This window comes from Natrix helvetica (genome assembly GCF_964273705.1).
Source record: "Natrix helvetica genome assembly, chromosome: 6".
Classification (NCBI taxonomy): domain Eukaryota; kingdom Metazoa; phylum Chordata; class Lepidosauria; order Squamata; family Natricidae; genus Natrix; species Natrix helvetica.
In genome coordinates, this window is record NC_138553.1 from 34,209,124 (window position 1) to 34,333,526 (window position 124,403).

Consider the following 124,403-nt stretch of genomic DNA (forward strand, 5'->3'; position numbering starts at 1 on the left):
GTCCTTTAAGCAAAATAATAAAGCGGCGAAATTTATCTTTATTGGACTGCCTTAGAAAGTGGTTTTTTTTCCCTTTTTCTTTGTAACAATGTTTTGGGGATTGAAGTGATTGTAATGTTTCCTGTTTCTCCTCTTAAGTGAATGAATTGATTTTTTTCTTCTTCTATTCTTTGCTATCTTATTTTTTGGCTGAACTAAACCCCTTTTTTATTCTACCAATCCTCCCTACTACTGCTTATTAAACTTCATTTAAGACATTTAAAGACCTTTGTTTTCCATAAGCTTGAAAAAAACAAGAGAAAGTTGAATCTGTCACTCGGAAGCCAGAACTTGGGGTTTTTTCCTGTTTTGAAACAATGTATCCTTTGTTCTCTCTCCTTTGATTTTACTGACTCTGTAACTGGAGGCTTTGCAGCTTACTTGTCCAGACTGATAAGGAGCCAAGGGCACGGACTGTTTTGGCAGGTGCTCTTGTGAAATATCTTGGCAAGGGAGGGAAAAGAAAAGAAGATCGAACCCTTCCTTTTTGAAAAAGAATTAAAAGAACTTGTGCTTAAGTTATTTCAAAATAAAGGTACTTATATATATAAAAGAGACATTGAAGGCTAGAGTGGTAGTGGATGTTAGACTCTTTTTTTTCTTTCTCTTCTTTTTTCTTTTTTTCTTCTTGGAAATATGTATCAATATGCAGATGAGGAAACCTTAAGTTTTCAAGATTTTTTGGTTGGAATTCAAAACATATTGGAAGGATTTGGGAGATTTGAGAAGTTGGATAGACTATTGTCTTGTACAGCAAAAGATGAAGGGGTTGGAGCCCCAAAAATTAAAGAAAATGAAGATATAGAAGATAAAGATAACAGATGAGCTTACTAATGGAGCATTCATGAGTGAAAGTGGAAAGAAAGGAATATGGAAAAGTGAATTTGATAATCTGGAGCTCTATCCCGCGTGTCAAGATATGGAATTGATGATGGAATTAAGAAGAGAAACAGTTCCAGAAATACGTTTGATAATCAAAGACACGCTAATTTCAATACCAGTTCAAGGGCAACAAGACTACTTGAGAGATCTTTTAAGCAAAAAAGTGCAGAGAGAAGTTTTTAAAAACCTTATAAAGAACTTAATAAGAGAATTGACACAACAACTGGCAAAAGAGATAAGACTGTTCTGTTACTGGAAAGATACAGGTTGATAATGAATGTTGATAATAAAAAACTTAGTTAATTTTTGGTGATTAATAAGTAGGACGTTGTAGATGCTTTTAGATTGTTTCTTTAAATGTTTATTCATTAACAAATAATTCATTACGATAATAATAATGAAATAATAATTCTAACTAGTAAAAGCAACTTGGATATAAACTACAAATTGAGACCTGGAAAAAAGGTGTATTAATTTTACTAACAAATTTGTGTTTAGATTTTGTTATAAAGATGTAATCTTTCTTGGATATCTATAAACATTATTAACAAATTTTTGTTTAGATTTTGTTATAAAGATGTAATCTTTCTTGCGTCTGATGAGAGGAGATGTGATATAAATAATAAATAAATTTTAGCTAATTATAATAATAATAATAAGGAAATGCTAATGGATAATGTTTAGTAATTGATTTTTTTATCAGAATATGTTATAAGAGGGTAACTATTGGAAATTTATTGGAATAGTTAATGAATGCCAGTAGGTGGTTGTGTCTTTAAATACAAATGACTCTAGATAAAAGCACCTTTAAATAATTCTAGTTAAATGAGAATGGTGGTACATTGATAGTAAAATACATAAAGATTTTTGATTTAAAATGTACAATTCAATATGAAGGAAGTATAAATAATGATTGTGGTAGTAATGCACGAAATCTATTTGTAACCAATCGACACGCTTTCTACAAGATGTAATGAAGGATTATTCTTTTTTGTGTGTATTTTTGTTTAATTTAAACAATAAAAAAATTTGGGGAAGAAAAGAGAATGTTTTAATAGCATAATTCCCTGCCTGATACATTTTTTTTCCACTGGGACAGCCTGGAACTCAGATAATAGAAGTGTGAGAGTAGAGATCCCAGGTCCGAGGAAGGGTTGTGGCAAATGGTGTGGGTAAGGACACCTTCCTTCCGTCTCCTCCACCTCTTTACTATCGATTTTTCAGAGTTGCCCCTCTGAGGAATTCTGACAACTGCAGTCCCCAAATATCCGAAGACCACGCAGTCCTCCATTCTGAGGCTATTCACTTTGAACTGCATGAAAAGGTTCTTTGCTAAGCTCACTAGTCATGGGTTACTTAATCAATTTCTTCTATAAACCATAATTGGTTGAATTCACACATTGCCATAAGCTACCAACCATGATTTGCCATCCAAACTGGCATGTAATATATATTTCCAAAATTAAGTGAACCTGCAGCCCATTGGGTTGTTTTTAAGTGTTGGATAAGTTCACCACCTTGAGTCATTTGTAAAAATTAAAAAGGCAGGAAATAAACAGACAAATCAATCTTAGTCTCTCTGAGATTAATCAAAGTCAGATGATTTCTAATCAAAAATGAAGAGATTTAAAATATATCCATAATTTTGTCTACATTGCTGCAATAACAATATATAATACCTCAGATAGGTAAGCATTTAGTTATAAATAAATATATCATGCATGCCAAGAGTTTACGTTTACCTCCAACTGGGATTATTGAAGCTTCTACCATAGCCCCACTGCCTGCACCATCTAAAAAGAAGAACTATTATTAATCCAAATAGCAAATGGCAGTTAGTAGAGAGAGAAATATGGCAAGAAAAAGTAGGCAGAAATCTTTTTTTAAGCCAGTAGTACAGTTGCAAAACCAGCAGAGCCAAATACGACCAGCTATTTATTCAAAAATATATACATTCTGATCCAGAACAGAGATACTTAACTGACTTCTGGCTTGATCTCACTCCAGTCCAATACCTTAATTATGTGCCACATGAACCAATATATTTCTTTTTCCAGTCTCCTAGGCCTCTACACAAATTTTACCACATTCAATGGATTTTAGTCCCAGTTATTATGCCTCAGGCAGCAGCCTTAAATGTGACATTTAGGAGTCATATAAATTTTGCTGGATTTCATGCACTAAAATTAAGATTAAAACCTAAATCATCCAGCAAAGTAATTGGTACTCTGCTACTTACATTTATATGCAATAAGCCAATGGACAGCTACAGCAAACTGGACTGCAACGTTGCATAGCATGTTTTTTTTCACCAGCTTTTTCAACTACTGAGCAGCCGTTTCAAATATCTCTTTTGCAGCGTTCAGGAGATTTTCTCTTCTTTCTCCATTAATTTCAGTGGCAATTTTTTTTTTCTGTAAGCTGTTCTCCAATCCTTGAAAGCCAAGGCGCCCATGCAACGCCTGGTGGCTAGGAAATTCTCAGTGGTAAGAAAGATCTTGAGTAGTGTATTTTATCCAGTAAGATAAAGATTTAATGGGTCCACAGTGTAACTGACTGAACAGGAATGCCCAGAACACAGTGACAACTGTGAAAATTCCACACAGAAAGTATTAGTTAGTATTTAACATACATATTTATTTTATTTATTGGAATATGTCAAACAAAAATGAGAACAAGAATAAGAGAATACAAATACAATGAGAGGGATGATAGACACATTAGTGCACTACTTATGCATATATATTAGTGACCTGAAGTGCTCTGCTCTATATATACAGCAGAAACGTGGAGTTTTCTTCTACTTTTCTTAGCATTTCTCTTCTTTGATTGCCATACCTCTTCTTTTAGACTGTGCCTGCAGAAGTCACACAGCAAAGTTTCAGTACGTGATGCCCCAAGTCATTTTGTTTTCAGATGGCTTATTGCAAAGGCTGGCACTGATTAGGGCTGAGAGGCAGTGCCAATTGCCTTCCATGACTAAGACAGGACTAAAACATGGGTTTCCCCTCTCCAAGCCCAGCGTTTTAATCAATATATCATATGGCTCTTAGCTAGTTTATTTCCTAAAAGGATAGGGTGGTTTGGGAAGGTAAGGTCAGAAAATACAGATTACAATTTTTCTTTTTGAAACAGTGTTTATAATCACAGTACATTTATTTTACAGATATCATTTAAAGGTTTCAGGAATTGGGAAACACTGAGTAACTTAGTTTGATCATTATTCCACTGAAACATGATAGATCTTCTACTGTTGAGTTGAAGGGTAATTCATTCATCCTGAGCAGTGACGTGCGGTGAGGTTTATGGCTGGTGAGGCTGGTGATGTCATCAGGAAGGCGGGGAATGAGACCACGTGTGCTGGAGGCTCAGGCTGCCTCAGCCTCCAGCACACGTGATCCCATTCCCCGCCTTCCTGAGCGTGCTCCCCCGGCTCGCGCTCTGCAGTCCTCGAAAGCGACTGGGGAACGACGAGAACTTTCCTGCCTCTGCTGGACTTTGCGTGCTCCTCGCAACTGCACAATACAGTCGCGAGGAGCGCGAAATCCAGCAGAGGCAGGAAGGTTCTCGTTGTTCCCCAGTTGCTTTCGTGCCTTCATCATCCGGCAGCGCCAACAACATTTCTGCCTCCGGCCTCCGCAGCTCCCAGGCGCAGCCGGATGGATGTATATAATATTATAATTATTATTATTATAATTATAATTAAAATTATAAGTATAATTATATATATATATATATATATATATATATATATATATATATATATATATATATATATATATATATATATATATATATATATATATATATATATATATATATATATATATATATATATATATATATATATGTCTTTGGTTGTTCGGGTTTTCTCCCGCGTAGAATTGGAAGTATCTTCACGACGTTTCGATGAAGTCTCATTCATCATCTTCAGGCTGGTGCTTCCGGCTTGGTGCTTCCGGCTTGGTGCTTCCGGCTTGGTGCTTCCAGGAGCAATGTGAGATCTCAGCCGGTTCCTCTTTTTAACTGCCAGTGGGGGTTTGTGCTGATTGGGTGGGAGCTTGGCTGCATTCTGATTGGGTGGAGGTGTATTCTGATTGGTAGGGGGCTTGGCTGTGCTCTGATTGGATGGGAGTTTGGCTGTGCTCTGATTGGATGGGGGCGTGTTCTGTTTGGGTGGGGGCTTGGTTGTGCTTGTGTTAGTCTGAGTTGCAGAGGGATTTGAGCTGGTGAGCTGCGTTACTGTTGTTTGGCTTCGTGTTTGTGGTCGTGCCACATCTCCGTGGTGGGCATCAGTTTGCTTCATGTATGGATTGGAGGGGTTTAAAGTGGCTAATAACGCAGCTGTGGTCTGGCTTCTGGTTTGTGGTCGGGCTTCAGGTTTGTGGTCATTATCGGTGTGGGTTTGGGCTTGCTTTTTGCGTGGATGTGTGATAGTGACATCCTGTGTGGTTTTCGTGAGTGTGGGTCTGGTATCATTCTTAGTGTTAGGGACTCGTTTGTCAGTGAGGGCGGGTTTCCAAATGGCTGGTAGGCGGGAGGTATCATCTCGTTTATTCATGCTGTGTGGTCGTTTTTCTATCTCAATAGCTTCTCTGATTATTCTGTTGTTAAAGTGTTCAATTTTGGCAATAGTTCTGGTCTTTTTAAAGTCTATATCATGTCCTTTGGCTTTGAGGTGTTGGACCAGGGAAGAAGTTGGTTCCTCCTTTCTGACTGAGTTTTTGTGTTCTTCAATGCGTGCCTTTATTCTTCTGTTGGTTTGTCCGATGTATGTGGTGGGGCAGGTGGGGCATGGGATTTCATATACTCCTTGACTTTCTAACTCTATTTTGTCTTTGGGGTTTCTTAGGATGGTGGATATTTTTCGGTTTGTGTAGAATGCTGTCTTGATGTTGTGTTTGTGGAGGATCTTGCTGATTCTGTCTGTGGTGCCTTTTATGTATGGGAGGAGGGCTTTGCCGTTTGAGAGAAGGGTCTCCCAAAATAGAGAGTAGGTTACAGAATAGCAAACATAAATGAGCCTCCATCATGGCAGCTGTCTGCCGGTACCAGATATAGGTGCTTGAAATTCAGCTAATTTTGGCAGTTGAATCTGCAGTCAGTTCTGTAAGTACAGAGTGCAAAGGATGAACATTTAGAACAGAAGTGGGCAATAAATGTCCTCAAGGGGCCACCTGAAAAACTGGGACTGTTGTGGAGGGCCACTGCCCTGCTCTTTACCCTACCTTCCAATGCCCCACTGTCTGATGCCGCACTCCTTGCCAATGCCTCATTCTCCACCACCACCACCGACTGGACAGGAATAGCCAAAGAGCCAGATGTAGCCTGTGGGCTGTAAAATGCCTATTTCTAATTTAAAATCTGCAAAGGTTTTATACATCACACAAGAGATTGAAAGAACAAAGAGAAATTATTGTGGCTTAACACAATGACTGCATTTTGGAAGAACTTGACATGAGCCAGTATGGTGCAATAGTTTAGCCTAGAAACAAGGAGAATGTGAGTTAGATATAAAAGCCATCCGTGTGATTTTGGGTCAGTCACTTTATGTCAGCCCAATCCAGGGTTGTTGTTATGGGGAAAACAGGAGGCAGGAATATTAAGCATATAATGTTGTTCTGGAAGGCTTATGGGTTTTTGCAGATTTGTTCTTTTTCTAATTAAATACTAATGACTTAGATATTAATAGAATAGTGAAAAGGAAAAGTATCAATGCTTTTGAACCTTGATGTTGGAGAAAACCTGTGAGATTATTTTAGACAGCCAAATAATAAAACAGTGGACCATAAAACAAATGTTTTCATTCAAGGTACAAATGACCAGGCTCAGATTATCCTACTTTCATAATCTGGACACACTGTGGGATGATCTACCCCTCTGGAGAAGGTCAAATGCTGAGAAAGGTGGAAAAAAGAAGAGTACAACCAGCAGCAAGGTGAATAGTTGTAGTACTGCTGAGTGCAACATTAGACGATATGAAGGACCAGGTTAGGAATGGATCATCATGGAGAAAATCTATGTGGTCACTACGATTCAAGAATGACTTAATGCAGGGGTGTCCAAACTTGGGAACTTTAAGACTTGTGGACTTCAACTCCCAGAATTCCCCAGCCAGAATTCTGGGAGTTGAAGTCCACAAGTCTTAAAGTTCCCAAGTTTGGACACCCCTGACTTAATGGCATGTAATAATCATAATCAGTGAAAGCATTCATGCTCTTAAAGATTGCAAAAAGCTAATGCTGCAAAGCTGGAAGGACACCTCTTCTCCATTAATTATTCAGCTGTCTGAAGAATTTACCTTGCATCTAGATGTGAATAAGTATTCCCGACACCACAGAAAAAAATATCTTAGAGAACTCTTTAGAAATTTGGAATGGATATGTTTAATTTCTCATTTTGTTTATTCTGCTGACTTAAGTGTGAATAATTACATACAACTGAATGAAGTAACAAATATCAACAAAATTTGATAATTATCTTGATCTTGAATTACTGCCCAGATGCAGAGCTCAAATGTTCCTTTTGTTCTAGGATCAAAGGATGCAAAACACATTCAAGTAATGCATTAGGTACTAACTGTCTAAGATGAATTACATTACACTATATGAGCACTAAATGTTAAATCACAAAATCCTTATTTTTTTTTTAAGGATCATTAGGTTCATTGTTTGGGAATAAACAGTATTTTCATAGAATGTGGTATTTTCTAAGATCCTTCCATTTCTAAACTTGGATTACTCTATTAATGGTCTTACCCTAAAATATAAAAACCTGAATAAATACCCCCTGGTGCAATTGTTACACCTGTAAGGCTTTAATGATGTGTGCAGCACTCTCCTGGGGTAACTAGAGAGGAGAAACCTCTATGAAGCCTTTAGACAAATTATATCCTAAACTTACTTCAGAAAAGTGTTTGCAAAGTTATTTGGGAATGGTTTGAGTTTGTTGGACCTAAATAAGCAGACAGAGACCTTAGGACCTCAGCCACATAGTCTTTAGATCCATGCCTCTCCTGGCCTGGAATGTTGGGTTTTGGTGGTAATTTTTTATTTGACTGAAAGGATTTCTCCATTACCTCTTAAAGAGACTTTGGTTTACTTCCTTTTGAAGAAGCCTAGATCCCACTAGGACAATTTTTATCTGGTCTCTAATCATCGTTTTAGAGGGAAGGTGTGCAGAAGGTGGGTCCAGGTTACCTGAGAGATTATTTATTCCCAATTATATCGCCTAACCTGTGATGGTGAACCTATTACATGCTTGCCACAGGTGGCACGCAGAGCCCTCTCTGCGGGTACGTGAGCCGTCACCCCAGCTCAGCTCCACCACATATGCACACATGCCTCCTGCCCGCAAGCTGGTTTTCAGGTCTCTGCCATGTATGCGTGGGTGGTGGGGCACATGTGGGAGACGTGTGTGCATGCACGGGGGTGGGGTAGCGTGTGCATGTGCGGGGGTCATGCACACATGCACAGGAGGGCAGGGTGCATGTGGGGGATCATGCATGCATGTGTGGGAGGAGCACAGGGGGTTATGCGTGCATGAGCGGGGTTTGGGATGCATGTGGGGGCCATGCGCACATGCGCCAGCAAGGTGCATGTGCGGGGGCAGGCGGAGCACAGGTCGTGCATGCATGCACAGGGGCGCACACATGCAGGCATGTGCAGGGGGTCGCGCACACATTGCATTATGAGTATGCGTATACATTTTCAGTCCACTATAACAAAAAGATTAGCCATCACTGACCTAACCCATTAGATCCAGCAGAGGGAGCATGCTGAAGATACCATCTACCAGGGACTTACAATTGACAGGTCCTAGGAAGCAGGCCTGCCCTATGCAATATTCTCCCCAATAACTCCATCCCTTTTAATGTTTACATTCCTTAAGTACCTTAAATTTCTTTATGGCATCAAGGAACTGGAGACTTCTTTAGATGTTTAGGCTCTGCTCACTCAATCTCTTCTTAGAGTTTGCATATATTTTTAGCTTTAATTATCTTCATTTTAATGCTGACTTTTCTATTTTTAAATGTTTTATAATGTATTCTTTTTACTACTGTATGCCATCCAGAGTAAAATTATATTTTTTAAGGAGACAATAACAAAGCAGCAGATGATCCTGATCAGAGGGGAAAGAGGTCCTTGGTGCTCTGAGCACCAAGGATTCATGTCAACCTCAAGCTACAAATATTTTCCTTTAGAGCAGGGGTGTCAAACTTGCATTGTCAGAGGCATCACATGCTGTATCAGGATTTTTTCCCTCTTTGCTAAACCAGGCGTGAGTGTGGTCAGTGCGTTACGCAACTGGCCCATCGGCCGGGAGTTTGACAGCCCTGCTTTAGAGGGAAAAGGGCACCCTCACCTCAGCTTGAAACAGCCACTAAGCCAAGCTGATATCACTCACAATTACGCCGCTATCTTCACCTCTGACACAATAGGTGTCAAACCATAACAAAGTGGAAAAAGATGTGCTCAGATTTATATAGGAGTAGGATGCAAGTGGGGAAAGAATAGAATTCTTTATTGGCCAAGTGTGATTGGACACCCAAGGAATTTTGTCTTTGGTGCATATGCTCTCAGTGTACATAAAAGAAAAGATATATTCATCACAAATCATAAGGTACAACACTTAATGATAGTCATAAGGTACAAATAAGCAATCAAACCATACTAGGAAACAATCAATATAAAATAGTAAGGATACAAGCAACAAAGTTACAGTCATACAGTCATAAGTGGGAGGAGATGGGTGATAGAAACAATGAGAAGATTGATAGTAATAGTAATGCAGAATTAGTAAATAGTTTGTTGAGGGAATTGTTTGTTTAGCAGAGTGATGGCGTTCTAAAGGGCTGGGATAGATATGCACTGAACAGAAAAAGTTTTTTTTCAAGCTCAGCCTAAACTTCTATGTTCCCAAAGTTTGACTAAATCATTGAATCAGCTGAAGTTCAGCAGAAATATGTCTGGATCAGTTTGGGAAAATATCAAATCCAAAGGAATATAATTTTAAAGAAAACCACCCTGATGCATATTACTTCTTCTGTCATATTTCTCCATATGACTTTTCCTTCCATCTCCCCCACAGTGCTTGACAAAGCATGTCACCCCAACCCATCCTCACCCCAAGGGCCTTCTTTGACCTGAGACCGCCGTTGATTCTTTTGCCACTGGATGGTCCATCTGGACCTAAACCGTCCCATAGAGATGGTGAACAGGAAGACAAAGCCTTGCTGGTCACAGGGACATCGCAAAGTCCCTGATCGATCCAAGAGAAGTGCTTCAAGCTGGCTGCAAACAAATAGCCTAGGCTGATGAAGTCGGAGATGGCTCCGGAAGGAAGTGAAAGTGAGTCCACCTGGTGAGATTTTTTTTTTCTTTGAGAAAGATTGCCCAAAGAAACTTTTTTTTTAAGATAAATTAGTCCTTTAAGTAAAGGAATAAAGTGGTGAAACTAATTTTTATTGGACTGCTTTGGAAAGTCTTTTTTTTCCATGTAACAACATTTTGTGGATTGAAGTGACCGTAATGTTTCCTGTTTCTCTCTTAAAGTGAATGGATTAGGGTTTTTTTCCTATTCTTTGTTACTTTATTTTTTGGCTTGAACTAAAACCTTTTTTTTTTATTCTAACAATTCTTCCTACCACTGATTATTAAATTCAAATAAAGACATTTAAAGACCTTTTTTCCCCACAAGTGTGAGACAAGTATGAGGAAGTGGAATCTGCTACTTGGAAGCCAAAGTCTGGAGTTTTTTGAAACAATGTATCCTTTGTTCTCTCTTCTTTGATCTTACTGTCTATGTAACTGAAGGGTTTGCAACTTGCTTACAGAAACTGATAGAGTCAAGGGCACAAATTGTCCTTGCAGGTGCTTTTGAGAAATATTTTGGCAGGGGAAGGAAAAGGAAAGGGGAAAAAACCAAAACTCTTCTTCTTTGAAGGGTATAAAAGAACTTTTGTTTAAGTCAAATATATATATTCTATCTATCGGCTCACTACAGGAGACCATCCAGGCAGAAAACCATATTTTTAATGTTGCCTTTTTATATTTGTGTTGTATTTGTGCTGATAGTCTCCCTTTATTTATTAGCACAAATACAACACACACACACATATATATACATACATATACATACATATATGTGTATGTGTGTGTGTGGTATTTGTGCTGATAAATAAAGGAAGACTAGTATAGATCTATTTCAAGCTATTTAGCTCTCATCAACTAGCCATACCCTTACTGGGATTCGAACCTGGGCTGTATTACATATTAGGCAGATGTATTAGCCACTAAGCCACAGGCTCTCCTCCTTATCAGCTGAGCCATGGAAATAGGTATGTATTTGTGTTACAACCCCTGGTATGCCCAGTTCCCTCCCATATTTGGGCATACCAGGGGTTGTAACACAAATACATACCTATTTCCCTGGCTCAGCTGATAAGGAGGAGAGCCTGTGGCTTAGTGGCTAATACATCTACCTAATATGTAATACAGTCCAGGTTCGAATCCCAGTAAGGGTATGGCTAGCTAAATAGCTTGAAATAGATCTATACTAGTCTCCCTTTATTTATTTATCAGCACAAATACCACACAAATATAAAAAGGCAACATTAAAAATATGGTTTTCTGCCTGGATGGTCTCCTGTAGTGAGCCGATAGATAGAAAGGGGGAGTAGTGAGTTCCCTCCCATATTTGGGCATACCAGGGGTTGTAACACACACACATACACATACACATACACATACACACACACACACACACACACACACACACACACACACACAAAAGAGGCTTGGAAGACTAGAGTGGCACTGCTTATTAGAGTTCCTTTTTCTTTTTTTCTCTCTTTTTTTTGGAAATGTGGATCAACATATAGATGAGGAAACCTTAAAAGTTCAAAATATCTTGGCTGGAATCCAAAATATATTGGAAGGATTTGGAAGATTTGAGAAGTTGGATAGACTATTGTTTCTCACAGTAAAAGATGATGGGGTTGGAGCCCCAAAAATTGAAGAAGAGAATGAAGATATAGAAGATAAAGATAAGACAATAGATGAACTTATTAATGGAGCAAACATGGATGAAAGTGGAAAGAAGGGAATATGGGAAAGTGAACATTTGGAGCTCTATCCCAGATTTCAAAATACAGGGGGGGGGGGAGACGATGATGATGGAGTTTAGAAGAGAAACCTTTTCAGAAACACATTTGATAACCAAAGACAAGCTAATCTTAATAATAGTTCAAGGGCAACAAGATTATATGAGATCCTTTAAGCAATAAAGTGCGGAGAGAAGTCTTTAAAAACTTTATAAAGGAGTTAAAAAGAGAATTGACACAACAACTGGCAAGAGAGATAAGATTGTTTTGCTACTGGAAAGATACAGGTTGATAATGAAAGTTGATGATAAAAAATAGTTAATTTTTGGTGATTAATAAGTAGGAATTTTAGTATTTTGTAGATTGTTTTTAGATTGTTAAATGTTTATTTGTTAGATCTTGTTAGAAAGGTGTAATTTCTTTTGGGTCTGATGAGAGGTGATATAAATAGTAAATAATTTTTAGCTAATTTGGCAATTAATAAGTGGGAAGTTTAGTATTTTGTAAATTGCTTTAGATTGTTATTAAATGTTTTTTCATTAACAAATGATTAACTATGTTAACAATAATGAAATGATAACTTTAACTAGTAAAAACAACTTGGATATAAATTGTAAATTGGGATTTGGGAAAAAGATCTATAAATTGTATTAACAAATTTTTGTTTAGATCTCGTTATGTGTAATTTCTCCTTTCTGACGAAAGGAGTTGTGATATAAATAGTAAATAATTTTTAACTAACTACAACAATAACAAGGAAATGTTAATGGATGTTTAATGATATATACATGTGTTGGTATTGGTAAAAGCAAATTAGGGGGGAAATACTTAGATATTTTATTAATTGATTTTTTAAAAGATATGTTATAAAGGTTTAATGTTATTGGAGGTTTATTGAAATTGCTAATGAATGCCAGTAGGTGGCTGTGTCTTTAAACACAAATGATTTCAGATAAAAGCACGTTATAATAATTATAGTTAAATGAGAATTGTGGTACATTGATAGTAAAATACATAAAAGATTTTTGATTTAAAATGTACAATTCAATTTGAATGAAGTGTAAGTAATGATTGTGGAAGAAACGCACGAAATTTATTTGTAACCAATCAACACACTTTCTACAAGATGTAATGAAGGATGATTGTTTTTTGTTTTTGTTTAAATAAAATAATAAAAAAATTTCAAAAAAAAGTAACCTGTTAACCTGTTCTAAATGTTAATAAAACAAAGATTATAAAGTTTAGAGCCAGCATGGCCGTACTCCACCAATACCAAGGAAGCAGTGGTAGAGGTGGTCAACAGTATATTAAGTATCTGGGGGTGCAGATAACCAATAATCTGGTCTCTCCACACATCATCCTTAGTGAAGCCTGCAAACCAGCATCTGCGTTTCCTGCATGGGATAAGGAGAGCACATCTTTCTCCTGTCCTGGTTACTTTCCAGAGGCATGATTGAGAGCTTTTTAACAAACTGCTTCAGTTTGGTTTGATGGCAGCAGTCTGATAAAGTCCATAGACAATGGTAAGGACAGCAGAGATTATAGGACGCTCACTTTGTTATTCAGAATACTGCTTATAAGTGCTATGTGGTTAGAGCTCAAAGAATTGTTAGGGACCCCAAACACACACGTTATGGTCTATTTGTTGTCCCCTCTTGGAAGAGGTTTCTAAGTATTTCTAGCAGGACCAGATTCTGTAACAGCTGTTTCCTACGCCATCCATCTGGTAAACTCACAAGATTCATTTTTCTCGCCATGTACATGTATACATCCAAACTAGTGTTGTTTCCATGTCATGTATGTGGGTATATGCATAATTTTGTATGTATTTATTTTGTCATGTTTATGAAGTGTATATTGGAGGTGGTGACCCTTTGAGAGCTGTATGCCACAAAATTTCATTTTAATGTATGCCGATTAGTATTCAAAGTGACAATGAAGTCTATCAAAACAAAGCTGTTGTTTACAGATCAAAACATCCACAATACAGACTATATGGAATCACTTGTCCCATGTCCAAAACCCTTTGCAAATTCCTATTGATGTAGGGGAAATTATGCAAAACCAAACCAGAAAACACCTGGTTTACACAGAGAACAAAGCATTGAAGGGAGAGTAAGAAGTAGACTTCAATTGGTATTGTACATCAACTTTTTAATGTCAAGCTGAGGCCCGGAATAAAAGATGAGATGAACCAGTATGTATGGCAAGCAGCTTCATAATTCGGCAATACAGCTGTGGTGAGTGGGTGATTTATTACAGGAGTGAGGCACTGTATCCAAATGCTCTCAGGAAGCTCTCAGAGACGCCAGGTGCTCACGTTCAGGATAATCAGAACGTTGATTTCATTAAAATGCCATGTGGGAAGCTTTGCACTTTTCAAAAGCCCAGTTTCACCCTATAAATTGAGAACACATTTGCAAGGAATGTTAAAAGGTGCGCAGCCACTTTCATCCAAGCTCACATAGAGACCTTTGGAGGGGAGGTATGACCTGCCTCTTTACAGAATTTGATCCCAGATATGCATTATCACCATATAAACTTACTCAAGAGCATTGAGGACCCAGATTGTTGGGGGCAATATTCCTACTCTGTAAATTGCTGAGGGCTGTAAATCGGTATACAAGCGCTATTACTATTCCTGTGCCTGGAAGAAACACATTGAGGTACGAGCGTGCGCACACACACCATTGACAGAGTAACATAATGCGGTTTTAAACTTACCCAAATCAAGTCCGATTAGGAATGGTTATCAAGAGAGGGCTTGTTCTTAATTCATTTTATTAGTCAATCACCTGTAATCCAAGTAAAGTAGTTTCAATTGGTTGTTAGGTACCTTTTGCCTAAATCCAGAAGAAATTAAGCAAGCAGTGAATGAAACTTGTCTATTACAAATCAAAAAACACCCTGGGGCATTTTGAGTTATTTTAACATATTCCCATCAGGAAGTTTCAGGATTTAAGAAAATGCCTATCTCTTTCTAAATTTAAATACATTCGCTTCCCAAGTAATTTCTGCACTCGTTAAGCCTAAAACACCGTACACAACAGCGCCTTCTACAAACAAGTGTGTTTGTAGTTTGTACTAGTGGAGCCGTTTCAGAGTACCCTAGCCGATACCGTGTGCGCATGCGCGTCAATTGTTCCCTCCTGGAAGTCTCGTAATTCTTAAACCGTTTCACGAACGTCTCGCCCTTGGCTATTTGCCCATTAGCCCAGCGGCTCCCACCTACCTTGGTGCCTAACCGGCCTTAGAACTCGCCACCTCCCGATGTTTTAACCATTCCATTAACCTACCCATTGGTTTACGAGAGGACTAGAATAAGTACGCATAGATACATCGCTCAGTGTTTTAAGTTTTTCAAAGGACTTAAACTAGAATTAAAGAGACTTTCAGCTCCTTTCAAGACGAAGGTGGCGGCTCTTAAAAGAGCCTTTTGGGTATGGTGTTTTCCGAAAAAGGCCGAATGAAATCGGACAGGCGGCAGATCTAAGCTCTCTCCCCGCGGATGCGGCGCGCCAGCTGAATGTCCTTGGGCATGATGGTCACCCTCTTGGCGTGAATGGCGCACAGATTGGTGTCCTCGAACAGCCCCACCAGGTAGGCTTCGCTCGCCTCCTGCAGCGCCATGACGGCCGAGCTCTGGAAGCGCAGGTCGGTCTTGAAGTCCTGGGCGATTTCACGCACCAGCCGCTGGAAGGGCAGCTTGCGGATCAGCAGCTCGGTGGACTTCTGGTAGCGGCGGATCTCTCGCAGGGCGACGGTGCCCGGGCGGTAGCGATGAGGCTTCTTCACGCCGCCCGTGGCGGGCGCGCTCTTGCGGGCAGCCTTGGTCGCCAGCTGCTTGCGGGGCGCTTTGCCGCCGGTTGACTTCCGAGCTGTCTGCTTTGTCCGAGCCATCTCTTTGCAGAAAGGAGAAAAAGAGGGAACTGAAGAAAACAAATTCGCGGGACAGCATTTATACATCGCCTCGCACTTTTGATTGGCTAGGGCTAAGAAAAAGCCTCTTGCCATTGGACGAAAGCTAATCATTGATTGGCTGAAGCCCGAGAACCAAAGCTTCATTGGATAATTTAAAAGTGCGCGCAATAATTTCAGATGAGACTGCCAATTATAGCCTTTTTGCTACTCACTTTTATTTAATTTTAAATTGTTATTCTATCATTTCCCCAAGTACTACTGTATTTTTTTTAAAAGCCGGAAAGTAAAATCTATTTTCTCCCGTTCGTTCGCAGCTTGACTGAAAATTATTGAGGAACCTAGATTACTAAGGCGTCTTTTTTTCAAATATTCTATTGTTGGAAGAAAGTGCCTTATATTCAATTATACTCAATGGGCACCAATTTCATTTATGCACGTGCACCCGTTGAGGACGTGATTTCGCTTCAATTATAACATTAACAATTATTAAATCCTAAACGTTGTCTTCCGTTTATTAAGAAAAAGACATTTATATGGTTTATTTATTTAGCCCTTCCAAGAAATTATTATCCCGTGGACAGTGGAAAATTTTGAGATGACATGCTGCTTAGGAGTGTGATCATTTAACTGAGACTTTTTGAAGTCTTGCTTAGGAACTTTGTGCTCTCAGATACAACGACACAACAGAAAACACTTATCACTTTGAATCTCCTGAAGAGACAAAGAAATAATCTAAACGAGTGGCTTTCCCAGGTCCAGTGATGTTTTCGAAATTTTGTAAACGCTAATAGAGCAATTCTCTTAAAACATCGTTCATCTTTTTTCCATTCTCCCTCGTAATCGGGGAAGGAAAAGGGAGGGACAGTCATGCGAACAATTAGCTATAGCCAATACACGCCACAATAAATGTCCCAATAAACTCGTAAGTGCTGCTTTATTTCATACCAGCTTCCATGCAAATAAAAGGCTTCTGGTTCACATTTTCTATTGGATAACAGAGTAAAGAGTGACGACCGATTGGATTACTTGACATCGAGCGGCTATTGGCTGTTCAAATGACGTCTTAGTGTGAGCCTATCACAAGCGTAGCACAAAACCCTTTGATAGGGAAGAAAAAGACCTGTAATTCAACCTGAGCGAACGAAACCTTCATTCGCAAGCATTTTTAAAGTTATGCCGCGTCCATTCCGCTTCCCGGTCGGGAAAAACATCTTTCCTTCTTTTTAAATTAAAAGGCGTAATTCATATTTATTGAGATCATTTAAACTTTCAGGGTTTTCGAAGCAAACCTGGAAGGAAGAGTTGCGATATTGGTATCAGCATATTTCATAGGAACTTTCGATATAAACGCCCGTGTCCGTTTTAATAGATATTCCCTAAAATGAGACTACTAAAAGTGGAAAACTTCCTGTAGCAAGTGAAAGCCCGACCCCGTGCACCTTTATTAATGAAAGTGCCCACTCGAGTGGCATTTGTTGCCCAGTTGCTTCTTACTAATCAAATACTGACGTATCATCCCCGCTCCCTCCCCATGCTTTTCAGAAGTAATGGTTCGTCTATCTGCTTTAGTGTAGAGTTCTGATCTTAAGTATATTTGCCCCGAAGCTCAATAACACCCCTGAAAGCTAAAGAATGACGCCCTAGTGTACAGGATTCATTCCACCCAAGCTACACTGCATTGTTACTTTGTTTCAGGGTATTAAAAGCATCCGGACAGTGTTTTACTGAGCGGACGACAGCTCTCTTTTGGATTCTGTGGGTGGCTCTTAAAAGAGCCTTTGGGTTTTCAGAAAAGCAACCACGGGCCAACTCCGGATTTACTTCTTCTTGGGCGCCGCTTTCTTCGCTTTGGTCGCTTTAGGCTTGGTCTTGGGCTTGGCCGTCTTCGGCTTCACAGCCTTCGCTTTAGCCGGGCTTTTGGCGACTTTCTTCGGCTTGACCGGTTTAGCCTTTTTGGGGCTCTTGGTGGCCTTCTTAGCCGCCGCGGGCTTTTTGGGTTTCTTCGGACTCTTCTTGGCCGCAGCTGCCTTTTTGGGCTTCTTGACGGCACTCGCGGGCTTCTTCGCAACCGGCTTCTTAGGTTTAGCTGCCTTCTTTTTGGGCGCTTTCTCTTTCCCTTCGCCCGATTTCTTGCCGAGCTTGAAGGAGCCGGAAGCACCGATTCCCTTCGTATGCACCAGGGTGCCTTTGCTCACCAGGCTCTTCAGAGCCAGCTTGATGCGGCTGTTGTTCTTCTCGACATCGTAACCCCCCGCGGCCAAGGCTTTCTTCAGGGCAGCCAGTGACACCCCTTTGCGCTCCTTGGAAGCGGCCACCGCCTTAGTGATCAGCTCGGTGACGCTGGGACCCGACGCCTTGCGCGCTTTCGCCGCTCCCGCTTTCTTCGCTTTCTTCGCCGGAGCTTTCGAAGTTACGGCTGGAGCCGCGGCCGTAACAGCAACAGCAGGCGCCGTTTCAGACATGATCGCTGAGAGAAGCAACTATTAAAAAAAAATCTCCAAACACAAAAAGTGAGCTCAAGTAGGTCAGCCGCTGTTTATTTATAGAGCTGAGCTGCTCTGTGATTGGTCCGCTCCAGAACCCGCCCTGTTGCAAGGCTGAAGGGACTCTTCCGATCGCTCAGTTTGTGTTTCTTTAGAGTTAATAAATTGCAAATTTTACAGAATTTATGCCACTAAATAACGAGATCTTACAATGGGGGAAAGAGGAAAGTGTACTTTTTATGCCTTTAATTTTTCAAAAAGCAGAACGCAACATATACTTTTTAAAAGGGCACCTAACCACCGAATGCAGGATCTGGGAAGACCTGGAAAGAGTGGAAGTTTTGTTTTTCTTTGTAAATTAAAACAATGCATTCTTTTAAATGTTCGGAAAAACTATGCAGACCACTTCTTTAGATAGTAATCTCTGAGGTGAGGCACAATATGTGGATTTTAGCATAACAGCCTCACTATAAATCAAGTTCAAGTAAACTGAGGTAACACAGACTTCTACAAAGTACACTCACCATTGCTAATCAAGCAAGCCCTAAGCAAGTCACTATCTTCAAAGAAAAACTGTCATATAATATAACAATATGGGCAAAATTAGAATTACATATGCTGGCATATATGCTATAATACCCTTTTCTCACATTTATAAACTTAACCCTATATTGAATGCAAAAAGGCAATCTAAAGAGTGACCATTTTAGTGGGACCTTTTACAACTCAGTTTAGGAAGACTAACACTAATATCCCTGGCTGGGGATTGAATAATAATAAATTTAAAATGATTTTCCTGTGGAGATTTCACACAAGCCTAAGAAACAAAAAACAAACAAACACATTTTTATTCATAAGAGAGTTACATTATGCTGAATTCAATAGGATTTACACCTAGAAAAATAGATTACACCTCATAGGATTACAGTTTAGATACAATTTCACTTTTCATTTGAGAAAAGCTTTATAGAGCAAATATTTTATTAAAAATTCTGATTTATGCCTCAGTTTAAATAAATGCAGTAAGCATGAAAACCACTTTGCTGTCAAAGGAATTTATTTTTTTAATTAGTTTGGCATTCAATCCTTAGTTTGAAATATTCTGATTGCTGAGCATCACCATATTTCCCTTGTTACATTTGAGTACAAAATAGCCTTTAAAACTTCATCCTACTTAGTTATTTGGGTGAAAATCTCAAGTCATGAGAGATTCATTTACATTGTAAATTTACAGTGCACACAGGGATGAACAAAATGTAAGTGCTTTCACATACCTTTAGAAGCAATGTGTATATGAAACTACAAATGCTGGGCATGTCAGAAGTGGAGTGAAATAAATTTAGGAGTCAATGAAATTTATACTCAAATACTTGTACATAAGATTATGAATTTTTATAGAGAATCCAAGGCAAGTCTGTTCCTAAAAAAATCTCATTGGGTTCAGCCCTATTTCCCAAATAGGAAAATAGGATTGCAAGTCAGATAGATTTCATCCTTCACTCTCTTCCAGAACAAAGTTAGAACACTACATTTGTGGCTACATATACCACTATCTTTCCTAAAATACTTCTAGTGAAAACAACCAACAAATCAACTCTGTGAAAACTAGGAGAAATATAAGGTGTTGATATTTAGGAAGGACGCTTTAAACTTTGAATTATGCACCTATTTTATATATTTTCAGATGATGAATATAAAGAGTTCTGAAGTGAGTTCTACTTCTCCCTTAGCCATGGAAGCTGGCTGGGTGTTTTTCTTAGCCCAACTACCTCACAGGGCTGTTGGAACGAAAATAGGAGGAAGGAGTATTGTGTTTGCTTCCTTGAAAATCCTGAAACAGGCAGGATTTTTAACAGTCTCTTTCTCTTATGTACAAACATATGTACTCCCTCCGCTCCATAGAAAATGTAACTGCAGCAACAATCGCATTCTACTAGAGAGCGGCAATCACGAAATCCTGAAGCTCTCAGATTGGCAGAGATGATGGGAAAGTCGCAAAAACAACACAAACATCAAACCAGGGTAATAGGCGGAGCTTTCTGGCATCAGCCAAAGCGCGCGTTTTCAAATCCAGAAGCTTTCCAATGGAAATTGCCTTCCTGGAGCCAGCCAATCAAGAGAGAAACCGGGACTCGCTATAAATTAGGGCATGGGCATCGCAACCTTCCCTTAAAGGCTTCTTCCCTTGTCCTCGTTTGGCGCGAGCGGAGAGATGGCTCGGACGAAGCAGACAGCTCGGAAGTCAACCGGCGGCAAAGCGCCCCGCAAGCAGCTGGCGACCAAGGCTGCCCGCAAGAGCGCGCCCGCCACGGGCGGCGTGAAGAAGCCTCACCGCTACCGCCCGGGCACCGTCGCCCTGCGAGAGATCCGCCGCTACCAGAAGTCCACCGAGCTGCTGATCCGCAAGCTGCCCTTCCAGCGACTAGTGCGTGAAATCGCCCAGGACTTCAAGACCGACCTGCGCTTCCAGAGCTCGGCCGTCATGGCGCTGCAGGAGGCGAGCGAAGCCTACCTGGTGGGGCTGTTTGAGGACACCAATCTCTGCGCCATTCACGCCAAGAGGGTGACCATCATGCCCAAGGACATTCAGCTGGCGCGCCGCATCCGCGGGGAGAGAGCTTAGATCTGCCGCTTCTCCGGAAAACACCACCATACCCAAAGGCTCTTTTAAGAGCCGCCACCTTCGTCTCGAAAGGAGCTGGAGCCCATTTGTCAACCAAATCCCGAGGGGGTTAAATAAATGCCGTTGCCCCTACAGTGTACCTAAATTGTAGCAGAAAAAGGGTGACTTCTGAAGCATTTATTCTGTAACGCTTAGTTTTATTTGAAGCCCTGATCTAGACACAACAAATATCCATTATATGAACCGCCATTTTGGGATCGGGAAAATAATGTATACTGTGAAGATTTATGACTGACAGTAAAGGAATTATTTTGTATAGCTTTGCAAGGATTGTTTCACCTCAATTGTCCACGAGCCCGCCAACTTCTATGCTTGCCCAAGGGCAGTCTCGAAGATTTTGATCCTTTTCCGATGAGTGAAAAAGGAGAACCTAAATTTCTAATTTCCCGCCCAACGGCCGGGAGACCGTTGAAAACTACCCTAAATTCAACTTAACTTTCACCCGGAACTCTAGCAATTTGCACGTAGGGGAGGGCGCCTCCCGAATTTTGGATAATAAAGAGCATTTGTAGTCACGTTCCTAGAAACCTTTACATCTCGAATCATCCACGTTTCTGAACCGTTTGCAAACTGTCCTATTTGTTTAATCCTAAACATCTCAAAACCTTTTTCCATCAATATTTTTTATTTGACATTTTAAGAAATACTGCAAACCTCTGTCTCAAATGTGCTTTTTCAAGATTTTTGTTTTCTTATGGGGTTTTTTTTTTGTTTTGTTTTTCCTTCAAGTTCTGTTCCTCATCCAAGAAGCTGCTTCAGTTCTGACTGAATGGTGAATTGGAAGGATTTATATTCCTTCTTAAAACCTATCTTGGTTTTTCTTTAACTATCCCTTTCCTCATTCTTTGAAAAACAGCCTCACATTACTTACAAATTCCTAGATATTGATATAACCCACCCACTTTTCACTATAAATTGTCCTTGATTTACAACCACAATTGGGATTACAATTCCTGTTCTAAGCGAGGCAATGTAAGTGAGTTGTAGGAAGTTAAAACCCACCCTTCTACTAGAAAATGGAATGTTTTAGGAAATATTAAAAGGGCAGAATATTTCCTCTAAATGGGAGACAGAAACCCCCCCCCCCTTTGTCAATGAGCCATTAAGGCCTGAGCCAGTCAATTCTACATAACAAAGATCTCCCCACTTCAGCTCCAGGGTGATGGGATTAAGGCATGATAGCATTAGCCATTTACTCATCTCACGACATGGCACCTGTGAAGAAACAATGCTCAACCAAACTTGGACTCAAAACACAGCCAAGAGTTGCCCCTGCATGGTCCCATGGGAGTCTGACAACCAATCAGAATACAAGCCCAAGTTCAAAGCCAGAGAAGGCATAAAACCAGGGACTTACCAGCATCTCTACTTTTTCTTCTTCACCCAACATCTTGAAGCATGTGATCTCCCCCTTTTCTGTTCAGCTCAAGCCATGTGATCCTGTCCACCATTAAACCAACTTTCCAAGCAGCCTCCATGTTTCCAGTGTCTTTTTCCTCACTTGGAACTGAACTCAGAAGGACATTTGTTCCAAAAGTCGTGCCAAATTTTACAATGTTTTGCCATGGCTACTAAGGGAATCACCGCAGTGACGTGAATCACATTTATGTGTTTGCTAGTGTTGCTAGCAAATCTTGCTTCCATTGACTTAGCTTGTTGCAAACTGGCTGGGAGGATTGCAAATGGTGATCATATGACCCAAGGATGTTGCAACTGTCCTAAATACATTCCACATGCCAAGTACTTGCCTTGTACCCAAATTTTGTTCACATGATCATGGGGATACTGTAACAATCGTGTGAGGTCTGGTCTAACTCACTTCTTTCAATGCCATTGTAACTTTGAACCATCACTAAATAAATGGTTGCAAATCAAGAACTACATGCATTTTAGAATCATGGTATTTAATCTACTGGCTAGTGATATTTTACTTTGCTGAATGTAGCTTTACATCTTTATATTAATGCTTTATTAACACAATACAACGAGCCAGTTTACCATGGTGAGGTCAAGCAAGCAATGTGCGTAAGTCCCTCTTAAGAGTTTGTTTCAGTATGTGGCATGAGTTCAGATCACAGGATAGAGAAAATTGTTAACCATGGAAAGAATGCCATATGAATGCAGTCACAAAAATTGATTAGTGATACCAAAGGGAAACATTTTATGCTTTCTGAATGGTTGTCATATATCCTCCTTGCTGTTGTTATTTCTATCTAAAAGTTTATCACCACTAAACTTTCCTGATTTAGACATACTTTAAAGTCTCAAAGGTAACATTTAGATGGAACATGGAGCAAATAAAAGATATTACAGACACTTGCTTACCATAGAAACAAAGGGAAATGACTTTTATTAAATAATTAAATGTAGCCTTTAAATAGGCTCTCTTCTATTTCTCCCAAAATCTTAGGCAGATGCTAAAAATATTCCTAACCATGTCTCCTCAAGGGGGGGGGGGATATTATCAGGCTTTTCTTCTGAGCCTATTTCAGACCTGTTGTTTTGCTAATACTTCTTACATCCCTCTTCTTTATGGGAATATACCGTATTTTTCAGAATATAAGACGCACCGGAGTATAAGCCGTACCAAGGTTTTGAAGAGGCAATTTTTTTAAAACAGTAGATAGGTAGATAGAGGGATAGAGAGGGAGAGAAAGAGAGAGAAATACAGTAGGGAGGGAGGGAGAGAGAGAGAGAGTAGGTAGGTGGGTAGGTAGGTAAAGGGATACAGAGAGAGAAATAGAGAGGGAGAAATACAGTAGGTAGGTAGGGAAAGAGAGAATAGTTAGGTAGGTAAAGGGATAGAGAGAGAGAGAAAGAGAGAAATACAGTAGGTAGGGAGGGAGAGTGAGTGTGAGTAGGTACCGTGTTTCCCCGAAAATACGCCAGGGGCTTATATTTTTTTGACCCACGAAATATGGCCTTGGGCTTATTAAAGGGGAGGGCTTATTATTTTTGGGTTGCCGGGCGGCTGTTCCCTTGTGACTGGGTTCCCGAAGAGCCGGGCACAGCCTCAGGGTCGAATGGCTGTGTTGCGCTGTCGCAGCAGCAACGCAGCAGCCATGAGGTGACCAAGCTTATGAGCAGCCGCCCGGCAACCCCCCTTTCCAGCCGGGTACAGCGCCGCTGACCGACCTAGCAGTACCCGGAAGGCACCAAGCAACGCGAGCGCCTGTTCGCCACCCTCCGCCTCCCGTGGCTCGGTGCCTTCGGAATGCCCCTAGGTGAGTGAATGGGGCTCTGCATGGCTGGAGGGGAGTTTCGCAGCGGCTTTTCCTCTCCCCGCTCGGGCGAAGGGCATCTGCGCTGCTGGCGCCGTCCGCCGCTTGGTTTTTTTTTTCAAAGCACGGAGGATGGATGCCGCTCTGGAAGTACGCTCTATGGTTGTACAATCTGCAGCCCACAACCATAGAGCGTACTTCCAGAGCGGCATCCATCCTCCGTGCTTTGAAAAAAAAAACCAAGCGGCGGACGGCGCCAGCAGCGCAGATGCCCTTCACCCGAGCGGGGAGAGGAAAAGCCGCTGCGAACTCCCCTCCAGCCATGCAGAGCCCCATTCACTCACCTAGGGGCATTCCGAAGGCACCGAGCCACGGGAGGCGGAGGGCGGCGAACAGGCACTCGCATTGCTTGGTGCCTTCCGGGTACTGCTAGGTCGGTCAGCGGCGCTGTACCCGGCTGGAAAGGGGGGTTGCCGGGCGGCTGCTCATAAGCTTGGTCACCTCATGGCTGCTGCGTTGCTGCTGCGACAGCGCAACACAGCCATTCGACCCTGAGGCTGTGCCCGGCTCTTCGGGAGCCCGCTCGCAAGAGAGCAGCTGCCCAGCAACCCCCCCTTCTTCAGCTGGGCACAGCGCCGCTGACTGACCTAGCGGTACCCCGAAAGCACCAAGCAACGCAAGCGCCTTTGCCCCCACCTCATTCCCGTGGCTTGGTGCCTTCGGGATACCGCTAGGTCGGCGAGCGGTGCTCTGCCTGGTCGGAGGGGGGGGATTGTCCAGAGGGTTTATTTTCGAGGGTGGGCTTATATTTTTGCGCACGCGAAAAATGTCGCAAGGGTTTAGTTTCAGGACATGGTGTATTTTCGGGGAAACACGGTAGGTAGATAGAGGGATAGAGAGAGAGAAATAGAGAAATACAGTAGATAGGTAGGTGTTTCTGCTGGCACAGCATTTGATCAATGTACTTCTCTTCAAAAAAAAGTTTTTGCACTCTGCAAACCCCCAAAAAAGAGGCTCATTTTTTTTAAAAAAAGGCATGAATAGCCTTGGAGGGGCTTGCAGAGTTCTCCAAGGGGGGGCAAAAACGAGCAAAAAACGGGCATATTCTTTGTCAAAAAAATTGCACGCATAGCCTTATGGAGGCATATAGAGTGCTGCTGGGGGTTGGGGAGGGGCAAACAACGGCCCATTTTTTGCTCATTTCTGCCCTCCCCAGCCCCCAGGAGCTCTGAAAGCCTCCATAAGGCTTTGCATGGCCATTTTGGTGAAGGAGGCGGGACTTCAGGAGGCAAAAAAAATGCTGCATTCGGTGTATAAGACGCACCCAGATTTTCAGCCTCTTTTTTGAGGAAAAAAGGTGTGTCTTATACTCTGAAAAATACAGTAACTGAGAAATGCCTCACATTGCCATCCTTTTGTAGTTCCTTTTATTACAGGAATTTTCCTTCCATAAGGAACCTTCCATTTTTCCTTTAAACCATACTAATCCAGTCATTCTGAAGATTTTCTAATAATTCTCTAAACTGAAAATGGTTTATGATGTTTCAGAGATGGTCATGCCCTGAAACAGGTTTGTTTCATCTGAAGCACGTATATAGTACAAACAACGTCCGATTCAGTGCATTAACTGCTCCTAGAATGACTGATTCAATGTGATCCAAAGAAAAAATGCAAGGTTCCAGAATTCTCCAACCATTAAATTCCCAAGAACGAGATGTAGTACATATCTATTTTTCAGGACACTTTTGTTCAGTTCATTCATGGCCCTTTAAAGCACCAGCCAATATAAATAATTTGACTTTCAAATGTTGTTAAATCTTCTGATTGTACAAAATATTCATGCTGTAACACATTCCATTCCTGCTTCATGCACCAATCAACACGGTTTAGATGCCTTGTAACCTCAAAATAACTTTCCCCAATTTAAAAAGTTCAAAAATGTATTGTCAGTGGATAGAAAAATTAACCACAATGTGAGATACACAAAGCAGAATCCAAAAAGGATTTCCTAGCTTGGAAGCAGGTGAAATGTTAGATTGCCAAAATAATAAATTAGTGAGCACTAGACTGAGTCAGTGCTCCTGCCCTTAATGTGTGCTGTTTTTACTTTCCTCCCTCTTTTTCTCTTGCAAATGCCAAGATTTTAAGTGTGTAGGCATGTCTAAAGTACAAAAGAATGAAAGACAGAGGTGATAAATTCATGGACTATGCCTTCTCTCTCAAATGAAATCAGTAACATGTCCTTTCCTAATCTCGTGAGCACCAAATGCATTGAATGTTACCTCTGTATCCCACCAGATACCACAACCAAAAATTAGGAATACGAATTTAGAAGTTACAAAGTTGGGGAATACTGGAAAAACAAATATCTCTTTCCTGGATCCATTGGAGATTTACTAAATGCCATTACCATTATCTAGTTGAATCAGAAAGTCCTCATTCTCTTTCTAAATATAAAGTGTTAATGCAGACACGTGATGACAAAAATGGTTGTATTACATCAAATATTTATTCTCTCATAAGACAATGGTATTTATCCTGCCAGCCAGAAGCCACTAATGTGACTTCAGAATAAGCAGGATACAAACGTTTGCAATGCCACATATGGAAACAATCTTGTCTGCCCACCTCTATGACAGTGCACAAACCAAGAAATTTCACCAACTAAAAAATAGCATTGCAAAATATTTACAGAAGCCACCCAAACACAAAAGCCTGATGATCAGGTTTATATGTAAGAGATTAGAGCCAGAATTTATCCTGGTAAACTATGTATTTCTTCTGATCACTAAAAATATTCAAGACAATATACTTCCCATACAGCACAGACATAACCAAGTCTTTCTTTAGAATTGATAATATGACAGTGCCTTTTCTTCCATTTTCTACTATGATTTATCCTCCCAAGTATGATCATAGATTGAGATGGAAGATATTTTATTGTCACAAAAGATGTTGTTCAACTGGATGCCATTATAACATGGAACCCCATTCCCATATCTCATCATAGAAGATAGAAATCTTAACTGATCGTCACAGAAGCCCCTCCATCTCCTTCATAAAAGCTTCATAAACATCATCCTTGGTCTGCACAGAAACAGGGGCAGATGAGCCAACCTTAGGAGTTGTTTTGGTTATCTGAACAGAAGGCTCATCATCAGGTTTTCTCAAGACAGAAGCAGCTGTTCCCTTATTCTCTCGCCGAACTCGAAGAGCTGTAGGCACAAACCGGGTGATCTCAGCCTTGGGGTTTGTAATCTGTGGCTTGGCACTAATTGTTGCTGTGGCTTTCTTCTCAATGGTGGCTGCACTGGTATCATCTGCCTTGGGGCGCTGAATCAAGCTGGGGGGAGCACTCAATACACCTGGATTTGGAATGGGAACAGGTGGGAATAAACCAGGTGGAGGAACCAAAGGAGGGCGCAACATGCCCGGACGAGGAGGTGGAATACCTGCAGAAGGAGAAATTGTTATTCTTTTGATGTTTGTGAAGAATAAACACTTAAATTTCAAATTATATACTATGTCTCAGTTAAGATTCCCAATAATTTTCCTAAGCATAAATTCATTGTGTTTGTTTCCTTACATGCACAACATCTGTACGAAAATTCAAGAGATCTACCAAGAAAGACTAATCCTAAACACATATCCTAGTGAATTTTACTTTACCTTTACAATTCAGGTATGATAATATTTACAACAGCAGAGTTACAGGCCAGCAGTTGGATTCCAAAGTATAAACATTCCTATCACTGCGCTTGCTAACACTGTGCAGTACACAAAGTTCAACAATATTTATTTTCTTCAATTACAATCTCTCACAATATTTCATGGAATCCCAACTTAGAATGAGATCTCTGTTCTACTAGAAATCACTGGAGAAATAAAAACACTTCTCAATTATAACATTACCTGGAGGAGCTGGAGGTGGCAGACGAGGAGGGGGGCCCCTAGGAGGTGGGCCAGGAGGCAAACCAGGAGGGGGACCGGGAGGCGGGCCAGGTGGCCGACCAGGTGGAGGACCAGGAGGTAAAAGCCGTGGCAAAGGCCCACGCAGTCCAGGCAATCCAGGTGGTCTTAAGAAAGGAGGAGCACCTAAACGTATCATACAAATACATGTTAGTTGACTATTTCTCAATTAAGGATAATTCTTCAGTATCATCTTCTAATTGATTTGGTGTCAACTTGTAAAGTGTTGCCATGACTACTATCAAGTGGCATAGAGAAGGGAGGAGAATTTTATGCATACTTTTGGCCAGAGTCAGGTCTCATATTCTTGCAGCTGGCATGTGAATGTGCATGTCCATAACCTACCATAGCACCTTGTTGGTGAATGTGATTTATGACCAAGGCAGAGGGGAGGGGACACAGGGGTAAAGTTCAGACGCCATTAAGTGGAAATTAGTTTCAGCTCCACAGAAGGACATGCCAAGATGTTGGTTCTAATAAATGAATGGGTTTTTTTTTAACTTTGTCTCGAGGCTCTTAAATTAATTAGGTCATCTCTTGAGAACTTCACATATGGTTTAAATTGAAAAATGATGTTTCAAGAATGCTTTGTTTACAAAGCACTCCATTTCATGAAAAGAGTGACTTAGCAATTAAAACAAATTATTTTCTTTCTGAATCAAGCTCTCCCATATGTACAGGTTAACTATGCAGAGTAGTATATATATCCATTCCAATTTGTCACCCCCCAAAAGGGGAGGGGCTCTTTTGTGACAAATTCTGCTGAGGTAACTGAAATTTAGTCTTGTGTAAAATACAGCAATTTTTTATTAATCATATAAAATGACATCAGGGTCCCTACATATAGCTAGTTTAATAATAAATCTGCCTGTTCAAATACCCACCTGGAGGGGGCCCAGGAGGAAGGCCTGTAGGAGGCCCTGGTGGTCTCAAAGGTGGTGCAGGAGGTGGTCCAAGAGGGGGTGGCCCAGGCATCGGGGGTGCTTGGATCTGAGTTGGAGGGACAGGCTGAGGTGGAGGTTGCTGCTGGGGTGGATTTGTTTGAGAAGGCGTTGAGGATCCTATCTCTGAGTGTGACTCTTCTGTGATTTGCTGCTGCTGCGGTTGCTGAGAATCCTCTGCATCAGAGTCATCTTCATCGTCATCATCATCCTCTTCAGAATATTCTTCTATCTCTTTGCCACCCTCAGGAATTTCCTGACCTACAAAAAAATTATAGGTACCGTGTTTCCCCGAAATTACGACATGTCCTGACAATAAGGCCATACCACATTTTTCTGGTGGGCAGAAATATAAGCCCTCCCCCGCAAATAAGCCCCCTGGACAACCCCCCACCTCCGGCCAGGCAGAGTGCCACTCACTAACCTAGCGGTATCCCAAAGGTGCCAAGCCGCGGGAACCGGGGGGGGGGGGTGAGGCAAAGGTGATCGCATTGCTTGGTGCCATTTGGGATACCATTAGGTTGGTGAGCGGCTCTGTGCCCAGATGAAGAGCGGGCGGCTGCTCTCTTGCAAGCGGGCTCCCAAAGAGCCGGGCACAGCCTCATGGGCAAATGGCTCTGGGCGTACACTCTATGGTTGTGGCCCAGCTGCCGGAAGAGCGTACAACCATAGAGCATACGCCCACAGCGGCCACTGCCAGAAGACTCGGTTTGGAAGCCACAGAAAAAGCCATTCGGTGGCGGCAACAAAGGTGCCCTGGCTCTGTGGAGAGAGCTGGGCCAGGGCATCGTGAGGCTGGGAAGCGCACGAGCAAGAGCGGAACAGCTGTTCGCATAACCCCCCTCTTCAGCCGTGCAGAGCGCCATTCACTGGCATTTCGAAGACGCCAAGCCACGGGAGCCGGGCGGCAGCGAACAGGTGCTCACATGGCTTGGCGATACCCATAGGTCAGTGAATGGCGCTGTGACCAGTTGGAAAGAGGGTTTGCCGGGTGGTTGCTCGTGAGCGTGGTCGCTTCATGGCTGCTGTGTTGCGCTGCTGCGACAGCGCAACACAGCCATTCGCCCATGAGGCTGTGCCCGGCTCTTTGGGAGCCCGCTCGCAAGAGAGCAGCCGCCCGGCAACCCCAAAACAATAAACCCTCCCCTCATAATAAGGCCCAAGCCATATTTTGTGAGTAAAAAGAAAATAAGACCCTGTCTTATTTTCGGGGAAACACGGTATCTCTTTACAATACTTAATAAATTAAGGGTTGTGGATAATGATCCAATATTCCTTTATGTATTTTCTTAATGTTATGGAAATTTTAAAAACAAACATATTTTCAATCATTATGATAAAAATGCACTCTAGACAAATGAATTATCTTTGCTATGTAAATAGCAGACAAGGCAAATATTAAGCAATTTCAAGGTTATTGGGCAAGTGTAGGAATATATTTTTATTCCACTTCTTACCATGATCTGGATAAAGGTAAAGGTAGAAGTTCCCCCGTACATGTGTGCTAATCGTTTCCAGCTCTAGGGGGCGGTACTCATCTCCATTTCAAATCCTAAGAGCCAGCGCTGTTCGAAGACATCTCCGTGGTCATGTGGCCAGCCGAAGGCGCACAGAATACTGTTACCTTCCCTCCAAAGCTTGTTCCTATTTTTCTACTTGCATTTTTACATGTTTTCAAACTGCTAGGTTGGCAGAAGCTGGGACAAGTAATGGGGCTCACTCTATTACGCGGCACTAGGGAATCAAACCACCAAACAGCCAACCTTTCTGATCAAAAAGCTCAGCTTTTTAACCACTGAGTCACTGCATCCCTAGCTGATCTGGAAAACTACCCTTTATTTGTGGCTTCTATCTTCATTGCAAGGGAAGCTTCCAAGGGAATCAGGAAAGTCTTCATTAAACAGAAATGTGTTTTCTCATTTGGCTGCAATCTAACAAAGATTGTGTAAATGAATTTAACAGCTATAATATTATATCTACTTTGGATCAGCCTTGCATATTCATGGTGGACTAACATGAATGATGACACACTAAAATCAAGAAATTTATAAAAATGTTTGGAACAGATCACCATGGTCCAAAATAAAACTGCACTTATAAAATGGTTTAGTATAATATTTTTCAAATTTAAGATGTGTGTACTTCAACTCCCAGAATTCCCACCTGTTCAACATTTAGTAAAAAAAAAAATCCCACAGATCCTCAAGAGGCTTCTGCTTGTACAAACTAAAAGTGTGTCCTAATGTGCTTCCAATAAGAACATGTGCTACCATAAATCTACTAATCTTCCAGTCATAACAACTCTGCTTTAAGTCAGTTACAATTGGAACAAATTCCCATTGCAAACTGAATTACATTTATCCATAGTGAATATTTATCTGTAGGCCCTTAACTGGGATGACACTGTACGCTCCTTCAGTTTCCAGGTTACAAAATTTAAGTCTTTTGGATTTACACTTGGGTCCATTCTCAGGCTTTTAAAAGTTCACTCAGGATAGCTTTTCATTTGGCTTTCTGTCTCTATGTGATGCTTCTGGAACATGTGAATTTAATAATCTGAAGGACAATGACTCCCAGCAAGTTATCATCTGAAATTATTTCATTACGATTGGTTTGTATTAATACCCCACATCCTTTACTATACTGAGTTCTTAAGATAAATCCTTGCTTAAAAGTTATCCTGGATGTTATTTCTTTAAACAAGTTTCCCTAGCTTGTCACTAAAAAAAAAATAACAAGAGGATGGGACAGAGGGAAGCTTTTTTAAAAATTATTTACCAGCCATCCGCAACATCATTGCTTGAAGTGGTGTGAGTTCCTTCAGGTTCTTCTTCTTTTTTCTTGATTTTCCAGGAATGTCAGCAAAACGTACACTATGACCTGCGAAAGTATGTCATGAAATATGATTTTTTTCATCATCTATCAGTGCTTCTATCAGGTTTACCAATATCTAATTTCCCAAAAGTTATCTATTCAGTTTTAAGTTCAAGAATATAGCTATTTCTTCCCAAGCTTATAGACATGCATGTTATAAGTGCAATGTTTCCTAATTTTTCTATTAGTTAATTCTGATCCAAATCGTTTTTCCTAAGCTTACCAGATTTCTTGTCTTCACCTCCTTCCCTTTCAGCACTGTCGTCAAGATGCATGAACTCTTCCCCTTCACTGTCAGCATCACTTCTTTCACTATCACTGTCATCAGTAGTGTCATCATGCTTGTCCTGATCCATATCGTCAGGGTATCCCTCATCTTCACTTGTACTGGAAGCATCGTCATCATGGCCTCTTCGACCTGTAAAAATTTAAGATCTGTTTTATCTGAGACAGGTGGAGGGGAGAGAAAGATTCTTTTCTATCGCATTTGCTTTCAAAATTAAAACAATTTTTTCTAGTTCCAGCTCTTAAAAATACAAGGTAAAGAGACAAAATGGATGGTATATTCAGAAAATATCTATTTTTCTAATGACATACAGGAGTTTTCAACTTATGACCATTCGTTTAACGATGGTTTGAGTTACTATGGCATTAATAAAAATGGTTTACAGCCTATCCTCAAAGTTACAACTGTTGCACCATCCCCACAGTCACATGATCATGATTTGGGCACTTTACAACCTATGCTCACTTATGACTGATTGCGGCATTCTGCAATCACAATTGTAATTTGTGACCCTACCGAGCTTCCAACATACAGCCAATGGAGGAAGCTGGATTCACTTAACAACCACAAAATGGGTTGTAAATCTGAGCGTGGGCACCTCATGAGTTGATTAACGACTATACCACTTAGCAATCAAAATTCGAATCCAAATTGTAGCCATAAGTGAAAGACAACCTGTACTGATAGTTTGAAGAGGGGAAGCCATTTACCTGTCTCTGGACTATAAGACATGTCTTCATCTCTTCTCCGAGGAGGCATTTCAACAGTGAATCCTACTTTACGCCCATACATCTGCAAAACCTGAGGTGGTGGTGGTCCTGGGGGAGGTCCAGGGGGCTTCCGACCAGGAGGTAGACGGGGTACACCATGCCCAGGAGGTGGAAGTACAGTAAGAGGCCTGACAGGAGGCCTAGAAATATGATTTAGGTAAGGTCAATATTAGGAACTTTGGAAGTCTGAAACTTTTCCTACTTTTTTCTGATAAGGAAGTCTGAAAACCCTTATCAAACATATGAGTATGCTTCGCCTTAAACAGATATAAGATCAGAAATAATTGCTTCAGTTTTCAAGATATCTAAAGATATCAAGATATCTGATTGCCTAATTTATTTTAAAAATGAAAATAATTAGTGTTTAATTACTGAAACTGGCTAGGTTTATTAACTAAAACAGAAAATTAATACTAATCAGATTTATCCAAGTCTGGAGGGAAATCAAGGGACAATTAGCTATTTTTGATAGCTTCATCAAAAGAAGAGAGAAGAAAGGAATTGCAAGAAGTTTATTCTTTGGAATATAATGCCAAACAATGATTGAATGTAATATACAAACAGAACCTGTGAGTTCTGATGGGTTTGCCATAATTATGCCTTCAGTTCCTGGTCTTGCAATCTGTTCATAATATGCCTTTTCATATATTAAAGAACAGACCATTTTCAAAAGTTGTGTTTCTTGGCTTGAATTCACCAGAACAGATTAAAGCAGCAGTAGCAGCAAAAGGTATTTATAAAACCTTATTATTAATAATATAAAAAAGATATTTGAGGCAAAAAGCAAAAGGTGTACTAAAAATTAGACAAATGGGAAAATAACAAATGTGGAACATTTTTGGAATTATCACAATGATCATGAAAAGTGAAGACTGGGCCAAGTGATGCTGATGATCTAAAACAGGGGTGTCAAATTTGCGGCTCGCAGGCCAGATGCGACGACACGAGTTTGACATCCCTGATCTAAAACCATCAACTGGGCTTTCTGGCTGAATGAGGATTCAAACCTGAATCTCTCTGGTCCTAATCTAACATTTTCCTGTAAAGAAAGTCAACTTTTGACTTAATGTGTATTTTGAATTCCTTAATCTACACTTTGAACATCATGATTGCTTGCGATGATAAAACAAAGAAAATAGCAATTATGCTTAGAATGAAGCAAACAGCAATTACAAAATAACCATACGGGATTCTAATCATTTTACCAACACCATTCAAGTTCAGTCGTCTGCAATGTAATTTCTTTCGTACCCATAGGCTGATGTCTTTTTGAGAATGGAAGGAGGCTGAGCTCCAGGTAGAGGGATGTCTTGAATGAGGATGTTGGAAGGAGCATGAGGCATGTCAGGCAGGGGGATGCTCTCCACCTCAACATGCTGAGCATTCTGGGGAAAAAATTAAGTTTCCTTAAGTTGTGCCAATAGGTATATTCGTCAGTGTTTGCAATATAACTTGCATATTTCTATTAATTTTGAAGGAATTATATCCTGAAATTGATTTGCAATAAAAACTTTTTCAAAAATAGCTGTTAAAATATAAAACCAGGAGGATTTTTTTAAAAAAAAACTTTACATTTACAACATGCAACCTTGTTTTTCACAAAAAGAAAAACTAATGGAAACAAAGTGGTAACATTTAGAAACTCTGAATCAGAGTTTCAAATTAATGCAACAGAACCAAGTGATCTAGCAATCTGTCAGTAACAAACGTTATTGAGAAAAAGGATTGCTGCACATAAAATTTTTACACGTCCAATTCTGTTCAATAACTGATTTATAAAATAGTATCACCAAAACTGAAATATAGGAAAGCATATCTAAAATACTGCTTTCCAGCAAAACAAAATGGCAGTTAAAGTAGCAAACAAGAATAAAGTATAGAAATAATAGTGATATGTAGTGTTTTAGTCCGGGAGTTAAGATAGATAACAAGTAAATTCTACTGGCATCCTCTCCTTGCAGAACTACCTCTTGCAAAGATTTGATAACCTATCTGTATTGCATGACACTGCCTAATTGACCTTTTGTTACAATAGTTTTTTTAATTAAAATTAAAAGTACAATAAAAATTAATATAGATTAAGAAAAATAATAAATAAAATGTGCCCCTAGAAAAAGAAAAAATGAGGGTGGAATGGAAAAAGGGAAAAATATAGAAATGATTTCCCTTTCATTAAGACAAGACTCACAGCCCCCCCCCCCCCACTTTCTACTAGACCAGGGGTCGGCAAACTTAAACACTCAAAGAGCCATTTGGACCCGTTTCCCACAGAAAAGAAAACACCAGGAGCCACAAAGGTCCTAACCGGAAGCCCCCTGTTCAATTCTGGAGCTGACCGGAAGTTCAGTTCCCCCACCATAGAGTCTCATACTTTTTCGAGCGCGGCGTACTTTTTCCTCTACCTGTCATAACTGAAAGCCCTATCAATTGTAGAGACAACTGGAAAACCCTCCCCTTGCCATAGAGTCTTCTCCTGGAGCAGTGTGCTTCTCTCCCCCCCACCACACCGGAAGCTTCTCTCAAAATTGTGGCGCCGACCAGTGACAGAGCCGCAGCAGAGGGAGGAAAGAGCCACATGCGGTTCCAGAGCCGCAGTTTGCTGACCCCTGTACTAGACCAAACTGGCTCTCTATTTTATTAATTTATTTAGGTTTATTATTTATATGTTATTAAATTTGAAAATATCAAAAATAAGTATTATTTAATTTTTAACTAGTAAAACCTCAGCTGGTTTCATTTCACATCATTCTTGTCAATTATTACCAATTTTAAATCCATATTCAAAACAGCCTTATTTTCAGTCATATCCTATCTCTTCTTTTAAGCCCCCCCCCCCCAACTTTTTTTTCTTAATCAGACAATCTAAAGAAAAAGTTCTGGGTACATCATTACCAATCATCCTTGAATTCTTAAAGTTAAAATTATTTTTTCCATTCTGTACTAATAATAATTCTCCTTTAATTATAATCTTTAATTCCTTCTGGTTGCCTTTAATAGACAGCATTCAAGATCTCCTCATACATTTCTTTCACCCAGAACTTTTCACCAGGAAGAAAGTAGAAGAGGTTTCTTACACTTATATTCAAATATTTTAATAGAAATTTAAATAAACTACATGAAATATTTCAACATCTTCTTTCCAATCAACTTGCCCCCTTTAGTCTCTTTAAAAGCTTTCCAAAATCAACATTCTAATCATGCTTTTGCTGCTTATTTCCAAATAAAAAATGTTTTAAGTTTTAAACTTACATAAAAATTCTTTCACTGCAGGCTGAAGGACAACCATCCAGGGTAATAAAACTTGTCCTTCTGAAGTTCTCACTATCCCAAAAAGTAATTTACAAGCCCATTTTCCATAAATTGATCAAGGAGGGAAGTGAGCCAACCCAGCATTCTTTTAAAAGTTCCGAAGTGCATCTTGGGCAAAGCTGACTCTCCCAACTCCCAGAGCTCCAAAATCCACTGGAGATGGGGAGGTATTTGTGAGGAGCATTCTGTCTGATCCCAAGTCCTGTCCTTAATTTGGAAAAGAGTTTGGTGAGCCAATTCATTCACCGGCTACAGTTTCCACTGCAGTCATCAGTTCCGCTAAAAGCAAAATCCATCTTTGCTTCCCTGGAAGTGCTTCCTACCACTGCATCTCGTAAGTGCTTGGCGCTGCTTGATTGACCTTAAGTTCCATGTCATATTCTTTTTTTAATTATGTCGTTCTAAGACACATAAGACGTCATGTTTTTTAAAATGTTCAGGTGTTTTGACAGAAAGATAGAAAATAACAATTGTAATAAATATACAGTACATTATTATTTATTTTCAGCGGCAAGAATTTACATTCATTGTGGTATCCCACTTCAGTGTCTACATTCCTTTAACTGTCTCCATTCTTAATGGTGATTTGAAGAACAAGTTAACTTCAAAAATTGTCATGTCCACTTTCTTCTTCCCTACCTAATGTTTATTAGATCAATACAAACAAAACAATCTTAACTGTTTAAAATAACAGTTTTTAAGTTTTTCCTTATGCAAATAAGGTAAAGGTTCCCCTTGCACATTTATGCTAGTTGTCCCCGACTCTAGGGGGTGGTGCTCATCTCCATTTCAAAGCCGAAGAGCCAGCGCTGACCAAAGACATCTCCGTGGTCATGTGGCTGGCATGACTAAACGCCAAAGGTGCATGGAACACTGTTACCTTCCCACCAAAGGTGGTTCCTATTTTTTTCTACTTATATTTTTACATGCTTTTGAGCTGCTAGGTTGGCAGAAGCAAGTAATGGGAGCTCACTCCATTACACAGCACTAGGGATTCGAACCATCGAACTACCGACCTTTTTGATCATCAAGCTCAGCATCTTAGCCACTGAGCTACCACAGGCCTTTCTTATGCAAATACATAATCATAAATGTTTTCAGGATGACTGTATAAACCAGGGCCAACAATAATGTCTCACATGATCCCTTTCTGCAAGGAACCCTAAAACAATTCTAGTTTTAAAAAATGGCCAAATTCTTACAAACTATCTTATCTCATAATAGTTGGGGGGAGAATGACAACATCTTTTACTCTCTCTGGCATTTTTGGCCAATATATTTTTATATATTGGGATCCACACCAGACGGTACTTGAAACGTGCTTTGTATACTATTACTGATCTCTGAACCGCAGGCCTGGAACCAATGATTTAAAACATAGTATTTAATGAATAATGACCAGCAACCAATTGCACAATGTTTAGTTTTCCTGAGGACCAATTCGTAGAAAGAAGTAACAGAGTGAAATTCTGTAACACAAGTTTGCAGAAGGAATATATGGTAAACTATATTAATTGAGCTGTTATTTCAGCCCTGCAAATGAAATCAGAAGATTTAAAAAACAGTGTTTTTGCTGTCACCACTAATTATTAAACTCTATGAGAAGTTCTAGTGAACATCTGGGCTCCTGAATGAAGCCATGTTTGTAAGATTAAATTACAACAATAACCTCATGATCCATACTGTTATCAGCAAGACACAAATCATGCACATGAGTAATTCCAAATAATTCAGATTGAAAAGCAATCTGAAAAATCAACCAACTTCTTTCATGACTACCAAGGAAATAAAATTCAAAATCAAACCAATATTTTAAAGCTAATGTGAATAGATACCTTTACAGCATCAAAGTACTGACTGAGCTGTGATCTTTTCTGTTCATATTCCACCTCTAGCTTGCGCAACTCCTTATAAATGTCTGGATTCTCCTTCTCATATAGTCGCAGGATACGCTCAAAAGTTTCACGCAGTTTCTTACGCTTGTCCTTAAGCACTTTTTCATTTAACTGAGGCTGTTGTACTGGATTAAATTCTATAAGCAGAATTGGGACAGATACATGAAAAAAAAATGTGTAGACCTTCACCTTCCCACTACCAGAGGTTCATAACAGCCAAGCACAACCATAAAGGGTACAGAAAATAGATAAATACAATAGCAACTACTTTTTCTGATAATCATCCAAAAAAAAATTGTGTCCAACTGCAGGGGGCAGTGTTCACTTTCGTTTCTTAACTGAGGGAGCCAGAGTTTTCCGAAGACATGTCTATGGTTTTCTGAAGACATGTCTATGGTCGTTTGGCCAGCATGACTATACAATCATCTATCACTTGTTAATTCTGATTTTACTTTCTTTCTCATACAGTAATGGATAATGCTTGTTAAGCTAGTTTTTCTATCACATTACTTTTTCTATACGAGTTGAAAAAGAGATTCAAACCTACCCATTTCATCAAGTTTCTCCATGTCGCGAATGATTTGTTTGGGATCCTTCATCTTTAGTACTGCTGCTCGCACCATCATGCGCTGCTTTTTGTTCTGAACTCAGCAGAAAATAAAAGCCAGAATTATATTTAATTTACCTAATACAATAAAAGTGCAACTTTTTAAAACTTTGAACGTGATGTATCTGGCAAACTTAGAGGGTTTTATTTATTCAGGTTTTACAGACAATATGACACCCACCAACACATCCAAATATATATTCATTCTTCCTCAATACCTATAGTGGATATAGGAAGTCTACATATCCCTATTAAGATGCCAAGTTTTTGAGATGCAAAAAAACAGACCAAAAAAAAAATCACTTCAGAATTTTTTCCTTTAATATAACATATATGTTATACAATTCAATTTAAAAACTGAAATCTTTTACGGTGAAAAATAACAATACAACAATGTGATTGTATAAGTGTACATACTTTTTGTTAAAGCACCTTTCTATTTTATGACAGCATTCAGTCTTTTGGACTAAGAGCCTATTAGCAAAGCACATCTTGCCTTGGGAATCTTTCCCCAATCTTCCTTGCAAAAGCGCTGCAAATCTGTCAACTGAAAGGGCATCTCCTATGCACAGTCCTCTTCGGGTAGCTCCCCCCCCCCTCCACCAAAGTTTCAACTGTATTCAGGTCTGCACTCTAGCTATGCCATTCTAAAACTTACAACTTCTTCAGAGGAAGCCATTCTTTTGATTTGGAAGTATGCACTGGGACATTATTGTGTTGAAAGATAAAATTCCTCTTCTGCATTTTAGCAGAGACCTGAAGGTTTCCCCACAGTGAGATAGGCAATTTAACAAATAAATATTTTGAACGTTCATAATTTCCTCCATCTTGTCTAAAGCCCCAGTTCCAGCTGAAAAAAAAGCAGCCCCAAAGCATAAAGCTGCCACCATCATGGTGTACTTTTGGTGATATGCAATGTCGTTTCTGTACCAAACATACTTTTTGAAATTATGGCCCAAAAGTTCAACCATGATCTCATCAATCCATAACAGAGTTTCCCAGACTTGATGTAAAATTCAGTCAGGCTTGGATGTTCCTTCTTTATAACAAAAGGCTTCCATCTTATCCCATAGCCCAGACATATAAAGGCTGGGAAATTGTTGTCACATACACTACACAACCAATACTTGCAAGAAATTCCTGCAACTCCTTTAATGTTGCTGTAGGCATCTTGGGGGCCTCTCAGATCACTTTTCTTATTGTTTTTTCATCAATTTTGAAGCCATATTTTCTCCACTTGTTGATATCTGTCTTCACTGTGTTCCATGGTATATCCAATGCCTTTGGGGGAGGGGGGGAGAATTGTACCCTACTCCTGACTAATATGTTTCAATAATGAGATCCATTTTGATGCTTTGCAACCTCTTTGCAGATTATGCCTTTTGCTCTAAAAATCAACTGCATAAATGTCAGACAAATCTAGTAGAACAATTGAACGGTATATGGACTTGATCAAAGTCACTTTAATTGATGGCAGGTATATACTTACTACTGTTTACCATCAGGCTGAATGTGATTAGTTAATTCTGAAGACAATAACATCCATACTTATAAGAAGGTGTCCACCATTACGCAACTATATTATTGTGTATTTTTATTGTTATTTTTCCTCCTAAAAGTTTTCAATTTGTTTTTCAATTGAATTGTATAGTTTATGTTATATTAAAGGTAGAAAAAATTCTGAAGTGATTTATCTTGGTCGGGCTTTTTTTAAATCTCAAAAATCTGGCTTTTATCAAAGGACATGTAGACTTTTTATATCCACTGTATATACATAATCATTTCATATACTATCTTTTGTCCAGGTTTTATGTGGCAGTTTTGGTATCCTTTGAAAATTTATGATAATTGATGAAATATGGCTTTATTAATAGCACCATTATTCTAACCCAGTGCTCTGTATCAAATCTTGCTCAGAGAAGACAGTTTATTAGGAAAAACGCTGATTAGCTAATATGATTTGTAAATTCTATATTAATACACATATGCTTAATGTCAGATACAAAGCTAACAGAAGAACACAAAGCACTGCCAGACTCTGTTTATAATTTGGCACAGTTCTATTACCTTCTTCAGTTCTCTCTTCCGGGCCTCCTTTCCTACAAAAAGAAATTTAAATTATCACAAATATATATTTTGTAAAAAGTACAGTTCAAATATGGAGATAATATATTAATGGGCACATTTTATATATGAAAATAAAAACCAGATGAAATAAATCTATCTAATATTTTTGGAATAGTTCTAGACTTATATCATAACTGGATTTCAATTTTGGATATTAAGAATGTATAAAATTATGAATTAGACTAGAATCAGAAATCTGTCAACTTGTACTTTTAAACAATTTGAAATTTAGTCTTCTATTATTTTAGTAGTGATTACCTATTACCAGCAATACATTTGACTCCATTTCCCAAATGTAAAAACCCATTTGGAACAACTGTTGGAGATATCGTCATAATATACATAATTAGCAAAGAAAATGAAAATTTGGGAGAATAGATAGCATACAGGGTTTGGACTTAGACCCACTTCAAGTCACCACTCGATCATTAAGCTAACTCTGGATCAGCTATTCTCCTTCCAACATACTCTATGTTTTTGTAGGGTTTATATTACACAAAATCCCCCTGGATACCATGTTGTATTTCATGGAAAAGGTGGCTACTATCATAAATAAATTAAACACTTTAAAAATAACTTATTTTATTTTGAAGAACTTTAAAATAAAAGGATTATGTGCAGCTTTACATCATGAACAATTTAATTCAATACAAAAGTTATTATTCTGCTGCGTAATGATTGTTTTTCAAAGTAATTCAATACATCTATTCTTTTTTAGCATAAAAAGGTAATTTGTTTCTAATATTGCCATTTCACAATGATCTATGTAGTCAGCAAATGCCTTCATTTGTTCAGAGTACCATTTTATAGAATATCACAGTACACAATGTATTTTAATACTGCTTTGAAACTGTCTTGATATTGTCCAGTATTGTTGCAAAACTGAATTTATACTAACTGCAGCACCTACTGGAAAATCTAATGCCATAATTAATTCTACTCTCCCTTAAAGAAGTCATGGTGTTGTCTATCTGGACATTAATTTCACATAAACACGCATATCCATTATGTAATTCCCTTTTAATATAAGCTTTGCAAAAGCACAAAAAAGGAGAAATAGTCATCCAAAGAAATGAAAGGCACATAATCAAATAAACCAGTTAAAAATACTATATACCACCATCATTCAACATGCCCCTCTAAACTTTCCTATCCTTCTAAATGACCATCTATCACTTCATGTATGTTCTTTTCTGTCTGATCTCTGATCACACACACACTTTTTAAAAACAACTCACTTTTCCCTTTGGTCAACTCAATCTAACGATGTTCTTGATCTTCCCCTTTTTCTTAACCTATTCACTCTTCCTACGGGTTTTTTGTTTGGTTTTTTTGCAACTTGATCCTCATTCATTCTCTATGACCAAAACATCTCAATTTATCACCTTGACTTGCAACCATAATTGAGTCCAAAATTTCTGTTGCTAAGCAAGACGGTTAAGTGAGTTTTGTCCCAATTTATGATCTTTCTTGCCACAGTTAAGTGAGTCTGCAATTGTTAAGTTAACAACATGGTTGTTAAGTGAATTCGGCTTCCCCCTTTGCTTGTCAGAAGTCCCAAAAGGTGATCACATGACCCTGGGACACAGTCATAAATATGAATCAGTTCCTAAGCACCCAAATTTTGATCACATGAGGATGCTGAAATGGTTATAAAAGTGAAAAGTGGTCATAAGTCACTTTTTTTAGTTCCGCTGTAACTTTGAAGTCACTAAACAAAGGGTTGTAAGTTACCCGCATTTTGTACTCATCATTTACTTTTATATTTGCTATGTTCATCCAGAATAGATACCACCTTAACAGCACTAAACAATCCATCATATATCTATTCATCATCCATTTGAAAGACAGAATTTATGGACTGCTGCAGATAATGCAACTCTCTGGATTTGCATATTGTTTTCATATGAATATTTTATGGTTGGGTTAAAACTTTTCCATCCAGTTTCCACTATAAGTAATATTCTACCAACTATCACCGATTGATTCCTTTTTTCATATGTTCCCAATACAACCTAAATAACCTCAATTCAGACTTTCTGATATATATTTAATTTTTTATTCATAATTAAATCTACACTTCCACTTTCGACATAGGTGCATCAATCCCCTTCCAGAGTTGGCATTACTTTTATTCGGTTCTACTGTATTCTTCATCTTTGATTCAAAGGCATGGAATGAAATTTACTTTAATTCATTAATCATTTTCATTTCATTCATATTATTTATTATTTTTCCTCTTATATTCCAAGTCATAATCTTCAAATGGCTCAATTGTCACTAGCGTGCTTAATAGGTATTTATCCCCACTGGGCATCCTGGCTTTGGTATAATAGAGAACATGTAGATTAAATTACCAGCCTTAATAGCATTCATGTTATATGAAGCAATGCCTGCTAATGGTAAGGACAGTCTGGTCAGTTTGGGCACATTTTGTCCAGTAAATTCAAGCGCAACCAAATCCCAATTTCACTTCAAGCATGTTTATGCTATTTTGTGCAATCTACAGGTCACCTTGCAATGTATTTTTGTCTACATCCCATACATTTAGAAGGTATATGCAATGTATTCATACATACTTTTATTTTCCTAAATAAGTGATATTCTTTACTGGTGAACTGAAGAATATGAATGCACATGAAGCCTGAACAGTGTTAAATACATAGAACATATTACAAACCAACAATGACATACCCTCTCTATCCCATGTCCAAACATGAAAAAGATTTCAAGGAACTTACGAGCTTGGTCCGTGGGGTTCATGAACTTCCCACTCTTAGTGGAAGATGTAGATCTCCTTCCCATTTTGACTATTTATCTCTTTTACTGTTCCACTTGATGAAACTAGACAAGATAGAGAGAAAACATAATTTCAGTAATATCCTAACAGAGAATAATAAGCCATCTTCCTCAGTTTCCCATTCATCAGAGATTGGACTGCCATTTGTCAGAAATGGTGTAGGGTCTCCTACTTGAGGGGGGAGGGGGGTGTTGGACTACATGACCTTTAAGGTCCCTTCCAACTCTGTTAATATATATTTCTGCCTTCCTCAAATCTCTTGTGACCATGGCTTCTGCCAAGGAGCCTCTGAAATCACATCCCTGATTAACAAAAGAGGAAAGGCAGAAATAATTCCCCCACAGTTGCTGAATCCAAATTCCTTTTTTTTTTTTGTATTGAAATTACTTGGCTCTGACAACAGCTGGCTCATGTTTTGAATAAGATTAAAATAAAGATCCAATGCAGCATAACCACAACCTCCAGTCTATTAACAGCCACTTATTACTATTTAAACAAGTCTAGCGTGAAAGATTTGCAAAGCTAGAAAGGAGAAGGAAAAGTACAACATAAACAACGCTAGATGGGCAAAGAGGAGTAACTGTTTAGGACAGAGAAGATCCCCAAGGGAGAAATCACCCTTTCCTACTTTATTTTCCTTACCTGCCGCCAAGGCCGAAAGTCCTAAACCGCCCAGAGAGCCACCAAGGCGAAACTACGGGCTACGTTTTCCGCAGAGCCCATTCAAATGGAGTCCTCCAACCAGCTAGCTCAGCCCGATGATCTGACTCCGGCGGAGAAAAAAAATCGAATCCGCTTCCAGAGAGTTTCCTACTCAGGCGCCATCTTAAAAATCCACGCGATTTCGCGGCTGTACCAATGAAACCGAGTGCGGGCCGGAGAGACTCGCACGGCGCCGACTTCCGGCCAAATGGGTGGCGTTTGGTCACGTAGACTTTATAAACTTGCCTCTAGCGCATAACTTCCGAGTTCATTCTAAACCATCTTCAGTGCATAACTGAAAAGCGTAACAGGGAGAAAACAGTAAGTGGGGGGGGGGGATAGGCGTTACTGTTTTAAAGACACGGTCTTATTTTGTTTCAAGGTATTTATTGTTGGGTTAATTTTTAAAGTTATGAAAATACACCTCTCTATACAATGCGAAAAGTGACAAATATCTGAGATTAACACCACTGCAAAATAAAATGGGCTCAATTTAAAGAGGTTGCGACTCAGAGCTTTTTAAAGCCACCTGCAACTGCAGCATAGTACTCAAAATGCAGACACTAATTTATGTTAGATTTGCAATTTGGTGAGTGCTTTCTGCATTTCAGTTGCATTCATAACAGCGTGAACAATCTAGGTAGGACTTGTACAAAAATCTGGCCCATATACAGCAGCCCTAGTTTATTATTCACTATAGTGCCATATAGTTCATTTTTGCTCCATCGGGGAAAAAAATCTAGCTCTGTAGACAGGTAATGCATTTACTGTATTAGGAGCCACAAAAAAAGAAGGCACAAACGTTCAACTTCTGCAAATGTTTTAATTATGGAAGTTTTCAAAATGCTACTATTCCTAGGAGAGAATAATCTGCCTGTATTTAAAAAGCACTAGCCACTGAAAGAATATGTCTATTGGGACTCCCCACAGCTAAAGCGCTATCTACCACATCCTGCCCTAGCATAAACTTCTACCAACCTATGTTTTCTACCTCCAATGCCAATCTCTAACCTGCCACAAGCATGATGCTACCCAAGTGGCGTTACCCTAGTTACAATATAAGTGGTGATATAAAGATAGGGGTAGATAGCTTGGCTTTACAATTTACAAGATTTATCTTCCTCCTCTCATATCATCATCATCAACCAATGGGAATATATATCCCCTGTTTACTCCCCTTAATACTGTATTGTCTGGGATTAGACCTCGGTTATGAGATTAGGTCTGACAATGACCCTTGTATTTATCCCTGTAAAAACCTAATGAGTTTATGTGCAAGAGTTTTGCATGAGGGATTTTTAAAGAAAAGCTGACTACCAGCACTATCTATTGATAAATTCCCTTTGGATTCAAGTTTAAATCCGTATCCCAAAGCAACCCAAACACTGATAGTATGATGGAAGGACACTTCAATCCCCACAATGGAAGAATGGCTGCAAAAGTTGACAGAGTTAGCAGAGATAGCTAAATTGACTGCTTTGATAAAAGAAAAAATATATAAATACTTTTGTTTCTACCTGGAAACCACTTCTGGACTTTGTGCTTGAGAGGGGGATGAAACTTTTATTTTGGGTTTTACCAGTTAAATAGATTTATTGATATAGTGTTGGAAGAAATGTCCATCTGGATTCAGTTCCAAGTGGGGAGAAAGGCATTGGAAACATGGAGGCTACTTGGAAGGATGGTTTAATGGTGAACAGGACCACATGGGTTTTAGGTCCTGGACAGCTGAACACATGGAGTGGAGAGTGAATGTTATTTATATCCTCTCTTGGGCTTTGAACTTGAGCTTCCTGTTCCTGTGGAAAGGGCAAGTACCCTATTTGCTGTCAGACTCCCAGGGAGCAGAGGTCTACAGAGATCTAACTCTGTAGGCTGTCTGTGTCCCAGGCTTGGTTGAATCTTGCTGGGTGATGTAAGGAAGGGGCTTTGGGTAATTCCTATTGTGGCTGAGGTCTAATCCTACCTATGTTGGATCTTGGGTGAGGGTATTTGCTTATGAATAGACCTAGCATCACTTTATCTCTTAAGTACTGACATCTGCTGGGCGCTATTGAGAAGGGTGAGGGCTATTAAGAGTGAGTCTGCTTCCTGCCTCAAAAACATGTTCCTCCATTTCTCATCCAGGGAAATATAATATTCTGCCTTTTTAATATTTCCTAGACTATTTCATTCTTCTAGAAGAGGGGTGGGTGCTAACTTTCTACAATAGAAATGGCTATGTGAAAGTAAAAAGTTGAGGTTATATGTTATTATCTTATTATACTGCATCAAACGGAGTTGAAAGTCAATGCCTTTTCTTTCCTTTTCCCTTCTTTTCTGCACTCTTCCCTTTCCCTTTCCCTATTTTCCCTATTATTTGTTTTTGTATTTTATAAGCAATTTTTTTGAAAAACATTGACAATGTGCATGAACCTGCAAAAAAAAGTTAGCTCTGTTTCTCATAATTCATTAGGCAATCTGCTGCCCACCCAGCCCTGCATTTATCTGGTCAGCTGATGATTTTAAAAAATGACATGAAGCCAAGAGCTGTCAGAGGCCTGGTAGGAAAAGACATTTTTGCTACCCAAAGCAGAAAAATCTGTTCCTGCATCAGCTTCAGGTGGCAAATAAGGTAATTTCACTCTGTGGAAGTCACTAGTTGCATCATTAACATATCATTCAGTGAAGTGGATCAGATTGGCTTTACAACAAAATCAGTATTTGGATAAGGGGGAAATCACTCCCATAACCCAAGGCCAGGTAAAGACTATCTAAGGCTGCTTCAGGCATGGACAGGAGCGTAAATGAAGCACATTAAATGTCACAAGCACATAGCAAAAACAAAAGAAGGCTGCTGGAACATGTTTCTACTGCAATTAGACAAAGCAAGGAAAGATTGTTGGAAAAGTACCACTTGCAATCTCTCCTTGTGGCTTCCCCTACCCTTGCAAAAAGCTCCAGTCAACAATTTCCTGAGTTTCAACCTTCCCACCTACTGAGTTTGCAGAGTTATCAAACTTAATTCAAGAAGCATCTTTCCTCTTGTCCCCCATCTCTGACAGAGGGATTTTGCCTCAAACAAAGCTCCCAAATTTCCAGCCCCAGGAAAGTGTGTCCCCCTCCTCCCTGGGCCCTATTAGCATCTTTCCTTTGCTTTTATACAAAGAACAGATCGATTCAGTGTATTCGTGAACCATTACCATTCTCCTAAAATGTTTTATTTCGTTAAAAGATCAGTTTGGTGTTAAACACAAAAGAAATAGGAGGTATCTTCTCTAACAGAGATTATATGTTTGCTCTTGCATTATTTCGATACTTCCAAGGTGATTCTCGAGTCCCACGCGGAGTATTTTACAATACTCTTATGGGTTAAATCAGAGAAGTGGCGCTGCCTTAAACGGAACAGCTAAGGCGCTTTTCCTATCTCTATGGCAACGACGCAGCTCGATTGCGCCCCCTAGCGTTAATTGTTCATTATTATTTTTTCTCCACTTCTCAGCTCAGCGGCTCAGAGCGACGCGGGCTCCGCATGCGTCCTCTCCGTCACAAGGGGAAGGGCAGTCGTGAGAACGCGAGAGGGCGCCGGTTGGGTCAGGCATGAGGATAGATCCCAAAGGGACGGCAGAAGGCGCTCGCGGACTATTTTTTTGCACTGGTTTTTATTCTCCTTTAAAAATATGTGTATGTACGTTGCTGCTGTTCTGTTCCCAGCATTTTAAGGTAATATTTTTTATTATCGATTAAGAATTTGCTTCTGTGGGAAACAGCCCCACTTTACCCTACTTGCTGCTAGAAAAATGCATCAAGTATAGCCACTATCAATTTTACGTTGCCAAATTTAATCGCATTTTTCCAGAGCTATCAAACATAAATGAAACCAGACATTTGTAGCCCAGAAGCAGCAAATGGTTGTACTGTGAAATTTAGATTTCTTTTTTTTTTAAAAGAAAGCCAGTTTGATTCATTTAAAAGTGTAAGATCCAATGTGCAGAAAGAAGGCTCTATCTGAGATCCAGTGATAAAAGTGATTAAAAAACCGAGGTTACAAAAAGCAAGACATCACCAAACGAAGGCTAATACTTCAACTGCAAAGTTTGCAGTTCATCTTGGGCTTCAAGACCAATTGTGGAGTATAGAGGTCAGTTCTGATGGTTGGAAAGGAAAGCACCCTTCTCTCTCAATCCACTTTCAAAGTTCCAGAGTGAGGCAGGGCTGCTTGATGGTTCTTCAGATATTTGCTGGGCTGCAAAACAACTCTTACTGTAGAGGTAGATTTTATAGCCAGCAATGAAGGGAAAAAAGACCAGCTCCCTTCAGTTCTGTTAGCACAATCTTCTCCCTGCCCTTCACAAAGCACACAGTCTGCCTACAAAAGAGGAGAATTAAATGCTACACTTCTTCCATCCACAAAGCTGGAGAACAAATTTGGGGGATGTTCTGGATTTAAAAAATGAACCAAGTTGTACAGTGTTAGCTGGCACTAAGGTTCTGCATTCTTAAAATAAGGTATTATATAATTCTCCAAGGCACCTGAGTGTAGAACAAGAAGCAATGGGTGGAAACTAATCAAGGAGAGAAGCAACTTAGAACTGAGGAGAAACTTCCTGACAGTTAGAACAATTAATCAGTGGAACAGCTTGCCTCCAGAAGTTGTGAATGCCCCAACACTGCAAGTCTTTAAGAAGATGCTGGATAGTCATTTGTCTGAAACGGTATAGGGTTTCCTGCCTAGGCAGGGGGTTGGACTAGAAGACCTCCAAGGTCCCTTCCAACTCTGCTATTGTATTATTGTACAATAATGTAAAATAAGGTATTAAATTATAGAAAGTAATAATCCGGAGCTAGACACTTCTAAAGGTGATATTTTGAAAGCCAAACCCAAAGCAAGGAATTCTCTGAAGTATGATTCAGCCTTTCAAGTTGCTGCTTTGAACCTTTCAAGTTACTATTTGAACTTGTCTAGGGTAGACAGGTGCTCACTTACCATTTTCTTCCCTATTTCAATTTGTGTTCCTAATCTGATTTTTGTGGTGCTGTTTTTGATAGATTGGACTGTTTTATCCCTTTGCATCTGTCTTTACATAAAGGGATAAAGCAGTCCAACCTACAAGCTTTAATATTGTTGAATAAGGAAGCAGGACATTGGAAACATTTATACAGATTTTAGATATGCTTATGGAGATGGATTATAAGGAATGGATTGTGGATAGTGAACAAAGTACCATGAGGAAATACACGAAGGACGTCAGTGGAGAATGCAAGTTTTGGTTGATCTTGTGAAACTGAAATACATTTCAATACATTTTAATGTGAAATAGCAGGTTGCTGGGGGACGGGAATTGGCTGTATGGCCTGTCCAAACGGAATCCAAACGGATTACACTGAATTGCCAGCAGCGGGAAAGTTTGAAATATTTTTGATGAGTCGTTTATTCAGTGGGTCATTTGACTGAATGTTTGGCTGATGTGCAAGAGCGAATGTTCAAGTGTCTGTTAGGATCATATTGGAGTGGGCAATATCCTGACTGTCAGGGGGAAAAAAACGCCTGATATCTGAGATCAATGGACCGTGGCTGATTCCCTTCCGCATATCTTTTGAGATATTGAGAAAAGTAAAAGTCTTTAAGAATTCTAATTAATAAACAAACTTTTAATAATAAAATAATAAAAGTAAATGAAACAGAAAATAACTAATGGTTACATTTTGATAATGAAAGCTCCGTCTGCCAAAGTTGGCTGCCGAACAAAGAAGAAAAAGAATTTGGAATGTGTAACCGCATGCGCAATAAATCACTTTCAGATAAGAACCTTTTTTTGTTTTATGACCTGCGCAATAAAGCTTTCTTAGTTTAACTCTTGAGTGTCAGTTTAGGCAGTTCAGGTCTAGCAAACTTTTTAACATCGTGACACCCCTTCTTTTGCCAGTCTGGGCTGACGTCATCAAATCATCAATTAAGGCACATCTTCTTTCGCAGATACTCGTGTTGATTTGCGGCGAGTGGTTTGTTAAGCATGTCTGCGATCTGATCATGTGTAGAAACATATTGCAATTTAACAAAACCTTGCTTAACTAATTGCTTTGTGTTTTGATAACGAATGTCAATGTGTCTGGACCTAGAACCTGTGAAATGTGACTCAGAAATATAAACAACAGATACATTATCTTCCATCACGGTGATTGGTCGAATCGGACGTGTCCAGATATCTGTGATCAAAGCATCAAACCACGTTAGAGAATTACAAGCATCTGAAACACAAGCATATTCAGCTTTAGTAGATGAACATGAAACAAAACTCTGTTTTCTCACTTGCCAGTAAACAGGACAACCATTTAGGAACATCATGTAACCAGAAGTGCTTTTGCGTGACTTCTTGTCGCTCGCCCAGTCGGAATCGGCAAAACAAATCAGCTTTGGTTGATCAGTGTGTGTTGGTTCTAGCAATAACTTCATGTGTTTAGTGTGTTTCAGGTATTTCAACAACTTCTTAATGCATGACCAATGAAATTGTGTTGCCTTACCTACGTGTCGTGATAAAAGATTAACACTAAGTGCGATGTCAGGTCTGGTCCAACTACTAATGTATAATAGTGAACCAATGACTGAACGATAAAGTGTTTGATCCTCGAACTCAGGACTTGGTTCATGTGTTAAGTTGTGAAAATCTGTTTGCATGGGTGTCTTTGTTGTGCTAGCATCTTTCATGTTGCAATGATGTAGAATGTGGTCAATTTTCTCCTCTTGTGAAAGACTAAACCCCTTCTGTGTCTTTTCAATTTGAACACCTAAATAAGTGCTAATGTGTCCTAAAGATTTTAGTGTGAAGTATCTCTGCAAACATTTGGCAAAAATCTCACTCATTTTCTTATTTGGACCAATATAAACAATATCATCAACATAAACAAGAATTATCTCATATGCATTGTTAGATCTTTTTGTGAACACGCATTCATCAGTTTCGGACTTAATAAAGCCCATTGAATTTAGTTTGTCAGTAAGACATAAATACCACATTAAACCTGACTGTTTCAGACCATAAAGACTTTTGTTCAGGAACCAGGTATCCCCTTCTTGCTTTCGGAATCCTGGAGGGCTTCTCACGTAGATCTCTTCATCTAGGTCTGCATGTAGATAAGCTGTGTCCACATCAAATTGGAAAACTTCTAAACCAAGAATAGTTGCAGTGGTTAAAGCAATTTTTACACTTTCAGTTCTGACTGTTGGTGAGTAAGTGTTTGTGTAGTCCTCAGGATAACGTTGAGCGAAACCCTGAGCTACCAGTCTGGCTTTGTATAAAGACTCACCATTCGGTTTCTTCTTGATTCTGTAGACCCATCGGGTGCCAATGACTTTCTTGTTTGCTGGAGGTTTTGCAGGTGTGAATACATTAAGTTTCTTTAAACTGTCCATTTCATCCTGCATTGCATCATACCATTTGTCTTGTTCTGAATCAGGAAGCTGTTTGATTTGTGTGAATGTCTCTGGAGGAAGAGTAACGTTGCAAATCAAAGGTAATGGTGACTTTGTCAGTTGCCATGAATAACGTTGTGGAGGGATTCCTTTTGTGGCCCTCTTGGAGCGTCTAGGAACATCAGTCCAGTCTTCTTCTTCTTCATCATCATCATCCTCGTCCTCACGTTCGTCGCTAGCATCAGCATCCGCGGCTTGCGAAGACGGAACATCAGGTTGTGAAGAACTGGTAGAAGGAACATCTGCCTGCGAATTGTCATCAGGCTGCGTGGCATCTGGAACACCATCTCTACGAAAATAAACTTCAGGATCATTGGAATGAATCCTGGACCAGTCAATATCTTCCTCAAAATTAGCAGATTGTGAAATGACAATCACATGTTTAGTATCAATGAATTTGTACCATTTTGAATTATCATCAATACCCATAAATCTCAGTCTCTTTGCTACTGTACCTCCCTTTCTTCTTTGACTTAAGGGAGTGTTCACCATAGCATATGAACCAAAAATATGGAGGTTCTTGAGATCAGGCTTGTAACCATACAGCATGTAGAAAGGAGTTTGATTGATTACACTGCTCCAAGTACGGTTGACAATGTAATTTGCATATTTGTTTGCTTCACCCCAGTATGCGTTACTGAGATTGGCATCTTCTAGAAGACAACGCATCATGGTTTGTAGAACCCCTTGTCTTCTTTCTACGACTCCGTTATGAGCCGGTGTATATGGAGCAGATGTCTGATGAAGAATTCCATTCTTACGCATCCAGTCCTGGAAACGCTGAGACATGAATTCTGCACCACGGTCACTCTGGATTCTGGCGATGCGAACTTGGTATTGTGTAGAAACAAACGCTGCAAAGTCTTTAAAGATCTGAAAGGTCTCAGATTTCTCTCTCATAGGATATACAAATCCATATCTAGAATGATTATCTACAATTGTTAAAAAATACTTTCTGCCACCAAGTGTTGGTGGGAAAGGACCCACTATGTCAGTGTGTACCAAATCAAAAATGCGTGTTGACCGGCGTGTAGCGTGTTTTGGAATTGGAGCCGCCTTGGATTTAGCCTTTTTGCAAACCGCACAATCCAAAAACACCTTACACCCCTTTAGATCCAAACCTTTTGTGAACTCCGGCATCTTTCTAAGAACATGGAAACTGGCATGCCCCAATCTTCTGTGCCACTTGTGAATACACCTGGAATGTAAAGGTTTACCAGTTAGTGAATTCTCAACATTAACAGTTTCATGAGGACCCTCAGGCTTGCTCTGAGCAATCTGTTTCTGTTTTCTCTGTTTGTTGGCTTTAGGAGCCTTTGGCACAGTAACGTTTTCTCTCTCTGGGACAACTCTCTCTGGGTCTACGTTGTGCCTTTTTGGAGTTTGCATACTTGCCTGTGCTTGCCCTTTAGGCTTTGGCTTTAAGTAATAAACACCACCAATCAGCATAGTTTCAGCAATAATATCACCATCTTTAACTAAGTAACTTGCTTTTTCGAGGTGGTGAACCTGGAACTTTAAATCTCTAGACAAGTGACTTTGACTAAGCAAATTACTGGTTGCTGAAGGTATGTAATAAACATCAGGGATGTGTGTATCGAGCTCTTCAATGTAAACAGTTCCTTTTCCCATAACCTTGCAAGTGTGGTTGGTGAAGGAATACAGTTCTCGATACTCGGGCTCTGATTCGCCCATCTCTGTGAAAAGTTCCCTTCTGTGGGTAACGTGCACAGCTGCTCCACTATCTAAAGTCCACAAAAGACGTCTGTCGAACTTTGGATCAGGTTGTGGAACGTTGGTTATGGCCAGTGTCACAAGTGGAGCTTGTGAATCACGCCTTGGACCACGACGGCCTTGTCTTCCGCCTCTACCTCTGCCTCTGGAATCTGTTCCTCTGGGCTGGTACGTGGCGGGAGCTGGAACTCGTTGGGGACAATCCCGGGTGTCATGTCCCACACGGTTGCAGGTGTAGCACTTTGGCATCCTTGGAGCGTAGCCTCTTCCTCGGAAGGGACGTCTGGCTGGAGCCTTTGATGCTGGAGGCCGTTGCAGATGTGGTGTAGCTAACCTGATAGCTTCGTCTTCCACTAAAAGTCTGCAAACGTGGTTAACTGTGCGTTGAGCAGTAGGATCGTAGTTAATCTTTGCAACAGCATCTTTCCATTCATAATTCAATGAGTTAATGATGATGCTAATCATTTGGATATCATCGATTACATGGCCATTTTGTCTCAATTCACTTCTCATTCTTTTCAGTTTGGTCAAATGTCCACCAATTCGTTCACCAGGTTTCAACTTCGAACCATGGAACTCGGACATGAGCAAACATGAAGATTCAATTGAAACGGGCCTGTAGCAATCTTCCAAAATAGCCCAAATTTCTTGGGCAGTTGCATCAGGTGGAAAGATACCTTGGATCTCAATTTCCATTGACATGAGTAAAGTCGTGATTGCTCTGTTTTCGAGGTCTCTCATTGCAGGTGTCCAGGGTTGACGGGGAGGATTAAAAACCATGGAATATGTGCCTTCTCTTCGAAGCAAGAGCGCAATTTCACTGACCCAGGCTTTATAATTCTCTCCTGACTCCTTTAATTTGGACTCACCAGTCAAGGGGGTGACTGTGAATACCTGCTGAGGAACAATTTGTTGCTCTGGTTGCAAATCTGGTTGTTGAACCAGGGGATGCTGGGGTTGCATCATTGGCCTTTGCGTGGCAACATCAAATTGGCTTCCTCGAATTCGCCTTTGGCTTTGCCTTTTTCCATCTAGGGAGGATTCAACGCCGCCAGGGGGTGTTGAAGACTTAACCTTTGAGGGCAAAGTTTGGGCTTCTGTAAAACTCATAGACAGATCTCTAAAAATCTGGTCCAACTGCTTCATCTTTTGCTGTAATAATTTTTCTCCGCCAGCAGATGGCAGTGCAGCCTCACTTTTTGGCTGCAGTCGTCTATACGTATGCGGAAGTTCAGTTGACTCAAAGGGACCACGTGACCTCGGTGACGTGTACATGTCTCTTTGTTCTAATTGACCAATGAACTCTGTGGGGTGTGTCTTAGGCTGTTGTTTTGAAGACAAGATGGCGTCCTCAGACATTTTGGGAATGGGGGAGCTCCTCCTACTTCGCTTTATTTCGTTAAAGCACTCTCTCACCTCCCTAGTATATTTTTCAAACAGCTTTAATCGATATAGATAGCTTTGCATTTCTTGCTCATCATCTGGGGAGATTTCATAAACTTTGCTTTCTGCGTGGGAGGATTTTTTCTCTGCCGGCAGTTGCCGTTTAGACTTTTGCCGTTCATTAATTGTATCTTGATAATGAGGGAGGTTTACTGACCTCAGTCCGTAGATCTTGCCTTCTGTAACTCCTTCCCCCACATCTGGCTCGGCACCTGAAGAATCTTGCTCCTCTGTGTCCGAGGGAATGGATTCTTTCGAGCGCTTTCCATGTCCGTGTTTTTTTCTTTTCTTTCTCTTCTTTGACATGGCTAATTAGCCTTAGTCGGTTATCTTAAGATAGCGCGAAGAGAAAATACAGCCATAAATTGTAACCATCTCAGCTGGTATCATCAAAACCATCCTCTGCTACCAAGTTGTCAGGGGAAAAAAAGCGCCTGATATCTGAGATCAATGGACCGTGGCTGATTCCCTTCCGCATATCTTTTGAGATATTGAGAAAAGTAAAAGTCTTTAAGAATTCTAATTAATAAACAAACTTTTAATAATAAAATAATAAAAGTAAATGAAACAGAAAATAACTAATGGTTACATTTTGATAATGAAAGCTCCGTCTGCCAAAGTTGGCTGCCGAACAAAGAAGAAAAAGAATTTGGAATGTGTAACCGCATGCGCAATAAATCACTTTCAGATAAGAACCTTTTTTTGTTTTATGACCTGCGCAATAAAGCTTTCTTAGTTTAACTCTTGAGTGTCAGTTTAGGCAGTTCAGGTCTAGCAAACTTTTTAACATCGTGACACTGACACAGGTTGATTGAAGTCATTAATAGTGATAAAGGTACGCGTTTTATGGCAGATAACGGAACAATTGGGAATTGATTGGCAATAAACCAAGTAGAAACAAGTTTTGTTCAGTGGAATAGTTTTGTTCAATTATTATAAGATGAGGTTGGGTTACAACACTGGGAGCTCCATATGTGGCACATAAGATGTTTTTTGTAAAAAAAACAAACCTTGTATACTTGGTTGTCCTATGTTTAAATCCTATTTCAGGAGAGGTTTTCTTGAGATGACCTCTTGAATTTGCTGTCTACAAACTGAAATCTAGTAATTGAATCCTGAGTGCAAGCTAATGTATGGGAAGAACATAGTCTAGCCTGGGACTGGTCCTGCTATATCTTGATGGCCTCTGATATAGCAGTGGGGACAAACAGCTCACTGTCCAGATGTACAATGAAGTAAGATGTTAACTTTTCCTCATCTTCAATTTCTTGATTGCAACAAAGCAGAAATTTGAAGTTCTGCTCAACGGGGAGGCATGTGTTAGTAACCTCTGCCCCCTTCACATATATCTATATGAAGTATTGATGTGGCATCGCTTCAGGATCAAGTATCTCTGCTACCCTCAGATGATACTGGCTTCATGAAAGCCCAATGGTGGTTACGGAAGTGGTGACTGGGTCCTGATTACATCTCTGGAATAGATGAAGTTGCAGCCAGTGTGGGGAGGCCTGTTTGAAGTACTGTTGACAACTGAGTTGGCCGTGTGAACGAGTGGTTCCATTACTCCAGGGTGAAAGGACAGGTGGATGCACCTTAAAGATGAACTGAGTTACCAATTGCATCTAATCCACTGAAGTAAGCTTCTTGAAGATCAGCGTTAGCTTAGCTTTGGAACATTGGGTGTGGGAATTGCTTATTGGCTGGGGGTAATAAATTTATTTATCGTGCTTTTGCTTTTGCTCAGAAAAGAATTGGCAGAGTGGTTGATATCTGGTATAGGGTTTCCTGCCTAGGCAGGAGGTTGGACTAGAAGACCTCCAAGGTCCCTTCCAACTCTGCTATTGTATTGTATTGCTTAAACCTCTGATGTTTTAAGACAATATCTTAGGGTATCCACCCTGGATTAAACACTTCTTTACAGCTCATTAAAGCACCATTCACCAGTCTAATGGCTGAAAACTACTATATACCAGAAAATTTCCTTCACCCTGCCTCACCTATAACTATCCTGCCACTGAATTCTGAGTGTCCATATTTACCGTAGACAGGGCAAGTTAAGAAAAGTAATTAATAGATTCTCCTATCTCCACACCCCCCTATCTTCCACTAGAAATCACTGCCAGCAGAAAAATATACAGCAATCATTCCTTACATGGCATGGGTTAGGATTGGGAAGCAATCCTAGATAGATTGTTCACCCAGCTGGTTTAGCTGTCTTCAAATGTTATTCCAGACTTGCATAAACTCCTAGTAACTGACTATAGACACAAGGAGAGATGGCAGGATAAAAGGCCTAACTTCTCTTCCTCCTCCTATCTCTCTAAACTGCTTTGTCCCCTAGCTACTATCATTGCAACTGCCCCTGAGTATCCATCAACTCAAGCTATTTTAAACAGCTTTAGTATAATTTTGAAAAGGAAAGAAACTCAATTTCCACAACAGTCCAGCACTGAGACAGGGTGGAGTGATTGCAACAGGAAGCATTAGAGGGAAAGCTATCTCTCTCTTGCTTCATTCAAAGGCCTCATCACTTAATCAAGTACTATTTGAGGTGATCTAGATTTCTGAGCTATAGATAGATCAACTTGACAAACTGGCAAATACTGGGCAGATCTCAGTTTTTTTTTAAAAAATGAATTCTCCTCCTGCTTAGAGATGAATAGTTCTGAGGAAATTGCACAAAAACTAGGAAGAAGCTGTGCCCATCCCAGAGTTAAGTGTACAACTGGTTTATAAACCTGGAATAGTTGTGGAAATTTTAAGCTGTGTCAGATTAAAAAATGAAGGTGAAGTCATGAGAAGATGGCAAAAAACATAAGAGGTTGCACTTCCATATTGTGCTATGGTTAGGTGTAAGTATAAGTTGAGAAAGGTCCCCTGACTCAGTTTACAGATCTCTTAGACTTAAATTTTAGTGTCTACATTTCCACAGAAAAAAAATGGGACCGGCTGTTTTCATCTTGATCATTCATTTTGTACTTATAATGATGTTTTAACTGCTGACAGGAAGCAGTTACAGAAAACAGAATCAATAGAAGCTTCAACGAAGAAAACATCCAGTTCAAAACACCAATATCATTGCCAATACTCATGTCAAAGTACAGAGTTACAAACACAGGAGAGCAGAAGTTCTGGACTGAGGAAAGTTAAATATTATTTAAATGTCATTTTTAATGAAGTTTGCAAAAGTAATGTATACAGTATTTAAAAAGTTTTAAAATGTTCAAAGCCACGAGAGCAGCACATTAATACTAGGAACTTTAAAACATTCATAATAAGTCAACCAACTAAAATCACCTCATTCAAAAAGACTAATTTGAAGAGACGTTTAAAATCTCATCTACAAAGGCAAACATTCATTTTAAGACAGGAAATTCAATTAGTAATTGGCTACCTTTGAAAAGGTACAATTGTGCTCATCAGTCCAATTGCTGCAAGTCAGATCCACATCAGACGTTTGAGCTTTGGTAAGAAATGTAGATTGAAGGAAGGATGGGCAAATACAAGACATGTTAGATGTTGGAGAAAGATTTATAGAGAAGTACAGGAGAATGCTAGTATTGTTAGCAGAGGCTGAAAGGAAAGCTAAAAGTGTGTAAATGAAAAAACTGATGTTATAGAAGTGGAGAGGTATGTATTTCAGAATCTTGTCAGTATGGTTATTTATTTAATCACCTTTATATTTTTATAGACAACTCAAGATGGCAAACCTATCTAACACTCCTCTTTTTTTTAATTAAAATTTTAATGAGTTTTACAATTGTTTTCTCCCTCCCCTCCCTCTCCCCCCAACCCTACCCTGTCTCCATCCCTCCCTCCCCCTGACCTCCCAGAGCAAATTACAGGGTAACATAATTTGACAAACATATGCTAACATAAGCTAACTAATTTTAACATTCGACCATTCTTGTGCTTTAACTCCCGCTTTCTCCTACTAACTTTGAATAATTTGTAATATTTCTTATGCCTTCATTCATAAGCTAATTGAAGCTTTTTAGTCTGGTATTTCTTTTGAATATAATCAATCCATTTTTCCCAATCCAGCTTATATTTTTCATCTGAGCGGTCCTTCAAATACGCTGATATTTTAGCCATCTCGGCTAGGTTCACTACTTTTAATGTCCATTCTTGTATGGTAGGCAACTCTTCCTTCTTCCAGTATTGCGCCACCAACAGTCTTGCTGCAGTCGTTAGATTCAAAATCAAGTTGGTTTCTATAACAGTAAGATCTGAAACTATACCTAACAAAAACAACTGGGGCAGGAATTTTATCCTCTTTTTCAAAATATTTTGAATGATCCACCATATTTTAATCCAGAATGCTTTAACTTTTTTACAGGTCCACCAGATGTGGTAGTACGTGGCATCAGCACTATCACATCTCCAACACTTGGATTGTAGGTTTGGGTACATACACGCTAGTTTTTTTGGATCAAGGTGCCATCTGTAAAACATTTTATAAAAATTTTCTCTCAAATTCTGAGCTTGTGTGAATTTTACATTTTTTACCCAGATCTTCTCCCATGTTTCCATCATTATTGGTTCCTTAAAGTTTTGTGCCCACTTTATCATGCAATCTTTGACTAACTCTGTTTCGGAGTCTATTTCTATTAATACATTGTATCTAACACTCCTCCTCTTATTTCCCCCACAATGACCTCCCTGTGAACTGGTTAGGCTGAGAGAGAGTAACTGACCCAAAGTCACTCAGCCGGCTTCCCTATCTAAGAAGGGAACTAGAACTCAAGGTCTCCATCTTTCTAGCCCGGTAACCACTAGACCAAAATGGCTGAAAATTATTTTGGCAAATTTTAGGATTAAAACTCTGTAATGTTCACAATTGCAGGAAATTGAAATGAATGTGATGTCAATTAGGCTATCCCCAAAACTCTGCTACTGGATTGATTAGCAGTGATAAATGTGATGTATTTGTTTCATTAGAACTGTTATCTTGATGAATCCATTTCTTCTTTATGTCTATGGAGATTCTGAATTATCCAGGTCATGGTTGTCCCCAAGGTGCTTTTTTTTTTCAAGAGGCAACTGGACTTTCTTGTTTCCTTTTAAGGTGTTTCAGTTCTCATCCAAGAAGCTTCTTCAGCTCTGAAGCCATTTCTTCTTTAGAAAATTTCCCCTTAAAAAATAATAAGTCTTAGGAAAGAAAGATTGCCACCGTCTTCAAAAATAATCTTCATGTGTTGAAAATGTAGCATCCTGAAAACAACAAGGAAGATAAAGGTAAACAATTATGAGAGCTGGTTATATGTGCAGCCTAGACAAGTGGAGGAGATACAGTAAGAGGTTGCTCTGTTTTGTTTAAACTGAAGCAGTTAGAGTCCTGTGTTGTTTCTTTTATTGTGTATGATGTCACTGTTATATTGTTGGTATCCTGCAGGATTATCCACCTGACAGGCCTCTGTGAGGTCATTGCCTGAGGTCATTCAAATCACATTGGTCTGTGATTTGAAGACTGATAACATTTCAACAAGATGAGCTGTCCTCTTCTAGTTCTTCTCCACTGAACTGTGTTTTCTTTTTCATCTCTTTCCAAGCAATCATCCCAAGCCAAATGGCAGGTTGAGCCATGTTTTCCATTTATTTTATCTATGCTATTCCAAAGTTATGTTTCATTATGGTTTAAATTCAAAACTAGTGTGATTTTTTGCTTCTGAACCTGTGAAATCATAAATATACAAATACAAAGTATTTCTAATGTTGCTAATTTAATAATACACATTTAATTATCGTAACACAGAAAAAAATAAAGAAGGGGGATTTTTAAAAAAAGTAGGAGAAAGACTAAAAGAAAACAGAAAATAAGAGAACAGCTGGTATTATCTTCATAGTATAAAAATCTAAAGGGCATATAAAATGTACCTCTGATCAGGAATTTTTTTTCTCTATCGTGTCAGGTATATATGTGAAATGTGTATCCTACTGAACACTAGAGTCTGTGATTTCAAGACGGCTATTGACAACTGATGCAACTGGGTCCCTTAGGACTATCAAAGTAGGCCACCGAGGGTAGAAGATTGGTGATGGAACATATTCAGATGGAATAAATACAAAAACACAGGTAAAATAAATTCTTCATGTTCTTAAATTATTCCAGATTGGCAATTCCCTGTGAACAATATAATAGAAGATACATCATACATCCTCTTATGAAAGGCCGCTACATTTTACTTTTGGATTAATATTGGCAACTTCTATTTCTTAACCACAATTAAAATACGTTCAGTGTTTTTACTTTACTATTCCTTATTAACAGCATACTCATGTCTTACTTTCTTGTAGTACAATATTCGTGTATTGCTTTCTTCAGATCTGAGATCAGTTGTATATTTAACTTATCATATAAACTAGATCTTTCAGCCCCTTTCAATACTGTTGACCACAGTATTCTTCTAGACCAGTTGAAAAGGTGGGGAAGCATGATGTCCCAGGTTTTTGCGTGTTTCTCAGTGGGCAGGTTTCAGAAGATGGTTGTTGCGGGTGGAGGGAAATCAGACCCCTGATCACTTCATGATGAAATGCATCAGGGTTTAGACCACTTTCCTATCACTGTTAACATCTACATAAAATTTCTGGGATAAGTCATTTGCCAGTTTGGGATGAAATCTCATCATGGTGGTACAGTGATTAGAATGCAGTATTGCAGACTAACTCTGCTTATTGCCATAGGTGTGATCTTCACCAGCTCAAGTTTGATTCAGCCTTCCATCCTTCCAAGATCAGCAAAATGAGGTCCCAGATTGTTGGGGGCCATATGTTGACTCTGTAAACTGCTTAGGGCAAGTTGTAAAGCACCATGAAGTACAATTATAAGTGCAATTGCTATTGATATAATATACTGGTATTATCTAGTTACTGTATACACCTTCACCCAAGACCCATTGGGAGATGTGGTAGAAGTTATGACCTGAAATGAAGAAAAACAGTCTAAGTCTCAATCCAAAGAGGCACAGAGACTGTTTATTCAGAAGTTGAATAATGCCAAGGTTATACCATCTTTGATTCTTGATGGGGTGATGATGCTCCCCCCAGAAAGTGCAGACTTGCAATGAGCAGGACCTCCTGGACTAACTGCTCCTCTTCAAAGAGCAGGTGGATAAAAATTTTTGAAGGGCATTTGCACAGCTTTGACTGTTCCACAGGAATCTGAAGATTGTCACTCATGCCTTCTCATCTTTTGATCAGATAATTGTCAGGGGAAATTTCACCCTGAGCTAACAAGGTGTGAATCGACGGCTTTCCAAACAGCATATCTTCAGAAAAAGCAAAAGTAGACCCGATAACATGTTCTAATTAAAAACAAACTTTAATATAAAAAATAAGAAATAAATAAATCTAATTGTTACATTTTGGCAAGAGCAATTGTCATCCACCTTCTTGGCAGACGAACAGAAGATCAAAAGTAAAGAAGTCTCTGGAATGTGTGATGTATTAAGAAACGTATTAAGAAGCATGCGCAGTAAATCATTGCTGATAAGGCCTATGACCTGCGCAGTAATTATTCAGTTCAGCTAGCAAACAATTAACGCAGTGACAATAATTATAATCCATAATACCTGTATTTACTCTTAAAGACCACTTCTGGAGTGGTTATCTGGTCCAGAATGTAATAACACATGTGTTCATTAGTCAAACATGATAGAGCCACATTACTTCTCTGTTATATGTTTCCAAGTAGATTTCCAAGTGCAATTCAAGGTATAAATCCCTATATACTTGAGGACCTGGGTATCTTACAGGTGACTTTTCCCCAAGAGTTTTTTTTGCCTTCCTACCTGAACAACTAGGGAGAGCCTACTAATGGCCTCCATTTACCAGAGAGTATAGTGAGAGAGGCCCCAATGGAAGGCATTCCCTGTAGCAATTCATTCCACTGCACTAGCTTGCCCCCAAAATAGAGATGTCCACCATCATCATGGTCTTCTAGAAGCAGGTGCAAATGTGACTCTTTTTAAGGGCCTTTGTGTTTAATTGTAATAGTGACAGCCCTTTTTACAAATTTATAATTTTTAGTTGTGTTCTTTTTATTATTTTAATCATTTTATTTTTATTTTGTACCTTCTTGTCAGTCTATAAATTCTGTAAACTTCCTAAAATCTGGTCAGTTTCTGGTGGTTAGATACATTTCATAAATAAATACAGGTAGTTCTCTGTTTACAATTGGTTGTTTAGCAACCATTTGAAATTACAAAGGAAGCCCCCCCCCTCCCCCAGGTTACTTATGACCAGAATTCAAAATTCCAATGGCCACCCCCATCCCCAGTAATCATAACACATTTTGGTCATTTAGCAACCAGCCCAAATGTACAGCCATTTGCAGAGTCTCCCCCCCCCCTCGCCGTGCATGCGCAGCAGAGACCCGAAAACCAGCTGGCTGGTGGGAGGCGCATGCGCATGCATGGTGAAGCTTTGCCGGGGCAATGGCTCACATGCCACCTGTGGCATGCATGCCATAGGTTTGCCATCACGGCCCTAGACAATCTGTTAACAACTTATTTATATATTATCATTACTAAGGATTAAGTAGTGAGCTACTCAAATATTGGGATAATACTAAATTTCTCTGGGTGACAAAAATCAAAGGTAATTGTGAAGGTCACCAGAAGGATCTTTTAAACTGGGTAAATTGCAGCTAATGACAAACATTGTACAATTGAATTAAGAAGCACACCACCACCACCATTTTTTCCATATACATTGATTGAGCTTGAGCTGTCTGTAACTGAGAAGAAGATCTTGTAGTTATGGTTTCTACCTCCCTGAAGACAGCTTATCGATCAATGGCAGCTGAAAAAAAGGCAAATTCCATACTAGGGATTGAAAATAGAACATCAGAAATTGTAATCTCCTTTATGCAACTCTGCAGTAGATCTTCAAATGTACTGTATAGTACATTACAGTACACCAGATATACAATTCTGGTAGCCCCATGTGAAAAAAGTACAGAAGAAGGCCACCAATATCGCGGGGTTGGGGGTTGGGTTGAAAGGGCATTGAACACTCTCTCATAAAGAAAGCTAGAACATTTGGGACTGTTTGCTTGAAGAAAAGTCACGTGAGGATGGAAGGCATGACTGAGGGGTATAATATTACGTATGGCAGGGAGGAAGCTTTTCTCCCTGTCTCAGAACACTCCGCCCAATGAAACTGTCTGGAAGAAGTTTTAGAATAGGTAACAGTAAGCATTTCTTTACAAAGAATATATTAACCTGTGAAATTCATTACCACAAAATGTGATGATTGCAATTAATTTGAATTGCTTAAAAGGGAATAGGATAAATTCACAGAAGAAAATAGCAATAGCTCTTAGATTTACATACCATCCCCAGCACTCTCTGAGAAGTTTCAATGTCAACCCCCAACAATCTGGGTCCTCCGAGATTTTACCAACCTCGGAAGAATGGAAATCTAGGTGAACTTTGAGCCCTGTCAGGATCAAACTCCAGGCTGTGGGTAGAGTTTGCCTGCAATACTGAATTGTAACCACTGTGTCATCAAGGGTCTTTGACATGTCTTGTCAAGAATAATTAGTCTTGTTGGCAATCTCATCCCTGCAAATACCAGATTCAAAGGAACCAAGACAAGAGAGAGGGAATATTTCCTATATGGAAGGTCCTCAAAGCATCCAGTTGGCCACGCTGGAGAAAAAAGATGGACTTGGCCTGATCAAAGAGGGCTATTCATATTTTTTTAGCCATTCAAATAAAATTTATCTCAAGTGTCCAAGCTTCAGGGTTTGGCAATATATTGTACTAGCTCCAAGTATGGAAATACATCATACATATTTTGAGTACGGTCTAGTCATCATAAAATATATATTGCCCCTGGTTTCATAAAATTAAGCAAATTATTTTCTTCCATTAAATATTGTTTTAATTTGAATTTCAGTGTGACATATCCTTTTATGGCAATGCAGTCCATTTTTTGTGGAGGAAAGGAGGAGAAGCTAGTCAAGACCAGCCGCGATATGTATGACTGTGTCTACATTTTTGTTTCTTCTACTAACTCTGCATTCCGAATGCTCAACCAATTGCTTGGAAGTAAATTAGCCATAATTACAGTACGGGAAAACCTTAGCATCAAGGAAAACCTTCAGCTTCTACAGAGTGCTCTGAAAGAGATGCAGATGCTAGTAGACTTGAAAGACAAAGATTTCCAGGAAAAAATTGAAGTTAATTTGTATTCTCAACTTATTCTGCTAACCCTTTCCACTGATGAAAAAATCAGGCTTATAAAAGATATATATCATCAATATAACGGCGCTTTTGAAAATATCTGTGGTCCCATTTGTGCTGTTATAATTAAGCATGGTAATTTCCCTGAAATGCTTGAGATTGCTCTTCGGAATTTAATGAATACGCCTGTCCTTTCTCTTCAAGTGAGTGAGCTTCTCATGACCAAAGAAGAAATTGCTAAAGCACTTCCAGACTCCAATCCCTGCTCATCTGCAACTTCACCACCAGTCAAACAGAAAGCCCACAGTTTTTCTGTTCCCAGTTCTTTTTCACTTACTAGATTCATGCGGATAATTCATTGTAGACACACATCTAAGGATTCAGTTCAGATGGCTGCAGAAGTCATGGCAGAAGCTGTTCAGACTTTGAAACCATCTTGTGAACATTTCCAAAGATTTATTAAGCTGGCTGAAGAGTATGTCACATTGATCATTGACAAAAGGCAATAAACCAGGAGACAATTGCTCAGCTTTTATAAATTTACTTCTGTTTACCCCGCAAGAAATAAAATTAAATTAAAAAAGGAGAAAACTTCTGATTGCAGTATCTGTATTCCCATCTACAGTTCAAACACGTTAATATTTTTAATATAATATCAGTGCCAACAAAGGCATAGGTCAGGGGTGTCCAAACTTGGGAACTTTAAGACTTGTGGACTTCAACTCCCAGAATTCCCCAGCCAGCATGGCTGGCTGGGGAATTCTGGGAGTTGAAGTCCACAAGTCTTAAAAGTTTCCAAGTTTGGACACCCCTGGCATAGGTATATGGTTTGGCTCCTATTCAAAATTCCCCTTAATAACTTTGAAGAGTTTTTTTTTTATCAATTCCCTTGAAATGGCCTTATCCTCCTTTACTAATTCTTCCCTGTGCTGCTACCTCTCTTCTACTGCTTAACTTTTTTTTACTGTATATTTGTGGTCTTCCTTTCTTCATCACATTTCCATTTTTCTCCTTTTAATAATTATCCTCATTTTTCAGTTCCAGTTAATTCAACTTTACTCAGTTATAAATAATAATTTGACACAGGAAGACCCCTTAGCCTCTTCTTCCTTCTCACCCCATATTTTTTTCCCAAAGTAAACATACTCAGCATCTTGATTCCATAGTATTTTTTTAGCCCGGGAATTCCCATCGTTCTCATATATTTGAATTGTCTGACAAATAATTCCTTCTCCAGTTCTAGACAGAATAGAGGTAAATATCTCAGCATCAAGACACAACATGAATCTGATTTTGTTCTTCTAAGCAAATTCAAGTAAATGGTTCAAGAAGATAGACTGAATCCTTTTTGTTCATCTCTCCTTGGTAAAGCCCTATTTTGGTATGTACCATATGAGCAAAATCAGGATGGGCCTCTAGCTGACTCACAAAAATGGAACATGGGCATTCAGTTCATTAAGCTCATTAATCTATTGTCCTTATATTAGTGTATTTTAAAGCAGATGTTTGTTGCAATCCTATGTAGTGTTTCCCAGTGGATATTCTGCTGGACATAATTCTTAATAAACATCTGTGTACTGGGCCCAGAGATACCACATGATTAAGAACATTCCAGATGTTTTCCCCATATACTCAGATGAGTGCAATAGCCATGATCACGTATCTTCTAAATTAGAAATGTAAGAAGAATATTTTAAATTAAATCCATATTTCCACATTCTTCCTCAGTCATTAAATGAAATAATCATGTCAGCAAAATAGCAATAACAAAGAGAACAAAAAACTAAAACAAGCCTTTACATTTGCATCACTATATTCTAGTTCCTTGTCAGGAACATGTTTAATCTCATTACAATTAAGGACTATATCATCAGCATAGTTGAGGAATATGTTTCTTTGAAATGTGTGCATTGTACATGAGAATTTTGTATTATTTATTTTTTTATTTCAAATGCTTCTGTGATCAGGACAAAAACATAAGTGTGCATAGATGAATTGATATAAAAATGTAAGAACTGATATAAGAAAAACCTTGTTAACAATACCCTCCTATCACATCGCAGTTTGAAATATGAGAACATTCAGCATAACATCTCTTTCTAGAATTACAAATTTTACCATTAGATTGCCCCTCAACTTCCAATTACCTTAATAATTTTTTGCCTTCCCTTTCCAAGAAATGTCACTTATGTTTCAAGAAATACTGGAATTTATAGAATTACTAGCAGACCTTGCTAGTACTTAGTTGGTCCTCAGAAAGGAGAAAGTACTTATTTCTTGCCTTTAAAGTGAATATGTTGCTGTTAAACTCTTGTTAGTGAAATAGAAACAAGGTGCTATTTTTGTTTTTCTTAAGCTGCCCTGCACCAGTCACTCTTTGCCCTTGCAGATGTCCCAGTAGGATGAGAAATGACTATGTTCATATGCTCCCAAAGTAATGGCGATATGCTGTAGGAAATCCCACTATTTCAGAGTAGTAGTTACAGGGTGCATAATGCTCACACTGTTCTTGCTTCATCTCCATCGGGGACTTGAACATTTCATAGTACCTGAAGAAAAGGGAGAAGATCAGAGGAAGAAGCAGCAATAGTGTGAAACTATGCTGGAGGCTTGAGTTCATAGCCTTGCACTGTATCCCTTCCTTAAATCTTAATGTGAGGAGGAATTCTGGGAGTTGAAGTCCACAAGTCTTAAAGCTGTCAAGTTTGAACACCCCTGGGGTTTTTTTTTCTAAAGAGTTAGGAGTGCAAGGGTCTTGTAACTTGACAGCTTTAAGACTTGCATGCTTCAAATGCCAGAGTTTCTGAGCCAACATTTTGGTTGCTAAGCAAGAGCGTTGTTAAGTGAGTTTCACCACATTTTACAAGTTGGCCACGCCCACCCAGTCACATGGCTGGCAAGCCACTCCCACTCGGTCACATGGCCGGCAAGCCACTCCTACCCGGTCACATGCCCGGCAAGCCACTCCCACAAAGCAGGCCACACCTACAGAAGAGGTTCTAAAAAATTTTGAAACCCACCATTGTGGGTAGGTGATCTGCTGCCACTATGGGTTTTACTAATAAACACATTACTGTGTTATACCCATATTCGCCAATAATTTACAAAGAAATTATGTTTTGCAATATATGCAATTTTATTTCAGTAACTCTTTCTTAAAAACAATAACACCTTTAAAACAGAGTGTTATTCCATGGAGAAACAAAGGGGAGTTTAACTTTATTCCTGCCAAAAATTATAAACAACAACCTCCTCTCTGGTAGATTTTAGCCACACATTTACAAACATGTAACTACAAGTTGTATAGATGGCGAATCAGTTTGAGAGTAAGTTATAGGTTTGGATTTTTTTTTTAAGTTGATGGATGGGAGTCTTAATTGGTGTTTCTTATACCTGGAGTTGGGTTTAAATAAGTTTAATTTATGTTTTAATAAATTTAAAAATAGCACTTTAAAATTAGATACCAAATTTATGGTCAAGGAAGAGAAATTTAAGATAAATTATTCAAGAACTCCACCAGGGAGTTGACATAGTGCCACTGCTGAAAAAGCCTAATGGGGCAAAAATGTACTGGATGTCTTCTTTTGGGGAAATGTAAGAAGTTGAGGGTTTTGGAATTACTGGAGAGAGATTTGCACAGTGTAAAATCAAATATTCACACACAGCCTTCAATGCTTCAGAATTAAATAAGTACAAGAACACAGAGAGCTCTCTTATCTAGGAGAATTGCTTCAAAATTATTTGCTTCTTTGAAATAATTTCTAAAGCAAATTTTCTTTCAGCAAATTGAAATTTGGCAGAAAAAATACTTTCCTGGTAAGAAATAACACCAATTTGCAGTTTATTTTTTTCTTAACTCTCTAAGGCTGATTCAGTGTTATGATGCCACTGAAAAAAATGATTGAATACTATAGGGTGGAGAAAGAAATCTACTTAAATTAAAACAAAATGGTGACATGCAGGGATTAGGAACAGAGTGGCCAGAGAATTAGTGGTTACCCCAAAAAGTAGAACCTTGAGACACCAAAAATAAGGGAGCCCAGGTAAGCCTAAGTGATGGATATTGGAGGAAGAACATGAGTTTCTGTAACTTGGGCAAGTGAAGAGCAAAAAATGCAGATCAAAGCTGCAAAAAGAAACTGTATTCATCCCCAGAACCATGGCAGAAGCAAGATGTTACAATGCTACAGGAGATACAGGATCATAACACTCTAGATCTGAGTGGCTAGAATAGCTATTGGAAGGAACACGAGGTTTGTTGGCTGATGAGAAGAACCTTAGTCTTGAATAAAATAAGTAAGTTTTTTATTGGCATCTTTGTGATCCATTTCAGTAGTACCAGAAGCCAGAATATATATAACTTTCTCCAGCCATTACAGAAGCAAAACCATAGAATATGATAATCATAACATTTAAACATATTCTTGGCCTTTATTTATTTCATAGCTTCAGCACCTTCATGAGATAGTAATAGCTGTGTGCCATCTGCTAAAATGTATGCAATGAGTCAATATGCATTTATCCCGATACACGCCAAATAAACACTTCTGAAACACTACATCAGTTACACTGGATATCACCTTAAAAGCACTTTCTCCTCCCCGCAATGATATTTAAATTAGCCTTGTTAAAGCAAAGAAGAATTCATTTATTTCCAGTAGCTATGGAATCACACATGCTGGCATTTCAATGCTTTTCATAATCTTTGCATTCATCTTTTCTCAGTTACATTGAGAATTAATAATTACACATATCTCATTACCTTTCAGAATATGGGTAAGCCCTCTTCTGTCTTCTAATAAAGGTATTTGCTGTTTCCTGACCAATTTTAATCCCTGTTGTAAATAAAATACATTTTAAAAATGAGAAAACAGTCTTAAATGCCAAGCACAAAATAATCTCTGAAGTTAAAATTACTCTCATGCTCTAGTTTGGGGTAACAAACCTGTAGCCCTAGAAATTCTAGTTGCTTTTTGTGCGAGGACACACAGCTAGTGGCAAAAACTGTCTGCCCAATTGTACCTTTTTGGACCCGCCCTTACCCACTTTTTAGGAACAAGCTACATAAATAACACATTGGCATTTGCAGGCAATAGCAAATAAATGTCAGCAGTAGCCAGGATATCTGGAGCAGTGCAGCTAGCAGCATGGCAACTAGAAGAGTGAGTTGTGGCCACAACAGCAAGGTGATGGCATCTGGACAAGATTGTGGTTGACAAGACATTCAAGGAAGCCAAGACACTACCATCCAAACCTCTCAGGTGAGTCAGAGCACTGGCATTTAGGAGGTCTGTATTAGGGCAGAGGGCCAGCTGTGCTCCAATGAAGCTGGGACATCCACAATCATGTGGAATATGCTGACAAGTAATCGCAGCACAGGGCACTGCAAACAAAGGCCTAGGTGATGGGCATCCACAATAGCACTATAAGTCTAACCCACCTCACAAGTTTGTTGTTGTGGAGAAAACAGGACGAGGAAAGGGCATACTTGCCGCCTTTTATAAAAGATGTTATTACATCTTTTTGTAAATTACAGCAGGATAGGTAGGTAGGCAGACAGACAGACAGACCAGCAAGCAAGCCCAGAATTCTGCCAAGACATTATTAGAGGCCCAGAGCAGCAGCTGAATTTGGCACAAGCAAAGCACAGAAAAAAAGAATTGCTAATCCCCCAAGGCTTCTACCCAGGAGCAAAGTCTAGCATCATTATCCCTTAGAAGCCCAGCGCAGCAAAGAGAAATCTGCCCGAATCTCTCCCAATAATAGAAGATATCAAGAACCAGGTAGGTGACTTTGGACAGAGTTGTGTGGTGTGGGAAACAGTTGTATGTGGTCATGTAAAGAACTATAAAGGATATTAGACTACAGGAATAGGACAGTGAAAGAGAGTAGCCTTGTATCAAGCTGCTAGGGCATGCAAAAATGAATAGAAGAACGCAGAAGCTTAGCATAAATAAAAATATAAAAATAAAACACAAGAGAAAAATTATTGGCACAAGTGATAGGATATTAAAGATTAAATGCTAAGTAGAGTAGAAAATAAGGAACAAACAAGGTAACACAAAGTGTAAAATTTTGCACTTTGTAAATGTTTGATAATTAAAAAATCTTGTTTACAGGAATTGTCTCACTTTCTATTTAGTTTAGAACCTCCTCTAAACTGAATGTATAAAACCCTGAGTTCCCTTTTTCTGGCTTGCGGCTGAAAACTAAAGATAGACTCCTGTCTTTTTGAAGGAGGAAGCAGGTGAAATCTATGGTTTAAATGGTAAAATAGAAGTAGCAATTAAAAAATAAAACTCCTGAAACATCTCTTATCCAACTCTGCTTACATGAATGTTGTGGCCCTTAGCTCCAAAGTACAAAGTATATTCCTTTGCAAGCAAACATTAGGGTTGCCGGAGGCTTCCCCAGATGGGGTGTTTGGTCAGAGGACATTGACTGAAAGAAAGCCCTGCAGTTCTGTTCAAAGCCCCAACTTCTCACAGTCCAACTATCTATCCAGGGATATGATTATGATGGAATCCCATTTCTACATTCAAGAAACAGGAATTCTCCGAAAACCTGTGAAGAATTTATTAGTATGAAAAATAGGTTCAAGACTGATTGTTTGGTGATATGGAGCTTCTATAAAGTCCAGATATAAAGGATTGGCAAGTGGTAGTGATTGAGGGCTTCAATATGCCCCATTTATTGGGCAACATATCTTCTCTGAAAGGAAATGCAAGTACAGTGATTCTTCTGTCTAGCAGTCATCATTGTGAAAACATTCTCTGAACCAGAGAATTCAAAAATTACATCAATAGGCCATGTCATATTAGTGTTCAGTGTTGTACACTAGAGATAGTCCTCAACTTACCACTATTCACTTAGGGACCATTCAAAGTTACAGCGGCAGTGAAAAATGTGACTTACAATCAGTCCCCCCCCCCCCACAACTTAGAATCACCACAGCATGTCCAGCACATGATCAAAATCGGGTTGCTTGGCACTCGGCGTGTATTTACAATGGTGCCGTGTCCTGAGATCCTCTGATCACGATTTAGGACCTCCTGACAAGCAAAATCCATGGAGACATCCATATTAGCTTGAAGACCATATGATTCAATTAACAATTGCAGTGATTCTCCTAACCACCATTGCAAAAAAAAAGATTCTAAAATTGGGAGCAACTCACGTAACAACAGCCCTGCTTAACAGTGGAAAATCGGGACTCAATTGTGGTTATAAGTTGAGGACTACCTGTATCTTGTGTCATACATGAAATATCAGGAATCACTGAGTATCACAGATAAAGGTCTAATATTTTGCATAGTCAATGAATTGCTGAGACCTTTCAATACCAAAAAAAAATATGCCAGTGGTATTTTGGAGGAGAAAAATCATTTAAATTCTGTTGAATGGCCAAAGAAAATGTATGCCATATGCTTCTCTTTTCCCCTCCTTTTAAAGATGGAGATCTTTAAATGGTGTGAGATCTTGTATGATAGCCTTAGATCTGCCTTCATCAAACAGCATTTGAGGAAGCAACTCTAATCCACAAAGTTTATGCTACAATAAATCAGGTAGGTGCCAGGAGAGTTATTTTGCTTTAACAGTCTGACTTGGCCACCACGTTCTGAGAACTTTTCTTAGTTTTTGCCAGACTATCTGGCAAAAATATTCCTATGTGTCTAGCCAACAGGACATTTATTCATCAGGGGACTAATAGGCAAACGGAGTATGTGCCAGGTCCCTTTTAACACCTAAAAGCGATGTGTGTTAAGTTAGCTACTAGGGACCACAAGCTTCCCTGTAAAGTTTCTCCATGTTATTTGGCTCTCTGAAAATTCAAAAATTACAAACAGTAGTAATATTTGTCACCATAATTGGTCAACACATGGAAAATGAAGGAACCCTTAACTTTCCCCCATCTAGTTTAAGGGATTGCTAACGTATTGGAAGAAGGGAAACCTTCTTCCCCCAACTGATTCCCATCATTCTCAGACAGTTTGCATTGTCATCCCTTTCTCAGTAAGTTTCCAGTGTCTTTTCTAAAGAAGTGGATAAAAACAGTCAGCAAATGAACAAAAAATAAACAAATACCCATAGAGGTGGTATCTGTCTGTCTGTCTGTCTGTCTATCTATCTATCTATCTATCTATCTATCTATCTATCTATCTATCTATCTATCTATCTATCATCTATCTATCTAACTATCTATCTATCATCTATCTATCTATCTATCTATCTATCTATCTATCTATCTATCTATCTATCTATCTATCTCTATCTTTTACCCATACACACACCAGATCTATTAGGATTTGTAATGGGGAATTACTTACCTTCATCCAAAGCGTTGGATGAAGCTTTAAAAAAAGACAAGATAGTATGAGATATCTAGTATAACTCAGAGACATTGTATCCCCACTCATTTAGGCCCGACACATAAAACACACAAGTACTTGTTTTTACAGTAAAAAGTATTTATTGGCAAAATCGTTGTCTAAACAATTTTTAAACAATTTTTAAAATATACTCAGAAAAAGTTTTAGCAGTTTACACTTTTCAGGGCTTTCTAATTAAGCCTATTTGTGCAAGTTATATGAGATGCTTGCTTTCTTCTGTATTCTACATTTTAAAACTGAAGAATTAGGAAAAGGGACATGAAGAAGAATTTTTTTTCTTTTATACATCGCCACAAAAATTCTATTCAATCTATCAAACTAATTTTTTTAGAAAAATCTCTATTTTAAAACGTCAGGAAAAAAGGGGATTTGGATATAAATTCATTGTGAATGTTATCTTGACACTAAATAATCTGAATACATCAGGTTCTTTTTCCTCATATATAAGAGAAAAAGACGGCTCAAATGTTGATAGGCTGTATGTTCATTCACCATTTGTACTGAGGTGTCTATATCGCTTTACTTAAGTGAGAAAGTCAAGGCTTCTTTCAGATTTATTATAGCAGATCATCTCATATTAAGGATCCAACTGCTAATACCGAGATACGCATGAAGAAATACTGTAGGTCTGAGGCATGTCACAGAATTAGAGAAGATCACAGCCTAAATGTCATATTCCCTTACCTCCTTCACAACAGCAGGGGACTGTCAGCAGCAAGGCAAACAGCAGAAGCATCAGGAGATTCATCATATATTCTCCTTTTCCTAATAATTTTTCTCGGTTGCTTGAGCTTCTCCTGAAAGGTCCAGTAACTTCTTACAAGCTTTTGCCTTTCGGCTACTGCTTATATTCTGTGACTACATATATTAGGCCCACAGCCAAGACATCTCTGGCCCTCTCTTTCTTGAGTCCTGGTTCTAATTCAAAATTTTTCATTTGGACTAAAAAGCCCACATCTGGTTCTGGCAGTCATTTGCACATTTGCCTGAAGCCAAAAGCTCTTGACATTTTCAAAGAATTTCAAGGACTCCCACAAAAAGTATTTCGAACAAAAAACAAAGGACAAACGTGTTGCTGAAAAACAACAATTCATTCCAAATGGGCGGAAGATAAATAGTTGAGGATCCAAAGCTTCCTGGGGTTTGTAGGATGTAAGAAAGTTTGCAGTAACAAAATGTTCAAGCCTTTGCCATTTTGAGGGCCCATGATTTCACTGCTAAATAGTGAACGAGGAGATATTGTATCAAGAAATTATTTCCAGGTTTAATTTTAAAAATTGTACCAAAAAAAGGGAGGGGGGGAGAAGTGAGAAACATAGAAAATAATCTGGAAATGCCTCCGCAGCTGCCATTATTACCTCATGAGCCCAGGAGTCTGCTATTCTAAGCCAAGCCTTTGCTTCTTTCAGCTCAACAGAGGAAACCGTGGAGAACTGCAGCATGCTTTATTTATATAATACGCTACACCAAAAAGCCCAAGTACACAGCATCATCTTATATACACAACTTCGGTCATTTTTAGTTTTGTAAATGTAACTCTTAACCAAATTCAACTCCACTAATTTGCCCTTACAGAAAACAAATGTGTAACTTGCCTCAGGATTGGAAATTCTGATTTCCCTACATTAAAAACTATGGCATTTTTTAGGCTTGGTAGAAATGTTAACATAACACTCTGGTTAAAGGCGCATAAGCAACATCCGCTGGTTGAATGTCAGAAAGTGCATGTTCCTGTGGTATTCAGATTTGGATGTTGTGTGGATATTGCCTAAGTATCATGATGCACTGGGATTTAACTCAACTGCTGAGCCTTACAGTGCACCTGTACTAGCTACACTGTTCAAGAAGGTACATTGATGAAACTGAAGAGAATGCTTTATTTATAAATAAAAAAATGTAGGTATACTTTTAAGTCCACTGAAACTGATTCACAAGCAGGGATGTAGAGAGTTGGCAGCTTTAACATTCTAATCTTCTTTTTAAAAGTAAAATCATATTTATTACTCTAGAGATAAAAATTAAAAACTATTCCCCAAAGTTAGTTTTATATGCAATAAAAATGCATTCCAGCCTTGAATGCGGAAAAAATTGCTGTAGTTAACGTTTCCTTGGAAATGATCACATATAATGCAACCAATTCCAATGCTATTTTATGTTCCTTTTTAATTAATTCAGAATGTCTAACCTTTGTTCTTTCAGTGACTCCTTTTTTTGGACAGTAGACACTGTAAGGATATAATCTGAGACAATAAGCAGATCCACACTGTCTCCTTGGCTCATCGACAGTACACTATTCACCACTTCCTGAATGTCGAAATGGATGATACCGCCTCATCCCACTCCCAATCTATTGCAAATACACTATTGAAAATACAGCTCGTACCTGTGTTTTCTAGCTTCGGTTCAAAACTAATGTTTTCTAATGTCACCTTTCAGAGTGAAAGGGTCTCCAGCAGTTTGTTTTGTTCCAGTAGCTGCTCTGGCCCCAGTTGGTTGCAGGATCTTGCATACCCTCCCTCTTCCAGGGACTGGTTGAACATAACAATGAAAGAATACCTATTCCCTCTTGTTTTGTTTTCTAACCATCAAAGGAAAAAATAAATAAAAAGGGCATGTGTTAGAAAAAGAAGATAAGGGTGTAGGGGAGAGGGAAGACATTCACATGTGAACATCTGGGAATCAAGGGATTATTTGACTGTGCCATCAAATTAGTGTTGACTCTTAGCAACCACATAGATCATTTTTTCTCCAGGACCAAAGAAAGAAAGAAAGAAAGAAAGAAGAAAGAAAGAAAGAAAGAAAGAAAGAAAGAAAGAAAGAAAGAAAGAAAGAGGGGGTATTAGGGGATTAGAGAGGAGGAAATAATCCCTAAAAGGAAAAACTATTTTTTCCATGCATGGCTGAGAAGGGCAAGAAGTAGTATAACAATCTATCAAGTTTTGCATAAACTGCATTGAATACCCGTTCTGTTGCTAATCAGTGGTGGAATTCAAAATTTTTACTACCAGTCCTGGGGGCGTGGCTTGGTAGACATGACGGGAAGAATACTGTAAAATCTCCATTCCCTCCCCACTCCAGGAGAAAGTTACAGCAATTTCAGCTGGGACTCAGGAGGAAGAGAATAGATGGGGACGGGGCAGTCAGAGAATTAAGTAAAACAAATCATGGCTTCATGAATTGTACTAAGTCATCATTCATAATGAGTCTCATTCATCTGAAGAGTTTAGCCTGCTGTTTGAAGGCACCTATTTTAGTTGGCCAGCAATGGTTTATAGATTAGCACAATTTATGTTAGGCAAACCAAAGCTAAAGTAAATTGTGAAATCATATGAAGAGCCAATGAGGCCTGATGATATTTTGGAACAATTCTTCATTTCCTGTTGATAAACTGAATTAAGGCTTGTGCTTTACTGTTTCATGCGCCTAAAATTTAATTATTTTGAAACAGATTGCAGATCATACAATTATAAACATTTAAGTTCCTTTGGTACTTTGGGTTTTGAGTAGTTCTTCCAAGAAGACATGAGGATATCAAGCATTTTTTTAGAGTTGAGAAATGTTCTATTAAGTGTTGGATTTCAGTACATTCAACAATAACAGCATTAATAACAGTTCAGCATTTGCTGGCTCAAGGAATCTTTGGCCACTTTAGAAAGGTTTGTTCAGCTAATCGCTTAATCTTACCCAACTATTAAGGTTGATGGATTGCCTAGAACCCTGCATGGAACTGAGCACAGAGACAAGAAAATGCTGGGCATTTAATGGTTTCAGTTATCTTAAGACAACAGTTGAAGGGTTTCCCAGGCTGATGCTTTCCAGATGTGTTAGGCTGCAATTCCCATCTTTCCCAGATAGGGTAGCAGATTGAAGAAGGCCACTCTGGTATATTATAATCCACAAACATGTATACAAGACATCAGTAATGGTATTCTATTCTCTTCACTACCGGTTCGGTAGCGGGAGCGCGCACGCATGCGCAGAAGGTCCATTATGACATTCAGGGTGGGTGGGCGGAGCCTCACACCGCTGCCACTATACCGGTTTGCCCAAACCAGTGTGAACCGGCAGCATACCACCTCTGCAAGAAATGCATGTGAAATCTTTCACATTTTGCAACAGATTTAATTCCCTAAATGATATTGTCTTTTAAAGAAAAGGAAACTGATTTATGAAACTTGTAAAATGAATTCCAAATATTCTAATATTTTTTCTAATCTTGTTCTATTTCAGTTTGTTTAACTCTCCTTTAACCCATTACCAACATTGGGCAAAAAGAGAGTATTGATGAGATAGTTAGCGTTACAGTTAGCTATCACTGGCATATTGGTAGTCCCTTCACCAAAACTCTGAACAAACTACCTCAACAGTTTTATGCATTAAGTATGTATGTGAAACAATAGAGAAGATAAGGTAGGGTGCTATGAGAACACCATAAGTCAAAAATAGTCCATTAGCATTAGTTTCTAGGTTGGTCAAAGAGGAGAGAAATAGTCCTTAGGGCCCCCATACTTCCAAAAAGCCGAGCTATATGTCCTGGTACTGAATGTTTCTACAAGACCAAGGAATTGTTCAGGATTGCATTTCCTCAATCTAATTTTCAGCACATCCCGAACTTTGCTAAAACAGCAGTTCCCCATCTTTTTTTGGCATGAAGGACTGTTTTCATGGAAGACATTTTTTCCATAGACCAGGGAGGGGGGATGGCTTCCATTTTGCTTGCTCACCCACCAATCACCTCCAGATGTACAGCCCAGTTCTTAACAGGCCATGGATCTGTATTGGTCTGTGATCCAGAGGTGGAGAACCCCTGATCTAAACACACTCAATACAGCACTCTTCTTTCTGTCATGTCCTCACAATACATATCAAATCAGTACTTCCATCTAATATTAAATCCTGGAAAATATTAGCAACTGACCTTCGATTAAAAAGCAAGACTCTTGAACTGTCTCCACCTTCATATCCACGTCCCTTAGATTACAATCTGAAAGGAAGTGAGGTCCATTAAAGTCTACTGCTTCCTCTAGCAATACTCAGACAATAGTCTCTCATTGTAGCCACCCCATCAGTTAATGTAATATTTACTTTCAGACTATCCCCCATTTCACACACTCCCTATTTCTCTATAACACTAAGCCACGATTAACAATATCAGAAAAATAAAACAAGTCTCCCAGTGGTGGGTTTCAAAAAATTTTAGAACCTCTTCTGTAAGTGTGGCCTGCTTTGTGGGAGTGGCTTGCCAGCCATGTGACCGGGTGGGAGTGGCTTGGCATCCATATGACTGGGTGGGAGTGGCTTGGCAGCCATGTGACTGGGTGGGCATGGCCAACTTGTAAAATGTGGTGAAACTCACTTAACAGCGCTCTTTCTTAGCAACCAAAAAGTTGGCTCAGAAACTCTGGTATTTGAAGCACACAAGTCTTAAAGCTGTCAAGTTACAAGACCCTTGCTTCCCTAACCCTTTAGGGAAAAAAAACCCAGGGGTGTTCAGACTTGACAGCTTTAAGACTTGTGGACTTCAACTCCCAGAATTCCTCCTCTCGCTCTTCATCTTGAGGGAGCTGGAACCGGTTCTAAACGGCACTGTAGATTTGTGGAACCTCTTCTATAGAAGAGGTTAGAACTGGCAAGTACCCACCCCTTAAGTCTCCCATTATAATCATATGCAGAAGAAAATAAGTAGGCTCATCCAAAGAGATACCAATTTATACTCCCAGTACAACTCCCACCATTAGAATTACCCCTTTAACTAGCACCTGGAGAGTGTAAAAATGCTTCAGCAAGGAAGAACTTCAGTAGACCTGGTCCTACAAATAGACTACAGTGACAGTAGTTACTTCCCCATGTTATTTTTTTCCATAGGATTCCCAATGATATTAGGTGACATTAAGAGAAGAGGACATAGTATGTTACGGGAATATCCAAAGATGTTACATTTAATTTAAAAAAAGATTCTTATGCAGGATTAAACTAATTGTATTCAGTAATGCATGTTATGGGAGCCCCCTAAACCCAATTAACTTTCCACTTTATATATTCAGTCTTTGAAGGAAAGTGCTGGAAGGAAAGAGGGGCTGATTATAGGACTTGCAGTGAAGGTGAACTGTGTAGATTCTGAAAATGATTTGCATGTATGGTGTCTGTAACAGGCAGAAGTCAAAGACCACTTGTGCATCATAATATTATGATGCAAGCTGTACCCTCAATGTTTGCATATGATCTCACATATTAAAAGGACTGGAGTTTGCATTGTGACATGTCATACTTTGCCCATTCCTTCTTGCATACAACCATGATCAGATGTAGCACTTCACACTATTCAGGAATAGAGCTGATATGATATTCATTAAAAAGTATATTTGAAGGTACATAAAATACGTACAGTTTTTTTGAAAATCTCAAAAAGAGTACTAACTAAAGGCGATGCCGTGACTGTGTTGGATAGTTTTTTCTAAGGACAGGAAATCAAAAACAGAAGAGAGCTGTTACATTTGTACTGCTACGAATTCTGATGACATGGACAGAAATCATGCTTCACAATATTTTCCTACTGTGTCAGTTAGTTCAGATCCACCAGATTCAAATATATATCTGCTATATCCACCAGATTCAAATAGGTTTATCCAGAAAGTCTGTTCAACATCTTAATTAAATTGACCTTCAGGACACAGAATATTCTATCGAGTCTGTTCTTTAGACCAAAACGGAACCTAACGTGAAGTTAGATGGATGGGAACCAAAATGCATGTGGACAGAGAAACAAGAAGTTGGATTTCTCTTATCATATAATCTTCCTAATTTTAGCAGGTAGAGATGGCTCATGTAGACAAGGGATGAGGAACCAATGGCCATCTAGATGTTGCTGAATTACAAATGCTAGCATTCCTCAGTGTTCTCCATGCATACCACAGGTTCCCCGCTCCTGATGTAGTTCACAACTTTTGAAAAGTTTTGAATATATGCTTCTTCCCTGACACAGTATATTCACAGTTTAGAACTGTAATCCCCTTATGGAATTGGCATCATGCCCTTTTTACAGCTGCTTTTCTTCTGAGAGGTCCATGAAGGTTGCTGAAAGATCTCAGTTCATGTTGCATACATACCATACTTTTTTCAAAAGACACATTAGTGCCATATCAGCATACAAGGATTTAATGATTTCTCTAAGGACAACATATACAAATATTTTGCTCCAAGTGTATTCAACAACTATTGCTGGAATGTTGGCCATAACACGACCCATACTCTATTCATAATATTTGCATCAATTGCAAATCTTAAAATCTCTTCTATTGGTGCCAAATACATGGTATGATATGATAGTATGTGGACAGATTGCAGTGGTTTTTCATGTCAACTATTATCCAGCCTGCATGAGTGATCTTATAATAATATGCTTTTCCATATTATTAGATATTTACAGAAGTGTCTGCACAAAACATTTTGAATAAGTATGTTTTATTAAATGCTGCAGAAACCTTACCTGTTTATGAACAGTCTCTGCCAGTCCTACCAATGGTGAATGAGCAGTTTGATAAAATTTGGCATTTAGCTTTCATGGTTAGCTTTACAGCTGTGCACACTTGCATGATGAAAAGCAATGTCCAAAAAATTGGATTCTCTGAATTCCACTCATGTTCTGCATGAGCCTTTGAGGGAATACAGTAAATAAATAGTATATTGTTCTATCATAAAGAACCCCAGCAACAGTCATTGGCTTCAGTAGAGATGGTGATGAGTCCCCGTATAGACAGGAGGTTGAACAACTAGCCCTGTGGTACAACCATAACAATCTAGAACTGAACATGCTTAAAACCTTAGCTATGAGAATGGATTTTAGGATAGAGGTGCTCCTCTATTTTACCAATTCTTACTACATTCGACATCACAATATCCTCAGTAGAGTCCTTCAGATTTTGGGTTCTATAATTTCCTAGGACTTGAAATAGACACATAACATTAGAACCATCATTTAAAAGATACAGCAAAGAATGTTCTTCCTGCATCAACTTAGGAAGTACAGACTGCCCCAGCATCTATTGATGCAGTTTTACTGAGGGATTATTGAGTCTGTAATTTGTACTTCTGTAATTGGTAAGAAACAAGACAGGTACAGACTCCAATAGATAGTTAAGATTGCAGAAAGAAGAATTACAACCAGCCTGTCTTTCACAGAAGACTTGTATATTGCGCAGGTCAAAGGAGAGCTGAGAAGATGTCTGCAGACCCCTCACATCCTGGACATACATTATTTCAACTCCTCCCCTTGGGATGGCGCTATAGGGCATTGCAGGCCAAAGCAACTAGACACAGGGAGCTTTTTCCCCTTGGGCCATCACTCTGCTGAACACCTGATTTCACAGTGCTATCTAATGTCATACTACCCATATAGTATGGCTGTAGTATTATTATTTATCCTTCTATTATCTTCTTTACTCCTCACTCTTGTTGGTATTAGTGGAAGTGTTTTTCTTCATTGCTCCTTTTATGGATACATCTGAACCAGATTCATACTACCTCTGTTTAGTAAATATTGTACTTGCCCAGATTTTACCTATGAACAGATGTTGCTTGTAAATGAAGTACTATTTGTTACAGCACATGCAGCTACATTTTGTGCAGCACACAGAAGAACCTTCACACCCTGATGAACCAATCTTCCACAATGCATTTTTTGTAACTATAATTCATTTACATTTAGATATTATCTAAATTAAATTACTTCATGGATGCCAAGTTTTAGATACCAATTTTACATATTATAGTATTTGATATATTATTAGTTTTTACATTATAATTTAATGTAGGCTGCATCCTATAGATGCAGTTATATAGACCACACGTATACTGGTAGATGTCCATTGGTTGTTTTACAAATGTATTTTAACACCTATCTTAAACTGTATTTTGTTTGTCACTTATACTAGTCTATGATCGCAGTATTGTGGTCATGCCGGTCCATGAACACAATCAGTTCAAATTTCCTTCAGAGTTGAACTGAAGGAAACAATTCAAATTGCAGCGGACAGTATATATTGACCTAATAACATGACTGACGCCAGCTTTGGTGCTCTACCCATTTCTTTAACAGTAATAAGCATGCCACATCAGCATGCTATGTTATATAAATGAATGTGTCCCTGGGTATCTTATGCAATCTTAAAGATGGGGGATGACTAATGTTATTGCTTGATTTTGAATGTGAAACAAACAACAGTACCCATCTGGATACTTTCAATAACTAATGGATTTAATTTCAGGGGTCTGCCTTTTAATGTTGAAAGCTAAGGGCACTTAATCATAGAAACAATTAAGATAGTAGCAATAATCACTAAACCTACTGAAATGGCTAGATGGAGTTGTAAAAATCATGTTGCTTGGATCAGTAACTTTTCAGGACAGCCAAAATAATAATAAAAATCTAGAATTCCTAAAACTGCAGGGATCAGTCAAAGTAATTGCCAGGAATCAACACCGACTCAAAGGCACAGCCACAAAACAAAACAATTTCACCTGAGCTCATCAATCCTGTGAGATATTGACAATCTTGCCTCCCTCCAAATCCTTGCGCAATCTCATGTAAGAACCTCAAAAGAACACTGAGTACTTGTGTGGAAGATTTGGTTATCTTCTGACATTTCACCTACTTTTATACTTTAAAAAATACATTTAAAATTTAGAGACTGTCCTAGATATTCTAGGGCATCATGAGGATACAGTGCTGTTGGCTCCTTTATTTCATTCATAAATATTCTAAAGCAGTGACGTGCGGTGAGCTTTACGGCTGGTGAGGCTGGTGACGTCATCAGCGTGAGCCGCGGTCCCCTTCATGTTGACTCAGGAAGGAGGGGAATGGGACCACGTCAGCCTCCCTCCTGCGCACGTCCCATTCCCCGCCTTCCTAAGTCAACATGAAGGGGACGTGCTGACTTAGGAAGGCGGGGAATGGGACGTGCGCAGGAGGGAGGCTGGAGGGATCGCGGAGGAGGGATCATGCAGCGTGAGCCGTGGGACAGTGGCTCACGCTTCGCGATCCCCTTCATGTTGACTCAGGAGTCAGGAAGGAGGGGAATTCCCCTCCTTCCTGACTCCTGAGTCAACATGAAGGGGATCGCGAAGCGTGAGCCGCTGTCCCGTGGCTCACACTGCGCGATCCCCTTCATGTTGATTAGGAAGGCGGGGAATGGGACGTGCGCAGGAGGGAGGCTGAGGCTAGAGGAGCCTCCTGCACACGTGGTCCCATTCCCCTCCTTCATGACTCCTGAGTCAACATGAAGCGGATCACGGAGCGCTCCCATTCCCGACCACGTGTGCAGAAGGCTCCTCAGTGCCTTTTCCCTTTAATTTTCATGATGAGAGCGGTGCGGCTCTGCCTCCCCTGCTTCCCCTGACTGCACGTCCCTATTCTAAAGTTACAACCAACACAAAGTATTTTATTAGGTATATTAAATTCTAAGTAAGTGTGTACAAATATGCACTTTCATCTTTGACTTACAAATAGCACACAAAAAAACTCTTAAGTTATGAACAAACCATAATGTTTATTTCATAAGAAAACCTCTGCCCAACCATACATCAGCATTGTGCTAATTAACAGATATTGGAAATCACTGGCTACAAAAGAATGAAGCGACAGGTGGAATAATATGCAGTTAAGAAGCAACAATACATTTCAAAGGTGTCACTCTTTGTAACTACAAAATCCAGGCTCCAGGCACTGGGAATATAATGTTTTCACTCTCCTCTCCTCTGCCCAAAGAACCGTTTGTAGGCAGCAACGTAGCCATGGCGCATAGCGTAACGTTCACATGGATTATAGTCTTCACATTCCTCCCGTTGGAGTTCCTGGGTAGTCTTCCTGCGCTCTCGGATCCTGTCAACATAAGCAGGAGAAGATGATGAAAGAGTAGATTGGGGGCAGGGTGGAGAAAATTATCTGTGAACATTTGGTAAGCTACTAAGTACCATCTTACTCTATTTTTCTTCCTGTGCCATATTTTAAATGACTCCCAGTTCTGTTCACATATTTTGCCATATAAAGTCTTTGAATAATCTTTTCAGGATTCTCAAATAGGGCAGATTTTTTCCCAAAGTAACAGCTAAAATCTCTGTAAGTAGAATCTACCCATTAAAAACAAACTTGTGAATTGGCTTTAGAGCAAGGGGAGAAACTCATGCTCTCTAAATGTTGAAGCTATGAGCCCCACCTAGGTAGCCAACAGCCAGGAAAGCTTGATATTCAACAACATCTGGAAAGTGTCAAATTTTCCATGTCTAAATTAGAATAAAGTGGGCAGTTACAGCCAATAAGTTACATCAAAGACAGTCTGTGTGTCTTCTGGAACTCTTAAGTTGTCAACATTTGACAGAAAATCAGAGAAGAAGGTATCTATGGAAGCCAATCTTTCCCAATTGTGTGACATGACCATAGCAATTATCTCCGTCAAGCCAAAACAAAATAAATAAAATAATGTCGATCACCATTCAAACCAAAATAAAATAAAAATGCATAGCCTCCAACCAGCAATTGGCTGCCTAAACCTTAGGTTATTTCCCCTCAGGGGAATTCTCTAGAATCATCTGACTATTTTTGTGCCAAAATATCAGTAATCAGGACAGGCTTTTTAATCACTTTAGTAGTGGCTGGGAGATACCGTTAAAAAGTTGTATGAAGTAATGGTACTAGAAAAAGAATAAGGGAGAAGAGGGCTAAATGCAATGATGAGAAATAATAGGATGATTGAGAAATTGCAGAACTGGTTGACTATGCCAATCTGTGACACCCCCACCTCCCCAAACATTTTACATTGCAGTTGTTGTACCTTGGCTTATACAAGCTTATACAATAGCAGAGTTGGAAGGGACCTTGGAGGTCTTCTAGTCCAACCCCCTGCCTAGGTAGGAAACCCTATACTGTTTCAGACAAATGGCTATCCAACATCTTCTTAAAGACTTCCAGTGTTGGGGCATTCACAACTTCTGGAGGCAAGCTGTTCCACTGATTAATTGTTCTAACTGTCAGGAAGTTTCTCCTCAGTTCTAAGTTGCTTCTCTCCTTGATTAGTTTCTGTTGTTGATTCTCAACTATGCACAGGATACATGTGTATCAACAATAAACCTTTCTGGATATTTTCTTCCTATGATTTGTTCCAAATGCAAGTCAGCATTCTTTGAGGAAAAGAAGCTTTTCCTCAGAGCAAGTCTTATATAATCATTTATCTTTCAGATAATTTGAGTTCAGCTCCCATAAGTGAATCGGATAGTAAAAGTTGGGAACCGGCACCAAGACACCAAGGATGATGAACTTTCCCATTGCTTCTGAATGATCCTGAATTCTAATGAAGCATACCTTTCCTGCCAATAGAAGTTTCTCCTGTTCTCTGGTTGGGGTCTCATAAAGATGTTGGCATACCTTCGGTTAAGGAAAGGACCTGATGGGAAAGAGATAAATAGTTAATAATGGTTGATATATGTCATAATCATAATATATGAATCAAAATATAACAACTTGATATACACCCACCCTCTCCATCTATCCTGTGCTCATGTCCTTTTGACATTTGTTTCCCCATATGAGATAGCCAGACCCATTGTTTACTTCTGTTCAGTGCAGGCCTTCTGTTATTAATAAAAAAGAATGGCTTTTCTGTTGCATGATTTTCCATAGGAGCTTCCAACTCATTCACGCCGCCTACGCAAAGTATCTGAGGAAGGATTGTTTATTTTAGTGCAAATCCTGTTACATAAGAATGCAAGAGTCCAGATGACTGAGAGCAAGGATCTAGTCCAACTTTTTGATACCTTGGGAAGCTAATAAACAGAACACAAGGACTAGAAAACTTTTCAGGTTTTTGAGCCTGCATTTGAGTGTTATCCACTTGCATATAAAACTAGCTGTCGTGTTCTGATTTTTCAATAATTTGCTCTCTCCAGAAGGTAAAAGCACATTTATTTATTTATTTTTCATATTTCTTAACCTCCCATCTCTCCCAGATTATTTTTCCCATTTTCTTCTGCAACTTTTTGAAATAGTTCCAGTATTTAAGGCATTTCAGTAACAATTAGATCTCTCTCCAGTCTCATGGAGAGATCAGCAATCACCAGTCTATTATGACAATATTCTATGATCACTCAGGGTGAAAGACTTATGATTAGACTAATGATAGTAAGATTCTGATTGAGAATATTGACAAATGAGCTGCTTTGGGATCTAAACTGACTTTACTACCATTTATTGTATTTCATGGCAAGCTTATTTATTTAAAAGAAACAGAAAATCAGGAAGAAGCCAGATGCAAAAGAGGCCAGATTTTTTAAATAGAATAATGTTGTGTGTAGTTGACTCCATAAAACGGAGAAGAAAAATATGTCTTCTGTTTTCCTTTCATCTTCAGTAGCCCTTTCTGATTGCCTAAAGGAAAAATTGGGAATGAGAGAACTCATTCTCTATTCTCACTTATCATTCTTAACTATTGGTACAGATAAAGGTAGGGAATGATTGCTTTGTACCTTCCTTGGCAGAGAAGAATCCATTTTTCTGCTTAAAGGGGGGAACTCCAGGGGACAAAAAAAGTGTTTTGGGGAAGAAGACCATCCCTTAATATAATCCAGTTTTACCATTATATTAACTTGTTCCAAGGACGTGACTGGGAGGCAAATGGAGTCTTAAACTGGCAAGGTTGCTAAGGTTATCCTAAAGATCGATATGTAATTTTAAAAACTGAAAATATGCTTAAAACATCACCATTTTTAAAATATTCTCCCTGTATGTAATTCTTCCAATGAATCTACCTTCCCACATCTCCTATTGGATATGAATTTAACAGTCCAATCTTAAAAATGCTTCCTTGAAAGTACATTCACCGGATACAGTCCTGGGAGGACTGTGGATATTTATTTCCACCCTTTCAAATAGGCCTTTTTTCAGGCATAGATAAGCAAGGCTTCTTGAAGTGTTTTCCCATTGTGGATGACAGGTCAGACTTGGCTTTCACTGTGTGGACTGGAAAAGTTATTTTCCTTATTTCATTGCTTGCCACCCTTTCTATGACAGATGCTATTCTTAGCTTGTTCTCTAACACAATGGTTAGTGATGTTAACTTCCAATCACTTGGCTCCCTGAAAGTATCACAAGCTTGGATGATAAGAGAACAGTTGTGCCCAAATGGGAAAAGAAAGCACAGGGGAATCTGAGTGGGCTGTTTGGATAAATTGAAGTCATGGTGAAAGGGTAAGGTTATATTCCTCCAATTGATTGAAAAAACTTGGATTTTTTTAAAGTAACAATGAGAGATCACTTCAGATTCCCTGCAAAAACCAAACATTTCAAGAACCATATACCATAATTTCTTACTTGTAAATTCATGTGATTCGATGCTCTCATGAGACTCTGTAAGAAAATAAAGAGAAAGTGGCTTATTCAATCACAGCACTACAAGAATGGAATTTTTTAAGCCAGCCTAATGAACCAGATCAAAAATCTTTTTAGTCTCCAAAAATCTGTTTCTAAATATGTCTAATTAACATATCCTCTTACAAAAGTTTAATTCCCAGCTTTGGGCAATTAATAGATTGAGCCACTTATAGAATCAACTATTATTTTTTAAAATGTATTTATATTAGTGGATGTTGTAATAACATAAATACAAGTGCAATTAATTTATCAATCAAGTGGATTGATGAAGAGTTCTATAGTACGTAATTGTGACATGATATTGGAATCATAAGAACATCTGAATTTGGCTTATAATTAAGGCATATTAGCATATACATATAGTCCACTAAAAAGCAGACTCGTGCTTTAATTTACCTACAAGGCCTAAAAGGTTAGCTCTTATTTTGGGGTTCCTAAAGATATACATTAAAAGATTAAAGTATCTTTATTCAAATAGTTCAAATGAAAAAAAAATGTTTTATGAATTACATTATTTTTATAAAATGCACCATCATTCCAAGAATAAATATATCTTGATAACACCAACCAAGTACTATTATTTCCATTTTAGGCAATTTTATGAAATCTTGTCCAGCATTAATAAAGCACCAAGATGTTGTATGCATGAAAGACACCAAAAAAAGGTAATGTAGCGCAAACTGAAATCAATCATATCTAATTATTATTCATAGCTTGACCATTTTACAGAATTTTATGTATCATGTTTCATATCAGGCACAAGAATGAGGCACAATAATAATGGGTGAAGGGAGACACACTACATTAGCAACCAAAGGACGACAGAGCAAAAATTATTTTAGCAAGATAAATATAAACCACTTGAAAGAACTTGTGGTTTTTTTAGACACTGCAAGTAAGTGGAGCCAACAATCAAATATTACATTGTTTAATTAAAAACCTATTTATCTATCTAAATTATCTAAAATTATCTAAATATCTAACTATTTAATTGATATCTCGTTATTGGATATTCTGGCCATCTCTAAAACTTCAAAAGGAAACATTTGGAATATCTCTGCAGGATAGGTTTTTCTTTGAACAACTGCATTACCAGAATATGTTTATCAATCTCTCCAAATTAAATCTTGCACTTTCTTCATCACAGCTGAAACTCAGCTAAACAACAAAAAAAAACATATTCTGCTAATTTTCTGCTAATTGCATCATGCAATTTTACAACCATACAGTATATTTATAAATTGTACTGCTTCTTAGTAAAACAATTAACTTTGCTGAAAACACAGATGGGTTACTACTAGAGAGTAAGGATAGAATGGGATGGTTGTATTAGATGGACAGACAACAACTGAGCACTAGGCAGGAAGTATCTAGCCTGAAGTACTGGAAAAAGACTGCTAAGGAAGAAAGATACAATACAGTGATAAGTAGCAGTGAAGGGAAAATAAAATTAAATGAGAATGTGTGCAGAATATCAACTTTCTATGATAGACCATTGCCACTCCAACCCCCAAAAATAAGTATTAGGAGATTGAAGACTCACTTACCATAGCAGAAAGCTGTCACCATGAGAACAGCCAGGAGTGCAAGAATGATGAGGGTCCTCATTTTTACGTCTGTCTCTGGCTTTCTGCTCTTGCCTTACTCTCTGTCTGGAATCTGGTCCCAAGCTCCAAACAAGCTGCAAAATTGAGCAATTAAATATGTATGTTTAAAACCAGCAGTAGGAAAACAAGAGTCAGCTAAACGCTGTGCCTGACACTTGGTCTCTCAAAGGCTGTTATAAAATATTCTCCTAGAGGGTTTAATCAGCCTCTGGTGGGAGTGGGCTTCTTTTCTTTCCCTCCCTTCCTATAGGCTTCACATTTCAAACGAAGGTGAGATATTAACACTGCATGTTCAAAAATACTGAATGTGGGGTAGAATTCCAAGTTTAACCCAGGCACATGAGGACAGGATTAGTTTTCTCCTAAAGACAATGCTTACTTTTCTGAGTCAAAAGGGCACAATTGAAGGCTCCAAGGCCTTGTCTCTCCTGTGAAAACATAGAAAGCAGTCCATAGAAGAAATCCCTCCCCCAAGATTGCTACCACATTATAATGTGTAACAATACAGAAGCTGAATATTATTGAATGCATGACTGAAGAATAACCATATAACATAATACATTTCAGTGCAAATGTAGATGAAATCAAATCAAGTTCATATTTTTGTCCAAGTTTATATTTTTGCCCTGGTCCAACTTATCACTTTTTGGAATGCTTCCTTCAACAAGTCACTAAAGTGCCAGACAAGCCCTACATCAAGAAATTGCGAACTGCTGATTTTCCTGTCCTTGCCACTTTCCATGAATAACTGTTTTCCTTAGTCAACTCCCTCCAGAAATGTTGGATTGCAGTACATACTTCCATACATTCGCTCTCTCAAAATTAACAGGGCTTACCATATCATCCTGGAAAATTCAATGTCACTTTCAACTGTTGACTTCTCTTCATACTTTTCTAAACCTTATCTATCTATTAAGTCAATAAGCAGGGTTTGGGATATGCCCAAGAAGGCAAATGAAGCACTTGTTAATATGATAAGGCTTTTGCAACAAGGGATTTGGCACAATAAAAACATGGATGAACACCAACAACTGAGTAAGAGTAGGCTCAGTTGACTTACTGAGGCAGATTGGAAAATTTGGAAGCTACATCCAGTACTTCCCCATCCCCTTTATTTTTATATACAGTAATAACAAGTTAATTTCTTACTGTCCCCAAAGTGAATCTTAAAATTCCAATGTCTTCCACTTTGTATTATTATCTAATCAAGTTGATAAACTTACATCTTCTCCACAAAACTACTGGCAGTGTGGAGGTCAAGAGAAAATTCCCCTCCCTCTAGGAAAATTAGTTCCTAAGAAAAAGAGTTTTACTGTAATGTCCTGTCTAATAGGTTTGTTTTATATTCTGTGTAGAGTCAGTCAAGGATGTGACTTTCCATTTTAGTCAGCCCAAACACAGTTTTACTACGTATATCTTGCAGAGCCAATCTAAATATCACAAAAGCAACCATAGCTATTGTTCATATAATGTATTCAAAACACAAGTGCGGGGAGGAGATCTTTTTTGGCTGACAAAGAGGGTTCACTTAAGGGCACAAAATCCTTTCTGCTTTTCATTTGCTGGCTAAAACACAAACATCAATCTTAGCTTCTTTCCCATGCTAAAAAATGGCATAGGTCCTAGGTGCCATAGGAGGAAAACCATCACAGATTCAGGGCTCCATACCTTAGAGGCAGGTTCTACTCTGTACAGTCTCTGTAGCAATAAAGCTTTTCTCTACTGTACAACCAAACTCTTTAATAATTAAAGGAACAAAAGAAAAGTAATGGGAGATAAAAAGGCGGCAAGAGAAATGGGACTAGAAATCTGGGGAGGTGATACACTGGGGAGTGTGCAATGCTGAAAATTATGTGTACATACCGTGTTCCCCCGAACGTGGTCTTATTTTATTTTGACCCCAGAAATAAGCATTTGGTCTTATTTTCGGGGAGGTCTTATTATTTTTGAAGTGCAGGAGGCGACGAGCGTTGTCATCATGGCTGCTGCTGTATTGCAATATTTTCGGGGAGGGCTTAATTTCAGGGAAGGGCTTATTTTAGCGCATGCGCTCAAAAACCCAATTGGGCTTATTATCCGGGGAGGTCTTATTTTCAGGGAAACAGGGTAGAAGTAAACAGGCTGCTATGGAAGATGTAAAGTACAGATGGAAGGATTTAGCACCAGTGATCTTGTTTAGGCAGAATTACTATGTAAGGCATATCTTTCTTTTGTTCATTATGCCACCATGGTTTGTGAACCAGGGTCTCTGACTGATTTCCTTTTTAAAAACCAGAGAAAAACAGCAATGTTTGTTCTTGCAATCAGAGTCCTGATATATTTCGAAGAAGAAAAAAGAGAATTCCTTAGTAAATAAATTATACAGGGAACACTATGATTTCTTTAATTGCTAACTTTGGTAGGACAAGCCAGTGGCTTGCCACACTATAAAAATGTGACCAATAATGAGTCATTTCTGCAATAAGCACGATCAAATTGTGCTAGACTATTTGCTAAATCTTGATTCTTGGCTTCAATTCAAAATCATAGTTTCTCAATCCCTTGCCTAACCAAAATTTAATAGCTTTGTAGACAGTGAACAGCAGAACTATCACCATCATGCCTCCATGATACTAATAGTGAATTTTCAACCAGGTTTCAGTCACTTGAACTTTTACCCATTTCTATTTCTGGTTTCCTGTTTGTGAGGCGTTTCACATCATCTTGGTTCTTGCAACCCTCTTCCAACAAAGATCATCTGCTGTAGCATTTTGCCAAGCCACTGTTATTTCACAGCTCTTTAAAAAGGCAATAAAAGCAACTTGGCAGCTATTTCCCATTATTATGAGCTACTACTGATTATTGTGAGGAGTAGGGAGGTAGACCACATAAAATGAATTCATGAATGGAGCTGGACTAGGCATTCCCTGCCAAGAGTTTGTTAGGAGTAGGGCAGCCTAGAAGAGCTATTAAAATGTCCTTTGAAATATTAACTTGCCTCGGTAAGGACTTGTTTACATTCCACTTTGTCTATGTGGATTTTATCAGCTGACTGTGTATCATAGCTAATCTGGCATCTCTCCTGGCCTCCTGCTGAGAAAGACAACTGTAATGGAGAGGGGGGCATAGTGGGTTTCGGCTCCCATTGCAACTGGTACACTGCAACGGGAGCCGGGCATGCACCACCGGCACAAGCGCTGCGCACACATGTGCACCTACTGCCTGCGACGCTCCAGTTGCTCAGCGGATGGTCGCACAGGCGCCGTACGCTGCACACATGTGCACAGAGGGCCCGTTTCCTTCAAATACAGTTAAGGAACGAGGGCGTGTGGGCGGGCCCTCAAAAGTTCCATTGCAGTACGGTGGCTGCTGCTTCTGGCAGGCACCAGTACACCCGTACCAAGGCGTACCGCCTGCAACCCACCACGGGGGGGGGGAGGAACAGAGGCAAAAAAAGTTATTGGAAGAGTTCTGAATGGAAGAGGACAAGGAGGCTCAGAGAAGTTTCAGAACCCTCAAAGTGTTGGGGGGTTCTTTGCAAACAGATCTTTGCTTTCAGAGGAAGCTATCAGGACGTGCTTGGAGAGAAAATAGTGGCTCACCACAACACCACCCGTGGCTTATCTGATCTTTTCTTCCTCTCAGATTGTCCATCCATCCATTCCATCCATCATCATGCTTATTGTGAAATGTATAGAAATATAGATGGGCTTTTTAAAATACCGTATGTTTTAAAGCATCTTTCTCACAGCATGTCTCATACTTCCCAAAGCAAATAATGTAAAGTTTAGTCAAGCAGGATAAATTTTCATAGGAAAAATATCTGTTTTGATCCACATGCGCTCATATCATCATTTCCATTAACTTTGATAAGCAATGCTTTGGGATTTTATTGGTTCTGGTTTATAATTATTATTTACAGAATTCTTTCCAAATGATACTATTTTTGAGTTTGACCCATAATAATTAATGGAAGTATATCTTAATAGTGTTCATTAAAATTAACTGGCTAATTATAGGCAGCTTACTGTGATGCTAAAATCAGAGGTTAAAAAAGATTTGGGAAATGTGGAATATCCAGCAACATTTGAATGCAAATTAAACTTTGTGTTCTTTTTAAAAAGTGAAGAACATATTATGTGCTAATATTAAACCATTTTAATTTTAAGCAAGTTATATAACTTACCTTCCTTGCTGCTGAATTACACTTCTCATCCAACCTACTTAGCATGCTTCAAATATTAAGGTATCCTAGGAATTGTAGTTTAGCTACAGCATTAGAGTCATATGTTCCTTATCCCAATTCTAAGCAACTTATCACTCAATTCTGAGGCTCAAATAAAACCCAGGAATTTTTATTTGAAAATGGAAAGTTTACTATCACGGATATCATGCAATACTGTGCACATTTAAAACACCCAGAACCACTCTCGTTTCATATCCTTTTCTCTCCTATTAGAATTATAAACCAATATTTCTAGTATTAATTCCAGCATTTACTTCCAATAACAATCCTGCATTTTAATAGAGCAAAGGGAGTCTTTTGGAATTTATTCCCTTGAAATTATTCATGATCACAATATTGTGTATGCATGCATGCATGCATGTATGTATGTATGTATGTACATACGTACCTACATACATACATACACACACACACACATATACTCATATATATATACATACATACATACATACATACATACATACATACATACATACATGCATACATACATACACCTTTTTCTTTCTTTGTTGCTATTGCATTTGCAATTGACCGGTGCACAGATGTTAGTTAAGCTCTGCATACTCACTGTAATATAATGGTCTGTGCTGTCCTCTGTTATATAGGGCTTTTTCTAATGTGGCAGGTTCTCTTCTCTCACTAGACTGGTAAAGTGGAGACCTTTTTATTTATGATAAGTGACCCCTCCCTCCCATTCTCCATGCAGCCTCCTCCTTCACACTGCCACCCTCTTTCTGAATATTTCCATCCCTCACTCAGGAAATCAGAAACCTCAGGAAATGAAACTAGGAGAGTGAGTGGGTGGGACAACACACACTAATAGCTCCTGGGAGTCAAAGCCACATCTTGGGGGCAGTGTGACTGCATCTAAACTATCCAGGGACCTTGAATAGAGAGGTCTTGAGAGCAAATCACACCTTTATACAGGGACTCTCCGATGACTGTGGTACTCCTTCTATCCTTCAGTAATCATGCTCTGAAGCACAGTAGTCCTTTAAATGCTTTGAGCTTAACTTGAGTCCTGGAGAGGGAGGAAAAAATAGGAGGGGGGGGGAGTCTGAGTTTTTCTGCTTTTCCCAACCTGATTTTTTCCACCTAAAAAGAGATGTTCAGGATGGAATTAGAAAATATGGAATCATGTATTTGAACTGAGTGGGAGTTTTGGCATCCGTAGGAAGCAACTTCTAAATTAGTTGCAGATGAATTAATGTTTAAAGAAATCCATTACGCATGTAATGACAGAATGAACAATCCCTGCCATTTGGACAAGCATAACAAATGGAACAATTGGACTCCTCATCCAAATCTCATTAAAAAAGAAAGAAAAAAAATCCTCTCTCCATGCTCAGAGTTAAATGTCTGAACTTGTGGAAAGAAACCACCTGGCTAGGTATTTATAAGTGCACCTGGAGGCTATTTTCAATCTAATAACATTTTTATATTAGTAATAAACACCCTTCGGATGTATTTGTTCAATATAACAAATATTGAACAAATCAAAACTTTGGCATGTCTGCTTTCCTTTCATAAGAAGAACATCCAGACCATGGTTTGCTTGACTTTTGAGTGGGTACCAATTTGGACACATTAGATATTTCTCAGAGACTGGCATTCATTGCAACCATGGCAAAGTGTACTGCTTGCCTGCTAATTTCTTACAGTTATGGCAAACAGTGCAAGATAAATATTTGAACAACCTCTAGAGGATGAATATAGTGCTCCTATTTATTTATTTTTTAGAAAAGCCCAATTGTTCTATACAAGATCACTCCCAGACATAAAAGGTAACCCAAGGAAAGTACATCTTAAGGCCCTTCCGTTGGTCTAGCTTGATAAGAGGTTTCAGAGCTTAGGGTTTGCGTAGGCTACCTGGTGCCCATCAGATTAAAATATAAAGGAAATTTGTATACTGATTTGTTCACAATAAATGTTTAAAAAATACTGATTTCTTTTTTAAAAATAATTATTACGTTTCAGTGAAAACTATAAATGCTTTTCTTAGCTTTCCTTCAATTACTCTTCATAGTAATAGTATAGAGGGTTGGACTAGATGACCTCCAAGGTCCCTTTCAACTGTTACTGTTAAAAACTGTTAAATGTTTTGATGGCACAGCAGTTTGACAAAGAAATGAATTATCTTAAAGGAAATCCTATATAGGGACAAGATACAGGAGGAATTAATTCTAAACTTACTGTATCAACAGTACATAAACTAGATGTCCCCAAAAAACTAACTTTAACTATTATTGAGAGCTAGTTTGCTCTAGTGGTTAAGGCACCAGGCCAGAAAGCAGAAGACCTTATGTTCAAATCCCATCCTTAGCCATGAAAGCCAGCGGGGTGATCAGGGGCCAGTCATTCTCTCTCAATCCAGTCTACCTCACAGGGGGATTGTTGTTGTGAGGAAGATAGGAGGATGAAAGTGTATTGAATGTGTTCGCCACCTTGAGTTATTTGTAAAAATAATAAAGGTAGGATACAAAATAAATAAATTATACTCTTATTCTTTTTTACAATAGACACTCACAGGTAGATCAGGCTCTAAGACTCACAGATAAATGTTCCATTTAGTAAGGTGACCAACCGTCCTCCTTTAGGGAGGACAGTCCTTCTTTTGTAAGTTCTGTCCTCCCTCGAAAAGTGTCCTCCTACATGTCCTCCTTTTTGATATTTGAAGACTAATCTGTTGCGCGTTATATGACATATTTGTATTTGACATGACAATTCATCAAGACTCGGTATAGTGCGGTATAAGACGCAATTATGAGATGCATGCGCTCCGTACGGGAGACCTTGAGAGAGAGCGCCACGTGCAAGTGGCTTTGTTTACTTCTTACCGAAACACAACACGGCACATACGCATGCAGTAGACTCATGGCACATCGGCAATTGAATGACTCATGGTAATTATTTCTTTCTCAGTGAATATTCAATTATACAGAGGTAAGTACAATTCACGTTTTATTAAACAGTTTTTAATGGTGTTTTTTTTTACTTCATCGCAAGTATATTGAACAGATATTGAATCTTGTGTTGAATTTTTATCTAAAGAAATGCTAGACATTAAAATAAATGACAATTGTCTCTTTGAAGAAATTAGAAGACTGAATGTATATTTAAATTCTGAAAAATTAATACAATGGGAAAATCAACATGTTGAAATTGATAAAAGATGGGTGGATATTTTCAGCCATTTCAAAAATGAACATATTCCATGTGGACATTTATTTATACTTGTTCAATTTACGTTGTGCTGCCCTGGAACTAATGCAGCAGTTGAAAGAGTTTTTTTCAATTGCCAATGATTTTTCGACAAGTGAGAAATCGAGATTGAATGTTGATACTCTAGCTGCAGCACTTGCCGTAAAATTCAATATGAAGGATATTTCTTGTTCAGATATTTCCAATATATTGTTAGAAGATGATACATTGACAAAAAATATTAATTCAATGGAAAAGTACTCATTTAAATAATAATTAACAGGCATGTAAGCATAATTACAATATAAAATGTTACAAATGTTTTTTATTATGCATATATCATATTTTAGTGTATTATTGTTGCAATGAATAAAATATTTCTTTTATTTGCGATATTTTTTCCCCCAATTTATCTGTCCTCCTTTTCATTGTAAAAAAGTTGGTCACCTTAGCATTTTGGACAATAGAACGTGTTTTGTCCTCCTTTTCATTGTAAAAAAGTTGGTCACCTTACATTTAGAAAAGCATCCCCAGTTCTTAGTTTCTACTAGGACATGGAATCTGGTAGGAGTACGAAACAAGAGCAGATCAGGGACTTGTCATCCAAGAGAAAGTGTGTAAGTATATATATTTTTTCTTAGCTGCCCTTCAATTACTCATCATAGTCCTCTTCCGGTTTAATGAAGCTATTATTTCTACAGTCTGGGAATGAAGACAGGCAGGCTGGAAAGGGGGTTTATTTATTTATTTTATAAAGTCTCTCTGTGTTATTTTTATACTTTTAACATTTGATAAGTACTCAGACAAGGGGCGCATGTAACTAATCAGATGCTCTAAATGCCAGAAGAACTAGGGTAAAATTCAAATTGGAACATGAATCAGAAGTCTTCTGCATTTTTCCTCCCATCCTCTTGTTTAACCTAATGACATGACTCCTTCTCTGCAGCCAGTTGTGGTTTAAACAACTTTCCTGTCCAGATCTGAGAGGTGATAAGAACTGCCTTGGACTGCCTGACACGCTATGCCAGAAACAAAAAAAAACACTGTCTTTCATCTTTCTTACAAAACAGCTCTATTGGCAGCCTTAGGCCAAAGCCCTGCCCGTGATCCAAAATCTTCATATGTTTCTTTTAAAGTATTGGATTTGATCCATGCTTATGAAACAAACCTCTCCATGAGACATCATAAAAATATCCCCTTGCATTTTCTACTTTAAAACTACAGCCTCTTTTAATTTTTGTTAAACTGCTATCTTGCTCTTCTTATACTCCAAAGAACGTCAGGCTATGTTGGTCTTACCAAAAGTGTAACAGCAGCATCTGAAAAGAAAGGACAAAAGCCCATACTCGAAAGCACGTAAAAAATAAAAATAGGGGCCATCTTTGGTGGGAAGGTAACAGTGTTCCATGTACCTTTGGCATTTAGTCATGCTGGCCATATGACCACGGAAACGTCTTTGGACAGTGCTTGCTCTTCGGCTTTGAAACGGAAATGAGCATCGCCCCCTAGAGTTGGGAATGAGTAGCACATATGTGCGAGGCAGTGGTGGGTTTCAAAAAATTTTAGAACCTCTTCTGTAGGTGTGGCCTGCTTTGTGGGAGTGGCTTGCCAGCCATGTGACTGGTTGGGAGTGGCTTGGCAGCCATGTGACCGGGTGGGAGTGGCTTGGCAGTCATGTGGCGCTGGGTGTGGCCAACTTGTAAAATGTGGTGAAACTCACTTAACCATGCTCTTGCTTAGCAACCAAAATGTTGGCTCAGAAACTCTGGCATTTGAAGCACGCAAGTCTTAAAACTATCAAGTTACAAGACCCTTGCACCCCTAACCTTTTAGAAAAAAAAAAACCCAGGGGTGATCAAACTTGACAGCTTTAAGATTTGTGGACTTCAGCTCCCAGAATTTCTCCTTCAATCATGTTAGCTCAGGAACTCTGGCACTGAAGTGTGCAAGTCTTAAAGCTGTCAAGTTACAAGACCCTTGCATCCCTAACCCTTTAGAAAAAAACCCCAGGGGTGTTCAAACCTGACAGCTTTAAGACTTTAAGGTTTAGATAGGACTCTTAGTGGCGGGTGGGGCAATTGGTGAGCCAGCCAATCAGTGAGCGGTGGGCGGGGCAATCGTGGTGCGGACGGGCGGGGGGAGGGAGCTAGAACCGGTTCTGAACAGCACGGTAGATTTGTGAAACCTCTTCTACAGAAGAGGTTAGAACTGGCAGGAACCCACCCCTGGTGTGAGGGGAACCTTTACCTTATCTTTACAGATAGAGATGTATATTTATCTACTACACTGGAGAAAGAACATGTATGTTTCTGCCTTTTCATCTGCTGCTGGGTGCCCCTCGTTGTCAGGAAACTCCTAGGCCCAATGCCCCCTTTTGTTTTTCGATCATTAAGCCACTCTTTAGAAGAAAACCTTTTTGTATAATTTATTAAAGATCACATAGTACAGATAAAACTGATATGAAGTATTTAAAAGGTGCAAAGAAAAATAAAAATAAAAAGAGAAAGAAACAAAAGAAATAACTTCCCCCTTCACCTCAGCAAGTATAAATAATGTAACATCTTATCACTCACTTGTCTATGGGGTTCTTGGTGCTCTCTCAGCTTGATTGTTTTCCTGAAGATATTTCATTATCAAATTAGGTAATATCATCAGTGCTAGAAAGGAATGGGATTTGTTCTCATTTATACATTAGTACCTTGCCCTGTCAGCATTAGTGGGAGTGGGCTTGGGGGTGTTAAGTCATAGCCATTAAATTAAAGTAGTATAGGTTTAGCTTGGCAAGATTCTGTCTAAGAGCCGAGGTGGCGCAATGGTTAGAGTGCAGTACTGCAGGCTACTTCAACTGACTGCTAGCTGCAGTTCCGCAATTCAAATCTAACTGACTCAAGGTTGACTCAGCCTTCTATCCTTCTGAGGTGGGTAAAATGAGGACCCAGACTGTGGTGGTGGGGCAATATGTTGACTCTGTAAACCGTTTAGAGAGGGCTGTAAAAGCACTATGAAGTTGTATATAAGTCTAAGTGCTATTGCTATACAGTGTAAGCAAATAAAGAACTGAGGTTTGGCAGGATTGTGTTGTCATTCTTAGACTAAGCCTAAAGATGGAATCATTAAACTCCCAGCTGCTCAACACAAAAAGATTGGTTCCTGCTGTCTGTTGACATGATGCCACCGTCCAGAATATGTTTCGGTGATCTCGGGGCCTCTCCTTTTGTTGACTCAGATCTTGAATCCAGCCATCAATTTCACGCATAATATCTCTGCTTCTTTGAAAGTGTCTTCAGTTCGCCATTTCCTCATTGGACGTCCTAAACCTAAAAGAAGACTTTTAGACCAAGTTCATACATCTAAACATAAAATATCAGGGCTGGAGGCAAGAATGAGATGCTGACAAACAATCTCCAAAGAAGACAGTGGCAACTTCTTTAAACTACAGCTTTTCGTATTTCTACCTGGGAAACATGTAAATGAGGTCAACAAATGCTGAACTTGGTTTGAAAGAAACTTCATCAGACTAAGCTATAAAGTGCAGTTTAGATTGGTTATTGTTTGAAATCAGTCAATTAAGTTTTATAATATTGTGTAACATATTATGTTAACCTAGTCAAGCATAATATGTATGATATGGTCTTCCTACCATTTCCTCAACTGTTTTTTTTTTCTTTTTTCAGAAAATTTGCTCAGGAAAAAATGCTTTAAAAATGTAGTTGCCAATGTCTTTTTATTAGCAGGACATGACTCATTTGTCTGAAATTAGCCTTAGAAGGAGGGAATTTTCCAGAGAAGACAACTTCAAATAAAGGTTTTCCACTGATAGCCCTTCAAAGTACAAATGCCGGACACAAAGGGCCCTTAGTTCAAGATAATATAAGCAAAACCCATATTCCATCAGTATATCAAACTCTTGATCTTGGAAAGAAGAACATTAAATCGAGTAAGTTCCTCTAGTCCCTTCACCTGATAAATGGAATTAATCTAGATCAGTTTAAAATCAGATAAATGCTAAGGCATGAAAGCAGACTGAACCACATTTGTAATATATGATGATGATGAATGCATCTACTATGTAGAGTGCTTTAAGGTAGTCATATCTTTCTACAGATCAAGAATATAGAACAAAAGTTGGGGTAATGTAATCCATAAAATGCACTTAATCAATTCTGCATTTCTTAAAGTGTGATAAGCATAACATCCTCGTGTCCTGAATTTCAGAAACCTTAACTTCCTATGTATTACTGCAGATGATAATAAAAATTAAAACTCTAAACAAAGTGTTTGGTTAGTTTCTTCAGAAAACTGTTTTTGCTTGCCGCACAAGATATAATTCTGATTTGTATTCAATTTACTAATCCTCATTAGAGCTCCCACATCTGGATTGCAAAAGTTCAGACCACTGATTTTCTGTATCTGTTTGCCTCCATCTAAGGGCCATCCAAATGTTTAAAGCCTACATGTGGTAGCCTTATTTTAATAAAAATTCTGACAATATGGCAAAGATAAGTCATATGACTGCTTTGTGTAGTGATTAAGGACTATGTCTGAGCAACAGAGGTCCAGGTCTATCTTTAGCCATAGAAATTCAGTGGATAACAGTTGGCCAAATACTGTCTCTCAGCCTAACTTCCTTCACAGGGTTGCTCTTGTGGGTTTAAAATAAAGTGAGATCCTTAAGCTGATAAAGGAACAGCAGGATATGTAAGTAATATATGCGCACATACATATATTGCCAAATAGTGGCTTAAAACTGTGAGCAGTTTTAATCTGTAGCAGTAGCCTATCTGTGGATAGAGAAACAGCATTTCAAGGCAATGAATGCTGCTTCGGAAATAGTAGCATACTTCTTCTCGTGTTTGAAGGGACAGCCTGTGCTCTTCCTGGACAGAGTTCCTGGAAGTCCATCACAACAGCATGATAGAACAGTTAGTTGAAAGAGCCCAAATGCTGGATTCAGTTTGGAAGGCAATAGAAGTTTGTCACCATAGGGAAAACAGAGAAACGCCAGTAATTGGCTGACAGGTTTTAGTGCTCAGCAATTGCCAGAAAGGGTGATTAGCTGATAATTCTGTTTTCTCAAGTATATAAACATTCCGCTGTATGGTAGGTAGCATATTGATCTCCAGATAAATCTGAACATAGTCAGAACATCCAGAAGAGACTTGATTCTGGATTCTAGTTAGATTCAGAAAAATTGGGGGGGTGGGGACTGGATCATCTGGAAGAGCTACTGTATGTCTGGAAAAACTCTGTCATTAGGAATAATAAACTATTTTTTCAGGCAACAGATATTGGGTGAAGAGAAAGAAAATAGATGTTGTAGGAGTTACACTAAAAATTGAAGTTTCAGAGCAGGAATTATTAATTACAGTATGTCAACAGCCAACTGCTACTTCACACCAATTCTGAAAATCACAAAGAAAGGTGCCTCTTAAGCCAGGGGAAAGGTGGGGAAAAGAACTGTTGGGTTTCAATTTCATTACATATAGGAGGGCACCACAATCCTTCAATGATAGAAGAAATGAACTACATAAGTGGTTTCCTTCTAGCATGCATTAAAGATTCTTATCTAACAGTGCTATGCTGTGTTGAGCTTCTAAGTAGCTTTTGTTCAGATAAGCTGGGAATCCTGAGTAATATGACAAGTTGGCAGACAAGTTGTATATGTGCCCTGAGCAATATATGCACCCTGTTTATATATCCTTAAGCTAGCCAGCTGCCTTCAGGTAGGGAGCAGCCAACCAATGGTTGAAGGCAGACTCAACAGCCTGTCTGGCCAACTTCTAAATGAGGGAGGGTAGTGCCTTTTCTATTTGCTTTAGGCAGCAAAACATTTTTTGTTAGCCTAAGCCATGAAGAGGAAAACAGGCAAGAACAAGCCATCCACTGCCTGAGGTAGAGCAGCAAATTCACATCTTCTGACTTGCCCGGCTTCAGGGCAAAATAACCAAGGCCACCCAAGCTCTGGCAGCTGAGGCGGAACATTTCAAGCTCATTTCTCTCCTCCCTCCCTGAATGTATTGGTATGTAATAAGTAACAGTTTGTTACTTATTTCCATGGTACCACAAAACTGATAATGCTCACTTAGGGTACACCCAGATGAATACCTGTCCTGTTTTCTTCCAGTCCACAAGACACAAAGTGCCATTTTGGACAATAGAACGTGTTTTGTCCTCCTTTTCATTGTAAAAAAGTTGGTCACCTTAAAAGTATGGCAGGACTAAATTGTTCTGTTTACATAGCTGATTTCTAGCCTATTATGGACCCTGGTCACTGCTTCATCAATGAAGCCGATGAGTGATATTGTTCTACCACTTTACTATGGGCAAATTAAGGTACAATGATTGGTGGCTTTTCTAGGGCTGGAATTGCTCTGTCTACCAATTGCTCTCTTTAATATCGCTGGAGACTGAGGCTGGGAGAGGTGAAAATTAGTAGATAGCTGGAGCACTGCAAAGGGATGGGATGGTAGAAGCTTAACCGGCTTCATTCGATAAAGTAATCATGAGTTCATGGCCTTTGGCCTGAACTGCTCTGCAAAGCAAACCTGTCAGTCAAGGATCACTCTGGGGGATAATGCAAACTCAAGTGTCTGCACCTCCCCACTGTGTAAATGATCAGCAATGTGAAGTGCTGAACGGCACAGGCCCTTCGGTCTGCTACATCCCATTAAATGATCTGATAGTCAGTTGGAGCACTTCTTTCTAATATAGGAAAAAAACTGCTTTTAGAGCCCCACCTTTCTCCCTGGCAAAAGCACCCAAAAATCCCCCCAAAATATGCAATCATTTCTTCTTTTTCTTTGTTCCCATCTGAGTTTGTTATCTCTGCCTTCCTTGTTTCTTTTTTGTTTTGTGTGGTTTTCTTGTTTTTAACATTTTTAATCATTTATGAACTATCTAGGTCAGGGGTGTCCAAACTTGGGAACTTTAAGACTTGTGGACTTCAACTCCCAGAATTCTGGGAGTTGAAGTCCACAAGTCTTAAAGTTCCCAAGTTTGGACACCCCTGATCTAGGTTCACTAGGAGTTGAACAACATATAAATGTAATTTTTATTATTATTATTTTTATTATTATTATTATTATTATTATTATTATTATTATTATTATTATTATTTATTCATTAGATGTAGCTACCCTTCATCCAATATTCAAAATATCTAGGAAATTCTTGATTTTTCCTTTAATAGACTGAGAGCATTTTGTCTCATCTAGATTAAGAATCAATGTACTTTCTTCAATACAGTATATTATTGATATCAGATACCTCTTTTCAAACTTTCTTGGATAAATCTGTTGTTCCCAGAACAAGCATGTAGATTTCAGAATATCTGAATCAAAGGAATTAAATTTAAAGGAATGTAAAACTTGCAATTTTTTTTAGCTGTTGGGGGTGGGAGTGGCTTCTCATCTATTTATATCTAAACCACTGGAAAAGACATTGCACAAAAAGCATCTCTTGCTACGTATTATAAGATAGCCAGCATCCTTTTCAAGAAATAGACACATATGGAGTCTGTTCTCTATGTGCAGAAGTTTCCAGAATTCATTTCCAGCCTCTTCAGATATGGCCAAGAAACATTCCCATTTGCTACTCTGAGCTGCCAGGGAGTTTCTGTGTCTCATCCGAATCAGTAGGAAGGAAAAGGAAAACTCATGAGGTAGCTATAGTTTTTTCTGTGTTGATGTACAAGTGTGGTACATCAAGGGTCAGATTTGAGGAATTTTTGAAAATTCCTCCCAGGTCATTTTTGCTTCACGGAACAAAATATCCTGTCCCACTGCTGAGTCTTTTATGATCTTAATCTCTATTGCAGAGTTTCTCAGCCCGGGCAACTATAAAATGCCTGGACAACTCAGCTCCTCAAATTCCTCAGCCAGTTTAGCACTGTTCTAAACCGCACAATGTTATGGACATTGACACTGACTAGATTGACCCTCTGTTAATCAACCACATTAAATGTGAGATTATCAAGATGAAAGACAACCAGGTTGATCTTTTCTAACCAGGCTTATACCATTACAGCTGAAAAAAAAGGCAGTCCTGTGTCTGGAATATAGAACAGGATTTGCGCATGCTGCATTGACCTGATTTGCGAGTCACACCTGCATCAATGCCCTTTTGCGTAAAGTATACTCTATATGCAATTGGCCTCACCCTGTAGTGAGTACGGTGTTCAGAAAAGAATCCCAGACGATGCTGATTTTTTTCTAATCTATTCCTTGAACAGGAAGGGTTATATGCATCCCAGCCCCAGAAAAGTCTCCAGATTGCTTAACTTTTGAGTCCCATGGCCTACAGAAAAAAAAAATCACAGGCATGTCAAAACAAGGCATGGATCTTATTTCTCCACGAATACTGACATGCATGCAGAATGAGGGTGAACTTATGCCAGCCTGAGGCTAAGTAGGGAGGGATGAAAGGGGAGGAGGGAAGTTTCTCAGCTTCTGCTCTGCTTTTTATCTGCTCATACAGATTTCCTTAATATTTTGACTTCACTTCTTAGCTCATTCAGCAATAAGGTATGAAAATTGTTTGCCAGATGCTTCTGAAAAAATGCAATCAAGGGAGTGACAAGAATTTGTATTTTTTTTCTAGGTTGCTGATTATGAAATAATTCTTATCTCCTTGTGATTCCTTGCATTTGGGAATGGGAACACTACGTAGTCCACAACTTACAGCCATTTGTCTAGTGTGCCACTGTGTTAATTGTTTGCTAGCCGAGCTGAAGAGTTACTGCACAGGTCATAGGCCCTTATTAGCAATGATTTACTGTGCATGCTTCTTAACACGTTTCATAATACATCACACATTCCAGAGACTTCTTTATTTTTGATCTTCTGTTCGTCTGCCAAGAAGGTGGACGATAATTGCTCTTGCCAAAATGTAACAATTAGATAGATTTGTTTATTTTCTTATTTTCATATTAAATTTTGTTTTTAATTAGAACTTGTTATTGGGTCTTACTTTCGCTTTTTCTGAAGATATGCTGTTTGGAAAGCCGTCGGTCTAGACCTCATTAGCTCAGGGTGAGATTTCCCCTGACATAGTGATCATTCAAATTTACCATAGCACTGAGAAAAGTGAGCTCTGACTGTTTTTCACACCTACAATCATTGGAGCATCCTCATGGTCACATGATCAAAATTCAGATGCTTAGAAACGGATTCATATTTTTTATGGCTGCAGGGTCCGGGGGCCTAACGATCACCTTCTGCACCTTTTTGAGAAGCAAAGTCAATGGAGAAGCCAGATTCACTTAACAACCCTTTTACTCATTTAACAACTGCAGTGATTCACTTAATTGCAGCAAAGAAGTTCGCGAAATGAGGTAAAGTTAATTAACAACTGCCTTACTTAGCAACAGAAATTTTGGGCTTAATTGTGATCTTAAGTTGAGGACTACCTGTATATTTGAGTGTACGTGCCTCCCAGTGGTGGGTTCCAGATTCCGTTCCAACCAGTACGGTTGGAATGCCACCGGCATCACCCACGAGCATGGCGCACGCATGTGTCGTACTTGCTTGCAATGCTTCCGCAAGCCTCCACGATGCTCTAGCTGCTTGGCGGAGCATCGTGCAGGCGCCATACACATTATGCACATGCGCGGAAGCGCCAAAAGCTTAAAGCACAGGTAAGGAGCATGGGCGGGCGTGTTGGCCCTCTGAAGCACCGTACTGTTACAGTACCCGATGCTCCAGGCAGGATCCGGTATTCCTGTACCGGGGCGTACTGCTTGCAACCCACTACTGGTGCCTCCTGAAATGTATTTTGGATTAGAACAGTCTTTCAGAAAAAGGAATCAAGGTCTGAAAAGAGAAGAATATGTACACACAATCTAAAACTCTTCAACTATATCAGCTGAAAAACATATGATGTATAATTTATAATAAAAATTGTATTTACAGCAAAAGGATCCATGTAGGAAATTACAAATATAATCTAAAATTTGGCATTAGATAAAACAGATTAACAAAAAAAAGTAAGTACTGTACAAAATATTTAAAATTCTAGCTTATTAATGTGTTATCACCTTGTTTTTATAGCTATAGTTAAAAATCTGTTGCCAATATAACTCTAGGAATTAAATTTGTGAGGAAAATTAACATACTGAGAAATATTTCTTCTTGTCCTGATTTTGAAATAGGCCAGATAATATCCTGTCTTGTAAACTCTTGTAAAACTCTTGTAAAATCCAAGTATAAAGAAGTATAGTCCACTGTTAGAACCTCTTCTGTAGGTGTTGCCTGCTTTGTGGGAGTGGCTTGCCAGCCCTGTGACTGGGTGGGAGTGGCTTGCCAGCCATGTGACTGGGTGGGCATGGTCAACTTTTAAAATGTGGTGAAACTCACTTAACAACGCTCTTTCTTAGCAACCAAAATGTTGGCTCAGGAACTCTGGCACTGAAGTGTGCAAGTCTTAAAGCTGTCAAGTTACAAGACCCTTGCACCCCTAACCCTTTAGAAAAAAACCCCCAGAGGTGTTCAAACTTGACAGCTTTAAGACTTGTGGACTTCAACTCCCAGAATTCCTCCTCTGGCTCTTCATCTTGATGATGTGCGGACGGGCGGGGGGAGGGAGCTGGAACCGGTTCTAAACGGCCTTGTAGATTTGTGGAACCTCTTCTATAGAAAAGGTTAGAACTGGCAGGAACCCACCCCTGCACTACAGGAACAACATCTTTGAGAGATAGGGATTTTTTGAATCTATCATGGACCAAATGTTTTTTAAGATTTATTGTGTCCTACTTTTATATTTTTTATCAATAATTCAAGAAGGTGAACATACATAATACTTCTTCCTATTTTCCTCACAACAAAAAATGTGTGAGGTGGGATAAGTTGAGAAAGAAAGTGATGGCTCAAAGTCAACCAGCTGACTTTCTTGACTATGGCAGGACTAGAACTCAAAGTGTCCTGACTTGCAGCCTTGTTTCTTAACCCCTACGCCAAACTGGCTCTATTTATCCATTTGATGGCAACACATTTAATCTGGCTTTTGAAAAGCCTCTTCTGTATTTAATTACATGTGAATTAAAGTTAAATCTGGAGCTGAACAATATATTTGCAATTAATTCCAAAAGTAGATATGAGGGTGATTTGGTTGCAAGGTCAGCCACCTGATTGAATGCCAGGGTTGATTTTTATTTTTTATTTGTTTTCTTTTATTAACGAATGAAATGAAAATGTTTTACTAAGCCAGTTTTCAGCATCTGTATCCTTTCTCATGCTCTATAAATAAATGTAGACTATATGACTTCAGCATCACCATTTGGCTGTTTTTGATGGTTTTTTAAACAACATCTGACTGAGATTTCTGGGAAATCTGGAAATTTCCATTTTTTATCTTGATCGTTAAGCTGCTAAGCAGCTGGCTTCAAAATTGTTCTTGGATAAGAAATTATCCGGAAATCTGAGAGCTGTAGACTAGATTGGAAAAAATTTTAAAAATCCAGAAAGAAGGCGAGAGTGAACCATTTCTGACTTATTGCCAAGAAAAAAAATGTGTCCATGTAATTATTAGTTGAGCCCAATTCTAAGGAGTCTTTGTATTAATAGCATATTCTAATGCAGAATAAACACAACAAACTTTGTTTTCTTAAACCAATTTAAGGGACTTATGAGGACTTCATGATTACTCTGAACTTCCTAAAGATATCTGTGCTAATAGGACAGTTTGTTCTGTGAATAAAAAGATATTTTATCACCCCTTTTGACTAGGATGTAGCAGCAATTGAATTTACCTTGTAATTTTTAATGTATATAGATAACAACACATCTTGGTGTTAGAAAACACACGTTAATAGAACAATGGAAAATTTATGGTGATGAGGTGCATCCCATAATGAGGCTGTCACTCCAATGATAATAAATATGTAATATTTTAATAACATGCTGTAACTTAACTGCAAACCAGCATGGGGAACCATTGGAAATGCTTCATTAAAGAGAGCCCCCAGGTGGGACAAATATATGAGTCTTTCATTGATAATGGTTTGAGGTGCTAGAAATCCAGTGATACATTGGTGGCTATATTTGAAAGCATGAACGAGGACAAAACAAAAACTAAATTTAATATAATTTAAATTTCTTGTATTTATTTATTCCTAGTATTTAATAATTTCTTCCTTCTATAACAGTAAAAGTTACAGTTCACTAACAATTTTTGAACTATATTCACAAAATTGCTGTGTTTGGTCTCATTCCTAGATTCAAGCTATTATGCCAACCCAGAAATCTACTCAGTTTCCAAGCCCAACAATTGAGTCAGTTGTTCAATAAACCACTTTCTCTCAGTTAGAGTTGTACAAACTAGAAATCCAAATACTTCTAAGCCACTGGCCTTCTATTGCCAGTTAAGAAATGAGGACCTTGGTAAAAGGCAGCTGAAATTTTGTAGTCATGCCATTACGTAATGTATTGCAAAGACTAAGGAGCCATAGAAATGTTTTCCAAACATTGATTGGTTGCAGTTTTCAAATATTCTCACTACTCCCAAGGGTGCTTTTTCCTTGAAGACATTTCACTTCTCACCCAAGAAGCTTCTTCAGTTCTCTCGGTCAGAATATAAGCTTTTTGAATGAGAAACTAAATGTCTTCAAGGAAAAACAAAGGTAGTTCAGTTGTCTTGAAAAAGGACCTTTGGGACAACCATGACCGAGATGACTCAGAATTTCCATGGTCATTCTTACTACTCGCTGCCTGGCCAGTTTGGAAGGGTATGTTGATAAAATGAAGATCTGCTTGTACTCTCTGGCACAAAGACTTGTGGGATATCTGGCAGGACTATTTCCCAAAATTGTAATCCTTGAGGCAGCCCACATTATTGTGTGCTGCTAGAGCCAATATAAAAGAGTTTACACTGAGTAAACAGCTGTGAGTTAAGCATATTGTGGGATTAATTCTTGAAACTGTACTCAAGCTCTGCAGTTTGATATTATGCACCCTTATGGAAGAATATTTTATTCCCTATAAAAGTTAATCAGAAATATTGAGAAAATACTTAACAGATAGGCATATACATTTGTGTGGTTACTGCTGCAGTACTTTAAAAGACCTTTTATTTTATTTATTTAGTTAGTTAGTTTGTCAAACATGTACAAGGTAACAGGTATAAGTATAAATATGGACATGAACAAAGGAAATGAGTACAAATAAATGGGGACAGTAGGACAGGGACGGTAGGCACCCTGGTGCACTTATGCACGCCCTCTTTACGGACCTCTTAGGAATGGGGCAAGGTCCATAGTAGACAGTTTAAGGTTGACGCTGGGGGGTTTTCAGGATGAAACAATGGAATCAGGTAGAGCATTCCAAGCGTTGACCACACTTGCTGAAGTAGTATTTTCTGCAATCAAGTTTGGAGCAATTTAACTTGAGTTTGTACCTATTGTTTGTCCATTTATTATTGAGGTTGAAGCTGAAATAGTCATGTCTTAATGTCCTATAAAAAGTGTGGATTCCAAACAGATGAACTGCATTCAAGAACTGGTCTGACAAAGGTTTTATATGCCCTAATTAGCAGTACAATGTTACTGGAGAAGAAGCTTCGCAAAATTAGGTGAACAACTCTTAATGCCTTTTTGGCAATGCTGTTACAGTGAGCTCTGGGGCTTAGATCATTTGAGATGAGTACTCCTAGGTCCTTGACAGAGTGAAGGTCATCTACGAGGCTGTATCCACCCAGCTTATATTTGGTGTTCTGATTTTTGTTGCCAATGTGTATCACCAATGCCAGCTGTGTTTGCGCAAAAGGTGGAGTGGAAAGATGGAAAACAACAAGAAGTTGTGGTCCTGCTAATTGACAGCAAACCAAAACAAGTGAGTCAAAAGATATATACGGAAATAAGGCAGGTTGAATTTTATGAGCAACCTCCCCCACATCTGGCATCAACATTGCTCATTCTCAGCAGGGTTCAGTTAGGCAGAGCATATGCTTCATGTTGTATTATGCATAAATATGTGCTTATTTTGAAAAGCACACAGCTGGATTAAAATGTAAAATTGGATTCGATTTGCCTCTTTCAAATTTTTCCATTTTTGTGTTTTCAAGTGCTTAGGAAAATATGAGCTCCACAAATACATTTATAGTCATGAGTGTTGTATTCTGTATTTGTGACTGATTTAGTGAACAAATAATGTGTTGGATATTTTAAGTTGAGTTTGTTTAACCTATAGGATAAAGCAAAAATATAAATCAAGTTGATAATATGAACCAGCTGTAAGAATTTGTGGCAGAATGGGGACAGAGAGCAACAGATACAGCAACTTCAGTCCACCTGTTTTTCCATCTTTGCACTGCATATCTCTCTATATAAAAGGCAAATACCACTCACTCATCACGAAATCTCCAGAACTGTAAAGCCTACAAACTTGAAATTAGGCATGTATGTTCCTCTTGGCTTCTAGCTTCCAACTGCCAGTTGCCTTATATTAACATGCTCTGATGCTAAGGAGTTAGACATTCTACTACCCCTCCCCACTTGAAAACAACTCTGTTCCAACTGCCAGTTGCCTCACATTCCGTTACCGCAGTTCAAACTGGTAGATGTTGCACTCCTTCACTCAGGAGCGGTCTGGGGCTCCTTACAGTACTAAACATCGGTACCTCACCAAAATGTCTATGCCTTCCACCTATGGAACGGTTTCCAGACTCAAGACGGTGGGAGCGATATTCCCTTATGTGTTTCAATCACTGACCACCACTGAGCCAACGGATTGAACCAGAGTGAAGTGTATTTCTCCTGCATTGCCTGATCACATAGTTTCGTCACAAAGCACTGGTATTCATCTAGTTAAATATAAGGGGAATACTTTAGTTTCCTTTGCAGATCTAAGTTGACATTTATAGCTTATACACCATGTCATCTAACAAGTCTTTGTTCTTGCTACTTTCAAACTGCTCAGTAGGTAAGTCCCGTTTCTTCTAATCTGCAGATACTGCCCACTGGGCATTTGAACTTTTACAGGTACTAAACAAGCAAAAATCTATTAATTCCTCCTCCACAAAAATAAAACAATTTTGTTTTTCCTCTCCCTTTTAACTGCTAATCCCAGTATTTGTATAAAGCTACTTTGTTTGCTTGCAAAAGGGAAGAAAAGAAAACCCTTCTGAGAGGCTGTTGATGGAGAAGGAAAATAAATAATTATAACATGTAAACAAATACCTCTGGATGGAGTAGCAGTGTGGCAATATAGTATATGAAACCTTCCAGGAGAAGCCTTCCTAAATAGTAACAAATATGATATAGCAGCAGCAAGAAAGCTGCATTCAGAAGCCCTCCCACGTGACCGTAAACCTGATGGTATTACTTTAAGCTGAATACAAAAATCTTTCTGTACCATTTAGGTGGCTCAGTGACTAAGACACTGAGCTTGTCAATCAGAAAGGTCTGCAGTTCAGCGGTTCAAATCCCTAGTACAGGTCTCCTGTGTGAGCAGGGGATTGGACTAGATGACCTCCAAGGTCCCTTCCAACTCTGTTACTGTTACTGAGATCAGAGAAAAGTAATGAATTCACAAATGCCAATATATGGCTGTTCCATGAATGAGGAGGTAGATGCAATACTTTTACAGGTTCAGGGAGAAAAAAAATGATTGCATATCTGTAACCTACTGGTTACAGATGGAAATAAAATTCTGAAGCTCTGTACAGGGATAGGGATATATGGTTTCAAAGATGCCCAATAGGATCATTTGACCCATTTGAACAGAAGGGGGAGTTTGAATTGATTTTCCATAGGGCTGCATTCCAATTGTGAAGGCCTCCTGGGTCCTGCCAGATGAGATTATTTTGTAGAGGGGGCCCAAAGTTGCCAATCCTGCTGGATGAGATAAACAAAGGCAATTGGAGATTGGAAATTCTGGAAATAATCTGGCCCTATGCCATGAAGAGTGATAGAGGTGATAGATAACCAGCAACTTGCATTTCATCCAGAAATCTATAGGAGGTAGTGCAGCCCACAAAGTAGAATGTTACATGGGCTCATTAAGGTACACCCATAACTATTTAGGCTATGCAGTCTGGTTCATTTGTAGCTTCTGGATACTTTTCAAGAGCAGATTCATGTTAAGAGCATTATAGTGGTTCAAATGGAAACGAGTGAGTGTGGACAGGACTTCTTTATCTGGGTACAAGTACAATTGGTGCTTAAGGTGGATCTATGCAAAACTCTTCCCTCCAGCAGCAGTCAAAAATTCAAGAAAATCCCTAAATAGCATACCACTTCAGTCTGGGGGAGTGCAGTCCCATTCAGAATTAAAGGAGGAGATTCCCTTGAATAAGGCATCATGAAGTCCACAGCCACCTGATCTTTCCTATGCTTGTCTAAAAATGCTAACAATTTGTATGATCTTTTAAACATTTGTTTGGAAATTCTGTTTTGTATACTAAACAGAGGTATGTGTTTGGAAGTATCTACGTATAAGTATCTATGGATGATGTATACATCCATATAAAATGGCAAGTATGTACGGTATGCTAGAATTATCAAATCTAGGCTGCAGAAATCTGGGTGACTTGCCTATAGGAATAATGATGTAGAGTTTTCTGTATCTCTTTGTTACTGCCTCATGAACATCTGGATTTCTGCAGCCCTAATGTATACCATAGGCACTTCCCTCAAAAGATTTTCAATGTATCTCCTGTGCTCATGATTTATAAGTTCAATTTTTTTTAAAGATGTAGATTAAATGAGGGCTGAAGTGAAACACATAATATCTAAGAGAGAGGAAAGATTAGAAAATTGTAATTATCTGTTGAAGGGAAAGTCAGTAGTCATTATTTTTTATAACGTTAGTTTCCTTCCTACCATTAATTTTTTTATTTTCAATAAATTTCAATTAAAAAAAAAAGATTGCATGAGTCAAACTGCTAAGCACAATGGGAGTTTAATCTGCAGATCTTAAAGGCAACCAGTTATGGAATATCACCTTATGGATTTTGTTAAAATGTATGACAGATTGGAATCTTTATCTTGAAATGTTAATCCCCCCAAAACATTCACAGCACGCAAGTCTTAAGGCATAATAACATTACATGGTCTGGACTCTAAATTTGTTTTTCAGTCACAGTAAATTCTCTGACACGGCATTAATGCATTTAAGAAAAAAAAACATGGGTTGAGATTTGACTTTTACTACTAGAAATAGAAGCTCTCTTTTTCTCAGTTTGGGGTTTTGGATGTTCTAATTTATTAAAGCAGGGGAGGGGAAAGATTAAATACAGTTTATATTAAACAGCATACACCCACATTTTTTTAGAACAGGATAGGTTTTCAAAATATTGAGCTTCCCGGACATATGACTAATATCAACTGATATTTTTCAGTGCTTTCACTAGGACATCGTTTCCTCTCAAGTTCGGTTCAAGAAAACACATTGGAGGGTTGTTTTAATAAATCTAATAAAGTTTGTGTGCTTACCATTGGGGTACCATTCAGAGGTGACATTTATGACTACCTTATCCTGAATGGCCCCTTCATACTCTATTATGACATGACTCAGTGAATATTATGATGGCAGATTTCTATATGGTTTCTTGGAAGGCCAGAATTGCGTATATCTTTGACATGCACACTTATATATGTGTCAGAAATGTTAGTCCTGTTTTCTTTTTGTTATTTTTGTTATGTTGTTAGTTTGTTGTTTTTGCTTTTAAAGGAAGGTATGCCTTTATGGATTATGTGCCATCAAGTTGGTGTCCACTCACAAACAGATTTTCTCCATGACAATTTGACCCTAACCTGGTCCTTCAGGTTTTCCAGAAGTGACGGTTATCCTCTTCTTCTCTAGGTATTTGCATAATATGCCTGAAGTAGGATCATTTGGACCTGGTCATTTGGACCTCAAGTGAACATTCTGTATTACTCTGTTTTATGAACTATTTGTTTCTTTTTCTTGGCTGTTGATGGTATTCTCAGGAATTTCCTCCATCAAAGTTCAAAAGTATCAATCTGTATTGTATCCTGCTTCTTTAAAGTCCCACTCTTGCTTCTACTATATCACAAAGAATATCACTGTCTGTTTTTTATATGTGTGGAAACATTGTGGCCCCTGAATATCTTTTTCAAGAACTTTATGGATACTCTACCACATGCTAATCTGAGGCTTATGTCTTGACTGCTTGTTCCTTTACTGATCTGCAAGTCAGTGTTGACTCCTGATTACTCCCTGGACCAGTCCCTGTAATTTTCATGGCAACATGTCTGGGAGTGAATTGCCCTTGCCTTCTTCCTTAGGCTGAGAGAGAGAGTGACTGACCCAAGATTACAAGGCTGTTTTATGCCTAAAGAAGAATTCACAGCTTACTGGTTCCTAGCCTGATGTCGTAACCACTACACCAAACTGGCTGGTGGTTGATCCTAAAAAATAGAAGCTATCTATCACTTCAATATGTTTGTTGTCACTTCTAAGGCTGGTTGTTGTGCCCGTTATCATTAGTTTGGTCATCTTTGTATTAATTTTAGTCCTGTTTCTTTACTGGGCTCCTTGACTTATTTCTAGAACTTGTAGATCCTTTGCAATTTTTGACTATTGGTGTAGTATTATGAGCATAATGCAAATTACTGATGTTTCTTCGGTTAATTTTAAACCACATCCCTCTTCTTTTAATTCAGCTTTCCTTCATTAATTAATTCACTATATGAGGTGAATAAATAAGAGAAGAGTATGCAGCCTTGTCTCATTCCTTTTTCAGTCTACAGCCATGTTCTGTTCATACTGTGACTTCTTGACCTGTAGATTAAGTTTCCCATAAGGACAATGTGATCTTCTAGGATTCCCATTTTTCTAAGCACTTTTCACAGCTTGATATAATCAACACAATCAAACACTTTTCTATTTTCTACTGACTCCTTTTTTATATTCTTTGGCTTTCCCCACTATCCAGCATGCATCAGCAATAACAACTTATGTTGCTCTGCTTTTTTTTAAAAGCCAGTTTGAACTTTTGACATCCCCTTTTCTGTGTAGAGCTCTAATCTAATCTGAATTGCATGATCCTAAGTATTAGTATGTTAGCATGTAAAACTAAGATTACCAAGTGACAGTTTGCATACTCTGTTAAATCTCCTTTTCTTATATTGGAATTTGACTTCTTCCAGTCTGTGGGCTATTGTGTCATTCCTCAGATTTGCTGCCATAGCTTGATTAAAATCTTTACTGCCTCTTGGCTTTGTTGTTTGCCATGTTTCTGAGGATATTCCATCAGTTCCTGTAGCCTTCATACTTGGTAATGACTGGATAATTGATCTAACTTCATCCTCTAGTACTAGAGGTTCTTGTAAGTAGGGAATATCTTTTAACTATATCAAATGTTGACGTATTTCAGTATACTCCTTTTCCAAACCACCAGAGGGCAGGACAAGAAACAATGGGTGGAAACTAATCAAGGAGAGAAGCAACCTGAAATTAAGGATAAACTTCCTAACAGCGAAGACAATTAACCAGTGGAATAGCTTGCCTTCAGAAGTTGTGGGTGCTTCGTCACTGGAGGTTTTTAGGAAGAGACTGGACAGTCACTTATCTGAAATGGTATAGAATTTTCTATTTGAGCTGGGTGCTGGACTAGAAGACCTCCAAGATCCCTTACAGCTCTATTCTGATGAAATTAGTATTTGTCCATTGGTATCTTTCAGTATACCAATTGAAGGTTGGAAACTTCTTCTGAGTTCTGATATCTTTGGAAGGCTTTCCTTTTTTTCTATTTCATCTTCTATGTCTTTACATATGTTATTGTAATACTACTACTTGTTTCTTCTAACTGGTCTCAGAAACTCACTGTTAAGTATCTTCTTGAGATTTTTGTCTTTCTCGCCTTTGGTTTCTATTCCCTTCTTCACAATTACTATGATTTGTTCAGACATCAGTTTGATTTCTTCTGTTTCTTCGTTTTTTAGTATTTTCGTTTCACCTTCATGTTTGATAGCATCTTTAAATTCAGCCCACTATTCCTCTCATTCTCTATTAGTGAAGTTAAGGATGTCAAAGTGATTCATTATGTTCACCTTGAAAGAGTAGGGATCTGCTCAAAATCATATTGTGGAAACTGGTTGGCTTTCTTCCACTTTAGCTTAACTTGGAACTTGCATAAAAGCAGTTCATGATCTGTTCCTTAGTCAGCACCTGGTCATGTCTTTGATGTTATAACCAAGTTCCTCTATCTTGTTTTAGCAATAATGTAGTCAATTAGAGATCTATATATCCAGTACAATCACCATTTTGGTTGTTTGAAGACAGTGTCAGCAATGAGCACAACACTAGAATGGCTGGAATTGATAAGTCATTTTCCTGTTTCATTTTGGTTTTCTACACCACATAGTCCAACATTTTTCTCCTTAATATTTCCAGTCACCATTCACAAGCAGCATATCTTGCTGCATATTATGCCAATTTTAGATTGAACCTGGTCATAAAACTCATCCACCTCATCTTCACCTGTATCAGTGGTCCCAATTCATTGAGATGTCAATTTGTAGTCATTTTACTTCCTCTTTCATCGTGTTGGATTTTCCTACATTCATGCATCTTAGATTCTATATTCCCATTGAGTTTGCCTTTGCAACTTTTTTTTCCCCTTTATGGACATCATCAACATGATGTCCAAAAAACTTTAACTTAGCCACATCATTAGTATTCCAAAATATTCCCAGCTCTTCATCAATAGGATTTTGAGTACCATCTGATCTGAGGAATCCTCATGTGGGACTATATTGCCAGCTATGTTATGTTTTCTATCCAGGTGGTTTTCTTGGTAAAAAAATATAGTAGTGGTTTACTATTGCCTTATTCCATACAAGCAAATAAACAAATGTTGTGTCTCACGGTGTGTTCCTCCTGTCACAAAACATCTTCAAAAAGGAGAAGCGTGGGATGATGAGGCTTTGGCATTTAACCAAAGTGACCCCATGCACAAGCTAATGCATTAGGAAACTCTCCCTTGGGTCTATGTCACTTTTCCCCTTAAAAATAATTGCTATGTAGCTAAGGTTTTATTTTTACGTGCTGGTGCAGAATAAGGATCTGTTGTTTGACAGCATAATGACACTTAGGAAATGTTTCTTCCTGTCTCTCTATGAGATTCTGGATAAATCACTGAATGTCTCCAAGAACATGTCAATATTGCATCATTTATGTTACTTGTTTCACTTTTATATTCAAGCAATTATTGCTTGCTTACAATTCATTTTCAACTAAATATTTAGTGTTCATGCATCCTTGATTTAATAGGGTAGTAGAATATCCTACCTTTTGTTTTAGTACAGTTTCTAGAATTATCAATCAATCATTCTTTTGACATAGGAAAATAATTATGAACAATCATTCAATTATTCAATATCTTTTTATTACTCATCAACTGAAAACCGCTAGAACATGAGACATTTTAGAATAGTTTTCAATGGCAACTATAATGTATAAACCTGCAAATTTAAAGATGTTTGATATCCAAGACGTGGCCAGAAACAACCCAGCATGCTTTACCTCTGGACATTAGCTTTCTGTTCTTGTCATAGTCATGAAATCTAGAATGACAGACAGCTCAATGTATATTTCAGCCAACATTTTTCCTATGTTGGCGACAGCAACTTGCTTTTTGACTCCAATTTCTTAAGAGGTTGTTAGCAGTTTCAGGGCAAATGGTTAAGGAGAAAAGTGACTCAGGTTTGATTCTGCTAATTCTAAAATAGTATTTATAAATCTCACATCCTAAGAACCATATTTATAGGGATTTATAGTCTAATATATATCAGAATTGTAAATGGTGCCTACTCTTGGACACCAGAAAAGCAAAAGAACCAGTCTGTTATTAATAAATATAAGTAGAATTATCTAAATGAAATTACAGGGATCATATTCTAGTTTTTTAAGAAACACTAGGAACATTAGTAAAGATTGACTTATATCTGCAAAATTAGATGCAAACATATTATTTCATCAGACATAAGATTATTTCCAACTTTCAGGGGTTCTTGTTGGACTGTAAGATATTGAACGAGATGAAAATGAAAATGCATAGAAAATTATAATTCTTTGCTGCCTTCTTGGAGTTTGGTTGTTTCAAAGTCCAGATCCAGTAGTCATAGTGTTTAGATATTTGGGGACTGGATTTTGGATCTGCTACAAGACATAAGTAAATTGTTCCTGTTGATTGTAGCAAAAATTAGACAAATTAAAAAAGTAATGCAAGCTAAATTAGGTATGCACTGTATAGTTATTACATTTTTTGTCCAGGCATGGAAATTTTAACAAGTACATTTCTTAAAACAGGAGCATTTCTCTTTTTTCAGTCTCATCCAGAAACCTGAAAAAAGGTTAGGTTCCTTTGACAAATAACAGAGAGATGCCACACTTGCACAAGATCCTCATCAAATGTCTGGTTTTTGAAGGACACGTAACCCAAGTGCCTAGACATGTTGATTCCATATCTCAAAAAAGCAGTTTTGAAATTCTTAAGGAATTCACTATCTTATAGCTGAACTCTTCATAACTATTCCAGTAACTGAAGGGCTTCTGAGGACATCATATTACAGCCTTCTATGTTTTAGTATTAGTTATGGACAACTATGTGGGAAGATTGGGGCCTTCTTAAACCGTGGTTCAAAGGTTTACTGTTTGAGATGAGCTCATCTAGATAAAAAATAGGGGGGATTAAATTTGCCAGTGTGCACAACAAGCGTCTTTAAAAAGTTGTCTCTATAATTATCTGTGTAGACGTGCAAAACAGTACTGTGTATAATTCTTCTTCCAAGGACATAAGCATAGCCATAGGACCCCATTACATTCTGTTTTATTTTTCCTCTACTTTGCATGTCTAAAAGTTATTTTCATTATTATTCATGAGAGACTAATCAGTAAAGCTGTTCTACCCCTTCTTTTGTTAGGATGTAGCTCTTCTCTACTCCTTACACAATACTTTTGGCCAAGCCATTTCCCTATTTATAAATATTGCAAGTATTTCAGGCAATTCTGAAACATTCAGGATTCTTTCAACACCTAGTATTTTAGCTTCAATGTGGAAGATATCCCACATGCAGACATCATTGTATTAATAAAAGAGTTCACCACACTGTTGGATTAATTATGCATACACATATGGCCCTTTCTTTCAGGTGTTTGTGGTTGAGCTGGGTTTGAAATTTCTCCAGGGAAAATAAAAAAATTATTTAACAATTTCTTAAGGGTAGGATTTTCTATAGCACCACTGCTGAAGAAATCTAATTAAATGAATTCCTTCTTAATCTCTTTTTGTGGGATTTAATGGACATGAAGAAAGGATTATACAATAAAAGTCAAGCCATTCAAACACAGCCTTCAACTACCTGATAACAAATAATGTAGAACAGGGCTGTCAAACTTGTGGCCTGCAGGCCTGATGCATCATGCGCTGGCCATACCACACCCAGTTTAGCGAAGGGGGTTGAAAGGCATGATACATCACATGACAATGCCGTGACGACATAAGTTTGGCACCCCTGATGCAGAAGAAAATCACAATCCACCATAAAAATTTCTCCTTTGATAGAATTTCTAATGCAAATTGCCTTTCCTCTAATTGAAGGATAATTTGTAGGGAAAAGAAGGAGCATCATTTATCTGCAAAATGCTATTCTGCAGGAACATGAAGACTTCAGTGGCATGGTAATATGTGCCGTGTGAAAGCCTAATTTGTAATAGCAGGCATCAAAGTGATTTACGGTTGACAGATCTTCATAGCAACCCTAATATTAAATTGGCCTTAATCAAGTCACATCTGAAAGGCATTGGGAGAGGTGATCCAATTTAAGCAGAACATCCAATCCAATACATTATACACAATATACAGTAGCTCTCTGTATGAGCCTTCCACCTGTCTCTGTAGCTCTTTTGAAAGTTGACTTACTACTTTTTAAATAGGTAAACTTGAAACTGATGTGAAAATTGTACTATTGGAATCAAAACATTCTGAGTGTGGAGTATTTTAAACACTAGGTCCATGCAAAAAGTGAGGGGAGGGGGGGATCATCCTTCCAAATCAAAATTACTATTATTTCCCATAAGGAGAAGGGTTATTTTAGTACTCTTCAAAAACTGAGCCTTGGAAATCTTTACTGTTTTCTTATTCAAAGTTCTACTAATAGATCCTGATCAATCTCCCAATCAATCTTGGTGCTTATTGGTTACTTATTACAGTAGAATCAAATAACACCCATTGGTTAAAAGGAGGAGATATTTTCTATATTTTATTTATCCATTTGGGGACCAGATTAGCATGTGATTTGTGTGACAGTGCATGCAACTGATATGTGTGCCTATGTATATTGCTGGGTGTTTTTCAGATTGGATGCTTGGCACATTGCAAGAGATTTGCTTTGGCAGGTCTAAGCATTGAACAATCCATTCCTCAACTGTACCATTTTGATTCATGCAGCTCTGGCAAAACAGCATACTTTTGGCTTAACAATTCTGGTGTGTTGATTAGTTCAACTAAGAGTAGAAAAGTGAAGTTTTGGGATAAAAAAAAATTAATGAGATAAAAACGAGACACCAAAAGCATAAAAGATGATGATTTTATGATTCCTCATTTTCTCTTTTTCATCCTAGAACTTCATATGGTAAGACAGAGGTTTCCTTCAGAACCATTTTCCTTACCTGGATTATTATCATACATTGATTTTGGAAACTTCAGGCATCAAAGATGGTGACTGAAGAAGATAAAGAGAACAAACCTCGTTTTTACTCTCAGCTCTGCTCTTTTGGCCAATCACATACAGGAGCTATTTTGTGATTTCTGCATTTGGCCATTCTGAGCAGTTCTCTTAAAGCTGAACTCTTTTCAAAGAGAAAGTGTGGTGACTATTTGATGGCAGTAGCAAACATTCGAGCTAGAAAGAGCTAACCATTCATGAGGCAAGCACCTTGGCATGGCTTCAATGGAATGAATCAATGTAAAGGAACAAAACTGGTTACTTAAAGTGCCAGTGACAATACTTTTCTTGCAAAGGGCAACAAAACATTTAAAAAGAAGGTGCTTTTATGGGACTCTGATTTCCTTTTTCTAAGAGCAATGTATAAAAATAAACAACACCTCCCTTCATGATGGATATGAGAGAACAAAAAATCCATTTTTTTTTAATTTTTCTACTTAATATTTTCTATTATTTCTTCAGCCAAAGTTTTCATTCTGATAATGAAATGGTTCTCAATGGCCTTCCATATTTGTTTGTGTTTGTTTGCCTTCTTTCGTATTTCTTATCCCCACATCCGTTATCTTTTGTATTTCATATTCATTTGGTTGAAATGTCTTTCTTTGATTCATTTATTTCATGTTAACTCAGATGATTCCTCATCATGAAAATTGTCTGTAAAAGTTCCTCGCTTTTTTAAAAAAGGAGACAGCTGAACCTACATCTATTCCTCAAGTATTTTAGGATGTTTTAAACAATTTGTGAGAAGGAAAATTTCCTATCATATAGGCACATTAATTGATTCTGTTGCACAGTTCAGACAAGTTTATGGCATAAAGCAAAATCTGAAAAATCTGCTTATCAGAGGCAAATAAAACTGAGATAAATGCGTACAAGATATGCAGAAATCCTAGTTCAAGCTATATTCAACATTCTGTAAAAAGCTGGGACTTCCGGTTCCGGCGGCTGACAGCGACGGGCAGGGACTGCTCGCCCCGCGCATCCCCGGTGGGCTCCCCACTCCTTGGGGGGCACAGGACGCCCCGCAGAGGCGTTCTGCCGGAGGAGCGGCGCGGCGGGGGGACCCCTGGATCGGTGGCAGCCAGCGGGGGCCCCCCGCTTCGCTCCAGGCACCGAGGAGCACGAAGGGGAGACACTCCGGTGTCTTTGCTGTGAGGCTGTGCAGAGATAAAGAAAGCTTAAGGATGCGGCTGCGGTGCGGTGAGGCGTAGACTTCCTCCATTCCCATTACTAACTTTAAAATTTGTCAGTTGTGCAAACTTTATTTTTCGGCTTGACTTGGAGAGGCGCGGCTGGAGGGGAGGGGGATTCCCCCCCCCTCGGACAAGCAGCTGGAAACAAGTGTGCTCTCAGCCCCAAGGGAAGGAGGAGGGGGAGAGCCAAACCAAAGATGCCACACCCTTACTAAGTGGATTTTCGGACTTAAACTTATAATATAATGAGATCTGGAAGCTTTGGGAATTTTGAACTTTGAAAACTTTATTTGTTGCCTCGATACCCCAAGCTGGCAGGGCAAGATGGCACACTTCCGTTGTCTTTATGAAATGTGAAACTTGACTCCACCTTCCAAACTTCAGGCTTCCGGTCTATGTCTCCGTGCTACTCGGACAACTCTCTTGTTGATTGTTTGTTTTTGAACTCCCTGGAGTGAAAAACTTTTGCTCTCCTGCCAGGGTGATTAAAATTCCCCTCTGCCTGGACCCTCTGTCTCCTGGACTCTCCTGGCTGTTCTACCCTTCTGACTGATCCTTCTCTATGCTGACTGGACTCTTTACTTTATAAACAATGGCATCTAAAAGACCACCTCCTGGAAAGTCAGGCTTTGCTGCCTCTGCCCCGACATCTGCAACCTCCAGTTCTAGTACACAATCAACGTTAACAGCCTTAAAGCAACCTAAATCTACGGACCTGGAGTTTCATCAAATGTTTCAGCAAATTCTACAGGGACAAGAGGAAATAAAGAGACAACTGAAGGAGATGAAAGAAGAAATTAAAGAGAACCAGGATAAAATTAATAAGAACTCACAGAGACTGGATCTTTTGGAGGATGGGGCGGCTGAGATGAGGGGGGGGATAGAGGGTGTGCAGAAGGGAAACAAAGAACTTGACACCCAACAAATGAAAATAGAGTTTGAGAGAATGTCTTTTTATCTTAGATTCCAAAACGTGATGGAGACAGATGATGAAAATATAAGGGACATCATGACAAACATTTTGGCTGAGTATATTCAGAAGGAGAAACAACAGATGGGGTGGGAAATAGACCTGGCTTATAGAGTGAACTCAGCTTACGCTAGAACACACAATGTTCCCAGGGAGGTACACATTAAATTTCTTAGGAAAAGCACAAGAGATGAAATTCTGAATGCACAAAGGGGGCAAGCCTTGACATACAAAGATAAGGAGATAACCATCCTGAAACAGATCCCCAAGAAAGTGAGGGAAAAAAGAA

General features: G+C 38.8%; 7 protein-coding genes across 9 annotated transcripts; 2 read left to right on the forward strand and 5 right to left on the reverse strand.

Moving 5' to 3' along the window:
* Positions 1-15,439: 15,439 nt before the first annotated feature.
* On the reverse strand, positions 15,440-15,940 carry LOC309394054 (histone H3.2). Its single transcript, XM_081956744.1, has one exon. It carries the CDS (start codon positions 15,923-15,925, stop codon positions 15,515-15,517), a length of 411 nt encoding a protein of 136 aa, XP_081812870.1. The 5' UTR covers positions 15,926-15,940; the 3' UTR covers positions 15,440-15,514.
* Positions 15,941-17,704: 1,764 nt separating this feature from the next.
* LOC309394751 (histone H1.11R-like) lies at positions 17,705-18,449 on the reverse strand. The gene has a single exon (XM_081958316.1). The coding sequence runs from the start codon at positions 18,406-18,408 to the stop codon at positions 17,764-17,766; it is 645 nt and encodes a 214-aa protein (XP_081814442.1). The 5' UTR covers positions 18,409-18,449; the 3' UTR covers positions 17,705-17,763.
* A 2,112-nt stretch (positions 18,450-20,561) lies between these two features.
* LOC309394212 (histone H3.2) lies at positions 20,562-22,648 on the forward strand. The gene has a single exon (XM_081957103.1). It carries the CDS (start codon positions 20,642-20,644, stop codon positions 21,050-21,052), a length of 411 nt encoding a protein of 136 aa, XP_081813229.1. The 5' UTR covers positions 20,562-20,641; the 3' UTR covers positions 21,053-22,648.
* Positions 22,649-26,820: 4,172 nt separating this feature from the next.
* WBP11 (WW domain binding protein 11) lies at positions 26,821-44,827 on the reverse strand. The gene is made up of 12 exons (XM_081957417.1): positions 44,554-44,827; positions 43,853-43,955; positions 41,052-41,083; positions 38,925-39,018; positions 38,318-38,514; positions 34,425-34,558; positions 33,114-33,313; positions 32,341-32,535; positions 32,022-32,123; positions 29,187-29,504; positions 28,246-28,428; positions 26,821-27,785 (listed from the first exon to the last, which is right to left on the reverse strand). Exons 2-12 carry the CDS (start codon positions 43,914-43,916, stop codon positions 27,367-27,369), a joined length of 1,938 nt encoding a protein of 645 aa, XP_081813543.1. The 5' UTR covers positions 43,917-43,955; positions 44,554-44,827; the 3' UTR covers positions 26,821-27,366.
* A 2,261-nt stretch (positions 44,828-47,088) lies between these two features.
* Positions 47,089-67,502, forward strand: LOC309394778 (uncharacterized protein C12orf60). 2 transcript variants are annotated; one of them, XM_081958366.1, is made up of 6 exons: positions 47,089-47,227; positions 48,095-48,315; positions 60,309-60,534; positions 61,153-61,316; positions 65,144-66,106; positions 66,251-67,502. In XM_081958366.1, the coding sequence occupies exon 5, from the start codon at positions 65,160-65,162 to the stop codon at positions 65,937-65,939; it is 780 nt and encodes a 259-aa protein (XP_081814492.1). In that variant the 5' UTR covers positions 47,089-47,227; positions 48,095-48,315; positions 60,309-60,534; positions 61,153-61,316; positions 65,144-65,159; the 3' UTR covers positions 65,940-66,106; positions 66,251-67,502. The 2 variants fall into 2 exon arrangements, with proteins under 2 accessions (XP_081814492.1, XP_081814493.1); XM_081958367.1 differs by lacking the exons at positions 47,089-47,227; positions 48,095-48,315 and having other exon boundaries at positions 59,072-60,534.
* Positions 67,274-74,843, reverse strand: LOC309394779 (matrix Gla protein-like). Of its 2 annotated transcripts, XM_081958368.1 has the most exons (4): positions 74,505-74,799; positions 73,758-73,781; positions 70,193-70,265; positions 67,291-67,979 (listed from the first exon to the last, which is right to left on the reverse strand). In XM_081958368.1, the coding sequence occupies exons 1-4, from the start codon at positions 74,569-74,571 to the stop codon at positions 67,850-67,852; spliced, it is 294 nt and encodes a 97-aa protein (XP_081814494.1). In that variant the 5' UTR covers positions 74,572-74,799; the 3' UTR covers positions 67,291-67,849. The 2 variants fall into 2 exon arrangements, with proteins under 2 accessions (XP_081814495.1, XP_081814494.1); XM_081958369.1 differs by lacking the exon at positions 73,758-73,781 and having other exon boundaries at positions 67,274-67,979; positions 74,505-74,843.
* Positions 74,844-84,339: 9,496 nt separating this feature from the next.
* Positions 84,340-94,791, reverse strand: MGP (matrix Gla protein). The gene is made up of 5 exons (XM_081956952.1): positions 94,637-94,791; positions 89,784-89,917; positions 88,177-88,212; positions 86,173-86,254; positions 84,340-84,696 (listed from the first exon to the last, which is right to left on the reverse strand). The coding sequence occupies exons 2-5, from the start codon at positions 89,842-89,844 to the stop codon at positions 84,558-84,560; spliced, it is 318 nt and encodes a 105-aa protein (XP_081813078.1). The 5' UTR covers positions 89,845-89,917; positions 94,637-94,791; the 3' UTR covers positions 84,340-84,557.
* Between the last annotated feature and the right edge of the window lie 29,612 nt (positions 94,792-124,403).

What these genes read in the sequence shown, in the direction of transcription:
- LOC309394054 (XM_081956744.1), bottom strand. Translation starts at nt 15,925, where the DNA reads ATGGCTCGGACAAAGCAGACAGCTCGGAAGTCAACCGGCGGCAAAGCG.
- LOC309394751 (XM_081958316.1), bottom strand. Translation starts at nt 18,408, where the DNA reads ATGTCTGAAACGGCGCCTGCTGTTGCTGTTACGGCCGCGGCTCCAGCC.
- LOC309394212 (XM_081957103.1), top strand. Translation starts at nt 20,642, where the DNA reads ATGGCTCGGACGAAGCAGACAGCTCGGAAGTCAACCGGCGGCAAAGCG.
- WBP11 (XM_081957417.1), bottom strand. Translation starts at nt 43,916, where the DNA reads ATGGGAAGGAGATCTACATCTTCCACTAAGAGTGGGAAGTTCATGAAC. An exon ending in GGAAGAGAGAACTGAAGAAG is followed by an intron (nt 39,019 to 41,051) that starts GTAATAGAACTG and finishes TGCTGAGTTCAG; the next exon opens with AACAAAAAGCAGCGCATGAT. An exon ending in AAAAAGACATCAGCCTATGG is followed by an intron (nt 33,314 to 34,424) that starts GTACGAAAGAAA and finishes TCATATTTCTAG; the next exon opens with GCCTCCTGTCAGGCCTCTTA.
- LOC309394778 (XM_081958366.1), top strand. Translation starts at nt 65,160, where the DNA reads ATGGCAATGCAGTCCATTTTTTGTGGAGGAAAGGAGGAGAAGCTAGTC.
- LOC309394779 (XM_081958368.1), bottom strand. Translation starts at nt 74,571, where the DNA reads ATGATGAATCTCCTGATGCTTCTGCTGTTTGCCTTGCTGCTGACAGTC. An exon ending in ATCCAACGCTTTGGATGAAG is followed by an intron (nt 70,266 to 73,757) that starts GTAAGTAATTCC and finishes TATTTACAACAG; the next exon opens with GGATTAAAATTGGTCAGGAA. An exon ending in GCTTACCCATATTCTGAAAG is followed by an intron (nt 67,980 to 70,192) that starts GTAATGAGATAT and finishes CCTTTTCTTCAG; the next exon opens with GTACTATGAAATGTTCAAGT.
- MGP (XM_081956952.1), bottom strand. Translation starts at nt 89,844, where the DNA reads ATGAGGACCCTCATCATTCTTGCACTCCTGGCTGTTCTCATGGTGACA. An exon ending in GGTGACAGCTTTCTGCTATG is followed by an intron (nt 88,213 to 89,783) that starts GTAAGTGAGTCT and finishes ATTTTCTTACAG; the next exon opens with AGTCTCATGAGAGCATCGAA. An exon ending in CGAATCACATGAATTTACAA is followed by an intron (nt 86,255 to 88,176) that starts GTAAGAAATTAT and finishes CTTTCCCATCAG; the next exon opens with GTCCTTTCCTTAACCGAAGG.